General features: G+C 36.8%; 6 protein-coding genes and 3 non-coding genes across 11 annotated transcripts; 5 read left to right on the plus strand and 4 right to left on the minus strand.

The window, feature by feature from the left end:
* The first annotated feature begins 3232 nt into the window (after positions 1 to 3232).
* On the plus strand, positions 3233 to 30506 carry LOC127787299 (uncharacterized). The gene is made up of 3 exons (XM_052315268.1): positions 3233 to 3407; positions 29731 to 29838; positions 30018 to 30506. The coding sequence occupies exons 1-3, from the start codon at positions 3315 to 3317 to the stop codon at positions 30240 to 30242; spliced, it is 426 nt and encodes a 141-aa protein (XP_052171228.1). The 5' UTR covers positions 3233 to 3314; the 3' UTR covers positions 30243 to 30506.
* Positions 30507 to 37158: 6652 nt separating this feature from the next.
* Positions 37159 to 47717, plus strand: LOC127786818 (GTP 3',8-cyclase, mitochondrial). Of its 3 annotated transcripts, none has more exons than XM_052314504.1 (7): positions 37159 to 37592; positions 38032 to 38652; positions 38822 to 38989; positions 39079 to 39270; positions 41472 to 41581; positions 44777 to 44845; positions 45092 to 45171. In XM_052314504.1, exons 1-6 carry the CDS (start codon positions 37533 to 37535, stop codon positions 44784 to 44786), a joined length of 1161 nt encoding a protein of 386 aa, XP_052170464.1. In that variant the 5' UTR covers positions 37159 to 37532; the 3' UTR covers positions 44787 to 44845; positions 45092 to 45171. The 3 variants fall into 3 exon arrangements, with proteins under 3 accessions (XP_052170464.1, XP_052170465.1, XP_052170463.1); XM_052314503.1 differs by lacking the exon at positions 41472 to 41581 and adding an exon at positions 47457 to 47717 and having other exon boundaries at positions 37163 to 37592; positions 45092 to 45338; XM_052314505.1 differs by lacking the exons at positions 44777 to 44845; positions 45092 to 45171 and having other exon boundaries at positions 37160 to 37592; positions 41418 to 41555.
* A 1643-nt stretch (positions 47718 to 49360) lies between these two features.
* Positions 49361 to 50303, minus strand: LOC127786819 (VQ motif-containing protein 25-like). Its single transcript, XM_052314506.1, has one exon. It carries the CDS (start codon positions 50106 to 50108, stop codon positions 49572 to 49574), a length of 537 nt encoding a protein of 178 aa, XP_052170466.1. The 5' UTR covers positions 50109 to 50303; the 3' UTR covers positions 49361 to 49571.
* Positions 50304 to 64062: 13759 nt separating this feature from the next.
* LOC127786663 (uncharacterized) lies at positions 64063 to 64752 on the minus strand. The gene has a single exon (XM_052314207.1). The coding sequence runs from the start codon at positions 64644 to 64646 to the stop codon at positions 64371 to 64373; it is 276 nt and encodes a 91-aa protein (XP_052170167.1). The 5' UTR covers positions 64647 to 64752; the 3' UTR covers positions 64063 to 64370.
* Positions 64753 to 66401: 1649 nt separating this feature from the next.
* LOC127786662 (E3 ubiquitin-protein ligase RING1-like) lies at positions 66402 to 91385 on the minus strand. The gene is made up of 2 exons (XM_052314206.1): positions 90324 to 91385; positions 66402 to 66699 (listed from the first exon to the last, which is right to left on the minus strand). Exon 1 carries the CDS (start codon positions 91291 to 91293, stop codon positions 90361 to 90363), a length of 933 nt encoding a protein of 310 aa, XP_052170166.1. The 5' UTR covers positions 91294 to 91385; the 3' UTR covers positions 66402 to 66699; positions 90324 to 90360.
* Positions 91386 to 91482: 97 nt separating this feature from the next.
* Positions 91483 to 91564, plus strand: TRNAS-GCU (transfer RNA serine (anticodon GCU)). The gene has a single exon. It is a non-coding gene; the product is annotated as a tRNA-Ser (tRNA).
* Positions 91565 to 106644: 15080 nt separating this feature from the next.
* Positions 106645 to 106725, plus strand: LOC127787741 (small nucleolar RNA snoR116). The gene has a single exon (XR_008020206.1). It is a non-coding gene; the product is annotated as a small nucleolar RNA snoR116 (small nucleolar RNA).
* A 729-nt stretch (positions 106726 to 107454) lies between these two features.
* Positions 107455 to 107554, plus strand: LOC127787732 (small nucleolar RNA Z161/Z228). Its single transcript, XR_008020197.1, has one exon. It is a non-coding gene; the product is annotated as a small nucleolar RNA Z161/Z228 (small nucleolar RNA).
* A 4646-nt stretch (positions 107555 to 112200) lies between these two features.
* Positions 112201 to 112945, minus strand: LOC127787147 (uncharacterized). The gene has a single exon (XM_052315044.1). The coding sequence runs from the start codon at positions 112873 to 112875 to the stop codon at positions 112459 to 112461; it is 417 nt and encodes a 138-aa protein (XP_052171004.1). The 5' UTR covers positions 112876 to 112945; the 3' UTR covers positions 112201 to 112458.
* Positions 112946 to 114951: the final 2006 nt, after the last annotated feature.

Here is a 114951-nt window from a genome sequence, read left to right on the forward strand (position 1 = left end):
GCCCCATGGTCATTTGGCTTGGGAGTCATTGGCTGAAAGCTCATTACAAGGGTCATTCAGAAAGCTTAATGGAGTGAAGGCTTGCACATAAGATATCAAAAAAAAGAAAAACGAGATGGAGCATAAAATGCACTTGTTCAGCAAAAAAAAAATAAAAATCTCAATAATGGTGCCGATGTTTGTAACTCTTAGGGATTGAGAAAATTAGTGGGTTTGACTATTTAGTGGATGTTAGCATACCGAAGCATTCAAAATAAATGAGAGTCTTCACAAACCAAGATAACGCCATTTTTTTGCTGAGTCCAACCAAACTTCAACAAGAAAGAAAAGAGTGATTGGGAGCACCTAGGGACTGAATGAAAAGACCAAGTTTGGGGGTGGAGTGCATATTACGAGCGAGAAAGTGTACAAGACCATCAAGGGGTCGGGATACCAACAACCTTGTGCATGATATTGTACCTGACAGGATTCGCACACACACACGTCAAAACATGGAATAAGTCCAAAAACAGTTGTGTAGCATTACTAGAAAACTCTGTGTGAGTTATGAATGATACCAAAATCTAAGGCTACCTTGAAGGCTATCCAACTTCTAAGTGATTTTGAAATATTAACTATTCTCTACTTGAGGGATGATATATTTGAGTCGATAATCTTGCTCGGGACGATCAAGAGTCTAAGTTTGGGGGAATCTAAAACATTATCACTTGAATGCATTTGATAAGGTAAGACATGATAGCAACAAAATCTAAATCTTTTCTAACTTTTGAATGTATTATTTACCAAGCAACATTGTTCAACATATAATTTCTTCAAGAGTTCCTTCTTAAATTTTAGGACTCGAGAACTTTAACAATTTGATATTAAACATCAAATAGGTAAGCAAAACTTTATGGATCAAAACTCAATATCTCATGAGTATATGATCATTCACTTAAGATATTGATGTTTAACACCCAATCATCAAGAATATATATATGTGTGTGTATATATGAAATAGATAATTTTTAGACCACATACTTCGATTACTTAGGATATTATATTAATCCTAATGCTTATTCTAAGTATCATGAGCTCCACATGACACTCATGCATTATGAATACTTAGGATATCTCTTGAAATAATAAAGAGAAACATATTAAAAAAACATATCAATAAATAAATATATGGATAAAATAATTTCAACATATATGAGAAAGGTAATCTTAGTAATATTAATACATATTAATAGGCAAAACAAATTTAACACATACGAGAGTATTAATAGATAAATTATATTAAGAGTGTATTTGATTGCACACATTTATCATATAAAATGTGTAATTATTACAATATTTTCTATGAAAACAATCAAACATTCTTAACTTTTCTATGAAAAAATGTGTATGGTACAAGCATTTAAAGTTTTTTTCTATGGAATTCATTTTTCAAAGGGATGGGGTAGTTTTTGTTTTCTAAGTAATATTATCTAAAATTAAATTCTAAGTAATGCAATCAAACACACTCTAAAAGATAAATCTATCAAGGTTTATTAGGCTTATATATTTTCAAAACAATCTCAACATATATTATATCAAGATAATCTTAACATGTCTTGCAATATAAGGGTATAACAATACGAGAACATTAAGATTTTACCATAAATCAATTATCATCCAAACATTCTTGATGGCAAACTCAATAAACTCTCTTTCTCTTCTTGGCATTTTCTTCAATCTTCGCAATGGCGGAGGGTATTCCTCATTCAATATTTGTGTTTTATAGCTTTCTTCTTCCTTAATATGCAATTATCGAACATTCTTGTCTTTTTCTCCATGGTTGTGGCTATTTTCTTTGCAAACGATGTTTGACGTGCAATGGTAGCTTTCTCAAGATCTATAAGTGCCAATTATCTTTGTTTTGTTATCTCATTTGTTGAGTCTATTGTGATTGTCTCTTTTCTCAACAACTATGAAAACGGCTTATTCCAACTTTGGGTTGCAACAAATTGAGAACCTCGACTTGACTTTTTTTCTTAAGTTAAAATTTGGTTTTGGTGATGAGTTTGGGTTTTAATCATTTTGTTTTTTTTTCTTCTTATGGAACATAGACAAAATTTGAGTGACAAATCTTAGTGAGAGAGAAAAGAGAAAAGAAAAGAAAAGAGATTCATGCTCAAATTGGAAAAAAATGGAGAGATATGAGAAGGGGTAGGTGTAGCCATGTAGGGGAAAAATTAAGAGTAAATTAGGAGTAAGAGAAAAAGTTTGGAATATAATAAAAATTAAGGAAAAATTGATGTTATTTTAATAAATATAAAGAATAATTGGTGTCTTTTTTCCAAAGTTTGGAGTGTGGTATGAAATTTAATTGGCCAAATATATATTTTTATCCCTATACTTTCACATTTTTTTGTGTGGCTATCCGAACAATTTGTTATTTTAATTATACTCATGAATTATGCCTTTTCAAGTTAATAGTACACCTCAATTAAAGCGTACAATACACACATCTTAAAATGCACAAATTATCCCTCAGATGATCACCATCTTTGCCATAACTTTTTTTTTTTAGTTGCCAATAATGAGGTAAGTATAGGCTGACAACTATGATAGAAGATGCAGAAGTCGTCATTAGTCTAAGAAGGTAGAAGGCAAAGAGGCGAAGACATCGGTGGTGGTGAAAGATGAAGAGGTTAAGGCTTCGATGGTGGAAAAAGGTTTAGAGGCCATCGATGGTCTTTTACCACTGTTGACGCATTTGCCTCTTCACCTTCTACCATTACTAACAAAGACCTCTGTACCTTTTGCCATTGCTAATGTTTTTGTCTCTTCATTTTTAACCATCGCTAGTGCCTTCGACTTTCCCCGACAAATGATAGCTTTTGCATATTTTGTTATAGTCGTTCGCATACACATACCTCGTCGTTAGTTATTGAAAAAAAAAAAAGATATGACATAAATGGTAATTGTGTGATGAATAATTTAGACATTTTAATGTGTGTGTATTATACGATTTAAATGAGATATGTAATTAAGTCAAAAATATATAATTCAATTATATGATGGAAATATCCAAAAAAAAATTGAATTAGCACACTAACTAAACCTAAAATAACATAACAAAATATATATATATATATATATTTTGACCAATTTATTCTTTCTCAAATGTCCCGTCAAGGAGTGGAACACAGATCGATGCGCGTGCAGAGACGCGCTGCATTGCCTTCCTTTCCGGAGGCCGTTGCGTATAATAATGCACTGGACGAACAGGGGAACACCAATCGATCCGTATCCGACGGCACAAAACCTCGCCAAAATCGAACGGAAGAATGGCAGAAGACGGAAAATCAGCAGCGGGGGCGGCGGAGACGGCGCCACCAGATGCCCAGCTCTTTGGCCTTCTCGCCAATTTCCTCCAGCAGGTGCCTTATTTTTAGATAATTTATGCCTCAGAGTATATGTTCTGAATACCTGATGAGATCTCTGACCTGGGTATTTGAATTTGATGGATTTGAGTTATGGGTTTTCGACTTTTCTGTATCAATTTATGGGGATTCACTTTTTGGGGTAAAATCTGGTTCAAGTTTTAAAAATTTTACCATTCTGTTATTGCGGTTGAATTCTTGGTGAACTATGGGATGTTCTTTCATTTATTAATCTCCTTTCAAGCTATATCATTCTGCAGAATTTTCCCTGTAATATATATTGTTTGGTCATCTTAACGATGGGGTAATGATTGGCCTGTTTGATTCTCACCTCTCACTGATGTGGAATCATCTGTTTTTGATTATGTATGTATTTTTGTATGCACCTAAATATGTTACTACCCTTAACTTTACCAATGGTAGAATTTATTAATGAATACTTCATTTTTATTCACTATATATTCATTATTAGGTACGCGGAATTTTTAGAAATGAGAAGATAGGTTAAATTTGGCCAACTCAAATGAGTCTTTCCCCAAATACTTGGTATCGGCTTCATTAATCTCTTTCTCTTTCCACTCTAATAAAGGGTCATAGTTTTGGCTAGATACATGAAAGAAAACCAAAGGATGAAAATGTTGCTTAGCAAGGAACAAAATATCTTGTTATGGGTGTAGTTTTGGATAGATACATTAAAGAAAACAGAAGATGCAAATGTTGCTTGCCAAGGAACAAAATATCTTTGTTATGGTTATAACTTTGGCTAGATGCTTGAAAAAAAACCTAACATGAATGTTGCTTAGTACTTAACACAATATCTATGTGATGGGCTTTTACACCTTTAGTCAGAATACTAGTTTCACTTAGAGGGGATTCTCTTCATGGATGTAAAGCTGAGATTTTTGTTGTACCACAACTACGCTTTCTGCAAACAAATATGCGTATAAATCAGCCCAAGTTTTTGTCTCTATGTGTCACACTCTCGGGTGAGGTTATGCAACGGATGTTAGTGTTCTTCTTTCCCATGGCCATGGAAGATGTTGAATTTTAGGCATCTCAAAAGAATAAAACGGATGTTACTGGTGACGTTGCTATGGAAGATGCTGGTCAAGAGTGCAATCAATTATGAGTGAAGGAGGGAGGGGGATTTCAATGGAAGAGAATGTAGTTTGAAGAGCTAGAATGGCACTTGTTAAGAGGATGGTCATTAATTTTTTGAGATGAATGTGTGCTAAATATTGCTTTTTCAATGATTGGTATGCAAATTACAATAATTAATCTGCTGAAACATGACTTGTGAGAAAGTTGGGTTGGAGTTGCATTGAGATTAATTTTCAGCACCATGTGGTTCCACTTTATTATTGAAAGGTTCAGTTTAAAGTTTAAAGACATGCTCCAACTTGCATCTGTGTTCCATTTTTGATACAGTGTGAGAGGAAGAACCAGCAAAACACATGTAGAATTTGTGATAAAACAGTGTAAAATGCAAAGCTGGTGGAATGATGATATGAAAATTAGGGTTTAAGAAAACCTCAAAAGTTGAATTAGTGTAAATTCTTACAAAGTGTCTCGAGATGCTATTTGTACTAGGGTTATAGTGGTAATAAATTCTAGCCATCACAAACCAATTCTTCTAATCTTGGCCATTCATCTATAGTTAAAAGTCACATACTAGTCTCATGACTATTTATTAAAGCTAATTATATAAATACCTACAAAAACCTAATAACATAAAAACTACCATAAGCTAAACTAATAAGAAAATAAAAACATTATTAATTCAAGAATATGCTCTTGCATCAATCTCCCCAGGTGGTGAGGAACTCAATTTTGACTAGAAAACTTTTATCACTTTAGCTGCACCTCTGCATCAATCTTTTCAAGTTCTTCCTCTACAATCCAAGTGCTTTCTCTTTTCTTGTTGGTTGCCCAATGGCCCCAACCATTTCCCCCAAAATCGCCTATATTGATTGCCCCTTCTAGAGATAGCGTCTCTAACTTCCAAAACTTCCTGAATAATATATGGTCACACTCTTAGCAATTTCATGATATGTGGTTATGCTCTTGGCAATTGTTCAAGTTGCTCAGTCACTGCTATATCTTCGTCAAAACCTTCAAATGGATACAAGCTAATTTGTAATTCTGGTGGTAGCTCAATCACATAGGCATTCAAGCTAATTTTCTTAGGAATCTTGCATGGTCCAAACTTCTTGGACTTCAATTTCTGGCAAGTACTAAGTACCCAACCTTTTTCACCTCAAATGTACAAGCACCATATCACCTTCTACAAGTTCCTTGGGATAACGATGTAAATTTGTTGCTCTAGCAAAAGAATCATTGTTGGCCTTTAAGGATGTCACCTCCTCATGGGCATGCCTAATTTGTTCAGTAAATGCCTCCACATCTGTCATGACCCCAAGGATATAATAGTAATTAGCAGTAGTTATTTTGTTATTTTAGTTGTTTTATTTTCTGTTTTACTTTGTAATATAATTACTTACCTAGGAGAAGTAGTTATACAAAGCTACTAGAGCTGTAAAAGGATCATTGTGAAATATATCAAAGTGAGACTTCTGATTCTCTCCCTCTCGAATTGTATAGCTCTTCCTCCTGCAACTTCTCTGATCTCTCTCTTTCTCTGTTATGTTTGAAATACTTCCCCAATTCTTTCTATAATTCTTCCCCAATTCTTGCTATATTCCCCCCCTTTTAGTCTAATTCCCCCTTAATTTCTTCTAATTTTCCTATTCAAACTCTAGGCAAACCCTAGGATCGTGACAAATGGTATCAAAGCTGATCAATTCTCGGCTATGATTCCAGCAATTCTTGCTCTTAAGAATTTTGGCAAATTCATTTTTGGTTGATTTTTGACGCTCCTCTACGGATTAATTTCCAACAGTTATTGGTGAGATTCTAGGCAACAAAACAGATCTGGGCGAGCATGGATCCACAACGATTGCAATTGAGATTCCGACGAGAAGGAAGGCATGAAGTGGATGCAGGTTTGGGGCGATTGTTGAACTACAACAACCACAATAAGACTCCAAGCGATCTTGAATTCGCAACAAATCGAACGCAAAACCGAAGGATCATTGATCTGTACGTAGGAATTCACAACGAATTGAACGCAGAACCGAAGGATCGTTGATTTGCAGGCGGGCCATTGGCAATTGCTTTCTGTGACAAACTCAGATCAGATTGATTCTCACATGATTTTCGATCAACTAGATCTCGGTTATTGAATCCAAAATGGGTCAAGAAGTGATCTTGATTGAAGTTCAGAGTTAATGATTCTCAATGATGAGTTTCGAAATTTCAATTGCTGATTCCAGAAAACTCGTAGCAGTGGTTCAGATTTTTGAAGGTGAATTCTGACGGTTGATTCTCGATTGTTGATTTCCAACGCTTCTTGGCTGTACGGTTCTTGGAAACTACTCAAGTGGCGATTGACAGATTGCTGTTTCAGAGGCAAATTTTCAAGGATTGGAATTGTGGTGGAGATGGAGAACGAATTCTAGGAGAAAGTTGCTAACCTCAGTAAAAAATTGGACAACTTAATGATTTTGATTTCACAGAGATTCTAGACCAGTTTACCAGAGAAATTTTTTTCAAGATCCACTATAGAACTGATTCTAGCAGGAGCTGAAATCCTACCAAAGGCCTTCGATTTGCAAGAAGCTAATAACTCAACTAAATTGGATCAGGAATTTCTGACTAAAGGATCATTTATCAGTGGGGAAGGTGGTGCCGGATTACTTCCTCAGATTTCTAACTTACGAGAAACTGATGAACAATTTGAATTGAAAAACAATATTGATTCATTAGACAACTTGACTATAAATCTTGCTGGAGATGAAAGTCGGGAAGGAGATCATGTTTTAGCCATCGAGGAACCTGCGAAACATTCTCATCTTTTCCCATCCAATTAGGATGTCAGGATAGGAATGGTACTTATAGGAATAGTCACTGTGATGCCATTGGAGGAGAAATCTATTGAAGGTAAACCCATGGTGTACGTTGTCAAACATGAAGTAAAACATGTTTTTAAAGCATTCCTAGAGTATGTAAATGTTGAGGAGGATGAACAGTTCAAGGTGATAGAGCTACTCGTATGTCACGACCCAATGGTTAACTAGAATGGCTATGCTGTATTTCTTTTACTTTAATTGTTACACTTATATTCCAGCTATCAATTCTGTTAGAATTAGAAAGGCCACATGTGAGGCTTTAGGAAAAGGACAAAATAGTTTGTTGTAACTGCTGGAGGGGGGATGATCTGCTGCATCCACACCCACGTTAAGCAGCACCAATATGTATTCATCCCATTCCATGGGAGAAGGCATGCAAAAATAGAATACAACATTATCCTATTCTCACTCTCTCATCTCACTCAATTCTCTTCTCCCTCTATTCATGTTATTCTCCCTAATCTTCTTCTAATCTCTCCCTCATTCTTCCAATTTCCTCCTTAATTTCCTTCTGTTCTTGGCCATAGCTGAATCGGATTCTTCCAATTCCCAAACTGATCCTAGGTTAAGCCCTAGGATCATGACAAATTGGTATCAGAGCCACCGTTTCTCGGCGGTTCTCTCTGTTAAGTGATTCCAGCGAATACAAGGACTCCAACGAGTTTCCTTGGTTACAGTGTGATAGGCGAGTGCAAGCATTCAAAAGGAATCAAGACCGATTCAAGAATTTAGGTGAATTCTAACCAGTGGTCGGTGATTGGGTGGGAATTCCACTAGTAATATTAAAGTCACTTTGATCGTGAGTTGATAGCGAGAAGAAAGGCGTGATCGAAGCAAAGCCTCGATTGATTTTCAGCGAGCAAGATTAGCATCGATCAAACGAGGAGACCATTTCAGTCATTCCAATCCGACTTGTCCGTACGATGAAGCAAAGCTAAGCGAATTCAGCTTCCCGTGAGTCTGACAAAGGAGTGGCTCTCGGCTTGAGAATTCCGAAAGTGTGTTCGAGTCTTGAAGACGAAGCCGACCATTGACGCTTGGCCACAAATTTCAGTGAGTCTTGCTCGAAGTGGAAGGGAACACAGCTTCAACGAACTTGGAAGCCAAGTCGTAAGCTACTGCAACCACCAAATTTTCAATTCCGCATAATTTCGTTGGTTGCATCGCATTCGCTCAAGGAAGGTGAGCAGCCCAGATGATCCTAGAGGCGACAGTCTGTCGAAGGTGACGCGGACCAATAGGCGTTCGTGATTGTAGCGGACGAAGAGTGCGGATGTCCTAAGGCGATCTTGAGTCCATTGGAGGTTGACGCGGACGGCCAGGAGGTCGTGACTGGAGTGGGTGTTGTGATTTGGACTCGGGAGTAGGTGTAGCGATTGATTTGGCAGTGAATTATGGTGATTTTGGAATCAGAAGCAATTGCAAATTGTGCTGGGAGCCTTGGGCGGTGATTGAGTAGTAGCTGTTCTTTGGATGCGATTTTGACTTGAGTGTAAGGCAGGGAAATCAGTTTTCATAGTTAAGGTCCAGGTTGAGAAGGATTGAAGGGGACTTGGCCTAGCTGGTCCGACGGTGTTTTCGGCAACTGCGGTGAATTCATTGAGCAACGAATTCTAGAGTCCAATGAGTCAATGGAACTGGAAGTTCCGACAACTACTCACCAATCACTTTCCTAAGGTTACGAAGATTGAGCTTGGGCTGAAAGCTGAGGCCGAACGTGGAAGGAAAAGCAAATTCGAGCCAGCCGATTCCAGTGGTGAAGCTGACAGTCAGTGTTTGAATTTCTGCAGGCGTAATAGGAGGTGATTCCAATTGAATTCTAGGCTGCTAGTAAGGTAAACAAAGGGTAGTTTCGACTTTGAATTTTGGTTAACTTTGTTGAATGGAAGAGGCAAAGAAGAGCAGTATGTATATAGCTCCTTGGTCTTCAAAGTATGCTGATTGTGAAAAATCAGCTAAGGGAAGCAGGGCACACATGAAACAAATGGGGTCTCAATTGCAGTCGAATGATGCTGCATTTTCAGTGGTTAATTTTCATGCAAGAGAGCAGCCTCAATTGCAGCGGACTAGTGCTACATTTTCAGTGGGGTATCCAACTCGTGAAGCTAGGGGAGGCAGTGCATACATGGGGCAGATGAGCCTTCAATTGCAGCAAAAGAAAGCTTCCTTCATAGCTGGAATGGAGCCTCAATGGCAGCCAAAGAAGGCTGCATTTTCAGTTGGCAGCAACAGGGATAAAGGAACAAGCATTGGGATTCATGAAGAGTGCGAAGAATTTGGCCGTATGTTCCGTGAGAAGCTGCAAGAGTTTGCGATGATACTTATTAAGAAGTATCATTACAACTTTTCGGTGGAATACTTTGATGATTATCGCGAACGTTTTAACAAAGAGGAATTTCTCAAAATGGACCAGCCAAAGGAGAAGTTAAGATGGCGGGAAGGGGATTCATTGCTCACCTCCAATGTTGAGCAGAAGAAGTGTACCGGTTTAAGCAAAATTGATAAGGAAGATACCAACTCATTACTCCCGTTGGCTAGTGCATGGGCTGAAGGATTTGGTGGTGTTCTGGATCAGAAGTTCGTAAGAAATGAAATAGCATTGGATCAAGGAAATCTAACTAAAGGATCCTCAATCTACATAGATATTGGGGTTGGAATCCTTCCTTCTATTTTGGACCTACCAAAAGCTAAGGATTCTTTGGCTTGGGGTAAAATGGGCAGTGAGAAGGTGGAGAGGGCTGAGGAGTACATGAAAGAAGAGGGTGAGGAAGAGGAATTGGAGAATGGAAGTCTCTCAAGCACTCTTACTAGTGCTGAGACACTTGATGCTATTGATTTTTGGAAACAACAGAAGAAGGAGCCAGAAAAGCCTCTTCACCAAGTACTTGAGGAGAAGGAACAAGGGATTGCACCAGGCACTTTGCTTGGAACATCTCACATGTATGTCATTGGCACGGGCACACAAGACAAAGCAAAGGTAACATTGCAACAAGAAAAGTTGGAGGTAATGTACAGATTTTTACCTACAAAGAGGATTGAAATTGTGTCCATAATTGAAAAGGATAGGGTTGTAGGGCTGACGACAGATTTGGAACCATTTTTAACGGCACTAAGGAAGAGGCAGATGGATGAAATTGGTGTGGCAGCAAGACATAATGTTGTTGTTGATGAGGAGAAAGAAAAGAGAAGGCAAAAGAAAAGGGAAAAACAAGATAAGAAGAAGGAAAAGCAAAGAAGTAACCATTGGGTGAAGATGGGCATTGGATAAAGAAGCAACAACTAGGTGGTAATAAGTTTCTTGGGGATAAGAAACCTTTCAAGGAGAGGGAATTGTCACGACCCAATGGTTAATTAGAATGGCTATGCTGTATTTCTTTTACTTTAATTGTTACACCTATATTCCAGCTATCAATTCTGTTAGAATTAGAAAGGCCACATGTGAGGCCTTAGGAAAAGGACAAAATAGTTTGTTGTAACTGCTGGAGGGGGGATGATTTGCTGCATCCACACCCACGTCAAGCAGCACCTATATGTATTCATCCCATTCCATGGGAGAAGGCATGCAAAAATAGAATACAACATTATCCTCTTCTCACTCTCTCGTCTCACTCAATTCTCTTCTCCCTCTATTCGTTCTATTCTCCCTTAATCTTCTTCTAATCTCTCCCTCATTCTTCCAATTTCCTCCTTAATTTCCTTCTGTTCTTGGCCATAGCTAAATCGGATTCTTCCGATTCCCAAACTGATCCTAGGTTAAGCCCTAGGATCATGACACCGTAGAGCGTGAAGATATGTTTAAAAGTTACTTGGTGGATCTTCAGAAACATGAGAAGGAAAAAAACTCCAGAGGAGTAGAGGAAACAATTGAAGCGAGTCGACGCTTCTCAATTGTTGCATCTGTGGGATATTGCAGATATCGTGGTAGTTGAACTAGTCTTAGCAGAGGTCAAGGAAATTTTTGGAACTAACAAATCAATGGGAGAAGAGAGCCTTGACATGAAGATCTTCGAGGTCTACATTTTATGTTTGTAGGAAAAGCAAAAGCAAAAGAATGTAAGAGAAAAGAGGGAAAGGCTTAAGAGGGGAAAGAAAGGAAGAAGGACAAAACATCTAGTGAAAGCTGGGATTAGATGGCAAACAGGGCTAGTTGTTGTGAGTTCTTGGGGATAAACACTTTCTCAAAGAGGGGGGAATTGTCATGATCTCAAAGATATAATAGTAATTAACAGTAGTTATTTTGTTATTTTAGTAGTTGTATTTTATGTTTTATTTTGTAATAGAATTACTTACTTGGGAGAAGTAGCTATATAAAGCTATTCGAGCTGTAAAGAAAGGATCATTGTGAAATATATCAAAGTGAGATGTCATGTACTAAGGGTAATTAGAAGGGCAATAATGTAATTAGTTATATTAGTTTGCTAGGAGATATTTGGGTGTTTGTTAGGAGCACATGGGTGCTGTTAGAAATTAGTTAGGGAGCTAGCTAAGGCCTATAAAAAGGTCCATTGTAAGAAGAGAGGGTATGCTGAAAAATTGATATTAAATCTCTATTTTCCTTTCTACATTTCTCTCTAATTCTCCCTCTCGTTTCTCTCTATTACTCTCTCCCTTTCTACTGATTTCTCCCCCATTTCTGCCCCTTTTCCCCCTCCTACAATTCTAATTTCATTCCCCAATTCCTCTTCTAACCCATCACGAACCCTAGGTTCGTGACAAATGGTATCAGTTTGGCTGTGGTTTTGATTCGAGTTCCGACGGTGATTATCGGTGAGTTCCGACGGTGATTATAGGCTGCTAATTTCCGATCGAAGGAGAGCAAGCAGTTTCGACTCGAAACTGTACGCGGATTCCGTTCGAAGAGACGGATTCCTTCGACTTCTTTGCTGGTGAGTTCCGACACCCTAGGCTGCTAATTTCCAAGTCGGAAGGTGTTTGAGGCAAGAATATGAGGCTTGGCAGCAAGCGAGCCAGGAAGTTGCGACTGGTGTAGGAGTTCCAAGAGATCGCGGTTGTGTAGCGGGGTTCGGCTGGAAGGCAACGAAGGAAGGGTGGTCTACAACCACTGAAGTGCGACTATTGAGGCGAGCGGGAGTCTGTCGAGGTGAAGCGGATGACCCATTGTAGTTGCTACCAAATTTCGAAAATACCAGAGGCGAGCGCAATTGGGCTGGGAGCCTGTGGACGGTGATTGGGTGGCGACCGGTGCAAGAAGGAATTGGGCTTCGATTGATCGAACAGCAATTCTGATCGAAGCTACTAAAGTCAAGGTGATTTAGCGCATCTAACTCCAACGAGCCAGGTGATTGTCGGTGCTTTGGGGCGATCCAGGAAGAGGACCCAGATCAGAGGCGTTGAAATTCAGATCTAGGAGAGTGCTGTTAGGGTTGCCGCTTTGATCGGAAGGCACTGTGTGTGCTACGGTTTGGGGTTGCCTTCTGAATCGTGTTGGTGACCTGTGCTTTCCTCCTTGATCAGAAGGAGATTACGACCATTCTGGAAAGCCAACTCAGAGCATAACCGAGGGAAGTAAGCTTGATGCATCACTGGCCATAAGCTGAAGCGGAACTTAAATCGAGAATCAAACTTTCATAAACTTAAATAAAATTTCAAAACATGCTTTATAGCATTCATATAAAATCTAGAGTTTATTATTGAAAAACTTTATTTCAATAGAAAGAAGGAAAGAAAAAAAAACTTGGATTGGTTTATCTAATAGACATCCTAAAAAAACTGAAATTAAATTCTTGAAATCCCTTTGAAAATGCCACCACGCGCTACATCCATGCTCCAACCTCCTGATTCATAGCCACTTAAGGGGGGTGAGATAAATCTCAACAAGCACAAATGAACTATTAATCGTATTTAAACATGTGGTAACTTGAATTTGCAATATGAGGAGACATGATAGATTCTACCAACTTGTAAGGGTAAGAACCTTCGCGCGTAGCTACTAAGCTCTAGTCCCGCAACTTGCTTGTAATCATGACATGAGGGACCATAAAACTTAATTTCATGAATTTATTTAAACACGAAAATAGTTCATAATGCACTTACCTTCAACTTGATTGGAATAAAAAGATCTTTAACTCTTTTCTCTTAATCAAAACCTTCACACCTTGCTATCTTGCTTGTAGTAAGAAAGGAATAAGGGACTAACAAAGAAAAGAGAGGGAGGGGGTTAACCAACTAAGGAGAGGGGAAGTGAAGAATTATGAAGGGGGAAAGCCATATTTATAGTGCCAGAGTCTTGTTTTCCAAGAATCCTATTTGGTAAGAATCCTAATCAAATATCCTCTTTTCCATAAGATGAAATATTCTTAAGAATTCGTGTGTCATGGTAGGGCTAAAATCTGGTCTATCTAAATGTCAGCTCCCGAGGATCTGACTGGTTGGACGATTGAGAATGGTGACCGAGAAGAAGAAAGAGAGAGAAAGAGGGAGAGAGAATATGAGAGAGATGAGACAAGAGAGAGAGAGAATGGAAACTTTCGAGAATATTCATTAATCATTGGAGAAATGACCAGCTCATATATATCGCTGATCCCACCTGTCCCATGTGCGGTAATAGATTACCGTTGCTGGGAATGTACTAGCTCCCTAATGCAACAACAGACAATTTATAACTCCTGAAAGCATACTTTCTAATATACTACTTACTACCCTTAGTATAGCCCAATTATACTGGCACCCTCTCCTTATCTCGCGACACATGACAATTACCCTCCCCTTCAAAATCTTCTTCTCCTCAAGAAATGCTGAGAAGGCTTGCTGCCTGAGGGAATTGCTTGAGAATATCTAGAAGGTATTTCCAAGTATTGTTGTCGGGATGTAGGTTAGCCCACTGCACTAGCACTTGAACGATGGGAGCCCCTTGTTTGTAGATGACTCTCCTATCAATTATAGCCGTAGGTTTCTTCGGATTGCCATTTGGATCAATGACACAGGGTAACCTTGGGCTAATGGGCTACTGTCCCACTGCCTTCTTAAGTAATGATACATGGAAGACTAGGTGTATATTGGAGTCATCTGGTAGCTGTAATCGATAGGCCACACTTCCTACACGAGCTAGCACTGAAAATGGTCCATAAAACCTCAGACTGAGCTTCGAACTGGCCTTTCCGAGTAAGGTTTGTAGATGGCTCGGAAGCTTCAAATATACCCAATCCCCCACCTAGAATTCCCTTTCACTTTTCCTTCTATCAGCAAATTGTTTCATACGATTCCTGGCCTTGGCCAATTCTGTTTTGAGTGTTTGGAAAGCTTGCTGCCTTTGTTGAAGTTATGCATCCAAGGTTGCCACTGTAGAGGACTTCCTAAGATTGGGTAGCAAGGTTGGTTTGTACCCATACAGGGCTTCAAAAGGAAACCTCTTGATGGAGTTGTGGTAGTTGGAGTTATACTACCACTGTGCCAATGCGAGCCACTTATGCCAAGACTTCGGTTGTAGGAAACAAACACATCTTAAATAGGTCTCCAAGCAGTGATTTACCCTCTCGGTCTGCCCATCAGATTCTGGATGGTAGGCCGTGGACATGTTGAGTTAGATCCCTAGTAAGCCCATCAATTCCTTCCACAATAGGTTAGTAAAAATTTTATCCTGGTTCGAGACTATAGCTTTAGGAATTCCATGTAATTTCACCACTCGGTTTAGGAACACTTTGGCTATCTCTTGAGTTGTGTAGGGGTGTGTCAGCCTTATCAAGTGGGCATATTTTGTAAATCTATCCACTATGACCATAATGCAGTCCCGCCCCTCCGACCTGGGTAAGCCCTCAATGAAATCCATTGAGATACTTTCCCATGGTCCTCCTGGTATATCTAATGGCTGTAACAACCTCAGAGTAGCCACCGTTTTAGATTTGCACCTTTTGCAAACATCACAACTCAGCACAAACTCCATTACATACTTTTTTAGCCCTGGCCAATGAAAGAGCTACTTAACCTTGTGATAGGTAGTGATTATGCTGGAGTGTCCTCCTATTGGTGAACAGTGCAGCACCTCCACATTCTTTTTCTTCAAGTTTTCATCCTTCCCTATCACCAACCTTCCTCTGTTTCGGGTAAGGTCATTGGTCAAGGTATACCCTTACTTGGCATTAGGATCCACTACTAGTTGCTGTAGGAGCTCTCGGATGCTCTCATCCGTTCGAAGCCACTTCATGGTGCCAATCTAGAACTACCACTATGAGGGCAGCAGCATGCCCTTCTTCGTAGCACCTTGATAATGCATCTGCAGCTAGGTTTTCCTTTCCCTTTCAGTATTGGATTACATAATCCAATCCCATTAATTTGGTCATCCCCTTACGTTGCAACTGAGTATGTAGTTGTCACGACCTTGGGTATTATAGGGGCAAAGCTATAATTGAGTTACAATTACTGTTAGTGGGTATTTTTGTAATTCGGTTACAGTACATGGGTGTTGTTATTATGTTATTTTCCCTTTTTATCTTGTAGCTTAGTTGGTTAGAGAGCTTTATTTGGTAGCTAAGTGAGGTTATATATATTGCCTCAGCTGTAGGAAGGGGATATGCGGAAAATGAATTGAATACTCTATTTTCTCGCTAATATTTCTCCCCTCTCTCTCGGTGATCTCTTCCCTTATCTTCTTACTGATTTCTCCCTCTCAACTGATCTCTTCCCCAAATTCTTCTCTTATCATTTGTTGGACGAAATTCAAAGTTGAAGATCGTTTATGAAGGATAAGGCCATCCGGCCATGTAGATTGAATTGTTGTAACTTATAATTTAAAGTTTGAATGTGTATGTTTAGATTTTAGGTTATCTCTATAATTTAGGAGATAGAATATCCTATCTCATTGAAATGTTTCTTGTCCCCAAGAAACTTATTACCACCTAGCCATTGCTTCTTTATCCAATGCCCGCCTTCTCTATCTGATTTTTCTTTCTTTCTTTTCTTGTCCTTCTAGGCCTTTTCTTCTTCCTCGTTCTCAAGTATCCAAGATCAATCCCTGTCGTAATTCGGCCTAGAACTTCAATAGGAGCAAGTTGATAGAGTTCAAGTTTAATACCAGCAGCAGTTGTTCCTACACCTCCATGGTGCACCACAATTGCAAATTGAAAGATATCATCAGCATCCTCGAAATGCAGCAATGGAAGATTGCAGATTTTCCTTGGACACTCGTACCAAGGCTGCTTGTGAGCATTAGCCTTAGGAGCTGGTGTAACTTCAATTTCAGCCAACAAATCATCCTTCCATATGTTAGACAGCAACTTGGATTTTCTAGTAGGAGCAAAAACCAACACAGCAGCGATAGTTTTGTTTTCTTCAGCAAACCCTTCGATTCCTTCCGCTATATCCCTTAGTTTTCCTCCAGCTAGTGCTGTCTTCACTTTCTCGTTGCCTATTTTAACCCAAGTCAAATCCATATTTTGTTCCGAATGTGATTGTTCCTCAAATTTCGATAAGTCTAAAATCTGAGGAAAGGCTTCAGCACCATCATCCACACCGATGGCTGGTTCTTTAGTTTGATTTGTCTGATCCAATGCTGTCCCATTTTCCACAAACTTCTGATCTGGAGCAATCCCAAACCCTTCCGCCCCTGCACTAGCTACTGGGGGTAATGAGTTGGCTTTGGCCTCCTCTATCACTTCATCAATTGCTTCCCTAAAATTTCCTTGCAGGCTTTTAGTAGATGCATCTTGGGATATTATTTCTTCTTCAAAAAGATCTGAAGGCTCCTTTTGATCTGTTGCCCTATCAGAATGCTTCTTTTTCTGCCCAAAGTCTAGAGTAGGCAGTGAATCGGATGTTCGTAATCTTGTCTCCTCCTTCGGCTGCTCCGCTCCAAGGAATTCCTCCTTGTTAAAACTTCCATGATAATCATCAAAATATTCCACCGGAAAATTGTAATGATACTTCTTAATTAGTATCATTGCAAACTCTTGCAGCTTCTCGCGGAACATTCTACCGAATTCCTTGCACTCTTCTTGTATTACACTTCTTGTTTCCTTGTCAACTTGGCTAATCTCCTTCTCAAAATCCTTTCCCCATGTTTGATGCTTCTGGTCAACTGAAAATGAAGCATTCTTTGTTTGCCATTGAAGCTCCATTCCAGCTGAAAATGAAGCATTATTTTGCTGCAATATAGGGCCCATCTGCTCCATGTATGCACTGCTACCAATGGCCTTATGATCAGGTCGTCCCCCTGAAAATACAGCACCCTTCTGTTGCGATTGAGACTCCATTGGACTCCTTCGTGAGCTACTTCCCAAGGCTTCACGAGCAGGACATTCCATTGAAAATGCAGCATCCTTCGGCTGCAATTGAAACCCCATTTCAACTGAAAATGAAGGATTTTTCTGCTGCAATTGAGGCTCCCATGCTCTCCTACATGCACTGCTCCCCTTAGCTGATTTTTCACAATCAGCATACTTTGAAGACCAAGGAGCTATATGTATACCGCTCTTCTTCAAACAAATTATCCCAAAATTCAAGCCAAAATTAACCTTTGTTTACCTTACTAGCAACCTAGGATTTGATTGGAACTACCGCCAAAAAGAGCTTCGGAATTCACAGCCAAGAATCACCCATCCAAATTCACCTTCAAAAATCCACTCCCAGCTGCTCCGAACTTTGCTCAGCTTCTCCACTTGCAGCTGATTCTTAATCAACAGCCTTCCACTTGCAGCTGATTCTTAATCAACAGCCTTCCTTGCTTACCGAAGGCACTGTCAGACACCACCGTCTCTGACTCTCTGCTGCCGCTACTCGCAATTGCTGCAGATTCAACAATCGCTTGGCCTCGAATCCGCTTCAGCTTATGGCCAGTGATGCATCAAGCTTACTTCCCTCGGTTATGCTCTGAGTTGGCTTTTCAGAATGGTCGGAATCTCCTTCCGATCAAGGAGGAAAGCACGGGTCACCAACACGGTTCAGAAGACAACCCCAAACCATAGCACACACAGTGCCTTCCGATCTAAGCGGCAACCCTAACAGCACTCTCCTAGATCTGAATTTCGGCGCCTCTGATCTGGGTCCTCTTCCTGGATTGCCCCAAAGCACTGACAATCACCTGGCTAGTTGGAGTTAGATGCGCTAAATCACCTTGACTTTAGCAGCTTCGATCGGAATTGCTGTTCGATCAATCGAAGCCCAATTCCTTCTTGCACCAGTCGCCACCCAATCACCGTCCACAGGCTCCCAGCCCAATTGCGCTCGCCTCTAGTATTTTCGAAATCTGGTAGCAACTACAATGGGTCATCCGCTTCACCTCGACGGACTCCCGCTCGCCTCAACAGTCGCACTTCAGTGGTCGTAGACCACCCTTCCTTCGTTGCCTTCCAGCTGAACCCCGCTACACAACCGCGATCTCTTGGAACTCCTACACCAGTCGCGACTTCCTAGCTCGCCTGCTACCAAGCCTCATATTCTCGCCTCAAACGCCTTCCGACTTGGAAATTAGCAGCCTAGGGTGTCGGAAATCACCAGCAAAGAAGTCGGAGGAATCCGTCTCTTCGAACGGAATCTGCGTACAGTTTCGAGTCGAAACTGCTTGCTCTCCTTCGATCGGAAATTAGCAGCCTATAATCACCGTCGGAACTCGAATCAAAACCACAGCCAAGCTGATACCATTTGTCACGAACCTAGAGTTCGTGATGGGTTAGAAGAGGAATTGTGGAATGAAATCAGAATTGTAGGAGGGGGAAATGGGGGAGAAATCAGTAGTTAGAGGGAGAGATATTAAGGAAAAGAGAGGGAGAAATAGAGAACAGAAAAGAGAGGAACAAGAACGAGAGAGGAAGAATGGTAGAGGAAAGAAAATGGAATTTCAATTCAATAATTTTCAGCATACCCTCTCTTCTTACAATGGGCCTTTTTATAGGCCTTAGCTAGCTCCCTAACTAATTTCTAACAGCACCCATGTGCTCCTAACAAACACCCAAATATCTCCTAACAAACTAATATAACTAATTACATTATTGCCCTTCTAATTACCCTTAGTACATGACACTCATCTCCTATTTTCTAAGAGAAAAGATAAGGATAGGTAGAGTATTTAACTTTTTGTTCTTGGCTCATTTAGAATTAATCAAGCATTATTTTTCCCGCTTGTTTCATGGTATCAGAACATAGGTTAAGCCTCAAGTTTTTTTTTTTTTTTTCTGCCGTTTGTTTTTCCCTTTTTTGAAAAGATCACGACCGATGCAAACCAAAACCCTACCCTTACAGAAACTTCAGCCACCAGTTCCCTAAGTGTTGTTCACCATTCGGCTCCTTCTCAATCTTTTCCTAACATGTCCAGCCATTCAATCAATAATCACCCACTACAAATTACTCACCATAAGTTAAATGAGAGTAATTTTAGGGGAGTGGTTTCAATCAGTTTTATTGGTGATCAAGGGCAAAGGAAAAGTAGGATATTTGACTAGTGCGACTCCAGCTCCTTCGCCAACAGACACCTCTTATGGCATATGGGAGGCAGAAAATTCAACCATCATGGCATGGTTGATAAATTCTATGGAGACTAGGATTGGAAGGACATACCTCTTCCACAAAACAGCCAAGGAGATTTGGGACTCGATGCAAGAGATGTATTCAGATTTGGAGAATTCATCTCAAAGCTTTGAGGTAAGGTCAACCATAAGAAACACCAAACAAGGTAATCTAAGTGTTACAGATTATTTTAATACTTTGGTAGAGTTATGGCTTGAGATGGATTTGTTTTATACTATTACTTGGGAGAGTGTTGCTGATAGTGTTAAATACAACAAGATGATTGAAAAAGATCGGATTTTCGATTTTCTCCATGGACTTAACAATGATCTAAATGAGGTACGTGGCAGGATCTTAGGCACTAAATCTCTGCCCAGTTTAAGAGAAGTTTTTGCAAAAGTTAGAAGAGAAGAAAGCTGTCGAAAGATTATGCTTCAATCGATTGCTGATTTGACTAATCAACATTCAGCCCTTGTTACTGTTAAGCAAGGGGATTTTGGTCAAAAATATTCCGAGAGAGATAAGCAATGGTGTGATCATTGCAAGAGACCGTACCACACACGAGAGACTTGTTGGAAGATCCATGGCAAACCAACTGATTGGAAACCAAGGAATAAGCGAGAAGGCAACAGATCAGCCTATGTGGCTGCTGCATCTGTTGAAGATGGGCCAAAACCAGGTGGGGAAAAAGGATTAAAACCAAACCTAAATATGACAGAAGAACAAATACAAACATTGTACAGGCTGCTTAGTCAAGGAACAAGATTGGCTGATTCCTCTAATTCTCAACCTACAGCCTTCGTTGCTCTGCAAGGAACCCTCATTGCTCTTTAGTGTCAAAACAGATTCCTAAGGATGTATGGATAATAGACACAAGGGCATCTGATCATATGTCAAGTTCTATGGAATGTATAACCGAATATAGGCCATGTAGAAAGCTGATTGAGATTTCTATGGTTGATGGTTCTACCTCTCCTGCTTTGGGTCTTGGTAAAGTGTGTATTTCAAAGTTAAAGCTTGATTCAGTTCTATATGTTCCAGGCTTAAGTTACAACCTGTTTTCTGTGAGTAGGATTACAAGTGACATGGATTGCAAAGTAATCTTCTTTCCATCCTACTATTTATTTCAGGACTAAGCCTCGGGGATGATGATTGGCAGTGCTGAAGCTAGGGATGACCTCTATTGGTTGCCCAGGAACTCATTAGAAACTGCTCATTTGAATAAATTTGTTTTCAATGTTAACGCTAATGCCAAAGCTATGTTATGGCATGAGCGGTTAGGGCACCCTAGTTTCCCTTACCTTAAATTTTTGTATCCCCAATTCTTCATTAATAAAGATCACACTTTTTCATGTGAGCATTGTACTCTCGCATGGTAACCAGAGAGACCTTGCCAACGGTGGATCAAGTTCCTAGAGCAATCCTGGAAGCTGGGCATGGAGTAGTAGCAGGTGAGTTGCCCAATATCCACCTATCCTATTGACTAGATGAGAGAAACTACTTGCAGTGGGCTCAATCGGTAAGGACATTTCTTAAAGGAAGGGGTGAGATCGGTCATTTCATTGCCTTTCCTCCAAAGGCAACTGATCCTATGTACCCGACATGGGATATTGAGGATTCCCAAATAATGTCTTGGCTGTGGAATGCTATGCTTCCAGAGGTAAGTAGGAATTACATGTTTTTGGGTATTGCTAAGGAGATTTGGGAAGTTGTGAAGTGAACTTACTCCAAAATTCAGGATGCATCAGTGATCTATGAAGTAAAAACTAAAATGAGCGGTTCTAAATAGGGGGGGGGGGGGGTTGTCTGTCACCGAGGATTATAATCCTATGAATGGTCATTGGCTAGAGTTAGACTACTACCATAGTATAAAGATCATTTACAACACGGATGCTGCAACCCTTAACCAAATAGTCGAACGGGATAGGATTTTTGAGTTTTTTGCTAGTCTTAACCCTGAATTTGATCAAGTGAGGGTGCAACTACTTGGTCGAGAAAAACTCCCCTCTCTTAATGAGGTATTTGCTGTGGTAAGAAGTGAAGAAAATAGGAGGCTGTTGATGCTAAGGGAATCTGCCACTGACAGATCTGCAATGACAGTGAACAAAAGAGAGGGGACACGGCTTAGATTTGGGAGACTAGAGGCTCAAACTCGAGCTAATGGAAGAGAGGGACTATGGTGCACTCATTGTAAGAAACCTAGGTATACCTGTGGCACATGCTTCAAGCTTCATGGAAAAGAGGCTGTCTTACATAGGAGTGGAGGAGGATTCAAGAACTTGGTTGCAAGAACCCAGATTTATCTATCACACAAGGGGCAAGAGGAGTACCGGACGAGAGTGAAGGCTGAGGCTGCCAGCAACTTAGATCTCACTCCATTTGATGCTGAGGTGATCAACAAGCTAAAGTCCTTCCTCAAATCAATGCAAGAAGGATCCTGCTCCCTAGCACAATTGGAAACCCCAGGTAAATGCACTCATTATGCATTTTTTTCTACCTTCAATACTGATCGGAATGATGTTTGGATTTTGGATTCAGGAGCAACAAACCATATAACTCCTAACCCCTGTGTATTTTCCACCTATCAACCTCTCAAGACCACCAAAATGATTACAATTGCTAATGGAATGAAAGTTCCTATTGTTGGCCATGGTAGTGTGGATCTTAGCCCTAATCTCTCCATTAAACCAGTCCTTCATGTCCCACACTTATCAGCTAATCTCCTTTCCATCCATCAGCTCACTAAAACCTTAAATTGCCAAGCTGTTTTTTCACCTAATATGTGTGAGTTTCAGGCAATGAAGACAGGGACGAGGATTGGTGTTGCTAAAGAAAAAGGTGGGTTGTACTGCTTTGTAAGGAAGGCTTCTTATCCATCTAGAGACTAGCTACCGATGGCTTGTTCCTCTCAAACTATAGCAGATCATCACAATATATGGTTGCATGATTACCGCCTTGGTTACCCTCCATTTACTCTATTAAAAGTTATGTTTCCTACTTTATTTCATTCTATTGATCCCAGAATCTTTCATTGTGATGTATGTATTCTTTCCAAAGAACATCGTGTTTCTTATCCCATGAGTAATAAAATCAATTCTAAACCCTTTGCCCTAATTCATTCTGATGTATGGGGGTCTTGTAAAATTCCTAATTATTCTGGGGCTCGGTGGTTTATCTCTTTCATTGATGATTGTGCTTGAATGACGTGGGTGTTTTTGCTAAAAGATAAGGCAACTATAGGAACAATGTTGCCAAATTTTTGTAAGATGATTACTACTCAATTTGGAACACCTATATAGAAACTTAGAACTGATAATGCCTGAGAGTATTTTAACCATCATATGCATCATTTTTTCCAACAAGAAGAAATTGTCCATGAATCTTCTTGTATAGATACTCCACAACAAAATGGAGTAGCTGAGAGGAAGATGAGACATCTCTTTAATGTGGCCCATACCCTATTTCATCATCATAGAGTTCCTAAAATTTTTTTGGGGGAGGTTGTCCTCACTGCTGCCTTTCTTATTAATCGAGTACCCACTAAGCTCCTTCACCAACAAAGCCCTCTTACTTGTCTAACCACTTATTTTCCAGATTTCAATGTGCATACTCCTTTTCCTCTTAGAGTGTTTGGGTGTGTATCCTTTGTTCACATATCCAAACAACATCGAGATAAGTTGGATCCAAGGGCACTCAAGTGTGTTTTCCTAGGGTATTCTCCTACCCAAAAAGGATATAAGTATTATTATCCTTCTACTCGCAAGCTGTATGTTTCCAAAGATGTTACCTTTTTTGAGTCCCTTCCTTTTTTTGGTTCCTCTCCAGCTGGTCCCAAGGGGAGAGACTTTAGTATGGGGACTACAGCTTTGATGACACTCTCTTGTCTGCCTCTCAGCATACCCCTCACTCCAGTTCTAATTCTCTTGACCAAACTGTCACAGACTATTATGTAAATAAGGAGAATAATAAGGTAGAAGGGAAAAGGGTACTAGTGTAATATGAATTAGAGTGGCAGTTACAACACATAGGCCTAATTCAAATGTAACTAAATATTGGTGCCAAGGCTTGGTACTTATATAACCAACCCTCACGGCCAGGAGAGATATCTTTTGAAAATTCAATTGATTCAATTTCCCTCTCAACTTCTCTCTCTCTTTCTCTATTTCTCTCCCTCTATTCCTTCTAACTCACCAATTCCCGCGCAATTCTCACTGAATTGCGAGAGAACTCTCTTGTCAGAATCACATTCTGACATAAACCAGCCCTACTACCGCTCAAACAACTCAGCCATCACCAACATGACCTTCTCATCCTCTCATTGACCTGTCCTCTGGCAGTCACAAAGAAAGGCATGATTAGGCTGAGTTGGATACAAGGGCTCTCCTTACATCTACAAGCGAAGGCAGCCTATCCAAGACACTCAACATACACCATTCTCGGATCCTAGTCCAGGTGTGAATCTCATGCAAGATACTTTCTCTTCTGATGGCCCTATCTTTGATGATTTAGACCTACCTATTGCAGTTAGAAAGGGGGTTAAGAGCTGTACCCAACATCCTTTAACCAATTTTCTCTCCTATCATTGTCTCTCCCAAAAGCATAAGAGTTTCCTACTTTCCTTAGATTCAATTATCATTCCTAAGTCAGTAAATGAAGCATTAAAGGATCAGAACTGGAAACAAGCTATGTTGGAGGAAATGAGTGCCCTAAAAAAGAACCATATATGGGATCTTGTGTGTAGACCTAAGGGGATCAATCCGGTGGAGTGTAGATGGATTTTCAATGTAAAATACAAGGCTGATGGCACCCTAGAGAGATATAAGGTCAGGCTGGTAGTTAAGGGATACACACAATCTTATGGAGTGGATTATTTTGAGACATTTGTTCCAGTAGTAAAAATGACCACGGTACGGATCCTCCTCTCATTGGCTGCCTATTTTGGATGGAACTTACAACAACTAGATGTAAAAAATGCATTCCTCCATGGGGATTTGGAGGATGACGTATATATGGAATTGCCACCAGGGTTCCAAGAAGGGCATGAAGGGCAGGTATGTCAGTTCAAGAAAGCTCTATATGGGCTTAAGCAGTCTCCTAGGGCTTGGTTTGGACGATTTTTCTAAGCTATGAAAGCTCTTGGGTATGACCAAAGTAAGGGAGACCACACTCCATAAAACACTCCAAAGAAGGTAAAGTGACAATTCTGTTAGTATCTGTAGATGATATGATTGTCACAGGCAATGATAAGGAGCAAGGAAAACTCAAGGAAAGATTGACCAGGGAATTCAAGATCAAAGACTTGGGGGTTCTCAAGTATTTCTAGAATTGAAGTTGTCTATTCTAAAGCTAGGATCTTTCTTTCTCAAAGGAAGTATGTGTTGGACTTATTAGCAGAAATAGGGTTAACAAGTGGAAAATGGTCTAAAATCCCTATTGAACCTAACAGTAAGTTGTGGAACAACTCTAACAACCACCCGGTGGACAAGGCCTGACATATATCTCTCCCACACAAGGCCTGACATCGCTTTTGCAGTCAGTCTTGTGAGCCAGTTCATGCACAACCCAACTAAGGAGCATATGCTTGTTGTAAGAAAGATTCTAAGTTACCTCAAGGCCACTCTAGGTAAGGGAATTCTATTTAAGGTAAGGAATAAGCTGGACATCAAGGGTTTCTCAGATGCTGACTATGCTAGGTCTATAACAGATAGGCGGTCAACAAGTGGTTACTATGTTTATCTAGGTGGGAACTTGGTGTCATGGAGGAATAAGAAGCAAAGTGTTGTAGCAAGATCAAGTGTATAAGCGGAATTTAGGGCTATGGCCCTTTGCCTATGTGAAGTTTTGTGGCTAAAAATTATCCTTGAAGACCTGAAGATTCAAGCCCAAGGATCAATTAGGCTTTAGTGTGATAACCAATTAGCAATCAGCATAGCCTATAATCCTATCCAACACGACATGACTAAACATGTTCAGATATACTAACATTTCATCAAAGAGAAGTTGGAAGCCGACCTAATTCATTTACCTTATGTGCCATCTAAACAACAAGTTGCGGATATCCTAACCAAAGGGCTACTAGTGAAAAGGTTTGAAGACTTGGTAAGCAAGCCGAGAATGTGGGATATACATTCTCTAGCTGGAGAGGGAGTGTTGGCATTCGGAGATTTTAAGGTGGCATGGGTTTCCTAAAATCAGTTTAGGAAATCTTGCCTAAACTGGTCTTAGGAAACTTTCCTAAGTGTATAGATCTATAGTTTCCTATTGTATCAATTGATTATTGTCCTTTTTATGTAAATCCCTCTTCTATAAAAGAAGAGCTCATGTAATTGGATGAAGTAGAGAAGAAAATAGTTTTTTTTCCATTCCTTACACAAAAAGGTTTATTTTTAGTGGGATGATAAATAGGGCCTTGTTGTATTATTAAAATTGTCATGAAAATTCATGGTCCTTGAGATGGAAAGGTAGGATCTAGAAGCACTTCTCCTGGAAATAAAGTAACGTGGAGTTCATCTCTAATTTATGTTCCTTTGCAGCTCTTTATTGAAAATAGTGGATCGGATTGGCTGTGTTGTGAAATATGCTGTGATATAGCTGAAATGTGTCTAATGCACGTTTGTGATATGTTCATAGTTCCTCAATGAAAGTGATCCTTTAACTGCTGCTCTCTATTTAGTGATGGATGGAGCAGAATGGAAGATAAAAAATCACAATTTTTTACCCTATTTGCAAATGCAAGTGGCAGTAGGGAGCTATAGCATATATAATGTGTAAATATACTAAGGAAGATAGACTCGTCTAAGAAGGTATTATATCATGTCCCTCACTATGTTATGTGCTGACATATGAAGCACTTTCTTGTACACATTCAAACTCGACGAAGCACGTCCTGTTAGACCCATATAGTTGATCATGATTTTCCTTCTCTTGAACAACTCGGAATAATATCACATTTTATTTATATTTAATTGCCCCCACCCCCTTTTAGATTTTTCTTGTTTTTTGGTTCTAGGATCAGAACTTTCAACTTGTTTATAAATAGAGTTTTGTGATATAGACATTAAACATCTTGTTCATATTCTTTCCTGATATGTAGAATGTGAATTACTTTTATGCATATATGCAGAATACATAATTTATTTTTCTCTGTGTGAATGTGATCTAATTTCTGGAACATTATAGGGACAGTGTCTCAATGTCATGCCATATATGTGTCCTGTATCCGTATCTATGCATCCTGCTATGATAGCCTTGTAGGAGGACAATCACGGGATAGACTGTTTGGCCATTAATTTTGTTGCATTAGGTGGACATGCAAGTTGATGTCACTTCAGGTACATAACTTGAGGTAAAGTCAAAATTTCTGGTGTTCTGTTGTGGAATCATTCGTGGACTAATTGAACCATCCATTTCTGCATATTAGGCCCTGTTTTCTTTATTGTTTTATTTTTAGGCCATTTTCAGTTTTTCAAAACAGTAAAAATATGTTTACTTTCATATTTTCAAAAACACATTTTGGAAAATAAGAAAAAAAATTGTAAAGAAAACTCAAAATAACAAAAAGTCGTTTTGACTATTTTCATCATAAATACGTTCAAAATTTTCAAAACACGAAAAACGCTACACACAAAAAGAACGCTTTTTCAGCAATTTCAAAATAAATACTCAAAACACAAAACTGAAAATGAATTCAAAAATCAAAAGTGAAAACCGAAACACGAAGAAAACAACCCCTTAGCTTTTTAATGATGGTCCTGTGATGTTTCCCGTAGGATTTGGCTCCTGGGCAAGAACATCAAAGTGGAATATTTGGGATCCCATTATCATTATTGTCAGACTATGAGGTTTACATGGCTATTTGAAGAATTTATTCTGTCCTTTAAGTATGTGATCTGAAAGGAAGATTGTGCTTGTGAATGCCATATGAGGTTCAATATGTATAATTGCCTAGTGTTATTGTCATATACCTTCCTTTCAAAGAAAATCTCCTATTTGCCCACCCATGCATAGAATACTGCATTACATACCCCGCACGAGGGGGAAAAGCTTTTATCTGGGATCAGTAACGATAAATTACTATCATTTCCAACAATGAGTCTGTACATTCATTGCTGAAAAGATCTTGCCATGTATGCTGTTTATAGTTCTGGACAACATAGTCAGATTTGGAACAATGCTTTATGATTATGACTTGTGCCTATGAGCGTGGTCTTTTGATTTTGCCTTTGAACCTAAGAGGAAACCCGAGTCTTCTGGTTCTATAAGAAAAGATTACTTCCTTTATGCAGTTAATGTCCATATTAAGTTTCATTCTTACATGATATTGTGTGTGATCTGATAAATCCAAAACAGCCTTGAAACTGAACTTCGCATGAATTGGAGTGCCTCAAGTGGACAAAAAAATCTGAAATTTGCTTGCAATAATTGGCCAATTAATTTGTCTAATCAGGTCCTTGCTGCAACTTATAATATTCCCAATTCTTTTATTTAGCTCTTTCCACTTGAGGCGCTAAATTTTATTAGCCAATAGGCAACTTTCTTTAAATTGGAAGCTGATATATTCTTGAATGAGATTGATTTATGTATTTGTTTAACAAGAGGGGCTAAATTTTAAACTGGCATGGTATTTAAGGGGTATTGGGTATAAACTCTACAATCAGTTGTAATATGGGAAGTCATAGCTTCAATTCTCATTGACCACAGAATTTTGGTTTATCCAATCTGGTGGTAGCAGGTATTTACTATAGACTCCGTCGGGAAGGTCCAATGCTACTACACCCTACCTTGGGAAGAATCCTCATCACCACCAACAACAACAACATATCCAGCCTTTATCCCACTATGTGGGGTCGGCTACATGAATTCTAGACTTCTATGTATTTCTGTCTTTTGTCATATCCTCATTTAGATTCATATATTTCATATCAAATTTTAATGTCTCTCCCAAAGTCTTCTTAGGTCTACCTCTACCTCTTTTTGTGACTAATTGTTCCATTTCATCAACTCTCCTCACAGGAGCGTCTCTTAGTCTCCTTCTCACATGACCAAACCATCTTAGTCTAGTCTCTCTCATCTTCTCCTCGATTGGCACTACTCTTACCTTATTACGAATAACTTCATTTCTAATTTTATCCTTTCTTGTATGTCCGCACATCCATCTTAACATCCTCATCTCCGCTACACTCGTCTTTTGCTCATGCTGGTATTTGACTGCCCAACATTCTGAGCCATACAGCAAGACTGGTCTTATAGCTGTCCTATAAAATTTTCCTTTCAATTTTAATGGGATTTTACCATCACATAACACCTCCGATGCATTTCTCCATTTTAGCCAACCTGCCTTAATTCTATGTGCGACATCCTCATGGATTTCTCCATCTTTTTGAATCACTGAATAAAAAGTTAAATAAAACAAAAACAAATGAACAAACATAGAGAGTTTATGTTGTATTTGCTGCAATATTCTTATGCCACAGACTAAATTATACTTATATTAGTGTAAAGTAGGTGAGAGAGTAATTAGTATTTAAAGCCTGGAAGTACCAAAGAATTAGCAACTTGGCTACCTACTTTCAGTTTTACGTGTGGATGAAAGAATGGTGACAAGTTACTCACTGTTAATCTTTTTGCTTGGGAACTTAAAGGACAAGACTGTAAGGTGCTCTCTCTTATAAGGATGCAATAAAATTATAGATAGTTTTGTTAGTTGTGAATTTTCCTATTGGTTTGTGAAAATCACTTTATTGGCGTAAACTCAGGCTGTCCTGCTTGAGCACTGCGTGTTCCTGCTGCTGCTTATATTGATGCATTATTCCTGTCTAGCTGTTGCATGTTTCCGTTTTCTTTGCAAGTAACAACAATTTTGTTCTCGATAAGTAATCTGAACAATACATGTTATGTAGGTAGAAGCATTGACAAATCAAGAAGAAGTTGAATTGCGTTCGAAAATTGAAGCCCTTGGGCTTGAAGTTACAAAAGTACCTCCAAAATCTACTCAAAATCTTGACGAGGTAGTTTTGATGTCTACACACCTCACCAGCTATTTCTATTATCAGCTCCCAAGTTTCATCTTCATTTGTAACTCTGAGCTGTCATTCTGGGATCTTTTCGTTTTTCTGTTTCCAAGTCCGGTTGGGATTAAGATATCCTCATGTTGTTTATTCCTCCGGGAATCTATTTTTGTCTTTAGCTGGAAATAGCACAGGAGTTGGATAAATTATCTGCGAAGTTGGATGATGTTGATGAGATGATTTCGGCAGCCATGGCTGCAGACCCCCAGGTGAAGTCTCTGTTGAGCAGCACTGCCGATGTATGGATGCCGGTGATCACTGCAACTTCCGATGAACGGCAAAAATTTACGGCAACCACCGGAGGTGGTAGTGATGAGGCAAAGGACCAGATTTCTGATAAGTGAAGTCCTAATGTCATTGTTCAATATTGGTTTTTTGTTTTGTTTTTTCCCCTCATTTTTTCCTTCTCGTGTGTACTTTTATTGATCATATATTGTGGGCTCAGCAATCTGAAGCCAAAAGTTTATCTGTACTGTTCTTGATAAATCTTAGGTTGGGCTGCACATAGAGGAGAATGCCCATCTTCATTGCTTTCAATAGTGCTGGCTAATTTGAAACAAGCAAGTTGTTTTTGTTCTATATTGATATGTTAGCTTCTTACACTTTTATGACTGTGAGACTCGGATATATATATGGTAGTGTTGTTCTTTTGTGGTTAGAACGCAGCGGGTTCAAGTTAGAAAAGGAAAATGCTATTGGTACTTTTTGGATTATATCTTAGCCTACATAATATATGTAAAATGACAAAAATATCTCTCATTTAAAGCGGCATGAGACGGTAAGGCATGAAGAGTATTTTTTTCATTTTACATATATTATGTAGCTCAATGTGTAAGCTAAAGGGTACCAATAGCATGAAACATGTTTTTTTCTTTTTCTGTGAAGTGTGGATAAAGTAAAAAATAGAAAGTGCTTAATGCTTGAGGCTTTCTATTTTGTGAGAATTGATTAACAGAATGTTATTTGGACACTCGGGAAATGACATTTCTTGTAATACTCTTTTATTAATATATTGTATTATGTGTATAATCAATGTAAGTGTAAAATATACCAATAAAAAAGTATTACACGAAGTATTATTTTCAAATATTCAAATAATGTTGATAAAAAATCCTTTCTCCCGTACTCTCTCTCTCTCTCTCTCATGACTGTGGAGTCTATGCCTCTAAAGCAAGAGTAAAACTCCCTCCATAACCCTTAAAAAATTAAGAGCCTTGTATATAAACAACAGTTTATTAACTTAAAAACATCATCTAGAAATATATATGCTAATTTATTTGTCTAATAATTTTGAATACAATTTTTTATGTCAATAATATTTTTACATGTGAATTTAAATTCAAAAAAAGTAATATATTGCGTGTAGATTCAAAAAAAAAATAATTCAAATTAATACTGATTATAAAAAATAAGCCACCAAAACGTATTCAAAATACTACTACTCACAAATTATTTTCTTTCCTTTGATTGTTCAATTTGATCCAACCAAAGTCAATTAAACATGTTATATGAATTAATTGGACAGGTTTATTAGCTCTAAAAAATTAAGTTGAACTAAACTTGGATCCGACCCCCTTCAGTAAAGTTCAAGATTCGACTCAACCCATGAGCCCTAAAAGGGAGATGGGTCAACATGTTGAACTCACAGGTTGGGTTGGGCCTAAGTTTGCATATCTAAATGGGCTAAACACAATAGAAGCATTGCAATTTGATAATTTCTTATATAATTTTAAAAATTATATTTATTTATTTAATAAATATGATATAAAAATTCACTTCTAAAATAAAAATTTAGAACTTACAAGTTAGTAGTTAAAGGTTAAAAATTTGAAAATTAAAAACTTTTTATCTTTAACTAGTTTCTATTTTCTAATTTCTAATGATTCAATTATACTTTTAAAATTATATTAAGTTTATAAATTTTTAAAAATTATAAAAAATTCAACCACGCACCGTCCATCGTTCCTTATTCAAGAAATATATATTTAGCATTTGTTTAAGATGGTTATCGATTTTTGTGTATAATTATATATAATTGCTTGTGAGATATAAATTCTTTTTAAGTGATTGGTTATGAGATATAATTTTTGAGCCTCCACTCTAGTTGTTAAATAACTTAATGTTTAAACAACAACATGCAGGAAAATAAAAGTAAAAAGAGACACTAGATATTTATAAAGATTTGGAATACACTTACGATTCTCTATAGGGGTTACTATATTGTAGGCCAACGCAGTCAAAACCAAATAATTAGGTTACTTAACAGTTACTAACCCAAAATATCAAAAGTATTAAAATTCTTTTGTTATAAACCTCCATACTCTATTTAAATAAAAGTCTAATTTATTAAATGCGTTTGTACCACCCGTTGCAATGTCGCATTTTCTTTTCTTTTTTTTTACGATTTAAGAATTTTAAAAATGAATGTTTCAAAATCCCTATTGTGGATTGTATAGATTGTCAGTGATATATTTTAATGTTAGATTTGTATGACATCATAAGGGGTTATGATGTATTCTTGTTATATCATTAATAAAATAATAATTTCTTCATTCAGATTCTCTATTCTTATAAATAAATCCCTAGATATCTTATTAAAAATTTCATTCATAAGTTGTTAAGAATATATAAGCGATAATTTTTTGGCATAAGAATCTTAAATAGTTCCAGTCTTTATACTTTTTCGAATGGAGATTTCGATTAGTTGATTATGAACTAACTCATAATTTACTACTTTGATTAGTATGAGATATTAATGATAAAAGATGATGAGTTATATGTCATATTGCATAAAATGTGAATAGTAAATATGAGGGTGAATGTTAGAGAACACACACCAATCATGAAATGAATAATAGATCATATGATTAAGACGATTAATGATATGTTATTGGTTACGATTGTGTAATTGATGCTCAGACTTAAGGCGACACAATTGTTTTATATACTGGTGTCAGGAATTTGGGGTATAAATGTTCTTTGTGTGGTCTCTTTTCTACTAGTGAATGCAAGGCAGGTGATTGTTGAATACGATCCATTAACTTTTGGTGTGAGGTGAATATTCTATATGATTTTTGTTAGTGGTTGATTGGTAAAATCCCAAGCTATGGATAAAAGATTATAAATGAGTTTTTAATGTGTCATCTCTATCACATCAAGTTAGATCTTGGCATAGTTATTAAGTTCAATGAACTTAATCAGTTTATAACTCTTACTCGATTGAGATGTTAATTAATGAAAAAAGTGTATTACACAGTAATCATTAACTGATATAAGATAAAATGAAGTATGACTTCATTGTTTTATAGGATTATCTTGATATAATATTAGTTGTCACTCAAGACTTTTCAAGATATTTTAAGAATATAAAGAGATTATCAAAATTAGTCAAAGAGTTCGATCGGTATCAAAAGAGTTTAAAGTTTCTTGAATGTAATTTGGCGATGAACTTAGAAGGTCACGCACCTAAAAGGCAAAGCATTAAGTTAGTGATACTTAACTGACAATGAGTTCTTGATCATCATTAAAAGTTGATGATGTTGAATATTGTTAAGAGTTAACAAGGGATTAAAGTACCGTTAAAAGTTAACAGGCATGCTATTAAAGAATTAATGGTGTTGAATCCGTTGCACAACTCCTCGTTGGATTGATTTTGATACTTAACAAAATATGGTTTAAGTGTTTAAATGAAATCTCAATGGTTACTCTAGGTTTATCTTAAGTATTTATAAACTTAAAAGCAAAATTCAAATTAGAGAGTGTTAGAACATGTTTCAAGACGAGTGTGAATGATTGAAAATGAAATTCAAAGTGTTTGAACGTGTATCGATTGAATAATACATAGGTTAATTTTGGTTTTAACTCATTATTTGAATATCAGATATCATTACTTGAGTACTCATTGAATCTTAAGTCTTAAAAGCTTGTGGGAAATATTACTTGAGTATTTTCCCAAACAAAAATATATCACTCGAGTAACTCAGTTAAATTCTAAGATAAATGTTATAAAGATAAAGTCTTATTCAAGTATTGAGGTGTATTACTTGAATATTTTATCAAGAAATCAAAAAAGTTGAAAACTTAATTGAGTATCAAACAATGAATCATATGTTAATTGAGAACTATGGAAATCTAGTTTAGCCTTCATTTAATGACATTACTTGAGTATTAAAGTTTGTTAATTAAGTAATTACATTAAAAATTAACACAAAGCATTGGAAAAAAGTTAGTTGAGTAATACTTTACATTACTCAAGTAATATATAAAGAATTGAGAGGCCGTCAAAGTGTACTCAACTAATGTATTATATTAGTTGACTCCTAATTTGTTCTCTCAAAATGTTACTTGATTATTATTGAAAAGTAGTTGACTTCTTGTTAAGAAACAGAGAACTCTTCATTTTTGTTGAACTCTTCATTTTGATGCTTATGCCAAAACATGTGCCTTAGAATAATAAATATAAGTTTAAAGATAATGAAAATAGAGTAATATATTGTTGAAATAAAATTTAAAAATAGATGTTAATCGAGTAATGTACATAGTAAATCGATTAATACAAACATTACTCGAGTAGAACTGTGTATTAGTTGAGCAATTATCTCAAGAAAATTAAGTTTAAACCAACATTCAAATATTACTTGAGTACAACTTCGTATTAATCGAGTAATTATATTACTAACATTCAAATATTACTTGAGTACATCTTTGTATTAATCGAGTAATTATATTAGGAAAATTTATTTTTAACAAATATTCAAAAATTACTTGAATATAATTTGTATTGATTGAGTAATTATCTTAGAAAAATTTAGTTTAACTAACATTCAAAAATTACTTGAATAATGAACATTAAGTAGTCGAGTAAAGTATATTGTAAACATAATGCTAAAAGATTTAACTGACAAAGAGTTATTTTAGTTGAGTATTATGTGTGTCAGTTAAGTATTACTTCTCTTGTACTTAAAAATTTAATTGACTAAGATTTATTTATTGATCAAGTAATATATTTTTAGTTGAGTAACATATTCGAATAATCGAGTAATATTTTTAAGCAATGAAGTACTTAAAAAGTTAATCAACTAAGGGATGTTTTTTAATCAAGTAATATATGTTTTAGTTGAGTAACATATTCAAGTATTTGAGTAATATTTTTAAGCAGTAAAGTAGTAAAAAATTTAATAAACTAAGAGTTATTTATTAATCAAGTAATATCTTTTTCAGTTGAGTAACATATTCATATAATTGAGTAACATTTCTGAAATATCAAGGTAGTTAAAAAGTTAATTGACTAAGATATTTTCTGTTACTCAAGTGATTCATTAACTAATTTGAATAGTCGAGTAATGAAATGTCTACCTCATAATTTTAATTGAGTAAGCTTATTCAATAATAAAGTAATGAATCACTTATTTGACTAAATGTTAAAATTACTCGAGTAACCTCTTATCTCACTTAAGTAACATTTAAACTTACTCGACTAATAATCTCATAAATTTAAAAAATATAACTATTGAGATTGTACTAAATGCGATCGTTCTTCATTTTCAAATCGTCAGATCTTCATTAAATGGTATATGAACATTCTTTCATTAAAATTATCTATATTTGACCATTAAAATTATCATTAAAATCTTATACTAACCATTGGCATGGACAAAAAATGAAATATTCTTTACAGGTTTTCAAGTTAAGAGCTTTATTCACTAGACAAACAGTAAAATGTATTAAAAAAAGAAAAGTTGTAAATACTAGGAGCATTAGGACTACAACAAAATATTGTTGATCCAAAAACACATAGACCTTAAAATCATATATCCTTATTATTTGAACCCGAGTAAGAAACTTATTTTCATATAGTATGCAAAATACAAGATAGTTTCTTTGAATGTTTACCCTTATTATGCAAACGCTCGGGCAATTTCTTCTTCTATCAAAATTTTCTAAATATCTAATACTATACGTCTACTAATTCTCTCTCACCTTCTATGGTACCTCGAACATTATATCGTTGATAGGTGATATTGATATAAGAATAATGCTATTGGTACACCTTTGTGTATATCTTGGGCTACACAAAGGTGTATCAATGACAAAAATATTCTTCATGAGGCGCATGGAGGCGAGGGATATTTTGATCATAATATTTCTTTGTGTAGCCCAAGATGTACAAAAATGATATACATTTAGCATGATTCTTGATATAATGTACAAATTATTAAAATGGGAAATAATTAAAGTATTTTGAAAAAATATTTAATATAATAATGGTACCATGCAAAGTTAAAATAAAATGAGCTTCTAGTATAGTATTAAAATTATTTGAGAAATTAATTATTATGTAGACATTATGAGTTTAAAATTTATTAATATAAATATATTTTTTTATGTTTTAAGTAAGATATATACAAAATATTTTAAGAAAATTAATATAAACTTCTACGCGTTCACATCTTAAATACACAGTATTGATCTGTCGTTTGTGTTAAGTAACAATTATGTTACTGAACGTTGACGTGACAATAGATCGGGGGAGATGTGGGACTCAATTGGATCCTACACACCTATAATTAGGTCTCACACACTCATCTGACTGGTAATAATTGGCAACATAATTGTTGTTAGATATAGGTAACAAATCAAGATTGCTCAAATACATAATAATAAGAAGAAGAAGGAGGAGGAGGAGGTATACAACTGTTACATTGGAATATTTTCATATAGGACCTTACTATAGTGCCTGAGAGCTTCACATTCAGCTTCGCATACACATGTGTAATAATGAAAATACTCTTTTCTTTGGCTGCCTCTTCTATGCTCTCTCTTTTCCCTTTCCCATGGCCATTACTTGTTGTCTTTCTCGATATCGCCGTTGCATCCTCCTTGTCTGCGGTAGAGAGAGAGGATACAATGATGATCGACGCGAGGTGAGACGATACCACGGACAGAGAAGATGCAGCGACAGTCGATGCAAGATGAGGTGGCGACGAACAATAATCATAGAAAAATGAGAATAAAGAACAAAGAGGAGACAACCAAGAAAAGAGGTGACTGGTATTTTCATAATTTAATTATCAAAATATTAGATAGTGTTGTTTTCGTATTTTAGTTTTTAATTTTAAATTTTAAATTTATTTTTAATTTTATATTTTAAATATCTATTCTAAATTTTTTAAAAATACGTTATTTTTCTCACGCCTCGTACTGTCGAGCGATTGCTCTTTTCCTTCCATAAAATGGGAGGACGGGACCAGCACGTTCAGGACGGGACCAGCACGTTCCGGACATGACGTGGCAATCCAATCCATCAACCTCAAATGAGGCCATCTGTCAGTGGTGGCGGCTAGGTGCCATTTGAGCGCAGGTGCGAGCCGGCTTTTCCGTCAACCCTGTAGGCAGCGCCGCCGCCGCTATAGCTCTATATATCTTTCCTCGATTCCTCCGTTCCATTCTTGTGTTGAATTTTTTTCTGGGTCAGTAAGAGACGGAGAACAGAACGGAACCGGCCGGAGAAAAGCCAAGCCGCCGGATACAATACAATTGTTGTCTGCTCGTAGTATATTCTCTTCAGATTCCTCGCATCTTGCAGACAAAGATTTCTAGGGTTTCTGCCTGCCTGCCAGCCTTTCGCTGCCACCATGTGGCGCTACTTGTCCGGAGCTTTTGATGCCTATCCGGCTTCCCGAAGATTTCGCCCGGTAATGCTCTTTTCTGTTTCTAATTTTTTCTTTTTCCTCGTCTACTGCTATCGGTTTTGTGATTTCAATTCGTGGAGTTATTTCTTCTTGTGCGCAATGATTTGACGACGGACCTCAATTCTATGAATTGTTCTCATCTTCGTCATCTCCCCCCCCCAGAATTTGTTGCTGAATTTGTACCTGTCTTACTTATGTAGATGAATGTATGTAGTGCGTTTCTATAACCAAGGAGATCAACTCAAACTTCAATTCCATGCCTTCTTTTTTCTTTGGATAATTATGTTTCAAATCCAGGCCCAGAAAACACCATTTCCCCTTGATGTTTTTAGGTGTGGTAATATCGGCGTAACATACATGAGAATTGCTGATGAGCTGCTTATTAATTTACCAAGTGCTAGGTCCAGTTCACTGTCTGATTGTGTTCATTTCTCGTAATCAGGTGAATTGCAAAATCAAATCATACTACCAATCAAGGAATAGCATCGGACGCAGTTCACTGAATGGTCATCTAGGTCGATCCTTGACAAAGATGTTTGCAATTTCATGTGAGAAGTTATCAGTAGATGAGCCAAAAGATAATTCTGTTTCTGATATGTTAGTTGACTCCTTTGGGAGGCTACATACGTACTTGAGAATCTCCCTGACGGAGCGCTGCAATTTACGTTGCCAGTACTGTATGCCAGCGGAGGGTGTGGAACTCACTCCTAGTCCCCAACTTCTCTCACAGAATGAGATTATTCGTCTAGCCAGTCTTTTTGTCAGCTCTGGGGTGGATAAAATTCGTCTGACTGGTGGAGAGCCTACCATTAGGAAAGATATTGAAGGGATTTGCTCACAGCTCTCCAACTTGAAAGGTCTAAAGACCTTGGCTATGACAACAAATGGAATCACATTAGCAAGAAAACTTCCCAAGTTGAAAGAGTGTGGGCTTAGTGCATTGAATATTAGCTTAGATACATTGATCCCAGCAAAATTTGAATTTCTGACCAGACGAAAAGGTCATGAAAAGGTTATGGAGTCAATTAATGCTGCCATAGACCTTGGATACAATCCTGTTAAAGTATGTTATCTCCAAGTTTTTATTAGTATGTTTCTTCTTCCTAATTCTTTTTTTATTCAACTGTGTGCTACTTTGCCAATCAATTGTGTTCTTAATCATTATGCTGATGTATATTGTATTGATTCTGTGTCACTAACAAGTTGTGTCTTTCGATATGTCCTGTATTAAGGTGAATTGTGTTGTAATGCGTGGATTCAATGATGATGAAATATGTGATTTTGTGGAGTTGACTCGTGAGAAACCAATTAATGTTCGGTTTATTGAGTTTATGCCTTTCGATGGAAATGTTTGGAATGTCAAGAAGCTTGTACCCTACGCCGAAATGTTGGACAGAGTGGTAAGGTAGAGTTCTGAGAGATCATCTCATGTTTAGATCTGCAAACATCCTTTTTATATACCCCTAAATCATTCATCACTACTGAACAGGGTAAACAGTTTAAAGGGCTAAAGAGACTCCAAGATCATGCTAAAGAGACGGCCAAGAATTTTAGGATTGATGGGCATTATGGCACAGTTTCTTTTATCACATCAATGACTGAGCATTTTTGTGCTGGCTGCAATAGGTTGCGTCTTTTGGCAGATGGCAACTTTAAAGTATGCTTATTTGGCCCCTCAGAGGTGAGTTACCTTGTCTATCTACCGATATACTTGCATGTAGAATGGTGTTTGCCCCTAGATGTTAATCAATGTTATGTGAATGGTATGTTTCAACATTTAAGATCTGGAAATTAGGGCTTTTTCAATTTCAATAGTGTTATGTTGCATATAGAAAAACTTTTATATTGCATTTTAATTATATTTGTACAAAATCTTTCTCTGTATATGACAAAATATTATAGTTTTACCACCGCTATGTTACATTTATTGAAAAAAAATACTATTGTATTGCATCTTATTTGTATTTGTATAAATTCTTTATCTATAAACATAAAACATTTATAGTTTTTTCTTATATCTAGTGTGTCATGTCTGACATCTTTCAAAAATTGATTCTTCATGTCCATGTTGTGTCATATTCATCTTCTATGCAATACAATAGTGTCATTTATGCAATACTGTTTGTTCATTATTCAACTTATTGATGCTTGTGATCTATGTTCTGTCTACTGTGGCACAAGTTTTGGGTGTGGTTTTTCTTTCATATATTTTATGTATAGTTGCAAGGCACATTTTTAACCTTAAACTTATTATCCTAGGATATGTATCCAAAAGTTTGATAGGATTTATGATTATGTCTATAAATGGATGCATTATGAATTTTAAATATTGTGGATATTATATTATATTTTAACACAACAATTTATATTATTGAAAAATGGACTTGAAATTAAATGGAATTTGAAGAAAAATAAAATTTCTATAGAGGGGTACAGAAAATGTCTCAAATTTTTTTATTATGCGAAGGCTATCTGTTCCTTGAATACTGGGTACCCATATCTCTGCTCACAAAGTTTTGCGTTCTATTTGTTATTGCAGCACCTTGTCCTTAAGTGTGAAATTTGGTCATATCTGGTGGACACATAGGTATAGAAAGGGGAACATAGCAGTCCAAACTTATGTTATCAGCAATACTTGAGATTCTGTATTTTAGCTTTAACCTACTGGGCAAGGGGCAAAGTCCACAAAAAAAAAAAAAAAAAGAGGAAGAAAACTTAACTTTCACCATTGTTTCAATTTTGGACCAAACTTTTAATTTTTTCAATAGCATTCAACTCTAATTTTGTTTTAACATTGGACTACTGTTGATCTCCCGTTAGTGAAAACTGTTAAATGCTGACGTGGGCCACCTCTGCAGTTCTAACTGCATCAACAATTGCCACATCAACTTATATTTACAAAAAAATTTATATAAACTAACTATCAATAAAATATAAGTATATATATATATATGTAATTGGTGGCACCCAGTCACTGCCAGTGAACAAACCCCAACTCCCATCTGGCTCCTGAACCCAGATGTCCATCTTCATTGCGATGAATATGAACTTTGGACTTGCGTGATATCTGGGATCTGCTTTTGCTGATCGCTGGAATCTGGGCAGAAGCTTGGAGCAATGGTGAATCTCAGTGTGATGGAGAACAAAACTATGGCAGTGAACCAGTGACTGGCTATGGCAGATCTGAGAATTTTCTGAGAAGAACAAGAAAACCATGTAAAACCCAATTTGCAATAGCTGACCAGATTCTTGATAACCTTCTGAGAAGAACCTTTGTGATGACCCATTGTGAATTTTCTAATTCTGAGCAAATTGGGGTTTTCATTAATACTTGGAATGGAAACATATTCTGGATGACCTTCTGAGAAGAACCTTTTTGTTCTTTTCAGAAAATTCCCAGATCTGCCATAGCTTCTCACTGGTTCTCTGCCATAGTTCTGTTTTCCATCACACCGAGATTCACCATTGCTCCAAGCTTGGGGTGTCAGAATCCCCATTGGTGTGGTTGTTAGCCAGCAATGGCGGCTGCCCATCCTGGCCTATTTCTTTTGGTTATATATATTTTTAAAATTTATACTTATATCTAATTGATATTTAATTTATATAAAGCTTTTTTTTTTGTAAAAATATAGGGCAATTGCTGATGTGGTAAAAAACTACCTTGTCAGCATTTAATGGTGTTAGCCTTATAGTGTTATACACGCCTAGCCTTGTACATAGTTATTAGCTTATTAGCTTTCCTCAGTTGTACCTTGTAGAGTCGTATATATACCTAACGCATGAATAAAATAATACACTTTTTGTCTCTTTTTTGAAACATGGTAGCAGAGCCACAAAAATCCTAATCCTTAACCAGCTATTGCCGCTGTCGTTGGTGACCAGATCTTAGCCCTTAGTTGGATATCAAGAATGCTTTTCTTCATGGCGACCTTCAAGAGGAGCTCTATATGGAGCAACCACCTGGGTTTGTTACTCAAGGGGAGTTTAGATTGGTATGTGGCCTACAAAAATCCTTATATGGTCTAAAGCAATCTTCCCAGTGTTGGTTTGGTTACTTCAGTTCTGTCATTTAGTCATTTGATATGAGTAGAATTGACGTTTATCATTCTATGTTTTATCACCATTCTACTCGTGGAGTTATACTCTTGGTGGTATATATGTAGATGATATTGTCATTACAGGTGATGATGAGGTTAGTATTATGCAGTTGAAGACTCACTTGCACTCTCATTTTTAGATCAAAGATTTGGGCAAGTTAAAGTATTTTCTTGGCATTGAGGTAGCTCTATCTGCACATGGTATGTATGTCTCTTGATGGAAGTATGCCTTGGATATTTTGGAGATTGGGATGCTTGATTCCTGACCTTTAGATACTCCTATAAATCCTAATGTTAAGCTTGTGCCAGGCTAGGGGGAGCCATTGGAGGATCTTGAGTGATATAGGAGACTCATTGGGGAGCTTAATTACCTCACAATTACATGACCCGGCATCTCTTTTGTTGTTAGTGTGGTGAGTCAGTTTTTGGACACTCCTTGTGATAGTCACTGATATGCTTTAATGCGTATCTTGAGGTACATTAAGAGTGCTGTTAGTAAAGGCTTGTTGTTGGGAAACAATGGACACCAACAGGTTATTGGATATATAGATGCAATTTGGGTTGGTTGTCCCATAGATAGGTGGTTTGGCTCAAGCAACTTCTTAAGGAGTTGAGATTTAGAGATTCAGGGCCTATGCACCTTATTTGTGATAATCAAGTAGCCCTTCATGTTGCCTCTAATTCAATCTTTCATGAGTGAACTAAACACAGAGATAGACTATCATTTTGTGAGACAAAAGTTGATTTCTAGAGAAATTGGTATCTCATTTGTCGGCTTTAATGATCAGCTAATTGATCTTTTATAAAGGCATTCTAGGGTCCACAGCTTAACTACATTTGTACCAAGCTAGGCACATATGATATATATGCGCTTGCTTGAGTGGGAGTGTTAGCTTTATGGTGTTGTACATGCTCCTTGTACATAGTTATTAGCTTTCTTAACTTGTACCTTGTAAAGTAGTATATATCAGTGTTATTAAAAACTCAAGGCGTACTAAGGTGCAAAAGGGTGTTGGAGCCTGAGGCGTAAGGCGAGGCGCGCACCTATTAGAACTAGGCGCGTGCTTACTAAAAAAAAAAAAAGAAAAATATATATCCTAGTTGAAAAATAAGGTATAAAATAAGTCATAACTCCTAATGACATATTTACAAGAATGTTATCAAGGAAATTAAAAAATTCAACATATACTAATGAAAAGAACAATAAAAAATGCCAAAAGATATAATTTAAAAGTCTTTAAATCAACTTAAATTAAATTTTTAAAAAATTTATAGGTCTTAAATCTTAATCAAGATTAACTAATTATGCATTTTAAATAATCTAAAAATCATTCTCATCATCAAGATCAAACATTTCTATATTTTCATCATTAGAAGCATCATCACTAATATCTTCTTCCACATCATCTACTCCTCTTATTGGATGATTTCTATGGTTTAGAAGTGTGATGATAGTTTCATACAATTTTTTGGTAGGTAATATACTAGACTTGAATTTGCATCTTTCTTTGTTTTGGTGACTTAATGTTGCATTTTGTTATTGCATGCCTTGAATTTGTTCAATTCTCCCTATCCATCTTCATCTAGTTCAAATTCAATTGGAGCATTTGAAGTAGTAGCCTTTTTACTTATTGTCAAATTTGTAGTTGAAGCAATAAATTTAAACCCTAAATAGTAAAAAATTAAATAAAATAACAAACGGTAAAATAAAAAACTTAAAAAATAGCTAAAAAGCCCAATTGCCTAAGGCGCCTTGGGCTGAAGCGCGCCTTTTGGTTTGCGCCCGCTTGGAATGCTTTCAGGCGCCCAGGGTGCACCTTTAATAACACTGTATATATACCTAATACAAGAATAAAATAATACACTTTTGTCTCTTTTTTAAAACAAATGGTTTTCATTAGCAGAAGATTAACAAGGTCTAAAATTGAAACAAAATGAAAAAAATAAAAAGTCAGTTAAATAAAGGTAAGGGTTGAGTTTTTTTGCATCCCCAGAAAAATGTTGTACTTACATAAGTTGAATTTTCTTTATAAGATCTTACTTGTGAGGAAATGAAGATTTTTTGTCTCCAGCGCCCCCCCCCCCCCCCCCCCCCCCCCACACACACACGCCACACACACCACACACACACAAAGCAACCGGAGGGATCTGTTCTTGTTAGGTGTTGCATTAGAATATCTTGGCTCACCAAATTTTTATACTTCTTTTTGTTAGTTGCCATGGTTCTTAAACTTAGGGTGTCCTTCAAGTAATCATTGCTGTTCTGTATGACTTGTCCTAATTTGATAGCCACACACTGGAAAATAATGTATATTTATATCACAAATCCATTTTGTCTATCTTGAATTATGGGATAAGTATAACAATCTCATTTCTATATATTCATCAAGAAAGCTTTTTACAGTGACCAATAGTTACTCTTAACTGTTATGCAGCGGCAACATTGAATAGATGAATATTCTTAAGTTTAGGTTTAGAAAACCACCTTTCACTATTGCTTCTCATTTTTCTTACTCTCAAATACCTTTGCTTTAAATCACTGATTGACTGTGAAGTCCTACTTGGTTCATAACCCATGAATAGCAGCTGCTTGAGACAACATGCCCCAGTATTTATCTGAGAATTTTCAGTATGTTGATTCCTTCCCTTCCTATAGATATAAAAGAAAAAGAGAAAGTAAGAAGCTATGTTTCTAGTGAAGTTTCTAATACAAAGGTTACTAAAATACTTGAATTTCATCTGTTCTCATCATGATCAAATGTGTGGTGGTATTACCTAACAAATGTGTGGAGAATTTGAAAACGCTTAGGACTAATGTTCTTCTGTATTCTAACTTTTTTCTGATGCTTCCAAACGAAGATTTTGAACCAAGGCCTTATTGAGCCAATCTTCCTTGATAAGAATGTCCCCAAAAAACACTTTCCTCCACCTTCAGCTTATTAATATCAGGTTAAGTAGACATCTTTATATGCTATAGTTGTTAGTTTGGTTGATTTCTGTTGGTTTGTTGTATGAGATTGGGAAAATACAAGGCCAGGACTTCGAGTGGCATCTCCATTTTTGTTCTTACTACTGCATTTGTCCTTTCAGGTTAGCCTGAGGGATCCCCTTCGTCATGGTGTAGATGATACTGAGCTCAAGGAAATTATTGGGGCTGCGGTATGCATTTCGCATCCACATAACATCACCATTTTTACATTTGGAAGTATTGACAAATCATTGGTCTTAATGGTATAGTAGATGCTTGAACAGAAAACCTTTTTATGCCAAAAAATGGCCCAAAAATACAAGACCATGATTGTCATTTTTTGGATATGGAGATTGCCTTGCACTTTTGTTTTTAAATTTACTCAAAATTCGAATCTGGCATATGCCAATATGTTCTAATTTTCTTGATTGCTTCAGGTTAAGAGGAAGAAAGCTTCTCATGCTGGAATGTTTGACATTGCAAAGACCCCAAATAGACCTATGATACACATTGGCGGCTAGGACTTGGCATTCCCCTCTTCTAATGCACCATAAGTTTTATATTTATGCTCTAGCTGCTTCAAGAAAATTCCCAATTCTTGTGACCAAGTACAAAATGTTATTTGCATTCAATGAGATGGAGTTGCACTATCATATTGCAACTTGTTTTCACTGGCAATCGTAGGTAATTAGATTTTTGAAATATGATTTCTGCATTGTCGTCACATGCACTTGCAAAGATATACATACATACATACATATATGTATACGTGTATATATATATATATATAATAGCATTCACTTCAATGGAGGATTTAAATTGCAATTACAGCATCACTATTGAGGGGAAGCCTTGGTAGCAATAATAAGGGTCCTCCTTTATGGCATGATAGTCATGGGTTCAAGTTGTGGTAACAACCTCTTTGCAAAGCAAGAGTAAGGTTGCATACAAAACAACCCTCTCTTGGCCATTCCAAAGCAGGGAGCCCTGTGCACTGAGGCTACCCTTTCGCAGTATTAGAGTTTTGAAGCTAGTTAGAACATCTCAAGCAAGCTCCTAAGAGACTAAAAAAAGGTTGATAATAATATTTTTTATGCTACTTGTTGACTGAATCATGATTGGCCAGATTTTTTCGAGAAATTGAAACCAAGCTAGCATTTTTTTTAATGCTGTTTCGTTACCTCATTGTCCATTAATCAAGATGCATCTAAAACTTTCTCTGGTACTTGGTATTACTCATAACTTACTGGTCAATGCTATCTGTATATTGAATTGACTATGCTTTGTATCTGTTTAATTGTCAAATCACTATCTTGTCTACAAGTTTAAGTTGGTAGATAGAGGAGTTGACTTATCTTTTATATTATTATTTTTACTCTTAATATGCCCCCTCATGTGTGGCCAGCCTTCATTACATAATTGGTCCAAACACATGCAATTATTTAAATATTGGGTCCAACGGTGAGGTTTGAACTTAGTATTTTTGTCTGCTTTGGTACCAATTAAATTGTTAATCACCATTTTATCTAAAAGCTTAAATTGTTAGATAGAGAGTTTTTTTTTTTTTTATATTATTATTTTTACTCTCTACAAGATCAATGAGAAAATGATAAAATGTCAAAGAAGGCTCCATGTAGGTTTTTTCCCCTTTGGGATAAGAAAAAGAAGGCTAAGTTTAAGTTAGAGTTAGCAAGTCTTAAGGTCAAATACAAACCGATTTTAAATCGAAGAGAAGTTGCAATTGGTGGTCCTCGAATGTTTTGGTTGTAATTTTGTCAACTCTAAAAACAGGTCTTCTTGGGCTGGGGACTGCGCCCAAATAAGAATATAGAAGAACCTTTTTGCAAATATGTGAAAGGAGGTGAAAGAAAGGAATCCCTTCCTCATTAGATGCTAATTAGTACTAGTATGTACTCATAGTACCATAGGCTTTTCCTCAGTTTGATGAAGTCCTTAACCACTGAGAAATAGAATGTGTAACAAAAAATTGAAAGATTGGAACGGAAATGTCTTTTCTAGCAACAGCATTGTCGTTTTTGTTTTGCCTCAAAATCTAGTTCATCAACACCAATATTGTGTGTCCGAAGTCTCTAACCACAGTAGTTGTAATAAGATGACATAGCTCTTCTGTTCTGCCTCAATCGCTGTCAAAATATCATTTGAACCTTAAGAGGGTGGAGGTGTTCCAGAGCTCAAAGCTCCCTGTTTTGGAGGTTTGCTTTTGTTCTCCATTTTCTCTCTTGCTCTTTTGGGAAGAGGCTGTTTTCACAACACAAACCTGTGACTACCAGGAGCAACCTTATAGTTGCCACCAAGGCTTCACCCATTTGAACCTTAAGATACTTAAAAATTATTATTCTATCCTTATGATACCTATAAAAAAAGAAGACAAACAGTAAGAAAAAGGAATAGAAAAAATACAAGAAAGGTTATTCTATCATTTTCAAATGGACGGTAGTTTGCTTCAGGAAGGTGAAGTTCTGTTATACGAGTTCTCTCTAGTGTTGAAGCCAAATCCCGTTCTATCAACCCACTATAATTGCATCATCATCAATTTTTACCATCATTTAGGTCCCTTCTTCCGAAACAATTGAAGCCTTGTGAAAATTTTCTTTATATACGTAATGGTATGACTTGTCATATTTTATGGGCGCTTTACATCTTCTAAGGTCAAAACTAGACAGTTGTTATCTCAGTATCATTTTCTCACCTTTTTTCTTGTTCCGCCCAATGCCAATATTGTTCCATATTTCAGCTAAATCAGGAAAATATGGTGATCAAATTTCTGTCAATCTTCTTCAGGTCCTTGAAGGGCTAATTTGCAGATGTTAAGCTATTCACTGTTGTGATACACCGAGTTGCACGGACAAATAACAACAATAAACATACACAGAAGACTAAGAAGAAGATGGAGGGAAAAAAAGGAACGGGTGGTGAATGAAAAGAAGAAGAGTGCTACTGGCAATGCTAAACTTGTTTCTATTAGTGCTAAATTTATAAACAAGCATATTACTTCTATAGGCAATTTCAAGTGAATTAATATATAATTAGCTCTTAGATTTTTGGGTGTTACTTTCAGTTTCTTTAAATTCTGATTGATTTTGTTTAGTGTATTCTCTGTATGTTCAAAACACACCAAAAAAAGAAAAAGAAAAAAAAAAAAAAAAGGATGATGCAAGGAATATATGCAATGAATTGAAGTGTGTATGAAACTGTTCTATGAAGCAGTTTTTTTTTTTTTTTTTGTTTAAATAAAGAAGTGAGTCTGTTCTATGAAACTGTTACATATTTGTGAAGGTAAGTGCATTTCTTCACATTTGATGCCTTACTTGAAGTTTCATGCAAGGTATCCCCCCTTTCCATGTTTGGCTAGCTGCTTCAAACGTTTGCAGAATTTCCATTGCTTGAACATCATCAGCCTTACCCTTTCATTTTCATTGAGGTGAAGGTGGGTTGACAAGGTTTTCTCCTAAAAATAACGGAGAAAGCCTTGCTTGGCTTAACATTTTTGTACATTCATTTGGGATCACAAAACTCTTATTCCATTATGTGGGTCACAAACTCTTAACTCTTTACTCATCTCTGATGGAATTGAATACCCTCAAATTCACTCTTTACTCATTTCTGATAGAATTGAAAACAAACAAGAAGGGAAAGTGACGAGAAGAAACATGGAGGAGAAAGTGAAATTTTTCTTAACCAAGAAAATTTGTCTTTGAAGGCATTTGATCTTGTTTACTTTTCCATGCATATATGTTAGTAAACTGATAGGAGACAACAGGATTTCTTCCAATAGAGGTCGGAATGGAAGCTTAAAATAATTTGCATCTGGCTTATTTGAGGTTCACTTACTTCCCTTAATAGCTAAAGGGAAAACAACCACCACTGCACAATATTAAACAAAATCCAAGAGAGACAAAACTAGTAAAGCATAACAAAGGAAAAAAACTTGCAAAGAAATGGAACAATTGGCAGCACCTTCTGATGATGGGGCAAAACAAAAGATTGAACTTGGCACAGGCAAAAATTAGCCAAATGCTTTGACATCGATCCTTGAGCGTCTCTTTACAAATAACACTACACTGGCAAGAGGCTGGTGAGAAATCCAAAAGAAATCCCCAGAAACATCGGTGACATTATAAATGCATGGAGGAACATGCTCAATGGGATGAAAGCTTTCCTGGATCCCATCCCATGTGTGAAGCCTCAAGGGAAATTAACTATGTTTATGGAATAGAATCTACCTACGTACAAAATGATTAAAAAAATTAGGAGCATTTGCAAAGCAAACCCACATTCCAAATAATCTTAGATTAGATGCCACAAAATAAAGTTTCTTACAATTGGTGAATTAGGATTAATATAGTAGACTAGATGTCAACTAAGTCTTAAATGTTGTTGTCGTTCACATCTTGCTACGTACAAAAGCTAGTTGCATCCCTAGCTTATATATTAAGAAAGGCTTCCATGATATTTATTACATGTTCTTCCAACACTTAAACAAACACAATGTTCTTTTTTCTTATAGTATGTCGCAATTTATGCGAATTATACATGGTAACCCATTTTTCAACAAAACTTAGCTTCATTCAGCATGAAAACTTCATAACAAGAAATGAAGTACTTGTTCAAGTGAGTTAGTTAAATATATGAGAAAGAAGATGTACTTATTAGAACTTTATATAACTATAAATTAAGATTATATATAGCTAAAGAAATGATGGGGCCGAAAATTTAAGTTGTTAGTAGAGTTGATGCTTGATACATTGTCATCGTAATTTAATTTAACATATAATTAATTAAATACAACAAATGCAGACAAAATAACAATATCTTGAAACCCATTTTCTACAAACCATATATATATATATCCATCGAAAGGGGCTGTTAGAAGTGAAAAATAGAGAGGGGTCTTCTTCACTGGCAAAGTGGCAGGCCTTCATACATGTTAAAGTGAGAAGTAGAGCTTAGAGGCAGCAAAGGGTAATCGGGCTGGAGGTCTTGTATCAGTCGATCCATATCACCAAAACCACACATATAATTACTATAACCATTTGATGAATTAATCTCATCACCTTTCCATATTTCTTGCAGGCTCTCCTTCTTCATCCTGATCTCTGGTTTTTCCGGATTGCGCATTCCAATTCGATCACTTTCTGCAGATGCAATGGAGTTCTTGCCTGCAGCTTCAGCGCTGCAAATTACCACTTCTTCAGATGAAGTAGTATTAGTGCTGCTTGTTTCCTGTGGGCTGCCGGGTTTTTTGTCGCTGGCAGCTGATGACGATCTTCCGGTGAGGCGCTGGACGAGCTGTCGGAAATTCGCCACATCTGTCTTTATGATTTCTGGGGCAACTATGTGGATTATGCGTATCTTTGGCTTCAACTTCGATACTGCATATGAATTCTTGTGCAGGGCCAGCTTTGAAGCTGCTGCTGAAGGATTTGTCTTCATATGAGAGAGAGAGAGAGAGAGAGAGGATTGGTTGTGTTTGGAAGGAGAGGCGGCTTTAATTAGCAGATGGAAGATTGATGATAGAGCTGAAATAAGGGACAGGAAATACCTTTTGGTGGCAACAGTATTAAGATTTATGAAAGAAAGCTTGTAAAGCAAACTTAGATCCCAATGTTTTAAGCTGTTCTAACACCTATTAAATGAAAACGTATGGTCTTCTTACATAATTTCTATATATATACATACATAAAACTGATATATAATTTATTTTTGTGGGTTTTCCTTTTCACCACATCATTTTGTGTGACAATAATTCTGCATAAAAATATTATTTGTATATTATCATCCCGTAATATATATGCAATGAAGTTATCCCCTAGTTTGATATTCCGACTTAATAATGTATCTATATTGCATATCTTTAACTATATCAACAAGTAATAAATTATTTATAATATATTGACAGTGGAACTACTTAATTGTGCTTACTTTCAACCCCTAAATTCTTATTATAAAAAACAATGTTTTCCCAAATTCTCTCATCACATTGTTCCATTATTTTCCTTACATATATATATATCATCCCAATTATTTTTTTTATTTTTTTTGTTAAAAAATATTATTGAAATGATAGAAAAAGTATATATAATATATATATATAAATGATTACATATATATATATATATAAGAGAATTACCATCTTTTGGTGTATGAGTGAATAGAATGGAGAAAAAAAATAATTGTTTTAAGCCCATATTATGATTTAATTTGCTATATAAAATAATATCAAACAAAGGAGGTGTTAGGTGAATGTGGAAATAAAAGGGCTGTTTGGATGGTGACCAATTACACGCATTATTAACACTAGTTAGTTCTTCTTTGCTTTTCTTCATCTGTATAGGCTATAGCTGTTGTCCTATCTCTTTCTTCAAGTCAACATTATGATTATGAGGGCCACAAGTAAGCATTTTTTATGCTTAATTTCCTTTTCCTTTTCATTTTCTTCCTCTCTTAAAGTCAGTCAACTCCTTGACACCGCCCCTTGAACTCATCTCTTGCTACCAGCCCAAAAAAAAAAAAAAAAAGAAATTAAAAAAAGGAACTAATCTCTGGTTAATGAAAGAAACCATTTAGCACTAGAAAAATTAGGGTTGATCTGGCCATGATTGAACTACACTACCCAACAACTAGCTTCTTGTTAAATGGTTGACTTTCCTATGTGATCGATCTCTACTCTCTACCCATGAATTTGCTTATATATATATTGTGTAGTTGACTTAAGCAGAAGTTGCTTAGTTCTTGCATAAATGTAAATCATGCCCTTTTTTTCACTAGAAAAATGATACTCATGCATAGTTTTTTTATTTTTCTATACTTATATATAATGGGCTTTCAATTAAATCCATAAATATGAAAGTTTCAGTATTCTAATTATATTCTTCGATTAAATAAATAATTATTGTAAAAGATTCAAGAAGTAATTATAAAGTTGATGCCAATCTAAATAACGTCGTTATATATAATTAATGTTTATGTTTTCAGACAATTTTCAGATAATAACTACAATTATAACGAAACAATCTTATTGTTGTGCACATCTTTTATTAATTATTCTTCTTTTCTTTCTTTTTTTTTTAATTTGATTATATGAAGCTTCTTGGAAATATGCGTGGATCACTCTCTTGGGTATTGTTAGTTCATGTTGTGAAAATGAAACCCACTAGGGTTTGACATTGATGCCACACATTGGATCTTCATTTATTTGTTTATTTTGATGATGGCATTGAAAAATTAATTCCATTGCATTTTCTATTGTTTAGGGTTGCCTCTAACACCATTCATGACATATATAATTGGTGTCTTTCATAAACCAGCAATATATATATAGGCAGTGGGTGGATGGAGAAGTTGCATACATAAACATTAATATACTAGTCCATGTAAATGAAAGGAGTTAAAGCCCAAGCCAGCTACATGTCCATAGGGCACTGATATATGTTGGTTCAGAAATTACAAATGTTGTTTTGGGATCTGTTACCATAAAAATGAATTTGCGTGCACTGGGGCTACTCTAAAATAGTATTCATTTATGATAAAAAAAAAAAAAAATCTTATATGCTTGAATGCGTTTTGCACAAAATATATATACTCAAATCATTTAGTAATCAATTGATGATATTTAAGAAAATAAAAAAACTTACGTTGAACCATGAACCACGCTAGAGATTAAAGCACCAACCAACAAACACAACGAGCTTATTGTGAATTACTCATGACACTAAGGATTCAATTACTCATGACACTGAGAATTCTAAATTCCAGACGAATAATATTTCCTAAAGTTTCTAAAGATGAATAGGTTAAAAGAACCTAACTAGTCTAGATAGAAAATAGACATGGAAATATGTTCTAAGTTAAAGAAGCTCTCAAAACAATGATTTGATAAGCCTTCATTTAGAAGCAATCCTTAGAGGATAAACCCTCGACACAAGGCAACCCCTATGATCTAGGAAGCAAAATAAATCCAATGTTGTAGTAATACAAGAAAAATTAATAAAATAAAAATTAAAAAAAAAAGATAAAACAAATTTGGAGTACGAAAATGATTGTGTTAGACAAGACATTTTCAAGAAATTATCTTTAGAATAGTAATTTCCAGAAAACTTCTATATCGTACACTTCATTTAGGGTTTTTCAGAGATTTCAAGCTTCAAGGAGAGTAATCTTAGTATCTTGTGATGCGTTGATCAATCCACACCCAAACATAAAAACTCCTATGTCTACAAGTAAGAGTCTATTTATCCAAAATGTAGTGTTTAGAGATCACCTTCATTCGGTAACAATACTTCATTATATTTAAAATATGTATAACATAACGAAAGTCTCAAACCTCCCACAACTATAACTCAATTACCCTTTAGATGGAATGCACCACAGCGTATGTGAGTCCACTTTTTCATCCACTTCATATAAAACATCATGTGATGTGACTCCATCACTATCATTCACTTAATCATGAGAGCAATTGCAAATGACTAGTTTAAACTCACTCTAAAATTTAGCAAATATTTTTCTAGTGTACACTCTCCTAACACGAACTTTTAATGGATGCATGCCCTCTTTGGTTCTCATTGTCCCCAAGCCCTCACTTTCTTCTTTACCACAACAACATTGTAAAGCATTTTGAATATTGCTCAAAAAACGCATGCAATGAACTCATAGAATTCACAAAGCCATCAAAAAATGTATTAATATTCTCGTTCTACTGCCTTACCTCATTCTAACAAAGAAACTCTCAAATATACATCAATCCAATTGTACCTTTTATTGTACATATTTTCTAACCATCTCCAACACTTCTTTTCATTACGTTGCTTGTTAGTTAATGGCTCCTCAAATTCCCATTTATACTTCTCCTTCAACATTACCCATACAAACATTCTTAACTTTTTTAATGGTTCTACTTTTCACCCATCCGTAGTAATGTCATCAAAACCTAGATTATAGGAAGATCGCAATGAATGAAGGTTTCCGTCTTCATGAAAAGAGATATGCTAGATGCAAAACTTATGCTTGTGTTTGGAAAGACTCTTAATTGTATTAATGATAATTGGGTCTTGGTCAGTGATGATTGCTCTTGGGGCTTTACTTTCCATGTAGTATAGCCAAGGTTCAAACAACCAAACAAATGTTTCTTCTTGCTCATCGACTAAAAGGGCACATTCAAAAAATGTTGAATGTCTACGATGATTCACACAAATAAATGGTGCAAATGGGAGAAGATACTGATTGGTTTTATAGGTAACGAAACTGATTGGTTTTATAGGTAACATATAAAAAACCATCACATCACTAAATTTTTCATATGTGGTTCTTGCTCACATATTTCTCCAAAAACACTCCTACAAACATCATCTTCATCAGGCTCCATAAAGTGGTAAAATCTATCATCTATTGCAAGCATGTCTAGGAATTGTTGCATAATGATCATATACTCACAACCAATATTGTTACTTAATTTTTTGGCTGAATATACTGTTTCATCCTTAGGGTTAATTTTCAATTTTATCCAGTTTTGATATTTGCTTCAATTTAGTTATCAAACTTTAACTTTTGTTTTAATTTTATCTTTGATTGAGCAAGCATGTGCCCCACCTTATGTGAAGGCTGATGTGGCGAGATAATGGGCACGTCAACAAAACGACATTATTTCTAGGCTTGGTTCGTCAATGCAAACGGCAAAACAACATCGTTTTTCCTGTGCTCTCCATCTCTCTCTTTTTGCGTTTGTGTATCTCTATCTTCAACTTCAACTATATATTTTCTATGATTCTAAATCCCCTTCTCCTTAACTGCTCCTCCAACTCTCATTTTGGAAGAAGAATGAGCAATTGCTTTTGATCACAATCTACTGCGATGTTCGACAATGGCCGATTGAGTTCATTCAACTAACTCCCCGCCGCACTCTGTCGATGCCTCTAAGCTCCCACCAAGCCAGAGCATCCGGGCCTAGAGAATCCTGTTCCTCCGCCCACAACTTATGTCTTTTAGGTCCTCAAGGATCAGATCTATTGCTATCCACCACCGAAAAACACCCAGTGGATGCAAAAATAATCTATCTGGAATCCCCCCCGGAGTTGTTACTGTCGTTGCCTCTTCTGGACCCTTGCGCTCTTCACCATATTTCTCATCGCCGCCGCCGGCATCTTCTACCTTGTCTTCCGATTGGAGTCTCCCAAATACTTCGTCGAGGGAGTCGTTGTCCGAGGCTTCATCCTAAGCTTGACATCTATTGTCTCTCCAAAGTTTGATGTCCATGTGAAACAATAAAGAAAAACGACATCATTTTGCTGATGTGTCCATTACCACATCAGCCGCCACGTAAGGTGGGGCACACGCTTACTTGATCGAGAATAAAATTAAAATAAAAATTAAAGTTCGATAACCAAATTGAAGCAAAGGTTAAAATTGGATAAAATCAAAAATTTATCCCAAGTTCATGATAAAATAGTCTATTCGGCCTAATTTTTTGATAAAGTAATTTGAACATTATCGTAGGATCATATTTGAGGTGTCATCGCCAACGACATTTAAAAGCTTGTGCAATATTCGATGGACCACATATTGTCGACCTATATTAAATGCAAAACTTATGCATGGGTTTGGAAATACTCTTAATGATAATTAAGTCTTGGTTGGTGATGATTGCTCTTGGGGCTTTACTTTCCATGTAATATAGCTAATGTTTAAACAACCAAACAAATGTTTCTTCTTGCTCATCGACTAAAATGACACATTCAAAAAGTGTTGAATGTTGTAACACTCAAGATTTTTATATTCAAATATTTGAGGAAGTAGGACATTTCAAATGGTTATGAAGGTCTTGAGGGAGAAGTTTAGTTTTTGAGACAAGGGCAAAATCATAATTATTAAATTTTGGGTAAAAGTAGAGATGTCAAAAGGGACGGGCTAAGGCTTGGCCCGTCACTGTTCAAATGGGTCGGGCCAGACCCGGGCCCTATAGGGGGTCGGGCCGACCCCCATATAGGGCTCGGGTTGGGCCAAAGAATTTGGGCCCCCAGCCTGTGGCCCACTGAGCCCGACCCGTTGGGACCTTATGGGCCCGGCCAGTTAGGCCCACTAGGCCTGGCCTGTTGAGACCTTATGTTATTCCCAATTTTCCTTATTCATTTATTTTTTTAACTATGTTATTTTTTATTAATTATTGATATTGGATGCTAAAAAATTTACATTTCGCAATATATTTAAAATTTTTAAGCTAAATTTTTTATATATTTAAATTATAAATAAACATTCTTCTTTTTATATGTGCATTATTTTTCATATCAATTCACAAGAAAATTTAAAAGGCATATAGAATTTTGAAATATAAAATGATGAAATAATATTTAAAACTTAAGATAGAAAATTGTTTAAAAATAAAAAAAAGAAAAAAAATTGATTTTTATATATGCATTATTTTGATATTTATATATGTATTATTTTTTAAAAAAATTATTTAAAAAAAGAAAAAGGGCCCTAGATCGGTGGGCCCGGCTTACCAGGGCTTGTGGGCCAGGCCTACCGAGCCCAGCCCGGTAGGCCCTGTGGGCTAAGGCCCACAAGCCCGCTAGGCCCATGGGTTAGCCCAGCCCCTTACAAGTGGGCCAGGCTAGCCCTACCCACTACAAAAAGGTTTAGACTGAGCCCGACCCTTTTAATAAATGGGCCAGGCCAACCCATTTAAAAAGCCCGTAGGCCGACCTAGGCCGGGCCGGGCCAGCCCTTTTGACATCTTTAGGTAAAAGTGTAATTTACCTAAAACTATGGGTATTAGTATAATTAACCCTTTTTTCATGGGTGTAAAAGAAATTTTAGGACGGCCCAGGGACTATGTTGCAAGGGGTCTAAGTGCAATTACTCGAAAAGTTTGAGCCAAGGTGTAATTTTTAAAAACTCATAACTAAACTATTGGAGCAGCGAACTGAACCAACTAACCATTGGAAGTCATGATTGTAAAAAATCTTAATAGATTTAGAATGATTGGAGAAGATCTTAGAAAATTTGAAATGATTGCATAAAATCTTAGAAAATTTGGAATGATTGGAAAAGATTTTAGAGAATTTGAAATGATTGGAGAAAATTTTAAAAAAATTGGAATAATTATAAAAGATTATGGAAGATTTGAGAAAATCTTAGAATATCTCAAAAGATTTGGAAAGATCTTAAATTATTGGAATATCTTAAAAGATTTGAAATTATTAAGAAATATTATAATATAATATAACATATTTGGTGGTCAAGTTTCCAGGGCTATAAATAGATGGCACCATTTGGAGATGTGGGAAAAGAAATGGAGAAAAGAGAAAGATTGAATATCGAATTCCTTGAATATATACAATAACCAGGGTACGTTGAGACTTGGATTTGAGAACCGTTAGAAGCCTAACACGAGAATCAAGATTAGGTAAAAGATTCGAGGTGTTCTAAGTTTCGTTCAAGGTAAGTGTTCCTACCTAAAACTTAGTTTATTGTTGGTGGTTTTACTATGAAAACTTAGCTTGTGTTATACAAATGGTTGTTTTTATGTGGGAGATTCGTCCCAAAATATTTTATATATGCGCATTGAATTACGTGTATTAAAATACATGCATTGAAATGTTAATTTTATATGATGCATGGTATATGATGGTAGCATTGGCATGTTTATGAGTTTGTCCACGTAGGATGTCAACCTGGGATGTAGTCTTTGAGTGATAACACTAGGGATGCATGCCAAGGAGTAATGCCCACTTGTGGTAGGGGCTGAGAGTGGACTCCACCCCGGGTGGTCCACAAGTAGCGGGGCTAAAAGTGGACACCACCTCGGATCAACTCAAGTGGCGGGGTTGAAAGTGGACATCACCCCAGGTTCTTTTGAGCGGTAGCATTATTTTCGAGGTGGATGTTGATTCCCAGGGTTAGTGTATGTGATCCTCTTATAGCCAGGGTTGGGTTGTGATATGTTATTTGAATGTGTCAATGTGATTATATTGCCTTTAGAGATATTGTTATTTTCCCGTAGTATGGGTTAAGTGTTACATGAGATTCTCTTGGGCTGGAACATGTCGAGATAATTCATGAAAATATTTTGAACTCTCACTTAGATGATTCAACATCTAATTTGGACTATGTCCTTGAAATATATTCAAACATTCCAGATAAAAGTAGTGGCGCTAAGAGAAAAGAGGTTTTCGTGATGTAACCGTTATTTACATATTAGATTTATAATAGGTCTTTGATTATGTGAGAGATATTCAGTTGTCATGTATTTTGTTTTGAAGATGCGATGTAAAATGATGGTACTATTTTTATGTTATAAACGAAGCATTTACGGTTATGTATCATTTGAGGTTTCAATATTGTTTCTGTATTTATGATGATATTACCTGTCTTAGCTTATTGATCATTAAGTTTGATATGCCAATAAGGTAAAATGGGATTGTTGGAGAAAGATTTACGTAAAGTGTACGTTGAAGAAAAAAATATCCCCGAAATCCTGGATTAACATACGCTTAGGAAAAATAGGGTGTTACAAATGTCCAGGATGATTCACACCAATAAATGTTGCAAATGGGAGAAAGAATTGATTGATTTTATAGGTAACATAAAAAACCATCACATCACTAAATTTTTTATACGTGATTCATGCTCTCCTATCTCTCCAAAAAAAAAAAAAAAAAAAACACTCCTACGAACATCAACTTCATCAAGCTCCATAAAGTGGTAAAATCTATCATCTATTACAATCATGTCTAGGAATTGTTATATAATGATCATACACTCATGACCAATATTGTTACTTAATTTTTTAATAAAGTGATTTGAATATTGTTGGAGGATCATATTTGAGGTGTCATCGCCATCCCAGCCTTTTAACTTTCCTAATTTTGATGGACACTTTTTGACTTAGTTTGAATCTAAAACTTTTTTTTATAAGCTACCTTGTAACAAACCTAATATCTTTGACTAATAGGTCCATCTGGCCTCAATCTCTTGAATGATTCCCTTCAAGTGTTAAATCTCATTCTCTTGCATATTCATTAAAAAAAGTCAAGAGTGTCAATCTCATTTATTGATAGTTTGCTTTCAAAATCTTAAGAGATGGATGGAGGAACTAAAGAAAAATCCATCAAACCATTGTTACACACAAAGAGATGGAATATCAACAATTCCTGAGACAGAACATTTCATTTTAATTTTTTGCTGAATATTTTACATTTAGTATAAGGACTGAATTAATTCTAATTCAAGAGATAATAATGCTTGAATTCTTTTTTTTTTTTATTATTATTAGAGTAATTCAACATTTTAGATTTGTAATTTAATCCTTCCTATGAAGCTACATATAACTAAGCACATTTTGATAAAAAAAAATCATATATAACTTGAAGGATTATGAGTCTAGGACAACAAATAATAGAAACAAACCCAGGAAGAAAATAAGACTTGGACTCCTTAATTTTTGTTCATAGCAACCCATCAACTAATGAATCAGGTGCACTACAATCCTAAATAACAAATCCAACAACAAAAATCACAATCAAAATTTGTCAATAGAAAAACTCACATTAACACAAAACACAACAAAAATCCAACAATAAACGACACAACGAAAATTTGTTCATAGCAACAAACTACGACAATTAAAATTCACAACCCTAAACAACAAATCCAACACAAAATACAACAAAAATCTATTAACAACTACAAAATACAACAAAAAAAAGAAACCTCTTAGATTTTAAATGTTGTGATGCCGGTGAGTAGTAATAAAAAAACAGGGATGCAACAGTGAACAGATCAAGGAAGATGAAAGAGCGACAATGGACAAAGGACGAGGGACGCTTGTTTCATCCCCGTCTAGCGTTAGACCAGGGAAGACCAAAGGCCCTACAGGTGATTAGGAAGGCGAAGGGTCTTGCATTACATCTGCCTTTAGCTCCTATTCACCTCATTCTTACATCTTTCTGTCCCCTTGTCACTCTTCCATCATCGTTAAATTTTTCTCTAGCTCACATTTGCCTCTTCATCGCTTCTTCCTATCTCTTTGCCAGTGAGCCTTCCTGTCAAATTTGACTTCAGATCATGTTTGCTTCATCTTTGCTCCTTTCCTTCGCCTTTTGTTATATTTGTCTTCAACTCGCGTACGCCTTGCTGTTGTTTCTTCTTTTCACATTGTCAATGAGCTCCACCAACAGATATTCAAATCTATAGAAAGAGGAAGGAGAAAGAAGTTGCAAGCGATAAGAAGGCAAGAGAAAAGAAGGACTTTATAGAACGAAAATACAAAATGAGAAGAGAAGAGAGGAGAAGAAAAGGAAGAAGAAGAGAATGAGATGAGAAAGATCAAAACGACATTGTTTTGATTAACAATGTCATTTTAATCAGTCCGAATTACAATTCATTTTTGCAATCTAGATTGATTTTAGGTATTCTAAATAAATATATATACACAATAAGTATCCATATATCCATATATGTACATATTGATAAGTTTGAAATGCTATGGCACATACCCAAGAGGGGAGTGAATTTGGTAATTTAAAAAATATGATAGAACTTAAAAACTTTTTGATACAAATGAGGTTTTAGTGAGTTAAAACATAAAATATGTATAGAATGACAAATGCAATGCTTAAAGGATAAAAAGCAAGAAAGATAAAAAAAAACACAAAGGATTTATAATGGTTTGACTTAAATCAAACCTAATCCACTACTTTAGTTCCTCACTAAAGATTTTAAACCAATTAACTAAAACCTCCTACTTGATCCAAAGTAAGCCTTCTAGTTCAAGACTAAGAAATTACAAATCTCCTACTTATACACAAATAGGCCTTCTAGCTTACAAACTACGAAATACAAAAATTGACTAATAAAGAGAGAATCTAAAAGATAAATAAATTAGTTATAAGATCTCTCAAAATGTAAATACAAGGTTTGAACAAAATAATATAAATGATAATCAAAGCCTTTGAAAGAAAAGTTAAAGCACACATACAATTGAGAAGTATGAAAATAATTTATAAGATCACTTCACTTCATTCCCATCCATTAGCCTCTTCTAGATCATCTTTAATTTGTATTTATAGGTGTCCCACAAGTTTCAAGAGAAATTTAGTAGTTTATAACCGTTAGATTTTGAAAAAATAGCTGTTGGAGACTTTCAGCGATGAATTCAGTCAATAGATGAAGAGAATCGATTGACAGATTGAATTTAAAGCTTTTGTTAGTCGATAGATTGAAGGCATTAGTCGACAGATTGAAAAAAGTTTGTGCAAAAAAATGAACAAGCTATCTTTCAAAAGAAGTGGTTTCTTGTTTTTGCTTAAGTTTTGGGCTTGGCTAGTGACAAGGGTACAAAACTTGGGGATAATAACTACACTTGTTTTATTTTCAACCCCTTTAAAAAATTTTGGTATAACATTTTTAATCAAATTAAAACACAATATTTCAAATATCATCAAGAAATTTTACCACAAGATTTTTTACAGTAGATTGTTGAAACTAATTTTCATTCAACATTTTTTTAATTAATTAAAAACACAATATTTCAAATGCCATTAAAAAATTTATCACAAGATATTTTGACACTGGATTCAACAATTTTGATCAAACAAATTTCAAATGTCACCAGGAAATTTATAACATCTTTGACATTCAATTAGATGATGAAATTAATTTTTATTTTTGTGCTTAATAAATCATATAAAAATAATTTTGTGCACCAAGTTAATAAACATAAATAAAATAATTTTATCATTAAAATATACTTGATTTTCATCAAAACCATATCAAAGACAAAATATTAATTTATCAATAACATGCATTCCGTCAATCAACAGTTTACAATTGAACATTAGACAAATGCAAGTATCGGTTGATAAATCATAAGGAGTCGATCAACAGATCATTTATGATCAGTTGACAGATAACTCTTTTACCTTTGAAAAATTTTATCTTCTTTTTGACCAACTGTTCAAAACCAATTTATGAAAATCATTTAAGAGATTTATCATAATACTTATTTGTGCAAATCTCCGTTTATAGAAAATTATAGATCATTTGGTTTTCATTTTAACAAAGCATTTGAAATTGATTTGTGTTTTCAAATGATATACTTTAATTTAGGGTATAAAATCATTTGATGTTTTTCATTATCAAAACTAAAAATATCACATATATATATAAATGCATAGACATACACATACATATATATATATGCACACACAGATACAAACATTACACATACTCATATAGGCAGAAGCCATAAAAATGCCATCAACTTTAGCAGTTTGGCCACCTTAACTTCAAGTTAGACCTATTATGCCTCTCAACTTTCAATTTCATAATGATTATGCCCCTCAACTTCTAATTTTGTAACAATCACACACATCTTGATTTAGTTAGCATAATGTGTGAACTCAAGCGTGGTTGAGGAGCTTGCAATGGCTAAAAATTTCATCAGCATCCATCATATTCTTCTTTCTTATTCCTCGCACCGACAACCTTCTATCCCCTACCAACCTTTCATCTTTCTCGCCATCAATAACTTCTTGTATTCCTCGTCGTTGACCTACCCTATTTGAGGTTGAATTGACCATGATGGTGGCTCAGCCTAGTTTGTATTTGTGAATCGATGACGACACCGAGTAGATTTGAGGCTGAATCGATTCATGTTGCAAGGAAACGGCAACACCGAGCATGGAAACGTCCATTCATGTTCATGAATCAACAGCGGCTAAGCCCATTTTGTGTTTGTGAATTAACGGCATGACCGAACAAACGAAGTTGTGAATTGATGGCACCGAGTACCGCCAAGGTCACCGTCCTCGTCTCTGTCTTCACCTTCCTTCCATGAGGCTAGGATCGTTAGTTACGACTTCTACTCTATCTTTCACCTCTAGCCTTGTCTTTTCTCTTACAATGTCGAGACCCAACTTTGTCGTGCAATAATCTTTTTGCCATGTCACACTTGGCGCCCTTTCATTGGCTCGGTCAATAAATGGATCTACATCAGACCATGTGTAACCTATGTGCAACATGTTGCTAGATGAGGTGTGTGATTGTTTTAAAATTAAAAGTTCAGGGACACAATAGGTTCACTTTAAAGTTGTGGAAGTTGGGGGGCATTTTTATACCTTTTGCCTACTCATACACATTCATGTTATTATACAAACACGAAGATATATACATATACATGCACACACGCATACACTTATATATATACATATTTATGATTCATACATATATATATATATGTTTATAGATATAACTAGTTTTTGAAAAATATTTTGGAAAGAAAATAAAACACCAAAAAATAAGATAAAAATATGAAAAATATTTTATGATTAAGCAAAGGAAACCTTAAATTCAATAAATTTGCAACAAGGGTAACATAGAAAAGGCACCCTTTCATCATACTGCATATTGTTCAAAAATATAATACATTTCTTAATATAATTATGTCCTTTTTCACTTTGACATACCTAAAATGAAATTAGAACATAAATATAACACAACTATATATACGTAAGTATACAGTTCAACATTTCTAAATTATAATATAACTTTTTAATGTTCAATATAATATGTTAACTATATATGATAAAGCAAATAAACAAACAAGCAAACAAATATATGTACGATGCCATGTAAATACATAGGGAGAAGAAAAATATACATATAAGTAACATAGTTTATACTAAGAAAAATTTACATCTTCCACCTACGTTGGGGTGTAATACCTCGAGTTTTTATAGAATTTTGGAAAAATTAATTTTCATGAAAATTAAATTTTGAAGAATTAATTCTCAAGGAAAGGTCATTAAATTGGGTTTGAAACAATTTAATTGATAATTGGGCATTAGAATGAATTAACAAAATATTGGGCCTTGGAGGTTAATTTAGTTAAAGGTGTAAGTGAGAATTTAGTTTTAAGACTGGGCGTAAGTGCAATTTGTTGAGACTTTGGGTCAAAGTGTAACACCTAAATTTTAACTAGCGATAGATTTTTGCATTTAAGATGTTAATTTTTTTTTGTCAAATAGTACAAGTACTCAATTATGAGTTTGATTGGTTCAAATTGAACCAAACAAAACACTCGTGGTCAAAGAAGAGTTGGAGAAGAATCCAAACCATTTGCTCAAACCACGCTAACATTTAATGGATTGGAAGAAAATTAATGAAAAATCATCTCTTAAGACGGCTGAAAAATTTAATACCAAGCGCCTACTTTCTTTGAACTTGATTTTAATTCAACCAATTGTGAGTTGGATAGACTCTTGCATTTAAAGTATTTATAAATTTTGATCAAATAGTATAAGCCCTCAATTGTGAATTTGATTGGGTTCCAATTGAAGCCCACGCTAACACTTGATGAATTGGAAGAAAATTGATAAAAAAAAAAAAATCATTACTTAAGACGTGTGTAAAATTAATGATTCAGCTTCCAAATCAGCTTTGATGGCTAATCATTGTATGAGCCAATACATTAAGAACACAAAAAATAAAAATAATGTTCCCTTCTTAAACATCGGTGTTCACAATAACATCAAACCGAACCAAATCAAACCTCAAATTCATCTCAAAAAATAAAAAATAAAAAATAATAAATAAAACCTTTCTCACCAAAATTTTGTACAAATATAAAAGAAGGAATGAAAAATCCGCCCAGGTATCCTCAACTCCTAACAATAGAGTTATAAAGGAGGGAGGAGTGTTCTAAGATGGGGATGTGCAAACAGCAGGGTCTGGTTGGCTCTGCTTATTGAGGTCCTTGGGAGAAGGAGATGGCTCGCCGCCGGCGGGCATGTCGGCGAGCACGGCGAGCATTCGTCGGATGCTGATGGAGCGGGCCGGCCGGAAACTGTTAGGCCTGGGCTTCCTCTTGGAAAAGATGTTGGAAGAGCCGGAGAGAATGAGATAGACGAGAGCCTGAACTACAACAAAGAGCACCACCTTCAGAAGCATGTCCTGGAAGCTGCTTTCTATTGCCATATTGGATGAAAGTATGGCTGAAAATGCACCGAGATTCTGATTTCTGAGTCTTGGTTTCGGAAGACAAGATCCTATATATGGACTATATGGCTATGAATCTCTCTCTATATATATATATGTGCGCGCTTATATATATTTAGATTAGTGGAAGAATGAGAAAAGAGGGGACTTATTGACCATGGCAAATGCAAAGGTGGGTCATTTGACTTTTCAACTTTCAACCTGTAAGATGAAGAAACAAAGATGGATTGGGAAACCTATCCTTTTGGGCATCTAATCTGGTGAGGAAGATGCTTTCGTGTCTAAAAGAATTTTAAGTAACAAACAAAGAAGAGGCGTTTCGTATCCTTTTGGGCATCTAATCTGGTGAAGAAGATGCTTCCGTGTCTAAAAGAATTAAGTAACAAACAAAGAAGAGGCGTTTCGTACTCGAATCAATTTCTTTAGATAATAATGGGTAATGATTAATTTGACTCCTAAAACAATTTCAAAGGAGAAGATTATCAGAACAAATGAGAACACAAGTTTCCAGAAGGAATATCAACTGGGTTTGATTTATTTTTTATACCTAATTGAGAGAAGCAAAACTTTTAGTTTAGAAGGAAAGACGTCATGGTGGTTTAGTTGAATGGGATGGTAAAAGGCAGCTACTAGAAGTTCGTTGAATTCAAAACGTGAAACACAGATTCAATGAATTCTTATTATTGATTTAAAAAAGAGTTTTATCTGGAAGCCACAAATTGACTCAAAAGGGTTATCTGATAGCCCCCCCACCTTTGAATTGCACAGGACACAGTCGTGTTGCGCCACGCCGCCACCCATTCTTTGTATTTACGCTACACCTTTTAAATGTCGGTCTCCAAATAGTACTATAGAAGACACTAGCGTGAGATAACAGTTTTTATCCAGAATCGAGAGACAAGACAACACGCCCAAATATAATTTTGCATCAAGATCGTAAACTTTAACTTGACAAATCCCAGAAGAGAACAAAATCCAACCGAAAACATCTGAAGATAAGTCTCAACAAATTTCCCCCTTTCTCTCTTTCTTTATACAATCTTAGATGGTGATAGCAAAGCTCATTTTCCTAAAATTCACAAGCCAATAATCATAATCCATGTATCCATGTATCCATGATCCATCCATTTACATACTTCAAAGAAAAGCGTATGATTGTATGATGCACTAAAGGGTCAAGAGATATAAAACTTTTTATCTCTTTGTGCACAAAATATCTTCAGAATCTAAATTCATGCATAAATAAGATCCATACATCCATTAATTTCTCCCAAAAAAAAAAAAACTCAATTTCGTGGAAGCACCGGCTAAACCAACCTCAAAAAGGAGATAGGAATGTAAAATGAACGCTTCATGACGATGTTACATTTTGTAATGGCATCACCAACATTTCAAGCTTAACAATCAACTGAATCTCCTAAAGTTCCTAGTTTATTCTTTATTGTCAGCGCTTTCCCACGATAGCCTATGATCAACCAAACCATGGAGATCGTACAATTTTCATCCAAAGAATTTTGTATTCTGATTATTCATTATAAACAAACTAGTAGAAAAGATGGATCATTAACGGTAACAATAAGATAAAGGAATGAGACAGAGAAATCCAAATTAAGGGAAGTTACCAATCTAATCCAATACCCAACTATCAACTAGCAACTGATGTAGGATCATCCCTTCATTGTGATTTGCCTGGTATTACCAAGGTCAGAACCCAATCAATCAAACACAAAGGGGAACAAAGAAACAGCATGATGTTGTTATTATCCAAAATGAAAGGAGAATTTAGTTTACACTAGAACCATTATGAGCAATAGGCCTCAACTCGAATAATCGAGATGGGCTCTCATGCATTCTGGGGGTGAGGGATGAGGGTGAAAGAACAGGGGGAGAAATTGCACATCAAAATCACAGGTACTTTTGTATTATTAAAAGAGCAGCAGGGTTCTTCACAGCAGATTTACACTTCATTAGATGATTTGGGTCGATGATGTACCGTCAATAACCCTAGCAGGCTAGCAGTAACTATACAAACCTGCAATTTGCATAGAATATGGAACAAATAAGTTATACAATACAAAAAGGCATGCATATTACCAGGGGGAAAAAAACTATAGAGAGCAACAATTTAGACATATATCACATGATCACAAGTGTGGTGCAGGCTTTAATTTAATGATTTTTCTTCAACCAAGTAGTTCTTAGGAAAACAAGGAACTAGTGTAACAAAGAGTCCATCAGCATAGTGCAACGTTTTATTTTATTCAAGCAATATGCACAAAGTGAAAATAGCATCTGCAATTAAAATACTATTCCACAAAAGATACTAACCAAACTCTGGTATGGCAAAAATTTCTTAAGACCATCAAATAGTAGGGCGAGCACTAAACTTTCATTTATACCACATGGGGACATTGATTTTTAGCCCTTAGGCCACAGGCTCGCATTCTACTGTTAATGATATGCTTTAATGCTAGATTCAAATGATATCTAAATGGCATTTTGATGTGTTCTAGTATTTAATAAATGGCATTTTTTCTTCATTCATGACTCTTCAATTTTGTATAAATGAGTCCCTAGACTTCTTGTTAGACATCTCATCCTTAAGTTGTTAAGAAGATAATAACGACATTCTTTAGTACAAGAAATCATAAATTGTTCCTAGTTCTTAACTTTCTTAAAAGGGGACTTTAAGCACACAAGTATGAACCAATACAAAACTTTATTACTTTGATTAGTAGGGGAATACCAATGATAAAGGGTGGTTAGTCACATGCCACAAAGCATGAGATGCTTATAATAAACGTGTGGGTGTTTGTTGGCTGATCAACGTCACATTCACCGAACGTGATGTTGATAACAAATAACAAGGCTGAGAGAATTAATAATTTGTTATTAGTTGCGATTGTGTAACTTACCCTTTGACTTGAAATGACACGATCGTCTTGTGTATTGATGTATGAGATTTGCAAGTGACGCGGACTCGCCCAATTACGAGATGGGAATATTCACTATGTGGTTTCATTTGACTGGCATATGGAGGTAGGTGTTTGCCAGATAGGATCTAGTACCTTCGTTATGAGGTGAACGTTCTACGCAATCTTTTGTTGGTATGTGATAGGATAAGTCCTTAGCCAAGGCATGAATGATTGAAAAGTAGTTTTCAATGCATCTATCTCATCACACTAATTAAGATCTATTGCATAGCATTGAGTTAATAAATTTGACCAATTCATGGCTCTCACCCAATTGGGACATTAGTGATGGAATGATTGAATTGCACGACAATCGTAAACGAAATGGGTTCACTCTGAATTGACTTCATTGCCATTTAGATTATCTTAATATGTTGCTAGACATCAATCAAGATTATCAGGGTGTTTTGAGAAGATGGAGAGATTCTCGGAACAAATCGAACAGTTCGATTGACATTAAAGGAGTTTGATGTTTCATGACTGCTACTTGGCAGTAAACTTGGAAAGTCACATGCCCAAAAGCAAATTGATCGAAATAAGAATTGTGAGGCTTGTATTATGTTCTAGATGCCATTGAGAGTTAATGGAGGGTCCTATTGTCATTATGAGTTAAAAGACGATTTTGTATGCAATGGAGGGCGGGCGGGCCTTGCAACAACACACACCAAACTGTTGACTCATTTCATGAATAGTAGACTGTTTTTCAAAAGTAGAAAACTGCCGATTGCTCGATCAATACTATCAACAGTTTCTGCATGGAAAGTTCGGGAGTCAGTGGATTGTCCACCAACTCCCATGCCAGTTGTCAATACCTAAGGCTGCATGGCTTTGAGGTGGATTACCACTAATAAACCTTCCACTTAGTTTATAAAAGAGAGATTGGAAGATAAATGAATAAGCAGGAAACTTGCTAATTTTCTGCAGACCTTGTTCTTCTCGGCAGCTTCTTCTTCTTATTCATTATGTTCTTCTCTCAATTGCTCAAGGTGTTGAGCTGGGCTTTTGAAACCAAGGAGAACAATAAGCCAACACCTCTCCTGTGGCTTTCAGCTAGCACAAAAGGGAGCTCAAAGAAGTTTTGGAAGCTAGCTTGGTGTAAACCAACTAGGCCTTTCACATTTGAGGATAAAAATGTCAGCTAGTGAAACTTCTTCTACTTCATTGATTCTTCAAAGAGGTATTTGACTGAATTGTTCAATTTTACATTCAATGAATATTGCATATTGCTTAAACACCCAAGCTTTATATATTCTGTGTATAATTCTACTGCGCACATGAGATGTGAAAAGTTTTTAAAACACTACAAAGCCATATGAGATCCCCAATATCTACAACATCTTTTTCACAGTCCTCTTGGTTACCAATTGTAGAACTTCATGATAACTGTAAACATGGCAATCATGACTGCCTGACATATGCCGCTGCATAAAGTCAACGCAGGAGCCTTTAACTATGTACAATGGAGGTCAAAGTTCAAATTCTTGAAAATCACAAAGTTATATGATATACAATAATTTGGTGGAAACATGCTATTACACTAAGGGTGTTTCACCATATTATTGTATGTCACAATAGACACCCGAGCATAGTTGTCAAGGGCGCGCCAACTTGAGGCGCAGCTTTGTGGGCCTCATCACCACAGAGGCACAGAGCCAATCTTGAGGCACTGCCTAGGCACATGAGGCTTTTTGTGTGTGAAGCTTAATGACTTTAGTTGAGTACAATTAAAGGGCGCTCAAGTTGCATTTGTTTCTAAGCTTTGAAGCAAGAAAAAATGCACTTCAGAAATACACTTTTTTTTTTCCCTGTACAAGACAATATGAAGGGTTGGATTTGTTTAAATTTTTGCAATTATCTAGCTGCTTGAATGGAAACCTTACCCCCCCAAAAAAAGCTGTTTAAGATATCATAACATTGTATATACATTTAGAGAAAAAAAAAAAAAAAAGACGACTGTATATTCACCGAGCAAAAAATATTGATGGAAACATGTAATTAGGTATAAATTAGGAATTGCTAATATATTCTTGATTGTTGTAAACTACGGATTGATGATTGATTCCTAGTTGCTAAATTGAAAATTGCTGATTGATTATAAATTAGGGATTGATTTTGATTGATTGGGGATAAGTGTAAATTAGGATGATTATTTCCTCATGCCTTTTTTTATGATTATATGAACTTGTAAATGTTTATAAAATATAACTGAAAAATGGTATCCCATTATTTGTTAAATTTGCTGCCCTCATTCTTTAGTTATTTTTTAATGATTGTTTTTTTAATAATTTATATTTTTTATGCTTATAAAAGTTTACTCTTTATATGTGCACTTCCTTTTCACTTAAATGTGCACTTCACATAGTGCTTTGCACTTGAGCTCCGTAAATCTTCTGCACTTCCCGCTTACGCTGAGTGGTGTGAGCTATAGGTCTACCAAATCTTCCACTCGTCGAGATCCTTTAGCAATGATGTCCACTCACTGAAGAACTACTCATGTCTGTGTTCAGCTTTATTTTTCTTTCTTTTAAATTTCTTTTACAATTTAGTAGAAACTAATTCTTTGTTGTAATTGTTTTTCGTTGTGTGTTCTATTCTAATTTTTTTTTCTTTCTAATTTCTATTGCAATTTAGTAGAAACTAATTGCTAAAAAACAAATGTTTTCATTGTGTGCTCTACTTATTATTTTTGTCTTCTAATTTCTTTTGCAATTTAATGAAACTAACTATAAAAGAAACTAATTTTTTTCTGTAATTATTTTGTTGTGTGTTGTGTTGCAATTTTTTTCTTTTCTTCTAATTGCAAAAGAAATTAGAAGAAACTAATTGTTTTCTTATAATTACTTTTTACAGTGTGTTTTACTATAATTTTTTCTTTCCTCTAATCTCTTTTACAATTAGAAGAAACTAATTGTAAAAGAAAGTAATTATTATTTTTTTTTTAAATTATATTAGTTGTTATTGTAGGATTTGGTTATTTATCAATTATGATTTTATGAGTTTGTATCTACCTCCTTATACGTACATATTGAAAAGAATTAAGTGTATTAAGTATTTTTATAAGTATTTTGAGTAAATGTGCACCTCATGTGCCCACTCTGCCTCGTGCCTCGCGCCTAGGCCCCAAGCACTAATTTATACCTCAATGCACCTTGTGCCTTTGACAACTATCTACCCAAGACAAATATTATACTGGAGTTCCTAGTTCTCCATCCTAGAAGCACTCACAGTTGCAACCTTGTACTTTTATTTGAGTTGAATAATGTGAACATCAGTGCTTTATTATATTATTTACACATTGCACCACACACCCACAACAAGCATTATAAAAAATTTCCTGACTTCCCACCCCTGCGGCTTTTCTGGTTTCAATCTAAACCTTCCATTTTGCAAAATTGATTGACCTCAGTGTTGATTCGTTTTCAAGCTAAAAATTATTCATTTATTCAAATAATAAAATTGCTATATTCATTTTTCAAAGCACTTGGATAAAAGAAATAATTAGAATACCTCGTGTGGAATTGGAAAAAGAGAATAAAATAAAGAATGTTTAAATTGATACAGGCCAGATGCCATGCAGCTTCCACTTGTGCGTGCGCACATGCATCCATATACCCCATACCTTTAGGTCACTGAAAAAATGTTACTTCATAAAGATGTGGCATAGCTGAGAGCTGTTTTCTTATAAATATTCAACATGTCAAGGATCAAGAGCATCCAAACACCAAACAATTTGCCACATAAGATTACTGCTTCTACCCACTTATAAGGGGGGCGGGGGGGCATGGCCCTTCCAAACTTCCAAGTCTCATTTATTTAGGCTCCGTTTGTTTTGGGGCACGGGGGGCAGGAAGTGTTTTCCAAATGAAAAATGGTTTCCCTGGAAAATAATTTCCTGAAAAGTGTTTTCTATTGTTTGGTTGTAACAAGAAAATGTTGTAGGAAAACTATTTCCAGTGTTTGGCTGGCACTTAAAAAATTACAACAATAATAAATCATCAACAACATTAATAATCTCCCCAAGAAATTCACTTCCAAAAATCACCAATCCAAAAACAAAAAAACTAACCCTAATCATCAACTCAAAAACCAAACCCAGTAAAGATGCCCAAAAACAAAATAGTAACTTACCTGACAGTGAAGAACAGAGAGAGAGAAAGAGAGCCAAACATAGTGCCAAACGGCAGATGGCTGTTGGCAAGAGGAGAGCGAGACAACAACGGCAATGCAAGCACATATTGATAGAAGCGGAGCGCAACGAAGATGAAGAGAGGTGGAGCCTGATGGAGATGACAACACATACAGCAATGCAAGCGGAGATTGAGAGGCAGATGGCAACAGAGATAAACAGAGGCAACGCCTGACAAAGATAGGGATGTGTATGGCAACGCAGGGGAAGACTGAGGGAGGTGGATCACAATGAAGACGAACAGAGGCAGAGCCCGAAGAAGTACAGCAACATAAGCTGAGATTGACAGAGTGCGACAAAGACGGAGAAAGGCGGGAAAATTCTTGAGAGCAAGAAGGGCTTACCGAGGGGCTTATCAAATAGGGGCAAAAAGACCAAAATGCCCTCGCTACTACCCTGCTCTCCCCTATCATTTCCCATAGCCGCCGATGCAACTGCCACTACATTTGCCTCGTCGCCTTGCCGACCCTCTGCATCTTCCCTCCATCAAGGATGCAGCAATGGTCAATGAGGCGACGACGGGCGAGTGGGTAGTTGCATCGGTGGCCATGGGAAAGGAGAGAAGAGAGCAGGGCAATGGCTCACTTTGCAAATTTGCAATTTGCAAAGTGGGCGAGGGCATTTTGGTCTTTTTACCCCCATTCAGTAATCCTTTCTGTCAATCTGTCTAGCCCTGTAGAAGAACTCAGAAAGGCGAATTAATGCAAGAGGACTGAGGAGGAGCTTGATGGAGAGAGGCAGAGAAGGTGTTACTTTCTCTAGAAAGTGATTTCCTCTTTTCAAGACAGGAAATCACTTTCTTGGAAAATGCAACATTTTATCACTTGCTTTTCCATTGACCAAAAATAACCTTCTTTTGACTTTCTCGTTTTCCTAGTCCCAAACACAAAAAAATAAGGGAAGTGTTTTCTAGGAAAATGTTTTCCCCCAAACAAATATAGCCTTAGTGTTTAGCAAATTCAAATTGTGTTCATACTATAGCTCTACTCCTAAGAACCTATCACGAAACCAGGGGTAAATCAATAATTGTACCGATAGAACCACTTGTATTAACCGCTAGTGGCTAACTAGCTTGGGGGGGGGGGGGGGGAGTTAGCTAATTGTACGACAGCCTACTCTTTGCTGTTACGTTAGTTTTGTTGTTATACTGTTAGAAGTGATGTTATAGGCAGTGTTCAAAAATGCGCTAGGTCGGGCGGCAGGCTGGCGCCCAGGCGACGATTAGATCAACAACAAGCTTGCTGCTGCAACAAGGAGCAACCAGCAAGTTGCTGCAGTGAGTAGCAAGCAGCTATAGCATGCAGCAAGGAGCAGCAAGCAATAACGCAACAGACGAGATCGGAGGAAGATGGATACATACCGGAGGAAGATGAGATCGGCGATGAGAGATGACAGCCAACAGATGAGATCGGCGGCGACGAGAGAGAACGGCCAACAGAGGAGATCGACGGCGGCGGCGAACGACCAAGAGACGAGATCGGCAACAAGAGAAAGAGAGAGACGACCCGCAAGGAACGACCAGAGACAGAAAGGGAAGGGGGTAATAGGTTTGCCTAGGACGCGCACGACCTAGGCGACCCTGGCCGCGCGCAACCCAGGTGATTTGGCGTTGCCTAGGCGGCCTAGGCGCTGTCGTGGCCCGATTAATCGGGCCTGGTGACTAGGGGTGCCGAGCAACCCTTAATCGCCGCGGCCAGTGGCCGCCTAACGCCTAGGCCAAATTTTCGAACACTGGTTATAGGCTCTGTAAGAGACCTGCGGCAATGAGAAGAGAGATCATCGAAATAAAAACAACTTATTCACTGTCAATACTCTCTATTAACTTTCTCTGTTAAAATCTTGTCTTGAGTTATACTAGAAGATTAGTGAAGGCAGTAAGTGAAAGCAATGCTCTTGAGGACCTTTGAAGAATTAAATAGAAATTGTAACCAAAAACTGTAATTAGTAAAAGTTATGGGGTGAAACTATAAATATTTTATATCTTCATTGAGATATCCACCCACTATTATAAATAGAGGGCAAGAGGTAGCAAGAGAGGCAGAGTTCTCAGTTTTCTATTTGTAAGACCACTAATCATTTGTAATCCTCTTGTGCGCTGAGTCTTGTGGGAAGAATAGATCAAGATTGTGAGAACAGTGATTCTTGGAGCAATTTGGTGGAAATCTCTTTTGGTTATTTTCATTATACTTGAGAGCACTATAACAAGAGGGAGTAAAGGATGGTTGTACTGCTGTAAACACTCTCTATTTCTAGTGGATTTGAAGGCCTCGGGCAACTGGATGTAGAGCCAACTTTGTTGGGTTGAACCAATATAAATTTGGTGTGTTTGTTATTTAATTTCTTTACTTTTCACTGCCGTTTTCATTCTGTTTATCGATGTAAGTCATTTGCATTCAATTTTCATTTATAGCGTTGCATATTCCATCATTCTAGGGTGTAAGGGAGAGTTAATTGGGCAAGAATTGATCCAATAGTGTCCCTAAAATTTACAAATTGGTATCAGAGCCAAGGATAGTTCAAGAAACTACCAAGAACCTAATTTTCTTTAGGAATCTTTCTTGCCAAGGCGTCCACATCTAGTGCCGCTAGGTGTGAGATTGAAAGATTTGATGGCACAAATGACTTTGGGCTTTGGAGGTTAAAAATGCGAGCCTTGTTGGGCAACTTAGGGTTAGAAGAGGCTCTTGATGGGGAGTCTAAAATGCCTAAGGAATACATGGATAACAAAAAAAATGATATCTTGAAGAGGGCTTACAATACACTGATTTTAAGCCTAGGAGACAAGGTCCTTAGGGAAGTGTCAAAATTGAAATCTGCGGCTGAGATATGGCTTAGGTTAGAGAGTTTGTATATGACAAAAACCCTATCTAGTAGGCTGTTCTTGAAAACAAAATTCTTTTCTTTCAGGATGAGTGAAAATCAAAGGTTGCAAGATCATATGGACAGTTTTAATAAACTGTGTTTGGATCTTGAGAATAAAAATATTAAGTATGAAGATGAGGATAAGGCTTTGGTCTTATTGCACTCTCTTCCTAAGTCCTATGAGACCTTTGTGGATATCTTGAAACATGGAAGAGATAAGTTGACCCTAGATGATGTGATATGAGCTATGAATTCTAAGGATTTGCATCACAAAGTAGAGTCCCAGAAATCTGCCATAGAAGCTTTGGCAGTGAACTCTAGAACAGAAAAGGAGACCCTAGATTCAACGATAGGTCTCGGTCTAAGTCTAGGAGTGGCAAGAAAGTGATTAAATGCTTTCATTGCCATGAAGAAGAGCATATGAAGAAGAACTGCCCAAATAGGAAGAAAGAATCCCAAGAAAGAACTAGCCCCGAATATTCAAACACCATGTGTGGTTTTGGCTATGAGAGTGCGGATGTCCTATAGTTTTTTCTAGGTATGTAGTAAAAATAGCATAGGTCCTAGGGTTAGGGTGTACTTCTCATAGGAAAAGGGTATTTACCCATAGAGACATGGTGTAAGGGGAAATGGTTTGTCTAGGCATCAAACTAAGGTCAAGAGAATTGGAGATGGGAGAATGGGATACATAGTGGAGCTGTTCCAAATTATTAGAAGCTGTAAAATATATCCCTGTTTGAATAGAAAGCCTAATGTCCTTAGGAATAATTAGATAGTAAGAACTGGAGTCCAAAGAGTTGCTAGGATCTCTTAGAGAGATGGAAGCAACCCTCAAGAATAGAGGATATGTGGTTGCATGCTTGCAGGTTCTGTGGATAAGCCACAGCCCCTAAGGATAGCCCATGATAAGTTAGGTTAGGTCATTTCTTGAGACTCACAATGGTGAGCAAGGACTAGGAAAGGTATCTAAGGCTAGGGATATTAGGGGATGGGAAAATTTGCAGGTGCATAGGAATAGGAACCATGTAGTTTGGTAAGGTTACCAAAGTAGAAATCTCCAAAATCAGACCTTGTATATGTCAAAAGCCCATTAGAGATCAATTTCTAGGATCTAAGGGGACCTATCTAGACGTTGTCTCATGGTGCAGCTAGGTGAAATGAACCTAGTGCAGATGGTGTGTTCCTAAGAAATTCCCAAGCATATATAAGCTTGCTGGAATTTAGGAAGCTTGCTGGAATTGCTTCTGGTGTGAAGGGTTAGGTGTTGTGGAGTTGTAAAATAGGTATGCCTAGGACTTCTAAAGCTAGGGTTCTTACCTATGTGGGAAAACTCTACCAATAGGACATGAAATTAGCTGATGCTAAGGGCAAGGGATGAAATCTGGAATGCTGTGTAAAAAAAAAAAAAAAAGCAGCAAGGAGAATCCTTTGGGAATGTCCAAAACTAGCCTATGAACCAGGGTATAGCAATAGGGAAATCTGGAAAATTTTTGGTCATATTCATTGTGTAAACTTGGGCTGGATTGTGAAAGGGAGGAAGCTAGTGTTTAAGATAGCTTTGGCTCTTGCAGTGAGGATCCTTGTGAACAGTGAGGGGAAATGGTGTGTGCAAGTGTGTCCTTGTATGGTGTCGCCATTATTGATCAAAAGTCCAGATTAAGCAAGGAAAGGGAAGAAGAATCATCTTGTAGGTAATGAGCAAGGGAATAGAAGGTCTAATGTTGCCTAGGATGAGGAATAGATACAGCTCAAGAAAGTACCAGTGAGGTATGGAATGTTGGGTTTAAGATACTTATGCACTGGTTTGAGTGCTAAGGAATAGGCTGAAAAATGGAACCTCTTGTATAAGAAGAGGTGATGCACTCATGTCCAAATGAATGGCATGGAGCCATGTAAATTTGGGGAGAAATGAAACTTGGACTTAAATGGAAGATCCCTTCGGTTAAAAGGGTGGAGTGCTGTGAAGTGTCTATTTGAGAATTAAGGAAGGTGCTGGAAATGGGGAAAAATTTAGGAAAAAGGCTAGACAAATGGCCATTGGTTAAAGCAGCACATGAAGGCCTAATTTGGATCATATCCATGTGGAAACCAAGGGAAAAGTGATCTTATAGTATAGCCAAGCGATAATAGGCTAGAGGGAAAGGTAAGCAAGGATTGGTTGCTTAGAAGGTCTCCCTAGGTGTGATTATAATCCCCTAGGTAAGATATAAGATTGTGATAGTCCAATGGGTAAATTAAGTGCGTAGCTGTGTCAATTTCAATGGTATTGCCTAGGAAAAGTAAGGCAGCTTCATTGATAGTTATCCAATGGGAATCTCAAGGTGTAGCTGAGGTGGTAGTTCAGTGTTTGAGATTGTTGGAAGGAGGAGAAGCCAGAAAGATAAGGCATAAAGGGTGGAATAGGAATAGGACAGCTCAAGAGTGTGACCCAAGACGAGGCAGAACGGACGAATGCGAAGTGGGTGCAGGTTCAAGAAGTGATCTCGATTGAAGTTGGGAATGGTTACCGAACCTTTGTTTTTGGGTTGTTGCATGGTGAGATTCAAGATATAGGCGAGCGTAGGAGATTGTAGTTCAATGTGGGTCCTTGTAAGAAGATTAGAAAAGGATTCTTGAAAAAAGTAAGATGGTGGAAGACACAAGAATGAAACAGCTTTGAGTCAAGGATGGAAGCACTAGAAACTGGGATGATATGGACTCAAGAGGCCTTGAACCGTAGCAAGGAGGACATTTTGGCCATAAGGGAGAGGGTGGGGGGGTGGGATCTCGCTGCATCTCAAGAGAGCGCAAAGGGAATTAGAGAAGCACCGGGAGACGACGGATCAATTTGCGCAGAGCAGAGAATAGACAGCATGTTCAACATGTTGTCGATAATATTGCCTCAAATCCGTTTGCCAGCAGATTTCCCACCAAGAACCATTTCCAATCCAGTCTTGCCGAGTGACAGAATTCTCCCTCAAGTTTCCGGGTCGGAATCTCCACCAAGATCTGTTCATGATCCAATTATGCCCGATGATGGTAATTTCCCTAGAGTTTCAAGAGCGCAAGCTGCGTAGCAGGCTAATGAGCGTTCAAATTTGGGCCCAACTATTCGCTAAGAAGCAATTCTCAAACCTCTACTTATACTCCAGCACCAAGACTAGAAATACCGGTTTTCAATGAAGTGAAACCAAGGTGGTGGATTCATAGATGTGAGAGATTTTTTTAGTTTTACAATGAAGCAGAAGGGCAGAAAATCAATTTGGCACCAGCCTACCTTAGTGACACAGCTAATTCATGGTATCAAGGCTAGCTTCAAACAAGGGAAGTTGAGGTTAGTTGGGTTGAGTTCACTGAAGACCTGTGTAAACATTTTGGGGAAAATGCTATGATGGATGTGATTGAAGAATTTAATAAGTTGAGACAAGAAGGATCAGTGGCTGATTATCAAAAGCAATTTGAGGAGTTAAGATCCTTGATGTGGAGTTCATAGCCAACACTAACGGAGCATTATTTTGTGTCCAGCTTCATGAGCAGTCTTAAGGAGGAGCTGAAGCCGATGGTCAAGATGATGCAACCGATGACGATGAAACGGGCTACTAAGACAACAAAGTTACAGGAGCTTGCATTGGAAGCAATTTTCAGTAGGAACACGATCGCAACAGTAACTCAGCCTATGTTCTATCAACCTGGGGAGGGGAACCAAGTAAAAATGAATTCTCATGTTTACCCAGGCCAGCCAAATCAACTACTATAGAGCAGAAAAGGAAGTTAGGATTACATTATAAGTGTGGAGACAAATTCAACCTTGGCCACTGATGCCAAAAACAATTACTGCACATAGAAGGAATAGAGGATGAAAATGAAGAAGCACCAGCAAGAATTGGGTGACAAAGAAGGCACAGTTGTTCCAAATTCTTGAAGTCAAGAATTGTTTGAAACGGAGGGAATTGTCACGACCCCAGGGGTAAATCAGTAAATGTATTGGTAGAACCACTTGTATTAACCTTTAGTGGTTAACTAGCTCTAGGGGGGAGGGGGGTAAGTGGTTAGGGAGTTAGCTAACTGTACAACAGCCTACTCTTTGCTGTTACGTTAGTTAGCTTTGCTGTTATACTGTTAGAAGTGCTGTTGTAGGCTCTATAAGAGACCTGTGGCAGTGAGAAGGGAGATCATCAAGAATAATAACAAGTTCCTCACTTTCAATACTCTCTCTTAACTTTCTCTCATTCTCTATCAGTCTCTCTCTCTATTTTCCTCATTCTATCTGTTTCTTCCTAAATTCATACCTTCTTTCTCAGAATTATGCTCAAATTCCCAAAGTTGCCTAGCCCTCAATCTGAAGGCGTGTCAACATTGTCCAAGAAAACTCTAGCAACATCTTGAGCTGTAAAAGGGTGGGATAAACCAAGGAAGTGACTGAATTTTGTAAATCGATCGACCGCCACCAAAATGAAGTCTCTTCCCTTAGACCTTGGTAACCCCTTAATGAAATCCATAGTCACATAGTCCAAGCCTTCTCTAGAATGGCCAAGGGTTGCAATAGGCCCGGTTGAGTCACTGTCTCATGCTTACACCTTTTACAAACATCGCAGTTCATTACATACTCCATCACAAACCTTTTAAGTTGTGGCCAATAGAAAATTTGTTTAACCTTCCAATATGTCTTCTATATACCAAAGTGTCCCCCAGTGGGGAGCCATGCAATGACTGTAGAATTTGGTTCTTTAGTGCCTCACACTCCCCAATCACCAATTTGCCTTTGTACCTTATCAATCCATTAGTAAGAACATAGCCTGACTTGCTATCTCCATTAATGCTCAGCTGCTCTAGTAGTTCCTTTGCCCATGTCCCCTTCTAATAGCTCTCAATCACCTCTTGGAACCAATCAAGCACCACTATTGTAATAACAGCTATCATACTCTCCTCTTAGCTGCGAGATAAGGCATCTGCAGCAACATTCTCCTTTCCCCTTCTAAACTATATCACATAGTCCAATCCCATCAATTTAGCCATACCCATCTTCTGTAGGTGGGTATGTAACTTTCGTTGTAATAAGAATTTGAGACTCTCATGGTCAGTTTTAATAATGAACCGACCTCCTTCTAAGTAGTGCCTCCACTTATCTACAGTCATTAGAACTACCAAAAACTCCTTGCCATAAATGTTGAGCCCTTGTTGTCTTGGAGACAGGGCCTAGCTATAGAAAGCTAAGGGCCTACCCTCCTGAGATAAGACTGCCCTATTTCCACACTATTGGCATCAATCTCTAGTGTGAAGGGCTTGCTGAAATCTGGCAACCCAAGCACTAGCACCTCACTCATGGCTTTCTTAAGTTGCTCAAATGCTTTCTCAACCCTCTGATCCCATTTAAATCCATCCTTTTTCAATTGTTCAGTTAATGGTTTACTGATCAGCCCATAATTCTTCACAAATTTTTTGTAGTACCCAGTAAGCCCCAAAAACCCCCTAAGTGCTCAGATGTTAGTGGACTTTGGCCATGCTATTATTGCCTCAATTTTCCTAGGATTAGTGCCAACTCCCGCCTTGGATATAATGTGTCCCAAGTATTCAATCTAAGTCTATGCAAAGGTGCACTTAAACCTCTTAAGGTACAACTAATTGAATCGCAAGACCTCAAAAGTAATCCTAAGGTGCTCTAAGCGTTGGTTAAAGGAAGAACTGTATATTAAGATATCATCAAAGAAAACCAGCACAAATTTCCGAAGATAGGGTTCAAAAATGTGGTTTATAGGGGCTTGAAATGTAGCAAGGTTGTTAGTAAGGAGTAAAGCCAAAACACATAATAGCGAATTCATAACAACCATGGTGTGTTCTGAAAGCAATTTTTGGATGTCAAATGGGTTCATTCTTATCTGATGGCAGCCTGATCGTAGATCTAGTTTATAGAAAATAGATGTATGTTTGAATTCATCAAGCAAGTCTTCAATAATAGGTATTGGAAATTTATCTTTGACAGTAATGGCGTTTAGTTGTCTGTAATCAACACAAAAACACCATGTTTCATCCTTCTTTTTGACCAAAAGGATGGGGGAAGCAAAAGGGCTTCGACTAGGTCTGATCACTAATTGGGATAGCATGTCCCTAACCAATCTTTCAATCTCGGTTTTAAGTTTGAGAGGATATCTATAAGATCTAATATTGATAGGTTCAGTATTAGGTCGAAGGGGTATAGAATGGTCTAATAGTCTCTTAGGTGGAAAAGACTTAGGTTTTACAAAAAGATCCTGATATTCAACCAATAATAGATCAAGTAAGGTCAGTTCATGTACTTGCCATGTAGCTTGAGGTTGTTTGTGGTTGGATATTGAGTTGTTCCCTTCTGATTCTCCGTAGGTTTCCTATTCCTCCTTGGTCTCAATTGAAAATAGTTGTGCCAGACATTTTCTTCCGAAACAACTGTTGCAACCTCTTCCCGCTGATCAATTTGTAAGTCCCTATCTCCATATTCCCTTGGAGAACTACCCTCCTTTCTTCTTTTTCAAGGGAAACTTCCATTTTATTGAAATCAAAAGTGATTAGACTTACTCCCTTCATCCAATCTACCCCTAGCACTATGTGACATCCCCAAGTTTCAAGAGTCTCAAATCAACTTCAAAAAGTTCACCCTACATTTCCCAACAAAATCCCAAGCAAGCAGACTTGCTTATCACCCTATTCCCATTAGCCACAGTAACTAAAAGTGGCTAAGGGTTAGACAATTGGCACTTCATCTTTTTGGCAGTGCCCTAATCAATGAAACTATGGGTACTCCCATGCTACTCGCCATTCCCTTAATGGTATGTAGTGAGATTGCTCCATTACCCCCTCTTCCACTAATGTCAGGCCTTCCTCTTGATCTTCTTCTTCTCCTTCTAACAGAACAATTGCTTCCTACACTGATGCCCTAGAGAGTATTTATCTCGACATTTAAAACATAATCACACCTGCCTCCTTTGGTCGATGAGCTTGCCCATAGGCTATATGTAGGGCTTGGGTAAGGTGTTGGGACTACTTGATATCTAACCCTTGCTTCGATCTTTAGGGGTTCCCTCCCTTGTAGCCTCCCACCATATTGCACAACTCCTTGAGTTCATCCCTTACTCTGCCCTTTTTGTTTCCTCATTAGTGCCTCAAATTTTAATTCCTGCAAAGAAGCCCCAAGCCCCCCCTGCCGCCTCCCGCACTATTTTTGGTTTTAACACCTTCACAGCTGATCTTAGCTCATCATTCAATCCCCCCATAAAGCTAGACACAAAATACTACTCTATCATGTAAGGATTTCTACTCAACATTAGAGACTTTAACTCTTCGAATTTCATCTGATACTCCATCATTGTTCCCTCCTATGTCAGGCGATTGAACTCTACCATATCCATCATGTCTCTTTCCCCAAGCGTCTCACACAACCCCTTAGTAAAATCATCCCAATTATACGTTTCTCTCACTTTAAACCACCCCTGGAACGATACGTCCCCAACATCATTGAGGTAGGTCGATGCCAAGGCCACCCTCTGATTGTCTGCCACTTGCTGGATCCCAAACAATTTTTCACAACGCCTGATCCACCATCGAGGCTTTTGTCCCTCAAATACAGGCAATTCAAGTTTGGGTATAGGGAAACCAAAGTGGTGTGGGAGAGTTGGAATCTCCTGCCTCCTTTCCAACACATTCTCTCCCACCGTAGCCGAATCTACTTCAAACTCCGATGATTCGGCATTCCGATTGCTGGTTCCAACTCCTGGTAGAATTGGTACCAACCGATTCTTAGGAGGGAAATCAAGTGAAATCCTTACCTAATGTTGATTGGAGAACATAAACATGAATTGCTACAGTTGATCGAGCAGCAAATTTCCCTACTCTCGCATCTCCTCCCTAATTTGTTTGCGCATATCCCCACGAAACTTCTCCGCAATCACCTCCAACTTCTGATCAACCACGAATACAATCTTCTCCTCCATCGTCTCCACACGGTTCTAAATTCCCACCATTGATGTTGTCACTTGTTGTAGTTGAGTCTCCATTTGCCTCATTCAAGTATCGTCAGCCATGGTTTGTCCGCTTCAAGATCGTCTGTCAGGAATTTGCACTGATACCAAGATGTCAGATCCTATATCTGACAGGGGAATTCTCTTCTATTTAAGAGAGAATTAGGTGGGAATTAGAGAAGGAAGGGTAAGAATTAGAGAATTGAGGGGGAAAATCTGAGAGAGAGGGAGAAATGACTGATTCTTTGGAAATCAAGAAGGATCGGAAGCTGTTAGGCGAAATATTAGTCAGGTTTTGAAATATGGATAATGGGATTAAAAGCAATTGTGCAATGTTGGATAAGGATCAGAATTCTTAGAAGAAGATTTAAATCTATTTATCTTATCTAGTTGTTAGTTGAATTCCTAAAATTTGGAGCTAGATAGTTTGTATTTTAAATAAGCCTAAGATATGTTGTAAAGTAGATAGACTTTTACCAATGATGGGAGTCTAATATACTGTTGTATATATTCTCCCTATGCTGTGAATGAATAATTATTCCATTCCTTTATTCAATTTCTTCATGGTATCAGAGCAGGAATTATTTCTTCCTATTATCAAACCCTAAGTAGGCTATCGTTATGACCAGCCACTACTTACCCGCTTCTTTTTCCCCTTTCTTCTACTTGGTAGCTCTAGAATTCATCTACCATGGCCAGCAACGGTAGTAAGTCCACCCAAATTGTTCCCATACCAAGCAACAATGCTGTAACTATTGATAACAACAGCATGATCACCATTACGAGACACAAACTCAATGGTCAGAATTATCTTCAATGGTCACAATCAGTGTTGATGTTCATATGCAGCGAGGGCAAAGATGACTACCTGACTAGAGCCATAGCCAAACCAAGAAAAGAGGAATCGGGGTACAGAGTTTGGAAGACAAAAAATAACATGGTGATGTCTTGACTCATCAACTCAATAACCAACGAAATTGATGAGAATTTTCTACTTTATAATTCCGTATAAGAGATTTGGGAGGCTGCTAAGGAAGGCTACTCACATGCTAAAAATACCTCAAAGTTATTTGAAATTGAGAGCATGTTAGATGACCTTAGGCAAGATGACTCACATGTTACTCATTATTTTAACTCCCTAAATAAATATTGGCTTCAATTGGATAAGTGTGATACTATCCAATGGAAGTGTACAGAGGATACAGCTACATACAAACAAATTGTATAAAAGAAGAGGCTGTACAAATTTCTTATAGGTTTAAACAAGAACCTAGATGGAGTACGTGGAAGAATCCTTGGAACAAAGCCCTCACCAAATCTTAGAGAGGCTTATGCTGAAGTCCGAAGGGAGGAGAGCCGTATGAAAGTCATGCTCAAGTCTACTAGTCCAACCCTGGAACAATTGGCCCTGGTCACCCGCAACAACCAGCAAACTCAATTTAAACAAAAAAAAGAATCGGCCATGGTGTGAGCATTGTCGAAGACTGGACACACTAAGGACACTTGCAGGGAAATTCATGGAAAGCCTCCTGACTGAAAGCAAGCCTATGAAAAAAGAAGTGAAGGGGCACTAACTTCAACAGAGGAAACTGCAACAGCCTTAGCACCAAATCTGTTCAGTAAAAACAGATGGAATGGCTCCAAAATATGTTTGGAAAAACCCAATTTTCTCAACCCTCTAACTTGCGTCCGGCTCTATAGCCCTTAAATGTTTTAACTGCTAAAAGCGAGTTTTCTACTTCATGGGTTATTGATTCAGGGGCTTCTGACCACATGACTAGAGAGACTAAGTTATTAACTAATGTTCAACCCTACAAGCAAGATTGGGTGATAAGAATTGCTGATGGTTCACTGTTAAAGGTGGCTAGAATTGGAACAGCAGCAGTTTCAACACATTTGACCCTAAATTTTGTTCTCTTGGTGCCAAATTTAGACTGCAACTTAATATCAGTGAGCAAGTTATCTACTGATTGTAATTGTGTGATTAAATTCTCACAAAATTTGTATGAATTTCAGGACCGGAGTTCGGGGAGGACGATTGGCAATGTTGAAGCATGTTCGGGCCTCTACATCCTCAAAAGGACTTATCCTTCTAGCAATAAACTTGTTCAATCCAGCAACTGTGCTTCCTTTAAACCATCTATTTATCTATGTAATGTTCATTCCAATAATAGTGTTATCATGTTATGACACTATAGATTAGGTCATCCTAATTTTGTTTACCTTTGGAAATTGTTTCCCTCATTTGTTACAATGTGAAATCTTTCAATTCTCTAAACATATACGGAACACTTATCCTAGTCAAGTCTATACTACATCTTCTCCTTTCTCCTTGATTCATAGTGATGTGTGGGGGCCTTCTAGGGTTAGAAATATTACTGGAGCTCGTTGGTTCATATCCTTTATTGATGACCATACTCGCTTAACATGGGTACTCCTTATGAAAAAGAAATCTAAAATTGGTTCTATCTTTCAAACCTTTCATTCAATGATGCAAAGACAATTCAATGCCAAAATTCAAATCTTGAGAACAAATAATGGCAAAGAATACTTCAATTCTATTCTTGGTTATTATCTTTCCCAACAAGGCATTATACATCAAAGCACATGTGTTGACATGCCCCAACAAAATAGGGTTGCAGAACGAAAAAACAGACACTTATTGGAAGTTGCGAGATCCCTATTATTCTCTACTAATGTTCCTCCACATTTTTGGGGCAAGGCTATTCTAACAGCCACCTATCTAATCAATAGAATTCCCTCACGCATCCTAAAGCATCAAACTCCTAATCAACTTCTTCTTACCTCCTTTCCTCACACTCGAATCCTTTCACATCTTCCTCTAAGAATTTTTGGTTGTTGTGCATTTGTTCATATACAAAATCATCTTAGAAGCAAGCTTGAGCCTCGGTCTCACAAATGCATCTTCTTAGGCTACTCTCCTCATCAAAAAGGATATAAATACTATTCTCCTGAGCTAAAAAAATTATTTACTTCCATGGATGTCATCTTTATTGAGAATCATCCCTATTATCACAAAACTGATATTCAGGGGGATAACACTCAAGATACTTCCTTAGAATATCAGTTTTGGGATTCTATTGACAGCCAACAACTTGAGGAGACCGAGGAACTTGAGTCTAACACCTCTACCAGCCATCCTCCTTCCCCTACCAAGGAATTTTCTGCTTCTACTCATGCTCTTACTGTCACAGAACTGCAGGTTTATTCTAGAAGACAGTCCAAACCTAAGGAAAACGAGGCTCAAACATGCCCCGGGACTATTCAAGAGGATGAACCGAAATCACCGGTAGAAAGAGGAAGAAATAGAGCTGGTGAGAATACTGGTACTGTGTTTATTGATGATGAGGATTTATATTGGCCTATTGCCTTGAGAAAGGGTGTGAGAACATGCACAAAACATCCTATACAAAATTATATCTCATACAAGGGTCTCTCACCAAAATTCAGTATGTTTGTTTCAAATGTGGACAAAATGCAGGTTCCTAATAATATTCAAAGAGGCTTTTCAACACCCTAGATGGAAGGAGGTTGTTCTTGAGGAAATCAAGGCTTTGGAAAAGAATGGAACATGGGGTATCACTGATTTGCCTCTCGAAAAAAATCATGTGGGCTGCAAATGGGTTTTTACAATAAAATATAGGGAGAATGGAGAGATTGACAGATTCAAGGCCTAGTTAGTGGCAAAGGGCTTCACCCAAGCTTATGGTATTGACTACCAAGAAATATTTGCTCCTGTGGCAAAGTTAAATACCATAAGAGTTCTATTGTCCCTAGCAGCAAATTTGGATTGGCCTCTACACCAGTTAGATGTGAAGAATGCTTTCTTAAATGAAGATCTAGAAGAGGAAGTTTATATGGAGATTCCCCATGGGTTTGAGACTAAACTTACAAAGAACAAAGTTTGCAAGCTAAAGAGATCTCTCTATATGCTTAAACAATTCCCAAGAGCCTAGTTTGAGAGGTTTACAAGGGCAGTCAAGAATCATGGATACAATCAATGCCAAGCTGACCATACTTTATTCATCAAACGGTCCTTGAAAGGTAAACTAACTATCCTTATTGTATATGTGGATAATATTGGATGATATTATTGAAATCAAAAGCCTTAAAGAAGTATTTGCAAGGGAATTTGATATCAAAGACCTAGGAAGTCTAAGATACTTCTTAGGCATGGAAGTTGCAAGGTCCAAAGAGAGAATTTCAGTCACACAAAGGAAGTATATCCTGGATCTCCTTAAGGAAACGGGAATGTTGAGTTTCAAACCAGCAAAGACGCCTATGGAATCTACAGCAAAATTGGACATTGGCAAAGAGAGTAATCCAGTTGACAAAGGAAGGTATCACAGGTTAGTGGGAAAACTTATATACCTATCACATACAAGGCCGGATATAGGGTTTTCTGTGAGTATTGTAAGTCAATTCATGAATGATCCCAAGGAAGAGCACTTGGAAGCAGTTTATTGCATCTTAAGGTACTTAAAATCAACTCCAGGCAAGGGATTAATGTTCAAAAAAAAGAGCAAATCGATGGGTCAAAGTCTATACAGATGCTGATTGGGCAGATTCAATTTTAGATAGAAGGTCAACTTCAGGGTATTGTTCATTTGTATGGGGAAATCTAGTGATTTAGCACAGCAAGAAACAATCGGTTGTATCTAGAAGCAGTGCAAAGGCCAAATTTATAGCTATGGCTCATGGATTTTGTGAAGGAATATGGCTGAAAAGATTACTTCAAGAGCTGCAAATAAACATAACATAATCAGTACTGGTATTGTGTGACAACCAATCGACTATCAGCATTGCTAAAAATCTAGTTCATCATGACCGGACTAAGCATGTGGAGATTGATAAGCACTTTATCAAGGAAAAACTGGAAGAAGGAGTATCCAAGCTAATCTATACCCCTACTAGTAACCAAGTGGCCGATGTACTCACTAAAGCTCTATCTAGAAGAATATTTGATGAATTGAGTTACAAGCTTGGCTTGAAAAACATCTTCAACCCAACTTGCAGAGGAGTGTGGAAATCAAGAAGGATCAGAAGGTGTTAGGCGAGATATTAGTCAGGTTTTGAAATATGGATAATGGGATTAAAGGCAGCTATGTAGTGTCGATAAGGATCAGAATTCTTAGAAGAAGATAAGTCTATTTATCTTATCTAGTTGTTAGTTGAATTCCTAAAATTTAGAGCTAGATAGTTTGTATTTTAAATAAACCTAAGATATGTTGTAAAGTAGATAGACTTCTACCAATGATGGGAGTCTAATATACGGTTGTATATATTCTCCCTATGCTGTGAATGAATAATTATTCCATTCCTTTATTCAATTTCTTCGGATTCAATTACTAATTTCATGAGTTTCAAATGGCTGGGTCAGTTCTTTTATACTGCCTCAGCTTGTATTTGGCGCCAAAAACGGTTGCCAAATCCTTCTAGAATCAGCACAACTTGCATAACAACTTGCATTACTGGAACATTGCTCCAGGAAGCTAATTCCCTCTACAAAATAAAAGCATAGCAACAAAAATAAAGGCTCAGCAGCCTAAGTACATGACACTACTGAGGAGATTAGTTGTCATGAAACCTCTCTATGTCTCATGGATTGGGCTTGTAGAAAGGTGGAAGATCCAAATGGGGTAATTTCCAAGAGTCTCATGGCCTTAAGGTGGATATGTAAGACGGTCCAATTCTGGAAGCAATTGCAACGTGGTGAGCACAAATATTTTTTTGGTGGAAAAAAATAGGTAAGAAATAATAGTGACACCAAACATCCAAGGATCAGAAGTTCTCTAAAATATTGCCTTTAGAAGAGAATTAAATAATTGGAAGGTTAGCTGCTGATTTGGTAAGACAATAGAGATGGTCCACCTCTAAGTTTTGTCGCTTTGATAGCAATCTTACTCTGGTGCAATGATTGTATTTCTTAAATACACCTTCCTTTTATTCTTAATACCTTCCTTACTGAAAAATGTGTTGCTATTTCATGAAATATATTAGAAGTAATCCCAAATCTTTAATCTATTGCTAATCTCAGACAGACCGTAGATATTCATCAACCACTACTAGATTAAAGAATAATATCAGAATCCAAGACCCACCATTTTCTCCATGTCAACTGTTGTTAATACAATAAGGTGACAAAATAAGCACTTATCAGGCAGCATACTGCATACCCCACAATTTCTTGCCATGTGGATTACCACCAAAGCAATCAGATAAAGAGTTGGATACCTTTGTCAACTTTCTACCAAATTATCTGAAAAAGAAAATATCACAGCAGCAATTCTAGAATGTATACATGCAAAGGTACAGGTAAAATACAACAATTATGGTGAGTCATCACCTAACCAAAGGAGCAGAACTATGTAAGGAAATATGCAATCCCCTGCAGAAGTATCAAAGTCATACTTTACCAGATAAATTCTTACTGCCTGTCTACTTTACAAGCTAAATCCTACAAGCACCATGGAGAACTTTTCAATTCTTCACACCAAAAAGCATAGTTGTCAATACCATACTGGATTAGTCATTGGTTCAGTTCAGTTTGGGGTACCCTTCATTTTAGAAAATGCAAGTGAGCTATTCCCTTACAGTCCAATACCCTTCATAGGGAAAGAGAGAGGGAGGGAGGGAGGGAGGGGGGGGATTGGGTTGCAGAGAGGGAGAGAAACATTGAGTGAGGAGGCAACAGTTTAGTCGGTTGTTAGTTAAGAGGAAAGTCTTTGTTTTAATTATTTGAAATTATCATTATCTAATTACATTTACATTTTGCTTTATCTGAGTTCTTCTTGGTGATTCCCAGCTTGTTTTTGGCAGGGACGAGTGCATTTGGACCATCATTATACCAATCAATACTAGCCAGTATGTTAACATGAACAAAATAATCAACTCTTGGTATTGAATTTCCTTCAAATATGGGACAGCATTTATAATTATCCCACAAAGGGAAGGTTACCTTGAAGTGGAGTTTACATGGTCCAGATAGCAACAACCAAGAATAAGCACACAAAAGTTTAATAAACATATAACAATGCCAATATAAAATATTTAAGGTTGTCCTTTGGTTGCATAAAGTCTATTTTTATTTTTCTTATGTATATGTTTATTTTTGAAAAGATTAAGAATGAAGTTCTTATTTTCCTATTTACTTTCTAAAAGTTTTGTTTATCTATTTAGTTTTTTATTAGATCAAGAATAAAGTTATTAAATTCCTTCCTACTTTCTCATATTATGTAAACATTTAAGATATCGGTGTTCTCAATTATTCTATTTCAAACAAAAAAGAGGCAGATAACAGCCGCTAACTCTGTATACTCCTAATGGCAGTCAAGCGAACTCATGGAAACCTTTTCAAGTTTCTAAACTTCTTAAGCGAATACTTAAGTGCTGTTTACTCAGTCCTAACAACATTATACAGAGAACAAGCAATGCCAAACGTTACTAAAATGCAGCCTAAAACCATTGTTTACTACCCTACTAGATCATGTGATATGATAGCATACTACGCTTCATGAGCTTTAGCTAGCCCTTCGATAGATATTTAACATATGACAATTTATAGTGAACTCTAGGAATCATGTGATTTCCATAGGAGAAAAAAAAATAGAAAGCAATAATTTTCACATGCGAAAGCAATTAAACGGACCTCAACTTTGCTGAGACAGAGACCAACTGCAAAGAGTTCAATGCCCCAAAGTATCACCATCGTCATTCACCCTGGCGTTCGAGCCACTGTCTCCATCCCCTCCACCACCCACACTGGCACCACCTTCAACATACCAGCTGGGCCAGCTCGACACAGTCTCCGCACTATTAGCCCTCTCCACAATACCCGCCGCCGCTTCTCCAACCTGCGTGGGGGACATCAGAGACTCCTCCACAGCACCATCTCTCCAAGCAGGCATAAGCCTGCGCCTCCTGGCAATGTGCCTCAGAGTGCTCTCAAAACCAACCCAATCCGCATCATCGAAGGACTCCACCGGGAGCCCCTGCTTGGAGCCGTCATTGGTCTCGGTCGGAAGCCGAAACCGGCACACCGGGCACGAGTTGTGCTGCGAAAGCCATGGCAGAATACAGTCCGAATGGTACATATGCTTACAGGGCAACTGCTTCACTTCGGCACCGACCAGGAACTGATCCTTGCAGACGGCGCAGAGAATGACCGGATCCAGGCCGAGCAATGTGGCCGTGATCGTCACATTAGGGATCGCTTCCAAAGCGGATTTGGAGGTCGGGGAGTGGAGGCGGCAGCCGGCGGCGGAGGGGTCGGAGGACTGGGAATTGGCGGTGAGATGGTGGATCAGGCGGTGGAGGTAAGGGCTGTCGAGAAGGTAGTTGTCGTCGGAGTTGGAGTGCAGGACGGCGGCCAGATCGGGATTCTGAGAGGCGGCAGCGGAGTCGAGGAGGGAGGCGAGGGGGATGAGAGTGGGGCTGGGGTTCGGGTTAGGGTTAGGGTTGAAGAGAGGGGAGTCCATGTGTTCGAGGAAGTCGGAGCAATGAGGGCAGCGGAGAGAGGAAGTGGCGGTGGAAGAGGAGAGGAGAGAGACGCTCATGTCGCATTCATGGCACCAATAAGTATGCCTCTCCACGGCGGCGGTGGTGGTGGCGGAAGACATAATTCAGCCTTATTGCGTCGTGGTGACTTGGGGATTTTGGATTTGTTTAAAAAGGGCTCCGCAACTCGGAGAAAATGGCCGAGAGGGCCTACGATCAGTTCCACCTTCCATCTGTTGATCTCGACACGCAACAAACGCGCTATAGTATCTCATCTCTAAATAGATCTTATTAGAGTGTCCAAGCCAGTTGTCGCTTTGGCCGAGTGGTTAAGGCGTGTGCCTGCTAAGTACATGGGGTTTCCCCGCGAGAGTTCGAATCTCTCAGGCGACGACTTTTTTGCGTTTTTATTCTTTTTTAATTATTATATAAAATTTGTCTGAATATACATTTTCCATGAAATACGATACGATTTCTTTAATTCATTGACACAAAGAATTAGTTCATAGCGGTTTTGAATTTCTAGCCATTATGATTCCATCAATCTAAGTTAACAGTTGTTCTCTACTTTATTATATTAGAATTCTCTACAGACTTTTAAAATTTATCGTTTTTAGGTGGAATTTGATTGGACGAAATACAAGGTAAAGTAATAGGAAATGGATTCTCAAAAATATATTATTTGGTTAGACAGAATGGTCTATTTTGTAATACCCAATAATTTCTAAAGGAGTCAGGTGTAATTTGTCTTGGAGTGTAGATGAAATTTTCAAAAGTTTTGGGATTATAATATAATTTCTCAAAGTTGTGAATGACTGAATCAATTGCAGAGAATACCCTGGAGCTTAGATGCCTAGGAAAAATGATATAGGATTGATGAGAGTCTCAAGACAAGATTTATGGCATTGAAAGAAATTACGTCAGAGATAATTTTCGATACAACTATGATTCACGCTAAAAAACTAAATAATCGTAAGAGACTTTCGAAAAGTCAATGGAATCTTTAGAACATTCAAGTTTTGCATAAGGAACAACGTGGTTTCGAGATGAAATAAGAAGGATATGCGATCAAAGCATATATTTTCAGGCTAAGTGTAATTTATGAAAGTTGGTCAAAAGTGGTAAAACGAACCTTAGGGGATAAAGTGTGAAAGAGAAAATTCAAGGGTTCGTTGTGGAATTTTCAAAAACTCAAAGGGTTGTATGGAAAGAGCCAAATGTAATTTTAAAGTTTGAATGGGACGAAAGTGTAATTTTTGAAAATCTGGCAACGTGAATACTACCAGCCGCCGGCCGTCTTTTCCATCGCCGATTTTGGCCGTGGGGGGCTACCAGAAAGGGCTCAAAAGGATCAGGGCTAATCTTAAGGTCATTAAGGCTTGCCTACGATGAAGAATCGACCACCACGTCGACGATTGATTTAACCAAAAATGCGGCCATGAAATGGCTAAAAATAATTGGCCTCTGTAAATCGATCGTGTAGGCTAATAATGAGGGATTTGGGTTGATCTGAAACAGGTTGAGGCATTTAAGACCTCAGATTTAACAGCAACGGGCGTTTCAAGGTTCAAAATCAGGTATAAATAAGGGGTCGATGATCAAGGGTTTTTCATTAGTTCTAGCTCAAATTCGAGGCTTTAAATGATGAATTGAGGGTTGAGGATAAGGAACTTTTGTTCCTTGTGTTTTGTAGAATTTTTTTGGAGAGTTTGATGAGTTTTCGTGTAGATTTGAGGGTGTTTTCGAAGGTCGCCAGAAAATGCAAGAAGCCGCCAAAACCAAGAGTTTAAACGTCCAGTTGGGATACTTCTGGCTATTGTTTTAAGCATCCAAGTATACCATTGTGATCGACTTGAGGTGTTGATCAAAGTAGAAGGAAAAGATAATAAACATCGTTGGCTGGAGTTGGAGAAGACGATCGGCGAGTGAGGTACACGCGCCAGTCTTCACACGCAGTACATGCGCAAGACGTGTGAGGGCGCGTGAGATATATGTATTTTTTGGATTTTTTTAATATTTTTAGAAAATTATTTTATAATTTATGGTGTTAGAAAGTTTGGGAAAAACCTTAAGGAGGTATTATTGAGGAAAAAAATAGAAAGAAAATAGAGAAAAATTATGAAAAGTTGGATATTGATACTTCTTTGAATAAATATGATGGCTAGGGTTCGTTGAGGCTCAAAGTTAAGTATTTATGCGATTATTGAGGCCTAACACAAAAATTGAGGTTGAGCACGAGGTTCGAGATATTCTGAGTTTTGTTCAAGGTGAGTGGTTTTTCTCGAAAACATATACGTGATATGTTGTCTATGTTATGCATGATATTTACGAATGTTGCTAAATTATATGTAATTTATGAACATTTTGTCATATCTGTACATGTACTATTGCATCGATAGTTGTGATATTTCACATGGCATGATATTGTTGGCATATCGATACTTGTGAATGGGATGGGATGTCACCCTGATAGGGTAGCCGTAATTCCCCAAAGGTATTGTCAGAATAATGTACAGGAGTATCCCATGCAGCATGTGCTTGCCAAGATGACTACCGAGGGTTCAATGTCGGGCTAGTTTACTAGGGAAGTTACACTAGGGCATCTGTTTATAGTTGTTTATGCATCATTCATTCATGAAAGTTGTTTTAACCTTTTTTTAAAATATTCATCTTCTAATGTTGGACTTTTTTCCGTAAAATATTTCACATTTCAAGCGAGACGAGCGAGCAGAAAGACAACTGAGTAACTAAAACTTTAGCGTGATGAAGGTTATGTGATGGTTCTTATGCCAAGGCTAGGACCAGTTATCCAATTAGTTTATGTTTGTTTTTCATTAACAGTTATTATAATGTTATGATACGATTTGTATGACCTACTTATAAGTTGCAATTACGAGATTTCGTGAGGTTCTGATTTGGTAATGTGAATGTGCATGAAGGAAACACACACAAAAAAAAAAATCCTAGCATAATAATATGCCCTAAAAAGGCAGAGTGTTACACATTTACTAGAGAATAGTCATTCCCACATCCTCAAATTGAGGGAAGGCTTTTCCATTACAAAATGGATGGAAAGCCTTTTTGTTGAAAATTTTGAATTAGTTTTGGTGAAAAAATTGAAAAGAGATAAATATTTAGAGAAAATTGAATTTATTTTTAAAATCAAATTACAAGATTTAAGGATTAAAGGGATAAGACAGATTGTAAAAGATAATTTCATCAAGTTTTGTCAACGTTGGGAATCAGTCGACCATGATTCATTTTCCTGCATTGAGAAAGTAAACACAATTCCAATAAAAAAAAGAAGTGAAAGTACTCAAAAAAGTTTTTACGTGGTTCGGCCTAAACGGTGCCTAGTCCATGACTGTCCCTCTGATTATTTCGACAAAGTAACAGTATATTATTGCTCGTACCCATATAATGGTTTTTGACCTTTATTTATAGTATGGGGTGTTTACAATTTGAATAAAAATCCAAAATAAAAGGATAATATTATGAAGATAATATTTCCTTATCAGCTTCACATAATCAAGAACGATTCCTCATTAACAGGGATATGATTTACCTTAGATTAGGCAGGTTGACTTTTTCTCTAACCACTACCGATAAATTCGCCATCTCTTCATGGCGCAAGCTGAGTAGCCTGATGGCGTGTCTCGTAGCTTAAGACATTCCGCGATCTAAACCCAGTCGAAGCAACCTGCGACCTCGCCCTTAATGTCCTCAACCCGGGACTTACTGGGCTTCGAAGCATTGGGCCAGTCCACTGCACCGTTTCCAGCCCATGTAATGTGGTCTAGAAAATACCCATAACAAGTTTAAATTTTAATTGATGTAGTTTATCTTCTAAGTCTAATGATACGTATTAATTTGAGATGCAAAAAAAAAGAGTAGAGTTGAGGGAGAAAAGATTAGATTATATGGGAATTGATTCTAATCTTTTATTACTTCACTTCAAGCTATATTTATAGCCAAAAAAATAACAGCAAACCTAAAAATAAGGAAATAACTTGACTTGACCCAGTCTTTGCTGAAGATCAGCACAATTGAAATTATTCAATTAACAAAAAGAAAACAAACTTTGACTGAAACAACTAAATAATTTTGACCAGGTTCTATTGGATCCAATCTTCATACACTAGTGCATGTGTTTCCTGGGTGGCATTGTATGCATTGCATATATCATTCCCCTCACTTAAGGATCCTTGTTTGCAAGGATGAAATTAGGATAGGACTTGGTAAAGCGCCACTCGTTCTCTCAGGTCGTATCTTTCGCTCAGGGCACCCCGCCTCGCCGGACGTGTCACTATAAGAGTATTTCTGGGAATACTTTTTTTTTTTAAAATAACATCATCACGCGTGGTGCTTCATGAACAACCTTCACATGCAAACACAAGACCCCGAAAACCCCAATCTTGCCCGTTTAACTTAACAAGATCAATAATCTTAACAACTAAACGAGAGATATCATAATGCAGCAGATACATTAATATCAAACACCGTGATTCTTACATAGCATTTCTATAACGAAATATGTAATACAGATAACCAAATTATAACAATGTTATCATACAACTACTTATACACATGCTGTAATACATACATACCAAAACCCCAAAGTTTACAACGACTATCAATCTAAGCACCGTTGACCTTCAATCGACCATGTCCTTGCCCTCGTAGCAGTCCCTGACTGGAACATTGAACGTTCCAGGGGTATAACCCAGGTTAGATGACAAAACATCTAAGTGACAGCATGAAACAATTTACATAATGCATGAACAAACATATGAGCATGGCATACACAGACAAAACGACAAATGCAAACACGTCTAACTTGAGAAATCTCCCTGACATACTTCAACCTCCTGTGGAAAATCCATTCCACACACCGATGGGGTTGACCTTACCACGATATACTTAATCTCTCGAGTGCCCTACCGTGTCACTCGTTCACCAGGATTAATCTTGTCCCATTCTCAAGAAGACCCCATCATGTCCCATACGAACCTAATAACGACACGAAAATCAATACTCCGATGATATTAAAATCACACGCCATGCACCGACTCTTTTGCAAGTAAAAAATAGTTGATGCAATATACCACATGATCAATATGTAAATGATGTCATATATACATGAATAAAACGCATAAGCATAGCATTCTGAGTTCTGGTCTCGAGTGCCCTACCGTGTCACTCGTTCACCTGAACTCACCCCATTCACACCAAGACATATCCAAACAAGGTAAAACTAGAGTTAAACCACTTACCTCGAACGAATTCAGATCGCCTCGATTTGTGTGCCAAGTCGTAATCATTTGAGCTTACACTCAACCTTGAGGCACAACACTTCCTAAACATCATATTTAATTAAGGAAGTATTAAAATCCATTTTTCTCAATTTTCTCATAATTTTCTCTATTTTTCTCTCATTTTTCACCTCGATAATTCCAAAATAATTATCTCCTCAAATATTTTTCCAAATATTTCAACACAATAATTCCTAAAATAAATATAGAAAAATACTGAAAAAGGAAATACCATTTTTGCCCTCTGTCACGCACCCTCACGCACCCAGCACGTGGGTGCGAGTGGTGTGTGGCGCGTACAGCCACGCGCCACCTTCTTCCCCAATTTTTCGGCCACCACTGATGTCTCCGATGACCGATCTGAAGGCACCCCTTGAAGCCCACTTGAAGTTGATCATGTTGGAACTGGTTGGAGCTCAAAAACTCACCGAAAAACACCCCAAAAGTCGAGTTACAGATCCAGTAAGCAGATCGTCACCCGTTCTCGGCCGAGCTTCAATCGGCTTCTATGCCTGATGAAAATGCTCCCAAAATATCCCAAAATCTTCCCCTTGATGCAAGCACCAATAGCCCTTTAACCACTCCTTCAAAAACATCCAAAATGGCGTTCGATTTTCTTACCAAGTTTCGGCCGAAACCCTTGCTATTTATAGCGAAAATCCGGCCAATCACCAGCCACAACTTGGCCTACAAGAAACCCCACGCCGTATAGCACCTTCCCCAGGTCCTCCTTGGCCTTCTCATCGCCGGTTTCAGCCTCTATGTGCGGTTTGATTGTGGCAGCCGATTGTGTTCACACCACAAGTTTCATTTATTACACTTTGGCCCTCAATTTTCTTCAAATGACATTTCTGCCCTCCCCATAACACCCCTGATAAATCCAACTATATCACTAAGGTCCACAAGCTTTGTACATCTCACTTGTCCCTCGAAATTCCTAAAAAATTACTGTTTTGACCTCCCTCGGGCAAATTTAGAAAATTACACTTAGGCCCGGTTGGTCAAAGTGACCTTAAATCCATTTGATTTAACCAGAAATCGCTTAAGGGTTGTTCTACACATTAAATACTAGTCCTTGACGCGCTCCGTTGACCTTCTGGACATCTCCTACGTCGATTCGATTTTCTCAGCCAGGTCAACAGCTGTATCGAAAACTGTTCCCGATCTAATTTCTTTCATCACTAAAAATCATAATTTAAATCACTCATTGATACTATACCATTTTCCTTAATTGTCTAGGGCCCGGGGTACTCCCTCTAACTGATTCGGTCGTCCAAAGTTGAGTTAGTGTGTCCTATAGCCTTATTCTTTCAATAATTCCAATTATGCCCTTCATTAAATATTATTTATGACCTCAAATCATTCCCGGGTATTACACACCCATTTCACTAGAATTTTGGACTTTAGACAATATTTACGATTGCATATCACACATCGATCAAGGACCGCCTCAGGCTGTGGAATGATGATTGAAGTATCAAAGACTGGTAGGAGTTGATTAGAAGCAGGTGTTAGTAGTCCTAAATGCTTCCGTAACAAATTGACATGAAACACATTGTGGATTTGAGAACTGGGAGGCAGGGCCAATTTGTAAACTACCGAACCCACCTTTTCCATGATATGGTATGGCCCAAAGTACCACGGGTTAAGCTTCATGGAACCTCAAAAGGCCATTAAAGTCTAGCGATACGGCTGTAGTTTTAATACACATAATCTCCAACAGCAAAAGATACCTTGCAGCAGTGTTGGTCCATCTGACTTTTCATCTGATCTGGAGCCAGCATAAAGTTCATGTAAGATAGTATCTCAGTTATGCAGGTACTCATCAACTACTTGTACACGAGAAGTGACTGGCACATAGGCCAGTAAACTTGGAGGTGGAATTCCATAAACTGCTTGGAATGGTGTCATCTTGGTAGAGGAACAAACTAATGTGTTGTAGCTGAACTAGGCCTAGGGAATCCATTCTACCCACTCTCGCGGTTGGTCACTTGCAAAGCATGGCAAATAGGGGCGTATCTACGTGTGAGTTGTTCTCGGCTAGCCCACAGTTAAAATTAATTTTTAATAATAAATCAGTCAAAAAAAATTTCAATTCATCCCAAAATCTGTGATGTACAGTTTTACATCTAAAAAAAAAAATAATAACAATCTCCCCTTACATAAATTTCTAGATCCGCCCCTGATAGAAAATATCACTCCAAAGTGTGATTTACAACCTCGATTTGCCCATCAGATTGTGGATGATAACTGTTGCCCAAATAAATACTCAAAGAGGGGGTGATTTGGGTTTTTCAAAAATTAATAAATTTTGCTCTTGTTGACAACTCTTAATTTTTGTGATTTAAATAAAATGTGATTGAGCAAGTATATGAAAATTTAAAACAATCATCCACAATAAACAAGAAATTTTTTATAAAAGTTCAACTTCTTAAAGAATTTTGTCATTTATCTCAAGATTAGGCTTAAGTCTCTCAAGACTTAACTTGTGGTTTCACTAGGGAGAATTAACTATAACTTTTAATTGAAACTAGAACCAACACTAGCTTTTACTTGAAACTATAAGTAGCATAAAATTTATTACGTTAAGAACTACTAGCGCATAACTAGCAAATACAATCTCCTCACAACAAGTGAGTAATAATAACAAACTTAGAGCAAAAACAATGTCAAACAAGTTACCAACAATTTGAGAATTCCATTAGCCAACAAACCTGCAGCACTTATTGTATTTCTTTATCTATATATATATTTTTCTCCTTTTATTTATACATAATATTAGAGAAAATAGTTGTTTACATAGAAAGGACGAAGCATCATTTAAATTTCAAAAGAAATCTTCAGATTCTTCAACTCTAATTAGCATATGTTGACAACTTAAAACATACCTAAGAGATTTCTACATGAAAGTCAATTTGTGAGGGCTGAAGAAACATTATTGTCTAGTAATAGATTATATAATTAGTAAGAGATAATCAATCTATGACTTTGAGGAACAAGACGAAATTAAATTTGAAAAGTTATACACTTTGCGAGCAATAAAAAAACATGTAAAAATCACGACATTCAAAAATGACTTTTAAACTTTAGTAGACCAAAGGCACAATTTCGGTCGAAGCTTAGGTTAACCTAAAACATGAGGACAAGGTTTTGGCCAACTTCAGTCGATCGAATATAAACTTTGGTCAACCTAAATAGCATATGACAAGATTTAAACAATCTTCCTTACTTCGATTAATTTAAGATAAACTTCAATTAACCTAAGATACTTAGTCATTTCAGCACATAATTTTTCAGTACAATGAGTTTTGATAAAATATATCTCTAACAAACAAAATAAATTTGTTATCATTAAAACATATATTTTACATTGGAAGAGACTAATAAAATATATTTATATCATAAAACTATTTTTGTTATCATCAAAATCTTATTTACACACCCTTGAGTTTAACAGTAACTCAAACTCATGCACAACTTGGTTCCCTGCAATTGGAATAATGTTCGTCAAAAGTAGCTTATAAACACTTTATCTCGGTTACTAACAATGGTTGTTGGAATGCCATGGAGGCGAACCACGTTGGAGACAAATGCCTTGGTGATTGTCAAGGCAGTAAACGGGTGCTTCAAGGCCACGAAGTGAGCATACTTTGTCAGCCGATCAACAACGACCATGGTGACAATATATCCATTAGAATGTGGTAACCATTCGATAAAGTCCACAGTTGAGTAGGAACTACCAGCGGTTACAACAATCCCACCGGCCTCATACAATCCGTTTTGAACCTTTCATAAACATCGCACTGTCCTAAAAAATCCTTAAATATCTAATGCATATTAGACCAAAAAAAGTTGTTCTTGATGCAGGAAAGTGTTTTATGAAATCCAAAATGACCTCCGATTGGTGATGAATGGCAGTCAGTCATTATCTTTGGAATCAATGTTGATGTAAGGACTCAAATAAATTGTCCCTTTTGAACCATATGCCATTGCATTGGAGCAACTCGTGATTAGGATGGGAGGAATTCAAGTCTTCATAAAATGGGTCATGTTAGACTTTCTCTTGAAAAATTGGCCACCAATTTGCATGTGACATAGAAATTGATAATAATTGAAGCTCACCAATACGAGATAAAGAATCTGTACCTTGATTTTTCGGCCATTTTTTATACTCAATTTTATAATCATAGCCAAGTATTTTTGGTAGACATCGGGTTTGCACCGGTGTCATAATTCATTGTTCCAACAAGTACTTTAAACCTTTTTGGTCAGTGTAAACTGTAAATGATTTCCCAAGCAAATATTGATGCCACTTATTGATGGATTTGACAATAACCAACATCTATTTCTCATAAGTAGACAATGCAAGAGCCAAACTCTTCAATGGTTCACTAAAATAAGCGACTGGTCAATTTTGCTAAGAGAGGATTGCACCAATTCCAAGTCCACTTGCGTTGCATTTAATTACAAATGGTTGAGAGCCATTTTTGGAAGGTCGTCTCTATTGCCTCATTCCATTGAAAGTCATCCTTAGTCAAGCCTCCCCTTACTCCTAAATTGGAGAGTGTTAGGCTAATTCGCAAGCATACAAATGGTGCAAGTAATATAATGAATGAGTAGAGTGTCGATCCCACGAAGGATTGGATTAAGTACCACAATTAGATTAACTTTAATATTATTTAGACTATAAAAAGAGATGAATTTGAATAAATTAAAATAATGAAAACTAAAATTAAACACAAATTAAAAAATAACTTAACTTAGATAAAATGGAGGCAACTAGGGTATTTCAAATCCATTTATTAATCCATCTTAATTTTCAATCAATTGGGTTTCTATCAATTCAATGGGATGAATATCTAAATTGGTTAGTTTCTTTCCAAGATTTACTAACCTAATTAAATCTCAATTTGTTAACAATAAACCTATTTCCCAATAGTTATAACAAACCGAAATTCATTGTTAAGTTCAAATTCATTATCCCTTATATGATTCAAGTATCAAATCCCTTATCAACTATCTATCTTATGAAATTTATTACTTCAACCTATTATGAAGATCACCTCTCAGTCTCAAATCATAATACAAAATTAATTAAATGATGGTTAAATCACTCAATCACATTAAGAACAAATAATAAATAATTAAACTCACTATAGAAAACCCAATCAATAAAAATCAAGAATTCATAGCAACCTTCATCTCAAACCCTAGTTAAATACAATTAGTTCATAATGAAATTAATGAAATAAAAACAAAATTAAATGAAGAATGAATAAGAAGAAGGTCCCTGCGCCGCGCCTGCTGCGTCCAATCTTCCTCATTGTGCGCCTCCTTCCAGATTTTCAATTCCTTGTCTGTCTCCAATTGTGTTGCCCAGAAGCCTTCTTCACTGGCGCCTCCAAAAGCCTTCTCCCCCCTCAATTCCATGCCATCTCCAATTATATATATATATATATAATTGTGTGTGTGTTGCAACCTTTATTATATATATATATATCTTTCTTCCTCCTCCAAGTGCGTGTGTTGCAGCCTTTATTATATATATATATAAGATGCATATGGCAGCCCTAGTCCATCTTTTGCAATCTCACGCCACTGCCACATTATTATATATAAATAACATTGTTACTTGTATTTCTTGTATCACTCCACATGGTCAGACTCGGCCCGATGGACCGGTCCAATCACCCAAAGTCGAGAAGGCCTAGACGACCTCGCCAAAGAAAGCTCAGCCACCATCGGGATTCGAAACTCATAAAGTGAGCACTTGGCGAGCTCTCGAGAAGCTCCCAGCGATCGACTAACGAGCTCCTGGCAATGTCTTTCAGTTCGCTGAACCACCCAGGTCGCTAGGGCAAAACCCCCATCTCTCATAAATGGCAAAGCTGCTAAGAAGTCAAATATAGGGTCCAGTTACTTTACCTAAAACAACCTATGCTCCTCGTAATGGGAATTCCACTCCTGATTTTATGTAAACGATAAGGACAGTTTGTCCCCCATTATGTAGCCTTTATATTTCTATATATTATCTAAATTGTAAGGACCTTGGAAGATAAATGAGGGTCAGAGGGACAGAGAGAATGAGCAGACACCGCCATTCTGAAGGAATAATCAGAGTGCGGTTGTGGAGTAAGTATCGTTCTGGCCGAACCATGTAAAAATTCTGGTGTTGATTCACGTCCGAGATCTTTTGTTTTCTTCTTCTTGGCACTTTAGACTTACTCACCGCGGCCCAAAAACAAATTGGGATCAGTTGAAATTGAACGTCGACAAATATAATATAATATATAATATAATACACATATATAAAGATTATAATTTAATATATAGTATAATATATAATATCTAATATACTATTAATTATAATAACTTTGATTATATTATATTAATAATAATTATATAAAATATTTTTTATTTTTTATATTAAAATATTTATTTTAAAATTAACTTTATAATATTTATTTCTTTTCTTTTTACACCCAAATCTTCGAAATAATATGTTTTGCTGAGTTCCTACAAAAAAAGATTAAATGATGTAAAATCCATATAAACACATTTTATGTAGAAAAAATCACACAGGGTTACGATGAAAAATAGATAAAAATAAGCATACAATTAACCCCTATCAGGGAGCCTGAGATTCTTCATATATCATCGTGATAGGAAGTCGCAAGCACGTTGTACGAGGCAATTATGTTGTGCACACAATTATTACTATGTGAAATCAAGATGCTAGGTACCTCTATCTTGCCTCACAGCTTAACATTAGTTATTTTTTTGTCATGCCATATGCATTTTACATGCTGTATAAACATCGGCATTCAATCGGAGTAACTAGAAATTCTTCAAGATAACTTTATTGTTCTTAAGGTACTATTTCATTTGATTTTCAATTAAAGACAAAAATAAGGAGCCATTGTTGTAACTTATCCTTTGAAGAGGAGTTCTCTCGAAGAAGACATCATACTAGGGAAAAAATGTCCTCCAGGAGAGGTCTTTCTTAGTGAAAAAGTTATCTCAGAAAACACCATGTCTCTTATCTAGAAGTGCAGTGCACCCTCACCCTCGCACGTGCGTGTCACGTGTCCCAGTTATTGACCAGCCATTGTAAATAGCCCTCAACCCCTCGCATTCAAAGGCCTTTTTTTTTTTCTTTTGCCCACTTACAACACTAGTTCTCATGAAAAAACACATTTCTCCTAGATGACTCTCCATTGGGCCTTATTGCACATTCCTGCATAATTCCTTGTGCATCCAGGTTTCGCTACTACTTCTTCTTGTTGAGCCAACTTGATCATATTAATTAATTTTTAAAAATTAACAAAAAGATAATTTTAATATACAAATAATAATATTTTTCTTAAATATATTAATTGTAGTATTGAATTATTTTTAATTAATTTATAAAATATTTTTCATAGCACATGTGTTACCAAAAATGTTATTTTTCATTAAAAATATTTTTAGAGTAATTTATAAAATATTTTTCATAGCATATGTATTACCAAAAATATTATTTTATATTCAAACTATTTAATAAAAAATTTTAAATACATAAAAATTATTTTAAAATATTTCTTACAAAATTATGGATTGAAAGTCGACTCTTGAAATGAGAAAAGTCAACTCTTGATGCTCAATGGTAAAAAATTTGACCGTTGCAAAATTTATCAAACGGATGCTAGTGAATGTCAACTCTTAGAATTTGTAAAGTCGACTCTCACCCAACGAATGCAATAGTGTCTAAAATGTCTATAAATATTTTTCAAACTTATTTTTGAGTTATTCAAATACTTTCATTGCAAATTCAAAGTACCCAAAAGATCTCAAATGCTCTCAAGCTATCATTCGAGCAATCCAAGGTTCACGAATCATTATTGCACATCAACCTAAAAGCCACAAAACAAGAAACGAAAAATATTTTCAAGTTTACTATGAATTTCTCCGAGGTCACCAATTTATTTATTTATTTAATTATTATTAGCTTGTGTATTTTGTGCTTCTCATGAGTATTTTTCGGATCATCTTTCTTATGGGTTGGACTCGACCTAACAGGCCGGCCCAACCTCACTAAGCCCAACCGGCCCAAAGCCGAGGTCGTCAGAACAAGGTCGCACGTCGCTAAGACCCAAGCTCAGACCACGGAACCAAGCGAGCTCCCAACGATACTCCCAGCCTAACCGTTCAGCTAGCATAACAACAAGTCAGTTGAAAAACGAAGGCGGGACCCACCTACCTTACCTGAGGCAAACTAGATCCCTAGTAATGCGGAATCTACTCCCAATTTTATGGAATTGATAATGACACATTGTCCCCGATAATATTATCCTTCCACTTTCAGGTTTTATGTAAATTGTAAACACCCCATACTATAAATAGGGGTCAAAAACCATTGTATAAAAAAAAAGGATGAACAATCATGATATACTGTTACTCTGCCGGAATAATCAGAGAACAGTCGTGGACTAGACATCATTCTAGCTGAAACATGTAAAAACTTCCTTGTGTGTGACTTATTATTTGTTTTCATTTGTTTCTCTTCTTTGCATTTGTGCTTATTTTTCTCATTGCGGGCCTACGAATCACGGTCGACCAATTCCAAACATCGACAGTGCTTAATTGCTTATTTGTGTCCAAGTGTTGACAAATTACTTGCAAACATTTAAATTACCATTGAACATTGTATAGATTTCTTAGAACTATTAAAATTTAGGTGAATCTAGTTTTTAAAGTAAGTTAAGGTGAAAACTTTGGTGTAGTGGTTGCCTAGAACTCGTTGTAATCTAGGTGTGTATTTCTAAGGTGAGATAGTATGAAAAGTTTGGTGAAATTGATTAAGTAGAATCCCAAGGGTGGTTAGATCTTGGGAAAGTGAACTAGATGTGTGTGGAAACACTGACCTACTATAAATTATGTTGTGTCTCATCTTATTTATTCTTGTTATATTTTGTGACTTGCATTAATTATTAATCTCAAATATAATTTATTATATTTATCAAATATATATTCTTAAATAAAATTATTAATTAAGAATATTTATTAAAAGAGAAAAAAAATTTAATTACTCAATTCACCCCTTTCTTTAATAGCCATACCTTAAGGGACCAACACTTCTAACTTAAGTATTAGAGGACCCACGCAAAAAAAGTCCTTGCATGTTTTCTGACCTGTTTTATGGCTTATAGGTCTTTTCTGAGGCAACTTCAATTCTCCCAAACAACTTTTTCCCATATAAGCCTTGTTCCTGTACTATGTTCTACCAACTTCCAAAAATCCTCGAGCAATATAAATTTTAATTGTTATATTTAAATAATAATAACACGAATCACAAATATAAAGCCAATGTCCAATGAGTGAGGTACACCATTTATTGCATTCTTATTATATCACAATTATGTCATTCTCGAGTATTATGACTGACTTGAGTGTCGAATGATCTATTAAGGGATGAGAGTCCATTTTTTTTCTTATAAGAAGAGCTAGCTCCGAACGAGCTTGGACACGAAGATTATCGGAATAATCTCAAATTCAAGGAGTACATAAAAAAACTACGAGCAAATTGTGGTCCAAGTGATGATCGACTCTTCAATAATATGTATATGTATGTGTATACATGCATTCCTATATATATATATGTATTGTGTACAAATTTATTTATAGATAAATACATATATATATATGTAAAAATGTTTTAAAGAAAGAAAAAATAACTTATTAGATTTATTGTAAATGATAAAGTAATTTACAAATTCTGAATTCATAAAGTACTTTATGTCATTTGTGTAAAATGTTTTTATTATAAAAATATTTTTAATGTTTTTTATTAATCAAATCAAATATAAAAAATAAACAATTATTTTTTTAAAAATAGAGAGTGTTATATTATCGGATATTGAGGGCATTGTGGTAATATCAGCTCCCTTGAAAATTTAGGGTTTCCAGCACCGTCACCGCGCCGCTATATAATCTCAGGTATTGGCGAATCTTCAATGCGATGCTAACAATCTGTCTTCTCGGTTGCTCTGTGAGTATCGTTCTATCATTTGTTGTTCCGCTGAATTGTATTCTGATGGATCTTTGTTCTCGAAGCATATTTTGAATGTTTGTATGCCTAGTTTTCAACTCTGTTTTTTTTTCTACGTTGAGATGTGTCTGTGGAGGCAGTGACGAGCACAATTATACCATCAAACTATGAGAGCTTGAAAGCTCGTTGATGTATCAACATTATTCTCTGAGCCTTCGTTTCGAGTCTGTTCGAACAATTTTGTTCAAGTTTTGATTACTTGAGTTCTTGATTATCTTTAAGGCATGAAAGATAAAAAATGAAACTGTTTTTACGGCAATAAATTAGAGTCTCTGATGCGCTTGTTTCGTGGCGTCGTCAGCGCTGTACGTTGCCAATAACGAACGAAGCTGAGATTCTGGCATTTGCCTCTTGCTTTTTCCACCAGGCTTGTGCATTCAGATGCTTCTATATTTTTGGATTTTGTTCTTATTATAATTCTTGGGATTTGAGTTTCTGGAAATTGGAATTGCGTCCATTGCCTTTGTCGCTTTTACTTGGCTTCTATTTTTATCAGTGGGATTGATCTGTTCGCGACTGAAATATACTTGCTATTGGGGTGTACTGTTTAAAACAGTGCTTATGAAAAGAAATGATGTTATGCATACCAATCCGAGACTTGAGATCTCATTGAAAAATTGAAATTATTTTATTTGTTGTGAGATTCTCTTATGTGATGAGCGCTCTTGCGAGATTAATACTAGGAAATGTTATAATATGAAACTGAGTACTTTTGTATGTCCTGATTTAGTTCTGGTTTTTGAAATTTTCATGCATTTTGCAACCATTGAAATAGCTCCGTGGCTGTGGGCTGTAGGAGCTGTGCTATAATTAGATGCACGAGCACGACTCTAAATCATCAATGTGTTACCAAATAAGAGGTCTGTGTTTGTTAAGAAACAAGGAAACCAGATGATGAATTTGGATTGAAATTTCTCACGACGGTCGTCTGAGACACCTAGAAGTGTCAGTATTGATGTTAAAGTTCCAATATTACTGATGGATTTCCTTGATGATAGTGATAAAAAGGACCAATATTATTCTTTTTCCATTCATTGTTCTTTCCTTTATACTATTATTCTTCTTCGGAGATATATATATTAGTAATAGATGGAAATCATCTCCTTCCGAATCTCCTTTTTTGGTTTTATGGACCTCCATATTATTCATGCTCTAAGCCATCCTCTTTCACTTTCCTTGTTATAGTTTCTTCGAATTAGAGGGTGTAAATTAATTGAGTTTAGTTGACTTGATCTCTCATTATGTCAAGTTTTATAAGAAATACTCAAATTTGGCTGTGTTCGGTTCAACTCTCTTTAAATTAAACCAATTGCAAGTTTGTTTATGAAAGAAATTATCAATTTTGTTTATAAATAAAAGTTAAAAAAGAGTTTTTTATGTTCAGAAAATAAGTTTATTCATGAATAAAAATATAATAGTATAAGTAAGTTGTTTTTATGAATAATTTATGTAATTATATTATTTAACAAGTGGCTCGGTGCTACTGGTGGGAGAGGATAGTCGCAAGTGGCTCGGTGCTACTGGCGATATTTTTTTAGTGCGACTGTGTCTAGTCTGGAAGTTTGCTTCTTTCTCCACAGTAACTTGGAACGTCTCTTGAAAGACAACACCAGGAGGAAAGTCAATGAGTGACGGTTGACTTGAGTGGCTGGCTTCGTCTTGAGTGCCGGCCCGTGCCCGTTTATTCCTTCTTACCATGGGGGCTTCAGTTTCCCCTTGACTTTCAGCAACTTCTTGTTGTTGTTGCTGTCACAGTTGTTTGTAGCCCTTGCTCAAGAGCCTCCTCCTCATCGCCACTGTTATCGTCATCTTCTTCTTGAGAAACAGCCCCCCTCGAGTGTCGCTTGTCTCGAGGGCCCACCTTCCTTTGCCAATCGACGTCCTTGAAGCCATCATCAGTAAGAATATCCAATACGGGAGGACCAACCCTCCCTTAGCAGTTGATCAACGATGTATTAGCCCCCATCACTAGTCTAACCTCGGGTGGCTTGGCTACATCTTTCCTTGACGACTCAGTGCACCAGGACTGAGGAGCTCGCCTGGACACACTAGTCTCACCATTATCACAGGGTTTCGAAATTGTCCACCTTTGACAAGGACTCGGTGAATAGTGGCTCATTAGTTCAGGACTTTTGCAATCCAACGAGCTCCTTCCAGCCCTTCATTGCCCCTTGGGCGGAAGAAACAGTTGAATAACTCAGTGGTTGGCTCTACACCTCTTCTTGCATGGGACATAGAAACTAACCAGTTGAGTCCCACCCATTGGAATGTAGCTGGGTAGGTGCCGATTTGTTCTCTTAAAAATTGCATTCTGAATGGGTGAAGGGAGAACCTTAAGCCCATCTTTAGGTTGTCCTCATGAATAGCAACACCTCCCCCTTTGACTTGCGATGTTCGTTCCTCCTTCGGCTTCTGTACCAGCCATGAATCGGGTATGCTGAAGTCCGTCCTTAGCCTCTCCATGTCCCCAATGCGAAGGAAGGAGGTTAGTGCTTCTTTTCCCACTCGACTTGAAACATGGACAAACTTGGTCTTGCCTATGATTGAATTACCTTGGTGTAATTAGGACTTAAAAGTTGTTCGGGAACAAATGGATCCTCTAGGACAACTTCTTCGGGGTATATTTTTCCTAGACAACTATTCAATTTCTTCGAGACAGGTGCAGACATTCTTTGAGATGATCAAAAAGCGAAGTTCTCCAGGGCAAGTCTGATGAGCAAAAGTCTTGGCAAATGCGGAAGCAGAAAGTAGGGACCCAATTAAGCCATCATCTCGTGGAAAAATAAGGGAGAACCTTCTCCCGCATAACCTTGCCCTATGTTGTCTTGCATGACATGACCTATTTAAATAAGCACCTCATCCTTTGAGGACCATATTCCTCTAGGGAATTCTCACGAAAGCCCTCTTCCGAGTTTAACCACGAGACAACACCATGTGTGACCAAGACAACATCACATCATGCGGTCGGGACAATGTTATATCCCTGCGCACATGTCCCAGTACCAACCATTCACCCCTCACCTTCAAAGGCTTTTTCTCATACCTTAAAGATTTACACAACTTTTAAGAAGTTTGGCTTATCCTTTTTTTAAAAAGCTTATAAGCCTTTTTACTTATAAGTTATATAAAACTTAAAAATTAACTAATATTTAAATTAATAACGTATTTAAATAAATATATTTTAAATTATTATTTATATAGTTATGTATTTGGTTAAAAAAATAATAAATTATTAAAATTTAATAAAAAGACTAACATAAACATATAGTTAAATAATATAAATAAAATTAATAAAAATATTAATTTTTAATAAAAAAATTATAAATTAATATTTAACTAATAAAATTATTATAATTATATGTTGATAAATTATATATAATTATTAAAAACTATATTAATACAATATATATATATATATGTTAAACTTGTTTTTATGTTAAAAATATATATATACATACATACATAAAGAAGGGAGGAGTAACGAAAGAGGGGATGAGGATGGGGCTAGAGGCACCAATTGCAATGGAAGTGATGGAAGCGACAACGGGATGGAGGATGGAGGAGTTGGAGGGAGACAACGATAGAGAAAAGGCATAGGGATAAAAAAGATGGATAGATGTTGAAAATATGATATTTGTTTGAGGGTAAATTTATAATTTATTTGATCAACAAAATAGCTACTAATAACTTATTGAGTTATGCTATTTATACAGAAACACTTTTATCGATTGATTTATAGGTGTGATAAATCACGAGAAATTAGTGATATTTGAAATGTAAATTGAACCAATTTATCATGATAAATTGGATTTGAAAAGCGGGAGACAGAGAGACAAGACAGAACTCAGCTTGTCATCCTTTTCATCGTTCTCCGATGAATCTGAGAATCAAGACTGGTCTTCGTTGTCCTCGTCAAGCTGTTGGGTCCATTGAGGTCCTGAAGAAGGTAAGAACTTATCTTTGCAGAATCGAAGAACTAAAAGCTTGATTCTGGTGATTATGCAGCTAAAAGTAGCAACCAAGGCTAGAATCAAAGCACCCCATTTCCAGAAACTGTACACTTGAGGGACTTTTCTGATGCCAGAAAGGGAGATGAATGGCAGATGGGTCATTACCAGAGCAAGATCGAGATTTGGATGGAGCTCCAAAAGAAACAGCAGATCTACGAGCTGGGTTCGCTGCCGCTGTTCTTGCTTGTGTTCGCCGGCGTCATGGAGGCAGTGGACCACTGATGGAACTAGCACGGGCTCGGCGGCGACAACCGGAGCAGGAGCTGCCAATCGCTCCACCCAGGTCCTGTGAGCTTGCTCCATTGGAGCAGGACGGGCAAGCCCTGGGCCCGACTCGACATGAAGAACCCGTGCCCCTTGGATTATCTCTGGCAGCAGTACGATCGGCAGCATCACAGATTGAAGCAGCCGTTATCGACTTCTTCGCATTCAAATTTGATTTGATTCTTCTTTCCATTTTCTTTTAGATATTCATTTCATGACTGTACAGATTCAATCTGTTCATTTTCCTTTGATTCTTGTTTTTTTATTTACAAAATTTGTGGATTTTGGGAGGTGTTCCTTATTTGGAACAAATTTTGGGTGAAGAAGAGAATAACATGTTGGTGTTCTGTAAATCTACCAATTCCAATCCATTTTTACTGATAAATGAATTGAATGGTGTCCCATTATGCTTTGAAAACAGAAGCAATCCCATCTGGCCTTGTTTCTTCTTAGCTTTTTGGTGTTGCCGGCCGAAATGGCCTTGTTTCTTCTTAGCTTTTTGGTGTTGCCGGCCGAAATGGCCTTGTTTCTGAGTTTCTTGAGTTGCTTCTTCTTTGTCTTTGATGCCCGCCCAACTGGTCTGCAATGGAGATATGTGCGTGTGAAGGAGCTAGAAGGATGGCCGTCGTCGGAGATTCAAGAGAAAGGGGAAGCAGAGAGAGACGCAAAAGGGTCTAGGTGCAAGAGAGAGACAAAGGGAGAAAGAGAGAGCCAGAGAGACAAAGGGAGAAAGAGCCTCTGCTGGGTCTTTTTGGATTGGGGTATTTGGGTAATTTTCAGAGGGACAAATTAGTCATTTTAATGCCCCTGTAAAAGAATTTGTAAGTCTTCTTCTATACAAATAGCTCAACCCTAACTTATTTGGAAAAGTGAGGGATAACTTATTGAAAATACTGTTAAAATAATTTATAAATTTAATAGCGTTTAAGCTCTTAAAGTTTTAATAAATATGTAACTAAATAAAGTTGAAAACTTATAAGTCGAAGGAAGTTTGAAGCGGTCAAAACAGATCGGCAAACACCCCCAAAGTTAGAAGGCTTAAAAGTCATCTTAAAAAACGGTAAGCCAAACAGCCTGTAAGATGTCTCCGAATCTTAATCTCTTAGAGATGGCAACGGAAGGCGGTCTTCCAATTGAAGCTGGGGTTTGTTAAGCTCAGGGGCAGCATAAACATACCTACCTAGCTAATTGAAGGATCTCTTCTCACTCGACCAAATCCAACGTTTGTAATTGTAATCTTGGAGTCACGAGCTAAGCTTACAGTGCAGAGCAAAAGCATGGACTTCAATATTAAGCAACCAACCTCCTAATTATTCTATAACCGCAATTCACTCATTTATTTTTAATTCAGATCGATGAAGACGGAAGCCCTAAGAAGCAGATAAAATTACGGAGTATTTGTTTACAGTAGCGTTAATTAACAAGACTTAAGACATGTAATTAAGATGGACGATTTACTTAGAAAGCTAGGTAAAAGTAGACGGACGATTCCTGATCGACATATGATGTTACAGACAAATTAATCAAACGCAACAGGCAGATTCAACAGAGACTTACTTTATTGTTTGAAATTTAGGGCGGCACGAGAAAGGCAAGGCGGTGGGGATTGATTAATTAGTGAATCTTGGAGGCCTCGAGATCGGCGGCTCGCTTGAGCAGGTTGGAGTCGTTGTCCTCGAGGGCCATCTGGATGGGGGAGGAGCCGAGGCCGTCGGCGATGGCCAGCAGGATCTTCTTCATCTCCGATTGGAACTCGGCGAGGTCGATGCCGCCGCTCTTGTCGCAGTCGAACTGCTCGAATATGGAGTCGTAGAGCTTCGTGAGCTCGGCGGGAGCCGTGGCGACGTCGACGCCGAAGTGAGTCTCGATGAGGCGCATCTGCTCGAACGCCTTCCGCAGCTCCGACCGGGACAGGACGCCGTCGTTGTTGAGGTCCAGCGCCGCGAACTGCTCGTCCACGCTCTTCTTGAAGTGCTCCTCGTCCCCGACGAAGTCTCTCACCGTCGATCCGTCTATTATCACCACTCCCATCTCTCTCTATCTCTCTCTCCTCGCTCTCTCTCTCTCTCTACTGGGAAGCGGTGGACGGATATCAAATTTATGAGTCAGGACAGAAATTAATTTTTCCACTCCAAAAACATGTCCGCCGCTCCACAAGTTACGTGAAATGGCAACATTACCCCTACATCCTCTCCAGTATTTGGGACTGGGCAGATAAAAAATTGGGATGACAATTATAACTGAAATCGTGAGCAACTTAAAAATTATTTAATTGAATAATAATTTAGTTTGAGAGAAAATTGAATATTATTTATGATTTGATTATAATTTTTATTAAATTCAAAATTAAAATCACAGTTTAACCAAATCAAATCGAATATATATATAATATATTTATTTATTTAATATATTATATATACACATAATATATATTGACTAATGTATTTTTTTACAAATATTTTAACTAATGCATTACAAATATATAAAATATTTAATATTTATAAAATAATTAACAAATAAAAAATCTAATCTTAAATTATTTTTTTTATCAATCAAATAATTATTAATAAAAATAATTAATTAAATATTAAAAAAAAACTGATTGGAGATTATGGATCAAATTAAAAAAATCATAGTTAAAACCAAAATCGAACAAAAATCGAATGGTCTATTATGGTTTTTAATTTTTAAAACTAACGGATAATGGTTTGATTTGATTATGATTTTGGTAAAAATCGAAATTAAACTGAACTATTATCAACCCTAGATAAAAGTGCCAAAATATAAATAGATAAAATGAGATTTTTATGGATTTAGGATAAATATTAATAATTAAATTTGGATGGAAAGAGTTTTTATTTATTTTTTAAAAATAATATTTTTTTTCTGTATTAATTTGTAGGGAAATGGATTCAAATGTAAATAATAAAAAACTTTTAACCTTACATACTGGTAAAATAATTTCAGATATTTTTAAATTATATATTTCAAAATACAATAAATAATTTTCCCCACCTCACAAAATACAATAACTTGGTACGTTTGCTGGGAGATAAGCAAAGAGAAGGCATCCGATGCTTAACTGTTGGACCATAGATTTGAGGAGAAGTCACACGGAATTGGCATTAGTTTCAAATATTCGTTTAAAATTAAAATAAATATAAATATATGTACAAAATAAGTGATTTATTATTATCCACATCACATGTTTACATAATAATAATCTCTATTTTAAGTCTGCTTGATCTACGAAAATTTAATGTGATAAAAAAAAATTCTGCGTGCAGCCCATAATATTATATATGTATATTATAGCATAGCCCACTGGAACTAATTCTAAGCTGGGAGATTGCGGGGGCGATTTTGTTCATGCTCTTTAACGGAGGTGATCATCATGCTCAGTATTTTGAGAGTGAAAAATAATGGAATGACAATCAAATATTACCGCTCATGCTGCCGTTATGTTATTTTTCACCCTTAAAAGCACTGAGGGTGCACCCCCGTTAAAGGGGTGAACAAAATCGCACTCGAAGAATGCTACTTACACAATTGTTTAGACAATTGATTTGACAACTTCATTTCAATTTTATTCTTTGTTTCGATTACAAATCTAATTGTTTAGACAATTGATTTGACAACTTTAATTCAATTTTATTCTTTGTTCCAATTACAAATGTAATTGCTTAGACAATTAATTTGACAATTTGCTTCAATTACAATTTTATCCTCTGTTTTGATAAAAAAATTTGTCTCTATTTTGTTACTAATTCATGGTGCTACTTGTACCTCACATACACACTCCATCTTTCTCTCGTTGCCACTATAGTTGTCATCGATACAATCACTTTTATTGTCGTTTGTCATCGACGTAACTGCATCTATCACCATTAAAATCGTTGTTCATTCTGCCTCTAATGAAGCCGTTGTTTGCTTCTACCGTTTCAACTGCTGTTGCTGCCTCTATCATTTTTCTCTCTTTTCTCATTCTTGGCGTTGTTCGCCTCAATCGACACTATTCGCCTCAGTCGCTGTCTCTATGTCCTGCGAAGCACGAAAACAATTTGGAGATGCCATTTCGGCTTTTTCAAACTGTTTTTCGCTTTGGAA

This window comes from Diospyros lotus, chromosome 12, assembly GCF_014633365.1.
Source record: "Diospyros lotus cultivar Yz01 chromosome 12, ASM1463336v1, whole genome shotgun sequence".
Lineage (NCBI taxonomy): Eukaryota > Viridiplantae > Streptophyta > Magnoliopsida > Ericales > Ebenaceae > Diospyros > Diospyros lotus.

Bases quoted from the DNA above. Each gene is read 5' to 3' on its own strand.
- LOC127787299 (XM_052315268.1), top strand. From the start codon at position 3,315: ATGGCAGAAGACGGAAAATCAGCAGCGGGGGCGGCGGAGACGGCGCCA. The intron at 3,408-29,730 runs GTGCCTTATTTT...CATGTTATGTAG, and splicing joins TCGCCAATTTCCTCCAGCAG to GTAGAAGCATTGACAAATCA. The intron at 29,839-30,017 runs GTAGTTTTGATG...TTTTGTCTTTAG, and splicing joins CTACTCAAAATCTTGACGAG to CTGGAAATAGCACAGGAGTT.
- LOC127786818 (XM_052314503.1), top strand. From the start codon at position 37,533: ATGTGGCGCTACTTGTCCGGAGCTTTTGATGCCTATCCGGCTTCCCGA. The intron at 38,990-39,078 runs GTAAGGTAGAGT...ACTACTGAACAG, and splicing joins CCGAAATGTTGGACAGAGTG to GGTAAACAGTTTAAAGGGCT. The intron at 39,271-44,776 runs GTGAGTTACCTT...TTGTCCTTTCAG, and splicing joins GCTTATTTGGCCCCTCAGAG to GTTAGCCTGAGGGATCCCCT.
- LOC127786819 (XM_052314506.1), bottom strand. From the start codon at position 50,108: ATGAAGACAAATCCTTCAGCAGCAGCTTCAAAGCTGGCCCTGCACAAG.
- LOC127786663 (XM_052314207.1), bottom strand. From the start codon at position 64,646: ATGGCAATAGAAAGCAGCTTCCAGGACATGCTTCTGAAGGTGGTGCTC.
- LOC127786662 (XM_052314206.1), bottom strand. From the start codon at position 91,293: ATGTCTTCCGCCACCACCACCGCCGCCGTGGAGAGGCATACTTATTGG.
- LOC127787147 (XM_052315044.1), bottom strand. From the start codon at position 112,875: ATGGGAGTGGTGATAATAGACGGATCGACGGTGAGAGACTTCGTCGGG.